General features: G+C 54.0%; 2 protein-coding genes and 2 long non-coding RNA genes across 10 annotated transcripts; 1 reads left to right on the forward strand and 3 right to left on the reverse strand.

Annotated features, from left to right (window-relative positions):
- Positions 1 to 399: 399 nt before the first annotated feature.
- LOC133625769 (uncharacterized) lies at positions 400 to 11,014 on the reverse strand. The gene is made up of 3 exons (XR_009819068.1): positions 10,944 to 11,014; positions 4,406 to 4,443; positions 400 to 2,016 (listed from the first exon to the last, which is right to left on the reverse strand). It is a non-coding gene; the product is annotated as an uncharacterized LOC133625769 (long non-coding RNA).
- A 21,414-nt stretch (positions 11,015 to 32,428) lies between these two features.
- LOC133625805 (uncharacterized) lies at positions 32,429 to 37,096 on the reverse strand. 2 transcript variants are annotated; one of them, XR_009819096.1, is made up of 4 exons: positions 36,976 to 37,096; positions 34,221 to 35,396; positions 33,298 to 33,404; positions 32,429 to 33,035 (listed from the first exon to the last, which is right to left on the reverse strand). It is a non-coding gene; the product is annotated as an uncharacterized LOC133625805 (long non-coding RNA). The 2 variants fall into 2 exon arrangements; XR_009819095.1 differs by lacking the exon at positions 36,976 to 37,096 and adding an exon at positions 36,092 to 36,404.
- Positions 34,221 to 57,816, forward strand: ANP32A (acidic nuclear phosphoprotein 32 family member A). The gene is made up of 8 exons (XM_062000191.1): positions 34,221 to 34,828; positions 51,415 to 51,564; positions 51,699 to 51,821; positions 53,149 to 53,347; positions 53,556 to 53,654; positions 54,995 to 55,092; positions 56,032 to 56,092; positions 56,296 to 57,816. The coding sequence occupies exons 1-8, from the start codon at positions 34,775 to 34,777 to the stop codon at positions 56,355 to 56,357; spliced, it is 846 nt and encodes a 281-aa protein (XP_061856175.1). The 5' UTR covers positions 34,221 to 34,774; the 3' UTR covers positions 56,358 to 57,816.
- Positions 57,817 to 64,745: 6,929 nt separating this feature from the next.
- Positions 64,746 to 102,785, reverse strand: CORO2B (coronin 2B). Of its 6 annotated transcripts, XM_061999920.1 has the most exons (14): positions 102,505 to 102,785; positions 96,076 to 96,165; positions 90,379 to 90,445; positions 83,723 to 83,923; positions 72,716 to 72,832; positions 71,143 to 71,292; positions 70,477 to 70,641; positions 69,636 to 69,752; positions 69,438 to 69,542; positions 68,596 to 68,692; positions 68,044 to 68,156; positions 66,760 to 66,850; positions 66,521 to 66,654; positions 64,746 to 65,714 (listed from the first exon to the last, which is right to left on the reverse strand). In XM_061999920.1, the coding sequence occupies exons 3-14, from the start codon at positions 90,427 to 90,429 to the stop codon at positions 65,583 to 65,585; spliced, it is 1,473 nt and encodes a 490-aa protein (XP_061855904.1). In that variant the 5' UTR covers positions 90,430 to 90,445; positions 96,076 to 96,165; positions 102,505 to 102,785; the 3' UTR covers positions 64,746 to 65,582. The 6 variants fall into 6 exon arrangements, with proteins under 6 accessions (XP_061855904.1, XP_061855905.1, XP_061855909.1 ...); XM_061999921.1 differs by lacking the exon at positions 96,076 to 96,165; XM_061999925.1 differs by lacking the exon at positions 90,379 to 90,445.
- Between the last annotated feature and the right edge of the window lie 22,556 nt (positions 102,786 to 125,341).

Genomic DNA, 125,341 nt, shown 5'->3' on the forward strand with positions numbered 1-125,341 from the left:
GCAAAGGGAAATGGAACTAAACAGCAGGGAAACAGAAATAACAGAGCTCCAAAAGGCTGGCAGCTAGCAGCAGACAATGTAATCATTGCCCAGCACAGCTCCTGAGTAAGAACATATTTCCCAGTGCTCAAATCCAGGCTGGGATGTGTCCTACCAAACCCAAGAGAGAGCTGGAGGAATTGTTGGGGCCAATTTCTCGCTGTGCCATTAGGGCAGAGCATCCAGTGTGGCCTGTAGATAGGAGGGAGTGGAGTTGTCACCTCTTGCAGGCAGATATGGAATAGTACAACTGGGGAAAGCTGAGGGAGCGTTGCTGTGCTTCACTGCACTGCAGCTGATCACTGTCACCTCACACACAGGAGCACAATCCTTTTACAATGGAAACGTTTAATTAGTGGGATAAATACAGAGTCACACAGAACCACAGAGTGCTGGGGGCTGGGTGGGACCTCTAGGGCTCACCCAGCCCCTGCTACAGCAGCTTCCCCTGGCTCAGGGGGCACAGGGACTTGTCCAGGTGGGGTTGGGAACCCCCTGAGCAGGAGCCTCCACACCCTCCCTGGGCAGCCTGGGCCAGGGCTCCCTCACCCCAGCACCAAAGCACTTGCTCCTCATGTTCAAGTGTTTGTGTTCCAGTTTGTGTCCATCACCCCTTGTCCTGTCTCTGGCCACCACAGAAAAAAGCATTGCCCCATCCCCTTGACAAACACCTTTCAAATACATGTAAGCATTGCTGAGCTCCCCCCTCAGTCTCCTCCAGGCTGAACAGCCCCAGGTCCCACAGCCTTTCCTCATAAGAAGATGCTCCAGTCCCCTCAGCATCTTGGTGCCCCTGCCCTGGCCTCTCTGCAGCAGTTCCCTGTCCCTCTGGAGCTGAGCCCAGAACTGGCCACAGGACTCCAGATGAGGCCTCAGCAGGGCAGAGCAGAGGGGCAGCACAACCTCCCTCACCCTGCTGCCCACACTCTTGCTGCCCCCAGGCTGCCACTGGCCTCTTGCCCACGAGGGCACGTTGCTGCTCATGAAGTGATGTGGCTCATACAGTTACATCTGGCCTGGGTGACTAACAAAACTGAGACTTTAGCTCTCAAGGAAAGAGAACAACAATGTTCCAGCTATTAGTACTTCACTATTGCCTTTGGAGTGCTTTCATTGTTGCCAAGATGGGCAGCCTTTCCTCAGCACAGCTGTCACAGCTTGCATTTCACTGGGGGCTGAGACCACGGAGCAGGCTAACCAAAGACCTTGTTTTCCTGGGTTCAGTGAAGCTGCCTCCCAGAGGACAGGGAGATGGAGACAGAGGAGCAGAGGGAGCATCAGGAAAATGATAAGGTCACTCTCACAAATTCTCTGCTCCTTTTCTAGTGCTTTGAGCTTTTGCTGCTGAGATTCCAGCCAGCTCCACGTGCCCCCTGAGATGTGGCCTGTCCAACGCTCTCTGCTGCTCCCTGCAGTGCCTCAATCATTCCCAAGATGGCTTTGCCCAAGGCTTTGCTGTTCCTCCTCCTGAGACTGATGCAACATTCTCCATCCTTCTGCTGGTAGGTTTTGGGTTTGCAAACCTCAGGTGATGGTTCACATCCCTTTTCTTAAAACACCCTTCAAAGATTTCACTGAATGCATTTATTAACTGGCCAGGAGGTGTGTTTTGCTGCTGTGTGGCAGCACTTTGAAGGATGAAGGCTGGCTCTTTTCAGTGCTCTTCTCAGCTGAGGAGACTCAAACACAGAGATACCTGTGTCAGTGTGACGTGTCAGAACTGATGGTGCTGGGGATGGAGCAGGTTCTCATCTCATTGCTCTGCTTTCTAAGGGGGTTTTAGCACAGTTCTTGGGTACCTGGAACCTCAGAGTCCCAGTGGTAGGGTTGGGAGCAGGTGCCATGGGCAAACACTGAGCTGCTGTGCCCTGCCTGGGCACAGTTGAGGTGACTTGCTGCAGAACATCCACTCTTCAGGCTCTTCAGGGTCTCCTCCTCTTTGGCTGCATCTGTGCCTCAGGAAGTTCTTTTGAGATGCTGCAAAAGATCATGAAATCACTTTCAGGTTGTGCAGCCATGGAAATATCAGATGTGTGTTTGCTCACCCTCAAATCAACACAAACCTCAGTACAAATGTACTTTTGGTGGAACAATCATAACTCAAAAGTTGTGCAGCTGTGGCACTGAGGGATGTGGCCTCATAGAACCAAAGGAGGGTTTGGGCTGGGAAAGCCCCTGAAGCTGCTGCAGTCCCAGCCCTGCCCAGCCCAGCACTGACCCCTCAGCACCTCAGCCCCAGGGCTTTGGGATCCCTCCAGGGCTGGGCACTCCCCCAGCTCCTGGGGCAGCCTGGCACAGGGGCTGACACCCCTCTCAGGGAAACAGTTCTGCCTCAGCTCCAGCCTCAACATCCCCTGGAGCAACTGGAGCCTGTTGTCTCTTGTTCAGTGGTGGATGTGGCAGTGCTGCATTAACAGTTGGACTCGATCTTAAATGATCCCCAAACCCAAGCCAAACAATTCTGTGGTGATCCACAGAATCCACTGGTTTCCCACACTCCTTTCTTGAATGGATGAATGATGCAGTGGATTCTCCAGTTCAGTCTGCCTCTGCAGTGAAATGCAGGGTTTCCACAGCATCACAGAGTGGTTTCAGCTGGAAGACACCTTTAAGCCCATCAGGTGCAGCCTTTGTCTCAGCCCTATCAACCACCAGCCCAGTTCCCTAAGTGTGTCCTGCTCTTGAAAGCTGCTTTATGCCCTAAGGAGCCCAGGCAATGTGCAGAGGATTCCTTCCTTAGGAGCTTATTGGTTTGGATAAGATCCCATTGCCCAGCACACTGCTGGATTGTGGCTGTGCAAAGAGAAGGTTCCTACCAGAGACTATGGCACTGGCTGTGTCTGCAGGTGGAGTCTCAGCAGATGAGGATGGGTCAGGCACTACCATTTGTCACACACAAAAGCTAACTTTACTCCTATCAGGACTCCCAGCTCATGGAAGTGACAACGTTCACCAGCCAGTTACTGCACTGGGTTTGGGTTCCAATGAAGACAAACTGCTGCAGAAACAGCTAGGGTGGAATGAGATAACTGTAATCAAAGCATCATTCCTAGTGAGGCCTGGAGACTCCAAGTTAAGGCTGCTGTTTTTAGTACAGAAGCAATCAAACCAGGCCAAGGGGAAAAAAACCCCACCTCAGTGTATTTGTGAATATATGCTCTACAATGCTCACAACTCATAAATTTGCTGCTCCTCTACATGCACCATGTGGGGGAGCACAGAGACTTGCTCAGGTTTCAAAATGTCAAAATGCAACTTGCAAATGAACATTTTCAGCTCCATTTCTCCCTCCTACTTTTCTTTCTCTCCCCCTAGGCAAATGGCAGCAGGTAGATGGTAAAGAGCTGGTTGAGCTGTGTGCTGCACTGCAAGAAATACAGCTACAAACTACCAAACTGGGCAAAAGCCTTTGGAGAGCAATGAATGCACATTCAGGTGTAAAAGCCTCACATAAGGCCTGGCATGTATACACTGTTTTATCATTGGTGGTGTTTAACAGCACAGCACAACTAAGGGAGTGCAGCTTTTGAAGTGCTGTACAACTCTGCAGCATAGAATCACAGCATGGAGGGGGCTGGAAGGGACCTTTAGAGCTCATCCAGTCCAACCCCTCTGCCAAAGCAGGTCCCACCTAGATCAGGTCACACAGGAACGTGTTGTGGTGGGTTCTGAAGGCCTCCAGAGAAGGTCTTCATCACTCTTCTTGATGCCCCCAGGCTGCCATTGGCTTCTTGCCCATGGGGGCATGTTGCTGGCTCATGGTTAGTTTATCATCAACCAGCACTCCCAGGTCTCTCTGCAGAGCTGCTCTCCAGCAGGTCACCCCCAGCTTGTCCTGGTGCATCCTTTAACTTGCATCTCAGAAGCAGCAAAGTTTCCCAACCCTGAGCTATTCTAAACAGCCAAAGTTGGTCACCAGAGCTGCAGTAAAATGCCAATCGAATCCACAGCCTACCACAGGCTTCTGGAGAACACAGAAACCACTTGATTACCTTTGGAAAACATGGCATCAGACATGAACCTTATGATTGTTGTCCTTCTGTCCTCACTGAAATCCTCTCACTGGCGTTGTGTGGCACATCAGGACTCAGTGACACGTTGAAGAACTGCCACTTGGTGAAGTTAATCCTCTTCATGAGGAATGCATAAAGGTTCCACTTTGTACATTTTTAAACTAAATTCAAGCAAGTCTTCCCATACTGGGAGGTTTTGAGGATTCCCCTCTGTCTCCCTTGGCAGGAGAAAGCTGCTCAGTGAGTCCAAGGGCAGCAGAGTGTGGCTTGTCACACACACACAGCACCAAAACAGGGACTCATTAATGACAAATAAACACATCCATATTCCAAACCCCCCTCCTTAAGATTACCTTTGTGTGTTTCACCTTCCTGAAGTCACCCTGCAATGCTGAAAGAGAAAACAAACCCATTTCAGCAACAGCACCAGTCACTCAGCACCGTTTGACAGGTGGGCTCCAGGCTGCTGCGAGAGGGGAGCTGCACAGCTCTGCTGTGACAGAACACAGTGCTCTCTCTCTTTTTGTGTAGTGAGGTTTCCCTTTTTTGTTCTAATGAGGCCTCTGAAACTTGTACAGACCATTTGCTGAGACACAGATTCCCTTCCAAAGCTGGAATGTGCTTTGGAGGAGCAGAACTCCTGAAGACAAAGACAAAATGATTTCTTTTCCCACGTAGCATCTTAACAAAGACATTCTATTGACACATCCTGCCCAGTGGCTCCAGGCAGTCCAACAGCCCCTTGCAGTTCTTGACCTGGACACCATGATGTGTCTCCTTTCATGGAATCACAGGCTGGTGGGGGCTGGAAGGGCCCTGCAGAGCTGCCCCAGCCCCTGCTCAAGCAGGTTCCCCTGGCTCAGGGGGCACAGGAACGTGTCCAGCTGGGGTTGGAAACCTCCTGAGCAGGAGCCTCCACACCCTCCCTGGGCAGCCTGGGCCAGGGCTCCCTCACCTCAGCACCAAAGGAGCTTCTCCTTGTGTTTAAGTGGAACTGGTTGTGTTCCAGCTTGTGCCCATCACCCCTCGTCCTGTCACCTGAGACACCAGAAGAGTGCTGCTCCATCTCTTTAGTATTAAGGAGATCCCCCTGAGCTCAGCCTTCTCTTCTCCAGGCTGAACAGCCCCAGGTGCTCCAGCCTTTCCCCATGAGATGCTCCTCAGATCCTCATAAGATTCCCCAGGCATACCTTTGGAAGTGCTCAACCCAAAAGTTCAGAGGGTCATTTTGAGGGGGACTTATTTAACATGTATAAATATCTAAAGGGTGGGTGTCAGGAGGTTGGGACATCCCTCTTTTCTATAGTAGCCAGCAACAGGACAAGGGGTGATGGGATGAAGCTGGGACACAAACAGTTCCACTTAAATATAAGAAACAACTATTTCAGTGTTTCAGTGAGGGAGCCCTGGCACAGGCTGCCCAGGGAGGGTGTGGAGGCTCCTTCCATGGAGATCTTCAAGACCCACCTGGACACGTTCCTGTGTGACCTGGTCTAGGTGGGAGCTGCTTCTGCAGGGGGGTTGGACTGGATGAGCTCTCAAGGTCTCTTCCAACCCCCACCATTCTGTGATTCTATGACTGACTTCCACCTCAGACCATCAGTTCATCCAAGTGATTTCAGGGTGGCTCCAATGAAAGGTAGCTGCAATTTGCCTGCACCACGCTGTGTGAGGTCAGGAAATCTTCCTGGTCCCTCCTGAGCGATACAAGAGAGCAGCTTTGGGAAAAAAAACACATGAAAAGGTAGTATAAAAGTGAGATCTGATCTTGCAGTGCTAGATAAAGGAGCTGTGCCTGCTGCCACCTCAGCTGTTAACTAAGACATGGGTGAGGAGGAGCAGTGGGAGAGCAAGGGAAAATACAAAGACAATATTGAACCCTGAAGCTCGGTGGTAAGGCTGTGTCAGGGGGAACTGCTCGGCCTCAAAGACTTCAAGTTGTTTCCCACTCTGCCGTGTTTTGGAGACACACAATGTGAAATAACAACAGTCACACAGTTAAAGCCTCCAGGGTTAATCAGGAACCAAGAGGTAGGGGACAGAGCTGCACCTCAGCTGTTAGAAAAGCAAATCTAAATGCTGCAAACCCATTCATTTGCTGGGAAAGGTGTGGGGTTTATTGCTGAAAGAATGCAAAGAAACCTGTGGCTTTCCCCTCAGTTTCACAAGGTCTCACAGCACCTCCACATGCATGTGATAAACAGGGCTCTGTAGCTCTTCCTTCATCTAAAACTTTACTTAGAGACCAGCATCCACAGGAGAAATCATGTTTGGAGCAAGGCTGGAGCTGCAAAGGAAAAGGAATCTGAGCTTTGCTGACAAAGAGCTTTCCTCACATCACCAGATCTGCAACAAGCAAAGGTTTGCAGAGACCAACAGCACCAAGGTTTCTCATTTCCTAATTGAGATGAACAACCCCAATGACTGAAAAGCACTCTGAGAAAGAGAGGGGACAAAAGTACAGCTACACTCCTATTCATACAGTGGGACAATGGGAACGTCTAAGGGATCTCCAAGGGTTTGCAGGGCAGAAAGGGCTCTGGTTGGTCTGTTTGGCCTGTGGAATGGCAAAACCTCATCCCCAAACTCAGCCTGTAAGCCAGGAGATGGAGAGCCTCTCTGGTTCCTACACTGCAATTTGTCATCTCTGGAGGAGAGATGTAAATTGGAAAGAGAGGAAGAGAACCAGGGCTGTCAAGAGGAATATTGATTTGTACTCAGCTGCCTGCTTGAAAATTTCCTCCAAACCTCCCCAGAATAGCAAATTGTGTGGGAGCAGAAGCCTCACTGGCTGTGACAGTGCATCCTGAGGCCCAGAGCCTCAGCAGAAAGGCCTTCCATCCACTGAAACAAAAGATGTTAACACCCTGAGCCCTGTCAGCCAGGAACTCAAAGGCACAGCCATCATATGGACTGACTTTCCTTAAGAAGGAACAAGCTATTTCCTCTCCTCTGTACCAACCAAACCCATTTATAGATGCTACAATCAGGCCAACCGCCAACAGAAAAGAAATATTACAAACTTTGGTGGCATTCTGCTCTTTCCAAATGCTCCTTAAACCTGTCAGCAACAGCCCTACAACTTCCACCATGTGAGGAACAGGGGAACGAGGAAAGGCTCCAGGTAACAATGGCCTTTACCAGGACTATCATGCATTGTGTTCCACTGTGAACAGTGGCTGTTTGAACACAGAATCATAGAATGGTTTGGGCTGGCAGAGCCCTTCCAGCCCATGGGGTGCAGCCTCTGTCCCAGCCCCATCACCCACCAGCCCATTGCCCTCAGTGCAACACCCACCAGCTCTGAAACCCCTCCAGGGACGGTGACTCCAGCAGCTCCCTGGGCAGCTGTTCCAATGCCTGACAGCCCTGGCACCAAAGCCATTCCTCCTCACATCCAGCCTGAACCTCCCCTGGGGCAGCTTGAGGCCGTTTCCTCTTGTTCTGTTGGTTGTTACTGGGGAGCACAGACCCACCCCAGCCTGGCTACAGCTTCAGGTAGCTGTAGAGAGTGAGAAGGTTTCCCCTGAGCCTTTTCTCCAGACTGAACAGCCCCAGATCCCTCAGCCCTTCCTCACCTGAGATGTGCTCCAAATCCTTACCTGGTACTTGCCTCCATGTCCTTCTTGTAGAGAGGGGCCCAAAACTGGTCTTGAAGGTGCAGCCTCACCAAAGCCAAGTCCAGGGGAATGATCCCCTCCCTGCTCCTGCTGACAGCCCTGTTCCTGAGCCAGGATGCCCTTGGCTTTCTTGGCCGCCTGGGCACACGGTTGGCTCCTGTTCAGCCACTGCCAACCAGCACTGCCAGGTCCCAGCACAGATTCATTCCAGTTCATTCAACCTCTGTGCAAGAGTGTAAGGTTTTTGGTCTTGACTAGCAAGCTATTGCTCAGCAAACAATCTGAGAGAGAAAGGTGGTTTATGCAGAGTGACAAACACCAGCAGCAGCTTCCTGCAGGCTCATGTACCCTTAACCATCCTCTGAACAGACAGACAGAGCCAGTCTCCCCTGTACCTGCTCCTTCTGAAGGTTAAAGAGCATTTGTGATAAAGTCTTGATTTAAGCAAGATTAGGAACCCTAATGTGAGTGATCACTGCCACACATCACTGCCCTGTCACTAGGCAAATGCCTGGGGTCTGGGGCAGGACAGCAAAGCAAACAGCAAGCTGTGAAAGGAGAGAGGATCATGTGAAAGGAGAGGGAACCATTTGAAGAAACAGGGAGAAAATGCAATGAAGAAACCCTGGAGTGTTAAAGCAACATCGGTCACGGGAGACAAGGACTGAGAGGAGGAGATGGGCCCCTGTCACTCACCACTTTGAGCTCTGCCTCGCTTGGTGGCAGGAAAGCTCAAGCATCCACACCAGATTGCTGCCTTAAGTGCTGCAGAAGAGCTATTTCGGCTTGCTGCTTCCCTAAATAGGTGAACATGATGTTCCTTTAGGCCCCTCATGATGTGATGGAGTACCAACCCTGAACTGGAACTGAGGGGACGTAGCAGTATGTGTGTAAGCACACAGAGGCCCTTCCCATCACCTTTTAAACACAAGTATTGGCAAACACTGAAAAGAATGTCTCCACTGCCACTGGTTGCAGTGGCACAATGTCAGTCCCTTTAACCTTATGTTGTGTACTTTAATTAGAAGAGGAACTGTGTATGTAGCTGAGCAGGTGAGCATCCCAATTATGGATAACTTTAATGCTTCTTGCCTGGTTTTATACACTCAGCAACATGAATAAAGCAAAGCACAAGCCATCCCACTCCCAGGGAGCACACGGGCACAGCAGCAAGACAGACCGCTCACTGCCCATGGGAGGGGTGGCTGTGCCCTGGCCCCTTTACCCAGGCCTTGCATCACCCTCGGGAAACCTCAGGCTGGGGGGGTTTTGGGTCAAAAAGTAGTAGAACAGCCACTGCTGGGAAACACATGGGTGAGCCACTGCTGGGCAGCAGAAGCGCCCTGCTCCTGGCCCCCTCGGGCCTCCCCTTTCCAGCCTCCCTGTCACAGGCAGGGAGCTGGGCAACACACCATCTCCAGTGCTTCAAACATGAATACAGGCTATTTAAATCTTCAGATGGTTTGGGTTGGAAGAGATCCATAAGTTTACTCTGTTCCAGCCCCCTGCCATGGGCAGAGACACCTTCCACCAGCCCAGGCTGCTCCCAGCCCCATCCAACTGCCCTTGAACCCCTCCAGGGATGGGGCAGCCACAGCCTCTCTGGGCAGCCTGTGCCAGAGCCTCAGCACCCTCACAGGGAAGAGCATCTTCCAAATCTCCCCTCTGTCAGTTTGGAGCCATCACCCCTTGTCCTGTCACTCCAGATCCTTGCACAAAGCTCCTCTCCCACTTGCTTGTCAGCCTTTAGGGACTGGAGGCTGCTCTGAGGCTGTGCCCTTCAGAAACACCCCAGGCATGTACTGACTGACCACCCCACTCCCCAGGTACTTTTCACTGTGCTTTTGGAGGGACTTTGGCCAAGGAGTCAAAATAACCCTGCTACCTATGGGTAGTGTGGCAAGGCTTACTGTGTCCCAGTATGTGCCAGGGGTGTGATGGGGGGAAACCTGGTATCACTTTTCTACTGCAGCTGCTGCTGTGGACAAAGACACCCAGGTCCCAGCCCACCAGACTGGCTTGTATGTTAAAATGACCAAATGATACTGCTCATCATTAGCTACTGCTTTTAAAGTGATTGTTCTGGTTAACATTCCCTTTAGGAATTGAGGGTGAATTCGAGGTGGCTGCAACCTGTTATCAAATTGAGAAGGATTTACTGCAGCAATAATCCAGCTATGAGCCCTTACCCACAGACACCCACTAAGGAAGGTCCTGAAAGAGTTTTGAACTAAAAAGGGGCAGCAAGGAGAGTCTGAGGTTGCTCATTCCTACTACTTCTAGCAGTATTCCTCTGGTCAAGTAAGGTAATGTACTTGAAACACTTAAATAAGGTCACTGTTGTGAATGGTTACAAAAGAAAAGGCAGCTGGAAGAGGAGGAATAAATCCTGGATCATCTCAGCATGCCAGAGAAGCAGCCTTCACACAGAGTGCCCCAGAGCTGCTGCTTTACACACCACCAGCACCACGTTTTCACCTTCCCCAGAGGGACCCCGGGAGCACGCTCTAGGGAAAAGGTCTCCACTGCTCCTCGTAAAGAAGCCACAGCGCTCTGTCCAGCTTCACTGGCACTTCTGGCTGCCACTTTTGTGGCATGACACAACAGACTCCAATAGCAAAGGCCAGAAAGACAAGAAAATGATGTGTACTCCTCCATGTGAAGTGGAACAAAACCTGCCCCCGTGAACGCGAGGTGCTCCTCACGACAGACGGTAGAATTTGCCTGTTGCAAGGGGGAGAGAAGGTGCCCAAAGGGTGTCAAAACCAAGCTTTCTACTGGGTAGCCTCAGCAAGTTTGGCCCAGAGGGGGAAGCACGTGGCAAGAAGGGCTGGGCTGCTCTCCAGGCAGCCCTGGCTGCAGTAGGTGCTTTGGCAGAGAACAATGGACCGCGAGCATCTATCTTTCAAGAACAGTGGGAACCAGATCTGGAAGACATTAGCAACAACTGACAGGAGAAAGCAGTCAGTGGGTACTGGGAAAAGATGTCATGGTGCAGAGAAAGCTGTCTGTGCAGAGTGGCAGGATGCTCAGCCTCTCCCACTGAGGAGCTATTTCTGGGCCTGGGAAGCAATCCTCTAGAGGGAGTCAGCAAATTGTTTAAAGGATCTTCCTTCCCCTTTCAGTCTGATGGTAGCAAAAGGCCAAGGGACCACGAGCCCATTCCACAAAGGAAAATAGTAATTAAAGGACTTATCTTCATTAACTGAGGAATACTGAGAGGACAGCAGAGGCCAAAGGCTCCCAGAGCAAACCAGAAAGGGTTACTCACGGCGAGGCGCGGGCGAACCGGAGCCACGGGGAAGCCTCTCCTGGGAACTTCAAAGGAACACACTGTCACCTGTCAAAGAGATTTTGAGGAATCAAATCCAGGAGAGCTTTTAGGGATGAAAGGCTTGCAGAGAGAGGGCCCGAGTGAGGAGAGGCAGAGCACAGCGAGGGTTGGGAGGCGGAGGGTGAGCCCGACCCTGAGCTGTGTGCATCAGCACTTCCCAGCTCCTGCCTCTGCCACCAGATCCAGGAGTAAATATTTCATCAGGGAGCAGCAGAGCCAACTCCACACCACTGCTTGCTGGGGGAAGCATTGGAAATCACTTTCAATGGGGAAGTTATTTTAGACCCTTTAACAGCGACAGCCCTTGTAAATCACCGGGGAAATGCAGCCTCTGGGGTCGGGCTGCTCCCTCCCCTCCCAAAAGTCATGAACAATTTCATGATGTGCAGGATTTATTACCCCCACTTTGACAGGACACTTTTAACCTATTCCCAAGTGCATGGCTGTGATGTCAGGGACACTCTGGAGCCGTTTCTCTCCACGAGCAGCCCCACAGAAACCAACATGTGTGAAACGGGCTTTCTGCTCCAGGAAAATGCTACTTGGGGGGGTTTGGGCTTTGTTTCTGAAGAGAGAGAGAGACAAGATCTGAATGAGGATGAAAAGCTGATATTGCAAAACAGAAAACACATGGGAAAAGGAAAGTTTGCTTTCAGAGCTTCAAAACAAGTTGAGTGGAACATTCCTTTCACTTTGATGCCTGCGTTTCAAACCAGGAGAACACACACTGGCACGGCTCCCCGCCTGCAGCTCTTGCAAGGGTGGTCCTGGGCTGGGAGCAGCAGCCAGGGCTGGCATGGAGGGGCTTCAGGTAGCCCCTGTGAGCGCCTCCTGCATGCCAACACCACAGGCACCATGAAGGAAGCGCTTCAGAGCCTCCCAGCGCTGCCCCGTGGCCAGCTCTGCTCTGCCGTGTGTCCCAGCTCCTCTGAGGTGCCAAATGCAGCACCTGGCTGAACTGCTGAAATAGGAACTGCCTCAAAAGAGCAAACCCAGCATCAGCTGAGGGCTGAAAGGCCAAAAAAAGAGACCCTTTATGCTATCAAATAGAAAATGAGGTGGGAAAGGCAAATCAAAACAGGCTTTTGATTGATGTTGAAGATTTTTACCGCTCCCCCCAACACCACTGAAACTTCAAACACATCCACTTTGAAACCAGATGCTTTGATATGGAACTTCTACCCAAACATTTCTGCCTGTTCCTGTTTAGTGCCTCAACCAAAGCAGGGAGAGCTCGATCCCAAGAGGCTCCTCTACCAGCAAAGCAGCTGGAGTGAAGATTGCAGCCACCCCAGACAAAAGACTGGACATTTTACTGCATTCCTCTCAAAACACAGCTCCTCTATTTTTTTCTTGTTGAGAGAGTGGCAGCTCAGGCTCTGGGCTGCCTTTCAGTTCACTTCAAATACAGCTCATTTAGCAATGTAGGCTCAGCCCTTTAAACCAAGCCTCAGCCTGAGATGAATCAGGCCTGACACTGCTGTCAGGTGGCAGCAGCAGACGGAGCGCAGCAGCTCTCCCAAGGGCCAGGCACAGCAGCACTTCTGGTGGGTTTGGAGAGCTGGAAACCAGAAGGAACAGACTGAGGTATTTCATGCTGGGAAGGCCACACTGGGGGCTGTGGGCTGGCACATTACCTCTGCAGGCAGACAGAGGGAAGCTGGGGGTCTGGGCTATCATGGTGGGACACCCAGCCTCTGCTTCTCCCCACGAGCATCCAGTGAAGCCCCCACCACCACACAGCCCAGCACCCATCTGACCCCCCTTGCTCTGGAAGGGGAGCTTTCTTCTACTGTCTGCTTTGCAGCAGTGGGAATGGATTCAGAAATGACTTCCCAGGAACAATCCATGTGTCTCTCTCCGTGGCTTTTCCACCTCTCCCCGCTGGGTGCTCGGCTACCAGAAGCGATGAGCCAGACAAAGGAGGTGCCAGCTTCTTCTGGGTGGCAGCTCAGCATGGTGGGGGTGGCAGGGAGCTCCCCAGGAAGAGTTACCCCCGTGCTCACCCACTGACAGTGCCCCTCCTCAGTCATCACCCATCAAGACAGCCCCAACAATACCCCTTCTGCATGCTCCTACGACTGCTTTGACTGTGGTGCACATGTAAATCCCTGCTTCCTTAAACCTATAGCCCCTCTTCTTCCCTCAAACAAAACCCTTCAGCAAAAAGAAGCCCACCCCTAAAAATCCCAACCAAAACCTACACCCACTTCTTACCACAGCATCTTGTCCCCACTCCTCAGTTTGCTCTGGTTCAAGGGAAAGGGTATTACGATGCATCTTACCAAACACACCCCACCTTAGCATGACGTGATTAGCAGGAGCAAGGGGCTGCCTGTGCACAGGCTTTGTACCAACACAACCAGCTCCATTTGTTTGGAAACAAACACAGTTCATTCATCAAACTCCCTAGTACCAGTGTAATTAGATTAGTATAAACTAACTGATCTAGCTGATGGAATCACTTAACTCCTGTGCTTAAATGCATGCATAATTGTGCTTCAAGCATCTCTGAATCTGACAAACATATGCCTGACATTTTTCAAGTGCTGGTAAAGAGTATGTTCAAATGAACCCCTCAGAGATCTTCAGTCTAAATTAGGAATGTGAGCTAGCAGGAACACAGAGATGGCACTAAGTTCCACCAGATACCTTCAGGCCTCAAGCCTAACCATTTGCCTGTGCTCACCACTTCTTGCAAACAATTCTGTGTTGATAAGCAGAAGGATTTGTTAGGGATCAACTGGTATTATTTCAAAGCTCTTGGGAAATGGGTTTCCTGGGACACAGAGGGAGTTCCCAGGCACAGCTCTTGCACCTCAGCCAGACCCCACTGCAATGCTCCACCTAACCATCTGAATTCCTTTTCTCGTCCCTCCCTGCTACTTGACTAAGCTAGTGCCTGCTACTAACAAAGCTGCTGACAGCTCTCACTTCCCTGCCAGTCGCCACCAAGCAAGCAATAGCACAAGAGACACTCTTGAGAGCCTGCTTTGGCCAAAACAGACATGGCAGAACAGAGTGAAGCTTCCATAAAGTGTGACAGAGGGCAGAGAAACAGCCATCACCTGGCAGGGCTGGCAAAGACAAGGTTTTTCTGAACAACAAGCTGGTTCTACTCACACAAGGTGTTCTGGAGCCTGTATCTTATGGCCCTTTCTTCTCACACCTCCTGACTTGATATATTCCCAGAGCTAGGAGCCCCTCAGTCACCTCACGGTGGTCAGGGAGGCTGGGAAAAGCACTGGACAAAACACCTTCTCTTGCAAGTGGGCTTTGAGACCAGCTGCAAAAGCAAGGATCTGGAGAGGGCCTCAGCTCGTTACCCAGGGGTGTCATTCTGGGCTCCCCAGCACAAGGCAGTGGGGGACTTGGCCTAGAGTGAGTCAGACGGTCAAGGAGCATCTTTCATTTAAGGAGAGGCTGAAAGAGCTGGAGAACAGAAGGCTCAGGGAGACCTCACCAGTGTGTAGAAATACCTGATGGGAGGGGATGAAGATGAGGGAGCCAGACTGTTCCCAGCAGTGCCCAGTGAAAAGAGGCAACAGGCACAAATTGCTTTTCTGAATGAAAGTGTGATCTCCAGAACACAAACACCAGAACCCTTGTTTTGTTTCATCCTGTGGGAGTGGTCAGACACTGGAGCAGGCTGCTCAGAGGAAGCGGCTGCCCAGATGGGCTGTGGAGGCTCCTTCTCTGGAGACATCCCAACCCAGCTGGATGAGTCCCTGTGTGCCCTGCTCTGGGTGGTGCTGCTCTGGCAGGGGGGTTGCACTGGCTGAGCTTTGCAGGTCCCTTCCAGCCCTTCAGATTCTGTGATTCTGTGTGGTTCTGACATGACACAGTCCTGGACAACCTGCTCTGGTAAACCCTGCTTCAGCAGAGGGGTGAGCTACCTGATCTCAAGAGGTCCCTTCCAACTGCAATGGTTCTGTGATGGGAGTCCCATCAGTGAATTCTCTGCAACTCAAACTCCACTGAGGGGGAATAAAATGGAATGACAAAGTCTCAAACCATTACCAAGTTCCTGTGCATTACTCAGCCAAAAATAACCCGAGGGGGGGACAGACACCTTCTGGTCAGCAGCACTGGCTCCATCAGAGAAGCCCCAGTGATTCATCTGGCAATACCAAGTCAGCTAGCTATGGACTTGCAGCTGGAGAGGAGGCAGCAGTGAATGCACAGAAATGTTGTGGAGCCACAAAACAAGATCTGTGACAGAGAAAAGTCATCCTAGACATCCTCAGCTTCTTATGGCAGCCCCACAGCACTTCCCAGGCCGGGTCTGATCCCCAGACTGGTATTTGCTGTATGAACTGTCTCAAGGATGAATAAAACAAAGATATAGCAGAAGTATGTTCTTCTACATCAGCCCCTTCCTCAGAGCCACTGGGCCTAGGCCTGTTCCCTGTCTTTACACAACCTGCAGCAGCCAGCTTGAGCTCACCAGGGTGAGGGAGGCAGTGCAGATGCACATCCACATCCCTCTTCCTCTTTGGGGTGTGTGTGGGGATAATACCAAGGAAAGTTATGGTATAAACCAAGAATCTCAGTCTGAGGTTAAGCCCCAAGTCCCAATTACCTGTGATACAACTCAGTAATTTCCAGGCACACCTCCACCACAGCAAAGCAGGAGGTGCCTTACCAGCACAGTGACAGCTGGCTTCAGAATGTCACCAGCCTGCTTGGCTACACCATTACAGAAAACACCTTCATCACAAGGTGTCTGTACACTACAGACACTCTGCTCTCTCCACACAGGCTGAAGGCAACATGCTTAATGCAAATGCTGAGAGCCTGAGGTGGGTCTCCATCCTGGATCACAGAATCATAGGGGTTGGAAGGGACCTTTAGAGATCATCTAGTCCAACCCTCCTGCAGAAGCAGGTTCAGCCAGATCAGGTTGCTCTAGGAACTCCTCAACAGGGGCTTTTAACACATGGTACCTTCAGGAATGAGGATCTTAAATGCCTGGAAGTCTTTGGACAACACAAGCAGCCTCCAGAGCAGGCATGCACAGTGAAAGGGGAACTCAGCCTGCTCAAAGAAAAGATTCATTTAGGGGAAAGGTCTTAAAGGTTTGTGGGGTTTGAGGCTTTTTTGTTCAGGTTGGGAATGTTCCTGACATACCCTCAGAACATAAGGTGAAGTGGGACTAGTTACACTTGTTTACAAGGAAAAACCCCTCTTCCTGCCTGCTGAGATCTTACACTGGATGCTGAGCTTTTCTCTCCCATGGGGTACACAGAGCCAGGATCCCAGAGAGGTGGTAGCAAAATTTGTTCTGCAGAGGAAATTGCTTTACTACAGGTGGCTTAAAATTATCTGGTTTCTATTTATGTTCATTAACTCAAATATCTGGGGAGAAGTAACGTTGGCTGAGACTTTAACTCCTTGCCTTTTCAAGCAAAGCTTTCCCAAGCTGACAGTTCCCCACCTTTGAGTTGTCCACTCGAGTCTCCCAACAGGAAAAAAAACCACACCCCAGTAAGCCACATTTCTGCAAAGATGAAGAGGATTTCTTTTCCATCCTGGTATTCAGGCATCATGGCAAACATCATTCAAAACAATCATAACCTACACACCCCCGTCCCCATTCTGCTCACAAGCAGGAACAGCAGTGTCTTGAGAAACATCCCCAGTAAGAAGAGATCACAAAGGACTGGGAGAAACCATGAAGTGAAAGATTTTAGAAGGAAGAACAATCCCAGAGCTTTCTACTTACCTGATTTCCCAGACATTGAGTTCTTCTTGTTCCCCAGCCCCACCCCTCCCAGTTTGAAGCTCTGCATCTTAACCAGCTAAAAGCTATTAAACAGTCAGAGAATTAGCTTTGGACCCATGTGTATATTAGAACATCTGAAGGGAAATTAAGCAAATAATCACTTTTTATTCAGAAGCTTAACTCAATTTTAATATTAGAAGAGTGTTACTTCTTTCCAGTCCCACCAGTTTGCCCAGAACCTCCACCCCATTAAACTCGCTTGGCAAGCTTTTGACTGGCAACACGTTTCCCCAATGAAAGGCAAGTTTAGAACTACTTCATCATGGGCATTCTTCAGCAGACTGTTCCTGAGAGCATTTCACAGCCTGCTGAGGAGTCCAGGAGCTGATTAATGCTTCCTCAGGTACGACACATTCCTGATGTATGCCTGTAACCCCTTTGGGGGAGATAAGGCTGCAAAGTCACATCTGGAGAAGAGTGTTTCGCAGAGATGGCTCTGTCCCTCTCCTCCTGCTGTTTGCTCCTGTTTGAGTACTATGGCTAGTCCCTCAAAGCTTTTTGCATTTATTGTCTGCCAGAGATGAGTATCAGTGGAACAGCAGACTTTGTGGAAAGCAGCTCTAACTACTGCTACTGCTTTTGGATTTTCTAACCATCACATTACAACACAGCCCAGCCAGTTATTTCTGCTGAGGAGCAACACAGCTGCAAGCCAGGGAGCACCAGGAAAAAGAAGCTTCAACAGAAAAGCTTTAAAAGACATTAATAAATAATATTAAGGTCAGTCAGAAACACCTTCCTTTGATGCAAATTCCAGAGGCTATGAATCCCTCCCCATCAAAATTCATGCACACTGAGGATATCACCTTATTAGCTACTTCCACTTCTTAAGATCAAGCAGAGCTGGCACCATGCACACTGGGCTCTACAGGCACAGCCCCTAGGCAAAAAGACAAAGTCTGCCTCAGGATACATGTTACTAACTGCACAAAAGATGAACAAACTCGGTTTCTAGAAATCCAGAGACCCAGAAACCCAGAGGTCAAACCAGAAGACCCTGGAAACTGCAGAGGATAGGGCCAGAAAGCGTTAATGCTAACAAAGTCTTGCTACAACACCTTTTTTTGTCAGGCAGCAAGTTAAAAGCAGTTTACCCCAGGTGACATTCAGCAGTCAGGCATGGCCATCCGCACAAAGAGGATTCTTTTGTTGGTGGTTTGGGAATACTTGACCATGTACATTAGACAATGGTTTCACGTCAGGGCCAAGCCGTGGCCAGGCTGACAGTGGAGTCACACACTCACCTTGAAGCAAGAATAAATGGAAAGGTTAAAAACACTGTGGCACTTGGTGGCTGCTGTTGGAAAGACAGGCTGCTGTTTACATACACACTTGCTGTTTGTTCTTTCACCTTGGAAGACAGGCTACAATGTGTTCACTGCTATTAATGAAGGAAAACCTCAAGAAGCTGTATGCTCATTGCACCAAAAAAGGCTTCATAAGGGCAGCTAGTGGTAAGTTAACCCCTAACCAGCCAGTTCTCACAGCTTCACCTGGGAAAACCACCTTTACTACTCACTACTACAGGGTATTCCCTGCAAGTGCAGTCACAGATGACTGGAGCTCAGGAACCAGCAGGTAGTGGTGATGTGCCCCCCTCGTTTGAACACGTTCCCACTGTTGCCTTCCCAACGGCAGCACATTTTCCTGCCTCCAAGTTTAGCTCCTGGGGAGAGCAGGTGAGGAGGGCAGCAGGATGGACAAAGACCACTTGCAGTCCCTTCTGAGCAGTGGGGTTTTCATTTGCTCTGCTTCATCAGTGGCCATCTCTTCATTGTTTCACTTGCTGGTGAGCCTGCTGCACCTGAAGATGTCACAGTCAGGTTTTGGTCACGGTGATACCAAGGATATGGGCCCTGCTCCTTCTGCTCCACTTTTCCTTGGCACATCTCATTCCAGTCCTCTTGAGACAACCTGGAAATCCTCAAGTGGTTACTGCTTTCCTGCTGAAGTAGTGGTATCTGTCAAAATGCAAACATGAGCTTTTCCTCAGCCTGTCTCCTGCTCTCCAGGATGGAAACCCCCCAAGGGTTCTGGCACAGGCTGACAACAAGGAGACTATTCAACTTCAGGATCACCCCACTGAAAGGAACTAAGGTGGACAGTAAAGTACAACTCAGGGATTTGCAAAGATTCCAGATTAGAGGTGATCAAATCACCACAGAAAGAAACTGTAAAACTATGAGAGGGCAGGACTGATCCACTGGAGCCCTGAGGCCAGGTGGGCTTGCCTGTACCAAACCCTCAACACATCAAGGATACGACTTGCCAGAGGGGTTGCCAAGGAGATAATCACCAAGGAAGACAGCAACACTAAACACCTCATTTCTTCCTCAGTTTCCCCAGGTTAACAGGCCATTAACACTCCCTTCTGATCGATTGTGCTGGAAACCTGAGGGTCCACACCCCCAGTCGGGCTGCAGGGGGATTCTGTGAGGGCAGGATGAGGCCATGAGAAGAGGTGGTGAGAACTGAGTGAAGGAGATGGTTCCTGACAAAGGGAACAATGTATGTTTGCATCTAATCAAGACTTGAAGGGAGTGCCCACACTTTTTAATTAACACACTCAATGAGCTTAATGTAACAGGAGCTTTTGGCAGGAATCTGAAGGACAACCTCTTTAAATAGCTAAATGCAAGCCATGCTCACCCCCAGGTACTTCTGCACTCCTGCCCCTCTCTCCTGGGGACTTTTTTGGGGGGTGAAGCTTAGATATTTCTGGAGTACAACATTGCTCCATGACTCTCAAGGGAATTTGTGACTGAAGCAGCTCTTTGTAGGAAAACAAAAAAGTCATTGCAATATTCAAGTAGTAGCTCTCTTTGTTTAGACTCATTTGTTAGCCTCAGCTTTAAGCCCCCCACTCATGTTCCCCTTGCATTCAGAGCTGCTGAGTAAAGGCATGTTGTGAGTATCTGTAGAAGGAAGCTGGAACAAGCTGAAAATGAAAATCAAGGGAAAGATGTTTTGCTGGTGTCTGTGAGAAAAGTTGGTCAGCCACTGTCTTCACTGTAGAGGAACAAAAAGCCACCTTCAGCACCCATCCCTAGCTTGTAACCAATACATCAGAATCCCTCCCTTTTACCTCCCAGGATGAAAAACCATAGGTGACTTGTTTCTGTCACTGTACTAATAGCTTTCCTGGTACTAGAACTTACCTTTAATGACCTGTATGCAAAGATGCAGCTTGAAATATGTGACCACATCAGAGTGTTTGAAGAGCTCACAGACCTACTAATGAACCCAACCATTGTCACCAACCTGCGGGCAAATTAGATCCATGTGCAGTAAAACAAGTATAGCTCACCTGCATGCAGGAAAGCTCCATTTGCAGGGATGGTCATCCCAAACAAGCAGATCCATTTGGTATGCAGCTCTACACCCCTGCACATCCACCTCCAGCCCTCCTGCAGTTGCAGAATGGGAGCTTTTTACCTCAGATGAAGACCCAGCTCTCTCTAAGCACACACTCTCATTCAGGCTAGCTGGCATTCCTTTGCTGTAGTCAGATATCCCCATAGCTGCCAACTGGATTTAGTATGCTTTCACACAGATGAATTTGAGTTTCAGACACCTGACTGTCCTGTGGAACTGCCTTGGGAAAAGCACCCCAAGGCTGGCCACAGAATTTCCATGTATTTGGAAATGCAGCTCGACCTGCTCTGCCCATAGCACAGCGATTTCCAGAGCTCTCGACTACCAGAAGAACTTCACATGTTAATAGAACACAACCAACCATTTCCTATGGTTCTCTACTCATCAGGCTGAAGTAGGAAAGCAAATATTTTAAGGGACAATTATAGAAAAAGTACATTTTCAAGACTGCTGCAAAAACAGCAGAAGGAGGCATAAGGAAATGAACAAGGTTCCATCGGTTTGTGTTTTCAAGAAAGGAGCCATTCAGGAAGCATGGAAGAAAGAAGAAGGGATCTTATTCCTCTCCTCATGGGGCTTTTAAATATACACAACAGATTTGAGTTTTCAAAAAGAATAATGCAGCACATGAGCAGTAACACCACCCAGAGCCTCAGAGCATAGAATCACTGAATGGAGAGGCTGGAAGGGACCTTTAGGGATCATCCAGTCCAATCCCCCTGCAGAAGCAGCTCCCACCTAGACCAGGTCACACAGGAACATGTCCAGGTGGGTCTTGAAGAGCTCCTGAGAAGGAGTCTCCACACCCTCCCTGGGCAGCCTGGGCCAGGGCCCCCTCACTGAAACAGCTTTTCCTCATGTTTAAATGGAACTGTTTGTGTTCCAGCTTCATCCCATCACCCCTTGTCCTGTCACCAGATACAACTGAAAAAAGTGCTGCCCCAGCCTCCTCACACCCACCATTTAGATATTTGTAACTGTTAATGAGGTGCCCCTGAGCTCAGTCTCCTCTTCTCCAGGCTGAACAGCCCCAGGTCCCACAGCCTTTCCTCACCAGGAAGATGCTCCAGTCCCCTCAGCATCTTGCTAGCCCTGCCCTGGCCTCTCTCCAGCAGTTCCCCATCATGTCCCTAGCTCATCTCCAAGCAGACATTCCATTCAGAAGACACCCAGAACACTGAGGCAGTTTGTAGAGCAGAGTCAGAGCACTGCAGAAGGAAGGGGAATGGTCAGAACTTGGTTTCAGCGCCGTCCGCTCCAGCGGGCGTTTGGCAGATGTGACTAAGCAGCCAATTTGCTGCTAGGTAAGCAAAGAACTGCTGATCCTGACTGTACAATGCTCAACTCCAGCACACAAGAGGGTGAACTGTGGATATTCTGTGGAGCTCATTTGATTAAACCACTGACTCTTTCTGTAACAGCACTCTGTGAAGGAGAAGCACTTCCATTTACACAAACTTCAACAGAAAGGGGAATCCACGATCCCTGTGAAGAAAAACAAGCATCCAGGGCCCAGCCAGCCTGCTGCTTTCTGAAGTCTTTTTATGCTGAGAAGATGACAAAGCCTTTTGGTATACTCAATATTTAATATTCACCACTCAGTCCCAGGGTTTGCTTTTCTCACACTTGTTTTCCAAAGCCTGCACCAGCAGTCCTGCACTCCAGCTGAGTAATAACAACAAATCCTTCCTCTTGTTCTACTTGGATCTTTTCAGTCCCCACTGGCTCCAGTACTGGCATAGTTTGCTCCTTGCCCATTGCAGCACTCTGAGACTGTGAGTGGAAGGGATGGATTTCAGCCACTTGACCCCCTGCCAAGTCCCATCTGACAGACTTTTCTTCATGTTGTCTCCAAGGTTGAAGACTCAGGAGTGAAGCCTGGATTGCCCTGAGTTGTGACATCAAGGATGAAACACCACAAAAGTTGGTAAAAGTCTTACTGTTCTTGTTAGCACACAGCAAGTCCAGGCAGGTGATGAAAGGCTGAGGGAGCTGGAGCTCTTCAGCTTGGAGGAGGCTGAGGGGTGACCTCATTCATGGTTACAAATGCATCAAGGGTGGGTGTGAGGAGGCTGGAGCCAGGCTGTGCTCAGTGATGGCCAATGACAGGACAAGGGGCAACAGGGACAAGCTGCAACAGAAGAGGTTCCAAAGAAACACAAGGAGAAACTTGTTCCCTGTTGAGGTGAGGGAGCACTGGCAGGGGCTGCCCAGATGGGCTGTGGAGGCTCCTTCTCTGGAGACATCCCAACCCAGCTGGATGAGTCCCTGTGTGCCCTGCTCTAGGTGCTGCTGCTCTGGCAGGGGGGTGGCACTGGATGAGCTTTCCAGGTCCCTTCCAGCCCTTCAGATTCTGTGAAGGAGATCTACAACTGTCTTTGTAACACATCTCATCAGGTACATAAGCACTTCACAAAAATGAAGTCTGGAGATGGATAAAATGCCCCCCTGCACACCCAAGGAGCAGCAATGAGCAGCAAGGCCTTTATAGCTAACAGATGTGACTACAAGGATGCAGACACAACACTATGAAAAACACTAAGATGGCTTATATCCATCAGAGGCTTTTGAACAACCTCAGCATCTTTTCCAGTCATGTTTCAGTTCAAGGCCATGCACCTTCCTCCTGCTGATCACACTTCCCTCTAGGAAGAGTTTGTCATTGACATGTTGACTATCCAAACTGAGACCCTCACTGAGGGGAAAAGACCTGCAGCTACTTCTCACTGCCACTGCAGCCACAGAAACAGCAGATGGAAAGAACAAGCTAAGGCACTGTCTGGGAAAGACTCTAATGGCTGCAGAGGCATTGCAAGCATTTATTTAGTTTGAGAGCAGCACTGCACTTCATGGGGCTCAAACCCAAATATAACACAGGTCTCAGGTGGAGTACAGCACCCAGCTTTGGAATGCTGTGCCAGAAGAAAGAGGTGTACCTCAGACAGACTGCAGACAAAAAGCCAGTGAGAAGGATCAGATGTTCAGCAAACAACCTAAAAGGAAGGGCTGGAGAACCAGAGGAGGCTGGCCTGACAAAAAGCCCACAAAGTCTCCAGGTGCTTCAAGTCAGAAATACCTTTCCTTTCTCCTGTATGAGAATAAATGGGCTTAGACAGCAGCAAGGAGGATTCAGGTCAGACCAGCACAGATGGCAAGGTACTGCAGCAAATGACTAGGGAGCAGACATTTCAGTATCACTTACCTGCAAGAGCAGCCCACATAAACATCTGGCAGGAAGAAAATTACGTAGGGCTGACTCTGCTCTGAAAGGAAGCACAGACTACATGGCCTCTTGTACTCGTGAGTCAATGTTTGATTACTTCACATTCTAGCATTATTCACTTGGTTTACTATGATGTCTCTGCCACTGACTCATGCCAAGTCCTGGGACAGGATAAATTCCACGTTGGGCACAGAAAAGAAACCCAGGAGACAACAGTAGAAGGTAGGAAAGCCCAAAGGAACAGCAAGACAGCACTGATAGTCCCGAGAGCCCAGTGACAAGTAATTCTGAAGACATCTGCAGTGACCACACTGAAGGAAAATTCAGGGTTGTTCAGGAGAAAAGGGGTGTTGATGAGACTCCTCCTTGTATGAAAGGAATGGTTTTGAAGGCAACAGGCAGGCAATGGGGGCTGGCACATTGCATCAGGCAAAAGCAGTGGCTGAGTAAGGAGAGGGGATGAGAAATACATGAGGAAAGGGAGCAGAGCATGAGGAAGGGATGAAATCCCCAACCACTGCCCTGCACATCGCTCTGTAACACAGGATAAAGTTTGTCAAGTTAGAGAAAACAGCACTGGAAGGAGGGAATCATTAGGTGGTGAGATGTTGCACGAGCTTTCCCACGTGCAGATGGCCAAGGACCCTCATCACTTAAGATCTCATGTAGGGAAAAAGATGGAAGTTTAGACAACCATACTTCAGATTAGAGAACATCTTATTTCAAAGATGAGGCCTGATTTGAACTGACAGGATAAGCAAATCAGGCTGCTTCATCTGCTGCAACTAAGTGAAGGAGGAGGAGAATCTCCTGATGCATAAGCTGATGCCTCATTTACACAGACACTTGCAGAAAGACAAAACAACATTCTCAATTGTGACAGAGAACACAACCAGACAACATCAGAAGTGCTGCTGAAACCACTAGTTTCACTCTTATGTGGAGTGAGGGACAGAGGAAGCAAGATGATGGCTGTGGCCTTTGATAACACGCAGAAACCCAAAGGTGACACGATAAGGAAGGTGAGAAAAGAGCTGGTGGCAACCAGCCACAGGAAAATAGCTGCCCAAGAGTATGACTGCTAGTGGCAGGAGTGAGATGACCAAGGAAATTGCTGCCTCCTGCTAGCTGGAGAATTTTGGTTCCCTTCTTAGGGAATAAACAGGTTTAGGTTGGCTTTGCACCCCACTGCGTGCAGCAGATGGAGCGCTGTAAACAGATTTAAGAAAATCAGGCATTGTAACCTCTGAGATGAAGGTTTGGATTCAAACATCACCATAAGCTGAGCCTGGAATGGTTCCTCATCTGCCCATGGAGCCTGGAATGGTTCCTCATCTGCCCATGGAGCCTGGAATGGTTCCTCATCTGCCCATGGATGTTACGAGACCGTGTGTCTCGAGACAGAGCGGATTACAACTCCGTTTGGTAACTGGCTGTCATGTCCCATCTTAAGCCCTGGCAGTCACCAGGCTTGCTCCCAGAAAGCACCAACACCTCCTTGTTCTCCAGGAGACTGTTTTCACCTGCAGTTTTATGAAAGGTACAGGCACCACATGAACCTCAAGTGCCAAAGCAGGGTGTTACAGCAGGAAAGTCTCAAAGGGGTTACACATCTCTGGAGGGCTGGGATGAGACAATTACATCAGCATTTCCAGACTCCCAAACTATTCCAGCAAAATCTTTTGATTCAGATCACAGAACTCAGCTGTGCCAATTGAATTGCTCTGATTGAGCTAATTGGATTTCAGTCACCCAAGTCTGCTTTTGGTTTTGTGTGACACTCAGAAGGCTCAAGACTTCCTTTATACATGGAAGTGAGGGTGGGGAGGGCCAACAAACCATTTGACTCTTACCCAGAAAATCCCAAACATGCATTTCACTGGAGCAGCCATTTACCTTTTGGGAGAGGCTTCCATTTACCAGGCTGGTACATGAAGCACCTTCTAGACCCACCTGGACATGCTCCTGTGCGACCTGATCTAGGTGACCCTGCTTCTGCAGGGGGGTTGGACTGGATGAGCTCTAAAGGTCTCTTCCAACCTCTCTGCTTCTACACCTTAGGGTTCTCCTTGCAGGATGAAGGAGGTAAGGACCCTCACTCTGCAAACCACTAAGTAAAGCTGAACATTACTGATCCAGGTGCTCCTTCACCCCTGTGTCAGCAGACATGGACTGTACCTGAGTTACAGCTGTAGAGCACGGAGCACACTGACGAAGTGAACTCCTGCTTTTGCTGCCCAGTAACTCCACACCCACTCAGGAGGGACAACAACACAATGGGGCCACAGGAGGATTAGGACTCTCAGCTATTTGCAGAAAAACCCTTTATTTAATTAAATTGCCATTAAATACCAAGCTAGATCTCATGGCTGATGCCTACCAGCAGCTTCTGTACTAACTGCCTGATGGCTCTTTATTCTTGCTGCAGAAGTGGAACTGCAAAGGCCTTAAGAGCCAAACCCAAAGTGCTCTTGAAGCCAATGGCAACAATTCCATTCACTCTCCAAGCCAGGCCACCACATCCAGCACATGCTCAGCCTCTTACTCCACACCAATTCATTTTACCTATTTCAGCAGATCACCCCCAGTCTGCAAGAACCCTGCTTGGTAACTTGCTAAAAGCCCCATCTACTGCACCTTGAAAATTAACATCCTTTTGACAGCTTCTCCACTGAGGAGTTTGCTTCCTTCCCCCTTCATTCTGTCTCTGAATAGAGGAAATATCCATGTACTCCAGCATAAGTCTTCCCTTTGTTAAAGGAACTGTTCCTTTTCTTCTCCCTGTGTTTTAAAAGTAGCTGCATTTATTTTCATAAGTGGGCACAAAGGTGGCAGCAGAGACACCAGGCACCTGCAGACTAGCCTGCATGCCCAAGCAGTGGTGAAGGACTAGAAGGATTTAGAAGTTCTGATCTATCTAGGTGTGCCACACAATGTACAGAACACTTACCTCAATTCACCCATCTATAAAATGGATCCAAGCCTTCCTCCTAGTTTGTAACTAAAGTACAGGATAATTAAACTCTAGCTGTTAACCTACTTTGGAGACTATGAAGACCCAGTTGTTGAAGAACAACACTCTGGGATCACTTGATCTCCTTTTACACCCACTGAAACTGTAGATTTCATTTCAGAGCTACAACTATTTTAGTTTCATTGGCTTTAAAAGGAGATTGATTCATTTTTTTAAGAACAGAATCAGTTTTCACCCTGGTTTCCACACTGGAAAGAGGTCTGAAGGCAGCACAGAAAAGTCATTCAACTCCAGTTGTCAGCCTTGGGGGTTCCACTGTTAAACCCCCCCATAACCACAGCTTTCAGGCACAAGTAAACTCCACAGATTATCTGAATTTTTAATGGCATTTTCAGAACTGCAATGGGACCCTTGTTCCATAAACTGATAGTCATCTGTGATGAAGAAAACACAAGTGCCACAAAAAAAGGTCACTTTATTAAGGCTGAGCCACAGTGCACACGGATGCCAGGCTGAGAGCTACAGAACTATTACTGTCTGCAATCAGGAGGCACGTGGGAAGAGCACAGGGAGTCTCTGCTTGACCTATAGTAGGGTTCAGTTCTTTAGCAGGACCACTGAAGGGCTGAGTTTTGCCTGAATTTAAGCCTGTCAGAATTGTACCACACGAGCAACAATCAGGGATGCTCACAGAATGCTACTGTGAGGCAACTCTCTGGTGATAACTCTGTACACTGAACTTCTGATTCCCTCTTGAGCCCTTTCCTGAACTAAGCCACAAAAGCCATTCCTCCAGGAAGCCAAAGAAGCTGTAAGAGGCAAGCTCTCAAGAAACATGAGGTGGAAATGGCCAAAATGAGCAAGAGGTAGATCAGAGGTTGAGGAGAGCAAACCTGGCAGTTCCTGGAAGAGGGTAAGGAAGACTGACTGCCACTAGGAAGAGGGGAATGTGTGTGTGTTGCTGATGGTCACAACAGCTAGGAAGGAAGCAAAGCATTCTCTTAAATGGGGCAGAATAATGATTTCTGCTGCACAGATGAGATTTTATGATCTGCTCACACAGATGCTGGGGCTGGGCTAGTTAAACACACTGCTCTGCCTATAAAAACCACAGTTCCTCAAGTCCAGGCCCATCTTTGACAATACACTGGTGCATGACCTTTGGCAATTCACTTTAACAAGTGTAAGTGGGAATGACACTTACTGAGTGCTGCAAAAGTGAGTTTTGATGACATATCAGTGAGAGAAAATGTTTGGGGATTAGTGTTTCAGAAGCCCCTCACTTCCCAGGAAGAGATTTTTTTCCTCATTTGAACTAGATCTATATCAAAGGGAAGCCTGGGCCCAGCAGAACATTCCTCACCCCTCGTCCTCCCAACTAGTTCAAGGGCTCCCCACTTCAAATCCATTTTGGATCAACTCTGAGATGTTCCATTCAATGTACCTGGAGACAAGTTAATAAATGAAGACTCTGACCTAAGGAATGGCAAACAGAAAGGATCATCTCAGAGAGAAGCAGGAAGGTGTTATTACACCACTGAAACAAATGAATGTACTCCTGAAATGAAATGTGATTCTGTGCAAAAACAGAAGGCATTTATGTTTAAGGATTGGGCTTTTTCCCTTGCCTGAGTCAAACAGGTGTTACTCAGAGTCATCCAGTCCCTGAATCCCTGCCCTTTCACTGTTATTTACAGAAAACACAACACAAAACCTTACTGCCACCAACTCCAAAGCTTCAGCCCAGCCCAAAACACTTAAAGAGATCCTGTGAAGCTCAGGTGGCAGTTTGGAACCCAGCACAAGTAGCTCCATCCATGTATGCTGTTCTGAAGTCAGCAAGTGGAGCAAGGTATCAGGCTGCTGCTGCTCCCACCTTTATCACTTACCCACGACCAGCAGAGCACTGGCCCTGTCAGATTCTTTCTGTACTGGCAGAGGTTACTACAGCAGCTGCACTGGTAATTACACCAGTATCAAATGAACCACATTCCTCTTGAAATCCCCTGCCCAAGAACTGTCCTCACTTTCATCTTCACTACTTACAACTGTCAGACTTCAAAGCTCCCACATCCACAGCAGCAAGTGGCATACAGCACGCTCTTCCTACAGACAGGGCTTATTTTTGAGGGCAAGGAAGAAAAGCACTCTTATTCTGAAGTCTTTCCAAACCTAATCATTCTGTGAGCTATAAAAACTACAAGTACATTTCCTTTTTGCCCATGAGAAGAGTAGAACTGTTCCAATACCCTCCAAAGTTTCCTTCCAAGTCCTAGGGGAGCTGTAAGGCTGTGGTACCATCGATGGCATTCACGCTGCTGGGTGTGGGCCTTGTAAAACCTGGTGACATGTTCTTCTTCCTTGAAGTTATTCACACAAACTGCTATAAAGAAACCCCAAACCACCTTTCTATTTCTCCTGACACACAGAGATTTCACGAGGATCTCCAGATGTTCTGTTTTAATTCAGAATCCTACAAATGTCTGTGATCTCCAGGAAGAGCCACATCAGCCCTGCAACACCTCTGCTCTGTTTTGCACAGTTTCATTTTGACTTCAGCACGCTCTCTATTTTCCACCTTAGCTACAAAACACATCAGCATGTATTTTTTAGCTGTCAATTCTGGTATGAAACCCTCTTTTGGCACGAAGAATTGCTGTGTTTCTCTCCTGCCTCTGATTTTGTGTCTTATCCCAACTCACACAGCTGACTTCAGCAGCTTTGGAAAAGAAAGTTTATCAGGGGCTTTGCAAGAATCTCTCAAGTTAATGTTCCTGTTTCTGTGTGGAATCCCTCCCAGATTGACAAGAGGCCATTTCCCACTCCCCCTCTTGTCACACATCTAACAAGTTGTACTTTCACCCTCTGTAAACTACTTGGGAAAAGTTGCATGGCCTGCTCATTTGACTACAAAGTTAGGCTCCCTCTTCTATTCAGGGCTTTCTCTCTTTTCTGTTACAGCCACACTTTCCCCCCCCTCAATGATCCTGAAGGTTTATCTAGCAATTAAACTAATCCAGAATATTTTTGGCTGACAACATCCAAACAAATGAGGTTTAATAAAGGTTCTGAACTCAAACCATGGAGGGCAGAGCTTGTAAAAGGAAGAGCCAACAGCAGCAGGAGTAGCTGAATACTCAGTTACAAAAGAAGTCATATGTATTATAAGCCCAATTATTTGCATTTGTGAAATCCTACACTGGAAAATTAAGTCTCAAAGCCATAAAAGAGCACTTATTTATAACCAGGTCATCTTACCTTCATCACATAATGATTAGTGCTTCAGAAAAGAGACACAAAGAAATCTGCCAGTTTACATGAGGAATTACCTGCTTATGTAAAGAACAGCAAAGAATAAACTTGGTGAATACTTTTAAGCACCTTTTAGGAGATGTCATACGTGGGTCTCCTGGTTAAAAGTAAAACACAACAAAAAAAACCAACAAACACCTTCCAAAATACATCTAAACCCCCACCCTAAAAGTGTGACAACTGCAACAAGCAGCTTTGGTAGGAAATAAAAACACATTACTTTCCCAACAGAAACTGGGTGCGGTGAGGGGTGTATGAGGCAGGGCAGGGGATGGTGACAAGGGATGGTGTACTGTAAAAGCCTTGCAGAAAGCTGTCTGAACTAGTTTAAAGATTGGGGTACAAGTTCTGGGAGGTTTATGGGTTTATCTATTGATCAGTCTGTTCTGTAGGCCAGCAAAAAATGCAATAAATAACTTCATAGTCACAGAGTCTCAAGGGCTGGAAGGGGCCTGGAGAGCTCATCCAGCGCCACCCCCCTGCCAGAGCAGCACCACCTAGAGCAGGGCACACAGGGACTCATCCAGCTGGGATGGAATGTCTCCAGAGAAGGAGCCTCCACAGCCCATCTGGGCAGCCCCTGCCAGTGCTCCCTCACCTCAACAGGGAACAAGTTTCTCCTTGTGTTTCTTTGGAACCTCTTCTGTTGCAGCTTGTGCCCGCTGCCCCTTGTCCTGTCATTGGCCATCCCTGAGCACAGCCTGGCTCCAGCCTCCTCACACTCACCCTTTATGCATCTGTAAACATGAATGAGGTCACCCCTCAGCCCCCTCTTCTCCAAGCTAAAGGGTCCCAGCTCTCTCAGCCTTTCATCTCAAAGGAAATGCTCCACTCCATTATCTTGTGTGGCCCTGCACTGAACTCTTCAGCAGCTCCCTGTCCTCCTGGAACTGAGGGGCCCAGACCTGGACACTATATTCCAGATGTGGTCTCATGAGGGTAGAGGGGGAGAAGAACCTCTCTCCACCTACTGCCCACAGCACTTCTAATCCACCCCATGATGCCCTCCTTTTGTTAGTTATGAATTTCTAGGCTGGTAATGCTTGATACCATGCAAAGAAAGGGAAATAACAACCTACACTCAACTCTGGAAAAGAAAATCCCAACCCAACGGTTTGGAGACCTACCAGAAGCATTCTCTTCTTCTCCTCATCATTTCCTGACTTAGAAGAGCTGCTTCCCACTCTATACACCTCTTTAAAGAATCTTTCTTCGTTTCTTGTCTGAGCTTCCCAGTTGAGCACCAATCTCTTACTTGAAAGGCTGCTAGAAAACAGAATATTGTGACACAAATGGGGAGTATTTGCAAGCAATTAATGCAGAAACCAATGGGAATCACTCACATGCCAGAGCAATTACACACTGGTCCCAGAAGCAAACACTGGGAAACACGTTGCTTTGAACCTGCCCAACTCCCTCCAAGGGCCAACAGCATCTTAAACAACGAGCAAGTAACAGCAGACAAGAACCTTTTTGGGTTTCAACTGCACACCTTGCTCACTACTGCTGGGAGAGTCTGAAACAACTGAACACAGACAGACAGCACAGCACCAATGCCCAAGCCTCCTAAAAAAGGGTGGTAAGCTCCCAAGCTTGCTCACCCTGTGTTTTAAGCTCTTCTGTTTGCTTCTGCTCTGCCCAACAGCACTCTCCTATTGATTTTAAGGGTCCCAAAGCATAAATTTGTGTTGTCAGAAAGTGTATAGGTTTCCCAGTGCTCATTTTTGTCCCTTTTCTCCAGAATTCCTGGATACTAGCAATCCATGCAGTTGTAAATTCCCCTTAACGGCCATCTTCCAGCTATACCAGAGGACAGGGAGCTTCAGGTGTTAAGAGGGACAATTTAAGGACACAACTTTTCTCTTTCCCATGACCAATACCCTCATACCCAGAAAGGAACGAAGAATTTGCTACAAACATGAAGGAATGCATTGTCCAGGCACAGCAGAGACAAACAAGATACCAACAGATCTACAAAGGAGTATTATAAGCCAGGAAAAAAAAAAACCCCACCAATCAGCAGCTCAGTTGAGTGAGCACTCAGCTACCCAGCAATTTTACAGGCACAGAACACAGTTGGATTTCACACACGATGCACATGCTCAATGTATAGCAGCTCAGCACATGAAGCTGGTGTTAATGTGAGGCTGCAGCATTGGTGTTTAACAAATAAAACAGTCAGAGAGGAAGGCAGCCATAACAAAATATAAACTGTGGATGAAATCGCCTCATTGGCCAAACTGCAGTTACATGAAGCAGTGTTTAAAGCTAGACCAGAAAACACCTGAAGGATGACCACACAGAAGTGCATGAAAACCCAACTCAGGCTCAGCCACCCCTAAAGAGTTTCTACAGGGAGTGCCTCTTGTGCTTTTAGATTGGGATTCTGACACACCACCAGCTTCGCCAGGAAAACCCATCTTTGGAATGTCCTTTTCATATAGGTAACAACAGATTGCTTTGGGCAATGAAGAAATGGGATGAATATGTGAACCACATACAAAAACCAAACATTAACTGGAGCAGTTACTCACAATATTAACTTCTTTGTACTTGAGCTTTGCAAACCAGAACACACAAATAAGAAAGGAAGAACAGTTTGATCCTCCAGCAGGAGATTGATCCACAGAGAACTTTTCCCCACCTTAAGCAGGGCTCAGACCACTCCTGCTGCTCCCCTCTGTTAAGGGCTGTGACAGGACAGGACATCATACCCCGTGTCAGCACGCAGTGTTTCTAACCAAGGACATCTCTAAGAGACAGTCGACAGCTTTATTCATGGCATCATAAAGCTAAGTTTCTTCCTCTATGACAAAGAGAGCAAAATCAGATCCCTGGTTTAAATGGCATCATCATATCCACTTTTACAGATGATTTACTGTTCTTCACATCCTAAGAGTCAGTCCAGTGAGCGGATTTTTGTTGTTGCTGCTTAAGAAAAGCCAGGCTCTGCAAAGATGCTGCTCACAATCGATTTACTGCTGTGCTTCTGCTCGGTTTTAGCTCTCCAAAAAGTTCTCCAGACTTCTCCCACCCTTGGGCCACAAGCAGCGAGCACAGCAGAGGGGAAACCAACAGCTTGGAACATTGCATTTTGGTTTGGAACTTTAAGTTTCCCCCAACACTTTGGAGGCATGCAGCAATGAGAACACACAACACTTTCTTCTGAGAAAACAAAGGTAAAGGCATCTCTGTACCCTCAGAAGCCTATAAAAAAATAGCTACTACGTTGGTTTAGTCAATACTTTGTTTCCAAGAGAAAAGTTCTTTTCCAAACATCTTCACCTGTGCCATGAAAACAAATTCCACACCAGACCTTCCTTTGTGAAGCCTCAGCCAAGGGGCCACCTCTGTCCACACCTGTAAAGGAGAATTTAAAACACAGCTAAAACAAAGTTCCCCCTAACCCTGGAGTCCTAAACGCTTTGCAAAGCTTGTACTCCAAAATGACTGGAGCAGCTTCTGTCACGTTGAAACCAGAAGCACAGAACAACAAATACACTTGTCTGGGCTACAGAGCCATCTGAAAACGGCTCTAAATGGTCACTGTGAGGCCTTAAACCACCACCAACCTGTTGCAGAATGCTAGAGATATCCGACTAGTGTAAGCCAGGCTTTTTACCTTAAGCTGGATCCAGCTTGACCTGTCTCCTGGTTCACACACTCTCAACAGAGCTTGTGCTCAGTTGTCAAGCGCATTCCTTACGGTAAGAGCGTCTCCATCCCGCACTGCAAAATATTTTGACAAGACAAGTCAATTTTCCAGCAATCCCCGTGGTTTTGAATGCCAAATAGCTTCACACAGCTCCCATCGATTTTTCCAGCCCTGCCTTTTCCAACCACCTGAGGCAAAGGCAAGGCTAACATCCACCCCAGCTCCCGGGACGAGCAGAGGCCTCGGGAAGCGAACCAAGCGCATTTTGCCCACCCGGCTGCAGCCGGTGCGTTTGACAGAGCTGTGACGTGTACACGGGACCGAGCAGGCGTGGGCTTTCGCCACCGCGTCCAGTACCTGCCGCACACAGCAAGGCCCTGCCGGGCGCACCTGGCCCCTCACTTCGCAAGCCTCCTACCGCCCCAGCACTTCACCCCACCATCGCAAGAGCAGGCCTCCGACAACCCACGGGGCTTCTGGCGACACGCTGGGGAGCACCCACCAGCTTTCCAAAGCGGGAATCGCCGGACCGGTGCCTTCCCTGCACAAGCGACGAGCTCTCCGTCTGCCTTCAGCGGGCCCCGGTCAGGCGAAGCCGGGCCATCCCGAGCGGTACCGCCCCATCCTCCCGCGCCGACCGAGCGGCGCCCTCGGGCCTCCGCGCTCTCCCTCCGCGGGGCCCCGGCGGCAGGCGGGCTGGGCTCCGCTGGGCCCCGCGGCGCTCCGCGGCCTCGCCTCCCTCCCTCCTGGCCTCCCTCCCTCCCTGCGCGGCCCGGGCGCCCCCTCCCCCGCGCGCCGGTCCGCCCGCCCCCCGCCTCGCGCTCTCCCCGCCCCCCGCCAGCGGCCCGCGCGCCATTCCTCGCGCTCCGCCGCCCCGCTCCGCTCCGCACCTTTCCCTCCCTCCTGGCTGCGCGCCCCTGCCCGGGCGGCTCCGGCTCTGCCGCCGCTCCCCGCCCCGGCGCCTCCTCCCCTAAGGATCCGGCAGGCGGGGGGAGCGCGGCGGGGCGGGAAGGGGGTGGTGTGTGTGGTGAGTGTGGCGGCGGAAGGCAGAGCGCACCCCATCCCCACCGCGGAGCCGCCGCCGCTCCTTCCCCATCAGCCACCAGCACGGAATGATCCTCCGCTCCCAGCCGGGCTGTCCCCCTGGCCGGCTTCGCCGCTCCCCCATTGGCTTCCGCCGCCCCTTTGCCCGCCCCGTTGGCTCCGGCCTCGCGTTGCGGCGCGGCGGTTGGCTGTGCCGCGCGTCGATCGCGCCGGAGCCCCCGGGAGCGCCCGCCTCCGCAGTTATCAGGTTAGTGTTCGCCGCGGTGCTGGGGCTCGGGATTCCGAGCGGAGCTGGTTGAGCCCTCAAAGTCCCTCACCGCGCTGGCTTTGGGGGGGTCTCCATCCGTGTCACCGCACGAGCGCAGCCGGGGACAGCCACCGACTCCCGCCAGCCACGGACATGGACATGAAGAAAAGGATCCACTTAGAGCTGCGGAACAGGACGCCCTCAGATGTAAGCAAATGCAAATAATAATAATTAATAATAAAAATCCATCCCGCATTTTTTAATCAATTTTTTTTGGGGGGGGGAGGGAGGAGGAGGAGGAGGGTGCATCCCAAAACCCTCGGCGGTTGAGGTGGGGGAGGACCGGCGGTGATGGGGCTGCTTCTGCCCTTGAGGTGCCTACCTGTGTGTGTGTGTGTGTGTGTGTGGCTGTGCCCCCCGATTTGGGGGTGCCCGAAAGGCGCACGCGTTGTGTTCCGAAGGGAAACTAGAGGCTGCTCCTGACTCCGCCGGTGCGCGATGCCTTCGGGGGGGCTCGCCGTGCATTAAATAAAAATAAGTTGGCGCTCCGCTCCCGGCGTGTTTAGTTCGCAAATATTTGTGCAGGGTGCTGGGCAGGGAGAGGCAGAGGCGGGGGGGAACCGCGAGTGAGTTGGGAACGGTTTAGTTTGAAGTGCGTCTTCATTTCTTTGCAGTGATCAGGCAAGAGAGACTGGGGAGCCATATTTGTAACTTTGTAGTCCTCATGAACGCGCCCTTTCTCTCTCTCTCTCTCTTCTCTCCCTCTCTCCAGATGCTGAGAAGATAAAAGAATTGTAAAGCAATGCTTAGCGTTGGGTTTGGGGTGATTTTGGCTTTTGGCGATCGGGTATCGCCGCCGCTAGCGCGAGCGTTGAATTAAAAATTAGAAAATAAAAAGAGAGGAGGGGAAAAAAAAGAGAGAGAGAAATATTGCAAGAAATAAACGCACTCTCCACCCCCTCCATCCCCACACACGCACAAAAAGCCTGGATGTGTGCGTGTGCGTGTTTTTCTCTTCCCCCCCCCCCCCCCCCGCCGCCTCCCCTCCCCTCCTTCCCCCGCTTCCCCCGGGGCCGGACTTCAGGTTGTTGTTCCGCGTCTCGCGGAATAAACGAGAGGGAGAGAGAGAGAGAGAGGGGAAAAACTTTGTCAGGACAAAAAAAAATCAAAAATGAAAAAAAAAACCCAACCCCAAAAGAGCCGCCGTGGGGGAGCCGGGGGGATGGGGGTGCCCGAAGGCAGGCGGGTTCCCCCCTTCCCCCAGCGCGCTCCGGCGGGGCGCGAACTCGGGGCAGCGGGAGGCTGAGGGCAGCGGCGGGGAAGCCCCCTCCCCTCCCTTTCCCTTCCCTCCTCGCCCCGCCATCCCCCGGCGGGGCCCGCCGCCGCCAGGCCCTTGCATAATGGCCGGGGAGGGGTGAGGTGTGCCCCGGCCCCGCCGCCGCGGAAGGGAAAGGAAGGGGGGGAACGTACCTCTCCGGGGGGCGCTGAGGGGGAGGGCGGAGGCGAGGCGGCGGGACGCGGCCCCGCGGCTTTTCGGTGGCCCAGCGCGGTGTCCGAAGGACAAAGGCGGGCAGGTCGATGGAACCTGCTCTTTAAAGTTTAAAAACTCCTGGGCGAAGAGGAGGAGGACGGGGAGAGGAGCGCGGGGGGGGTGTGGGGGGGAGAGGAGGGCTCCCGCCGCCACCGCGGCACACGCCGCCGTCCCCGCCGGACTGCGAGGCGAGGCGCGGCCCGGCCCGGCGGGGCCTCATTGTTGGAGCGCGGGGGGCACAGCGAGGCGAGCGGGACCGCCCGCCCCGCGCCCCCCGCCCCGCCGGGCCGCTCCCGGCCCCGCGCTGCCAGCGCCACACCGCAAGTAGGACGCGGCGCCATGTTTTTTTCCCTCTCTCTCTCTCTCTCCCCCACACACACACACACCCCCGCCCGCTCTCCTCCGCCTCCTCCTCCTCAGCTGCGGCGGAGGGAACGGCCGGGAGCGGGTGGCGGCTCAGCCCGCCCCGCCGAGCCGTGAGGGGAGAGTCCCGCCGCCCCGGCCCGGTCGGCCGCCGCCGGCTGCCGCGCTTGGCAGGCCGGGGGGCAGCGGCGGTGCGTGTGGAAGTGCGACATGAGGCGTTGGCGGAGGGGGCCCTTCCCGCCTGCGCTGCGGCGGCGGCGGCGGGGCCGGGCGGCAGAGGGGCGCCTGGGCGCCCTCTCCGACATGACTGCCAGCCGCCGGGGCTGCCATTTTGTCGCCGCCGTCGCCGAGCGCGGGGCGGGAGGAGGCTCGTGACGACCGCAGCGGGACGAGCCAGGAGGGTAAAAAGGCGCCATTTCTCTCCCCCCACCCCCCCCTTCCCCACTCCACCCTCCCTTACCCCCGTCATTATGGTTATTTTTTGATCGTTATGCTCCGTGCTTCCTCCCGCGGGTGCCGCTGTGGGGCGGGGGGCCGCCGCCTTGCCGCGGGGTCAGGGCCGCACCGGGCCGCCGCACCTGCCCGCTCCGCTCCGCCCCGCAGCGCGGCCGGGGCCGGGGGTGCCCCGTGAGGAGCCCCCGGGCAGGGAGCGCGGCGCTGGGCCGGCGCCTTCGTCCTGGGCAGGGCCCTGCGGGAAGGTAGGTCTCTGCTTTTGGGGCTCCATCTGTTGATTTGTAATTTTCTACTGTTTTTTTGTCTGTTTTTTTGGTCGGTTTGTCCTTGGCTGTCACTGCCGGAGGATTACTCACCGTTTTCAACACAGATCTATGGTTTAAGGGCTTGATCCAAAGTGTGTTCGGCATAACCTGGACTTAGTGGGTTCTTTTTTTCCTCCCCGCCTTCGATTTTGTTGAGTTTTTGCGCTGTTGTGGCTTAGGCCAAAGGAAGGTGAGCGAGCTGTGATCCGCTGGCCGGTCAGTGTTTCTCAGCACCGCAGAAATCCGCAGCAGTCGGTTGCAGAGTAAGGCTTGTTTAACCCGTCACCTCCGTCCGTGAGCTACGTGTGTCAGCCCTGCCAAGGTGCTGGAGGCGATCACCTCCCTTATTAAGCCAAAACCCTCCTGGTTTCCTGCAAAGAGGGGGTGAATGTGCCGTCGGGGAGTGCTGCTCTGCCCAGAGCCCGCCTTGTAAAGCCATTGATCACAGATGTCTGCATGTGCTTTGCTGTCACCGAGAGTGAAGTGTGTGGTTTGAAGTCTGTTTCTTCGAAACACCTATTGAAATAAAACTCATCTAAATCCAGTTAGTGCTTTAGCTGAAGTACATGGAACTGGGGTTTAGAAGGGATTCTAATACCAGTGTTTATTTGTGGGCTTTAGGAGTCTTTGGCCATGAACAGAGTGGTTCTGTTAATCGTTGTCATTGGTCTCTGCTTTGACAGGCAGAACTTTTCCTGGAAGGATCATCATTTCCCATCTTTCCAGCATCATGTAAATACATCTTGGTGAAAATAACCGTGGATATACTTGTTTTCAAGCTCCTGCCTTGCACTTGAGTTTTGCAGTACATCTTCTGTTTAATATACATCTTGTCATCAGCACGAGTGGGATCAAACCTTTGGGTAGAGATGGAAGTTGGATAAGAGGATGTTGATAAGGTGGCTTGGTTCCTTCTCAGCCTGTATTGATACTTTCAAGTTTGGGTTCTTGTGTCCAACACCCATTGCTGCCCTGCAACTGAGCTATAGCTGCTCTTAAACCATGTAACGCTGCCAGGTTACATGTTGACAAATCAAATGTAACATAAATGTCCCGGAGTGGGTGACATGGGGGCTGTTTCTGCCTCAGCCTCTTTCAGTTGTGTGTTTGTTGTGTCTTTTTTTGTAATTCTCCCTCCATTTTTGTATGAATTCAGTGCTGGTGAGAGGGCTGGGCTTTTGGTGCTTGACATTGGTGGGGTTTTTCCTGTGTGTTCTACAGCCAGACTTGAGCTTATGCATCTGCTTTCTGCCTGAATGTTTTAACTTCTTATCCCCATTACATTGAGTGGTAGTGCTGCTTGCTGTAGCCTTCATCACTTTGCTTATCAGCATGGGTTTCTGATATCATTAACCACCCTCTAGAAATGGGCCAGGTAACAATTATTTTAAAGGGGGTTTCTCCACAACCATCAGGCAGTCAGTGCTGCCCTCACCAAGGAGCTGCTCACCTGGGCGTGTTTGTGGGCATCCTCCTTCCTTCCCACCCTAAACTCACAGTGCAGAGGCTGTGAAGCAAGCTGGGTGCCATGGTTCTTCTCAGCTGTGTGACACAGAGGGAGGGTTTTGAAATCAGATGGAAACCCGATCTTCGTTGAGTTTAGCTTCGTTGGGTTTAGCGCTGCCTCTTCCTTTAGTCTGAGGGTTTGGTGCTTTATCAGCTCGAAATTGTGACTGTGACGAAATCCTGACTGTAACATCAGGTATTTCCTCCAGTTCTTCTGACTCTGTTGCACTTTGAAACTCACTTGACAGTCTGATTTCTCGCTGGTGTTCTGGAGGTTTTTAACACCGAAGGGAAAGCACCTCTACAAAGCAAGCACCCATACAAGGTGTTCTTTCAAATGAAGACTGTCAATAAAAAGGCTCTTTTCCCCAAGCTAGTTCCTTGTCGTGACACTTGCAAGAACAGGGAAGAGTTTGAAGTGTGCCACACGTCAGCTCAAAGAGCTGCTTTTAAGAAACCATTTTGGTCTTGTGGATGGGTGCACATACCTGTTTTTCTTTCACTTTCCTTAGGCTGAATGAGCTCGAAATGGGAAGGGGATATGGTCTGGGTTTGAAACAAAGTGGGATGTGTGTGTCTTGGATGGCGTGAGATCAGCACAGACAGACTCTGTGTGGCTTATGTGGATTCTCGTGGATTTTTGTAGACTGGGACAACTTCACCAGTTCTGTAGCTGACAGCAAGGTGTAAGGTGGCACAAAGAACTAACTGTCCCTTCTGCAGACCTCTCAAGTTTGTATCACAGCTGGTTTTCGTGGGTTATGTGAATTTCCCGAGGCAAACCTCTAAAATGAGCATCCCATTGGAGAATGGATGGATGGATGGATGGATGGATGCTCATCTTGGAGGGACTGCAGCCAGCAAAACTCAGGCTGGAGGATGGGTGTGATGTGTGAGCTGTCCTGATGGAAATTTAGACTAGTTTCACAGCTGGCTACTGGGTCAACCAAGGAAATATCTGGCAGATCCTCTCCTCTTAGCTTGGAACAAGTTGTAAGCACACAAAAGGAGCTATGAACACAGAACTGGAAAACACCAGGGTATGAATCTAAAACTGGTGGCCTACTCTTCCTATTTTTCTGTGATACTGCCAGAAAGAAGCAATGGTAGCTTTTCTTAATCCTCCACTGTTGTGAGTTCCCTTTTGACCAACACTGTATCAAATGCAGTCACAATTAAAACTTGTTCTGTGTGATTCAGGACCGTGTCCAAGTCCTGGTTTGATAAAAATGCATTAAGAGAACTAGCTGGGGCTTAGCTGGTATGGTTGTGTTGTGGTCCCATCAAGAAACCATCTCCTGGAGAAACAAGTGTTCTTGTCCTGCCTACCAAAGGAAGCAAGCTGTTGAAACGAGGAGGGAAATTCTTGGAGCAGGGTTTGTGTGTTATGGGTCAGTAAATAGAATATATCTCTCTGCTGATCCACTCATACTGTACCGCAAAACCTCCTGAGAGTTTCAAGGTGCCATTAAGCACATGCAGGTATTTGGGACTTACAAATCTCTTGCTGTATTTGAAAGACTATTATCTGCATCTTTAAACATGACATTGAATGGTGGCACAAATATCAGTGGCTGTTTCCTTCAGTGTTAAGGTCCCACGTGGGGGACATTGACCCATTCTGCCTGGTTCATCCACCCTGTGGATTACTCCCCTCTGTCAGCAGGAGAAGCCTGAAAACAAAGAACCTATGGAATACATGCAGGTGCTGTGTTTTGAGTGGGTTGTGACTGAATTAAAAGTAAGGGAGGGTTATGGGAGTAGTTGTGGTTTGCACACCAGGATCCCAGGCACCTCTGGGGTCCCAGTGCTGTGCCTGGGAGGGAGCCTGACTCGCCTGGGGTGTTGAGAAGGGAGGGGGGGAGGTCTCTGTCCTTGCCACCCACAGAGACAGACTTGCCATTTGTGGGGTGTGTGATGGCTTGCAGCAGGCTTGATTGACAAACGGCTCAGCTCGATGAACCAAACCCTCTGTGTCTGCATTGAGGTACGAGTCCCAAGTGGGAATAGAGAGCAGTGATGTTTTTGTTGTGCTTTGGAGTGATGGACACTTCTCAGCTATTTATGTGACACTACTGAACTTGTTCTGCACATAAGTTTTTTCCCGTCTCTGCTTTCTTGCTCAACCATCCCTCAGACAAAACAGCCAGTAAATACATCCTCTGTACTTTTTGACTAGACTGCTAAAATCAGTCCTGAAGCCCTTGCATATGAGAGCATGACCTTTGAAACAGTTCCAAACAAAAGAGCCTCAGTGGTTTGCCTTTATGCCCCTGTGTAAAAGTTGTGCTGTCTGTCCAAGCTCTGTCCATCTTGCTCTAACCGGTGCTTTCCCTAACCAAAGCTAGGAGAAGCTTTTCTTTTGCCTGTATGATCTGCCAGTGCATTCTGGAGCAGCTGACATCTTCAGAGACCACTTTCTCTGTTAACTATGCAGCTCTTGAAATGGGTCTTGATTTCAGTGCAGTGTTTCTTTTTTATATTTGTCCCTCCATCAGTGTTTTGTTGCTGAGGACACTTCAGAGGGTGGGCAGCTGAACCAAACTGAGCGGTTCAGCCACGAGCTTCACGTTTGGAACTGGAGACTTTTCAGATTAAAGGTGCAATGCAATCTGATGCTCTGCTTCTGGTTTGTTTAAATAACTGCTGGTGGTGAGTGGAAAGGTGTGTGAGGTCAGGCAATCAGGTTCTTGGATATTGTGTCCAGTTCTGGGCCCCTCTCTACTAGAAGGACATTGAGGTGCTGGAGAGGATCCAGAGGTGAGTACCAAGCTAGCAAAGGGTTTGGAGCACATCTCCTATGAGAAACACCTGAGGGATCTGGGGCTGTTCAGCCTGGGGGCTCAGAGGAGACCTTCTCGCTCTCTACAACTACCTGAAAGGAAGCTGTAGCCAGGCTGGGGTGGGTCTGTTCCCCCCAGTAAAAACCAACAGAACAAGAGGAAACAGCCTCAAGCTGCCCCAGGGGAGGTTCAGGCTGGATGTGAGGAGGAATGGCTTTGGTGCCAGGGCTGTCAGGCACTGGAACAGCTGCCCAGGGAGCTGCTGGAGTCACCGTCCCTGGAGGGGTTTCAGAGCTGGTGGGTGTTGCACTGAGGGCAATGGGCTGGTGGGTGATGGGGCTGGGACAGAGGCTGTACCCCATGGGCTGGAAGGGCTCTGCCAGCTGGAATGATTCCGTGGTTCTGAAACAGAGAGAAACAGAGATGTGAAGCTGAAATGACACTGTGCAAAACCACCCACCCCAGCCAGGAGCAGAGCAAAAGGCTCTGTCAGTAGGTGATACCTTCTGTAGACAAGAGAGAAGTAACTGACGTGCATGTGGATACTAAAAAGCATGGAGCCAGGCTGTGCTCAGTGATGGCCAATGACAGGACAAGGGGCAACAGGGACAAGCTGCGACAGAAGAGGTTCCAAAGCAACACAAGGAAGAATTCCTTCCCTGTTGAGGTGAGGGAGCACTGGCAGGGGCTGCCCAGATGGGCTGTGGAGGCTCCTTCTCTGGAGACATCCCAACCCAGCTGGATGAGTCCCTGTGTGCCCTGCTCTAGGTGCTGCTGCTCTGGCAGGGGGGTTGCACTGGATGAGCTTTCAAGGTCCCTTCCAGCCCTTGAGACTCTGTGATCATCACTTAGGCAATTGAAACAGCCTTGTCTAAAGAAATACTTGGGGGTTTTACGGTGTCAGGCTGCTAAGAGTAGAAACCAGCCCGAAAACTAGCTCTGTGTCCTTGAATGAAACAGCTTTCCATGTCACCAGAGTGTGTTCTTGATTTACTAATTAGCGTGTTGCTTGTGCATATGGCTCCACTGACCCCTGCAAATGTGCGAAAGCATGTTTATGTGACTCACGGGGTGTCTTGGTTGGGGGGCTGGTTTCTTGAGAAAGACAATGGTAGATGATTCTTTCTGGGAGTGTTTTAGTGCTGGAGATGCCTTGTAATGAGACAGGAGTGTAAGACACAGTGAGAATTGCCAAGACTCTTCGCTCTTCTGCTGCTTGACGTGTTTCACTTGGACCTTTAGTTTCTCCTAGAACAGAGCAAAGGGTTGTAAAATTAGTTGGAGCCATATGTATTGCTCTCAGGGTTTATAGCTACACCATGTAAAATGTTAGAGGGTAAAAAAGTAAATGTATTGATGCCGAGCCAGATTTTTTTCCCGAGCTGTGCAAGCAGCCTTAAGCTGTCTCTGAACACAGAGCAGCTTTGATTTAAAAAAGGGGACACACAACAAGCACCAAACAAAGGAAACATCAACAATTCCCCATCTCTCCTCTCCCTGCTTCTTTCTCTTTGCTGGGATAGGGGTGATGCAGAGTCCCCAGTACGTGCAGAGCAGCCACTTAACTGTGGCCACCCATGTGGGAGTTAACACAGACAGAGCCCAGCCTGAGGGAGTTCAAGACGTGGCTTTAAACTGCTGTTTCACTGCATCACTTTGAACCTGGCCTTGAGTCTGTGCTGTGGCAGACATCAACGGAGATGCCCACGTTGTCCCCGCATCTTTCTTGGTCCCTGAGCAAATGTTGTCACGCAGTTCCTTGGTTGCAGCCTCATCTGGAGTAAATCCGAGTTGCTTCATCACGTGATTGTTGGGTCAACTAAAACACAAAGTGCTTGGGAAGGCAAAGTTTACAAACACAGAAGGAACCTGTGTGAGAACTGCAGCATTCTGACTCAAAGACAGCAGCAGCAGCATCTGTGCACGTCCCTGCACACTGGTGCTTGTAGGGAAAAACCTGAGAGGCACCAAAACTGTACTAATGGGATGCTGGGAGTTCAGTTTTGGGCTTCCAAAACCCTCCAGGGAATTGTTTAATAGCATTGGTGGGAGTTTCATAGAATCACAGCATGGTGAGGGTTGGAAGGGACCTTTAGAGATGATCCAGTCCAATCCCCCTGCCAAAGCAGGTCCCACCTAGATCTGGTCACACAGGAACGTGTCCAGGAGGGTTTTAAAGGCCTCCAGAGCAGGAGCCTCCACACCCTCCCTGGGCAGCCTGGGCCAGGGCTCCCTCACTTATGTTTCAATGGAACTTGTTGTGTTCCAGCTTCTGTTTCCGAGAAACAGATGCAGAAGAGGAATTAAAGTACCAAAGTTTGACAGGGTTGCATCATTTGGAGAAAGCCTAGATGAATGTTGAGATCCTCCAGTAATAGTTTCACAGGACTTTGATGCAAGAAGTTAGGGTTCAGCTCTGTGGAATGGGTATAAAATAGGCAAAAGAACTGGAAGTGGAGAGAGTTGCTGTGGAACCAGGCTGTGCTGAGAGCTCTTTAGTTCAGCAGTTGTGAATTGCTGGATGTCAGAGGGGCCTGTTGCAGAGTGCTGGTGGAAGGGGTGCCTTTGCTGGGGAGGCTGCCTGTAACCTTCAGCTTGGGGCAAATCCTCTGAGCTTCAGCCTAAACTGCTTTGAGGTTCTGAGAGGCGTCTGGCACTTGGTCATGCTGAGGCTCTGTGCTTGTACCTACTGTCTCTTAATGGTGGTCATGGAGCACTGCTCAGAGTTACAAGGGATAAACATTAATGCCACCCAGCCCCTTCCCAGAGTGGTGCAATTCTCAGGTACTCTGCCTGCTAGCTATCTTAGCCACGTATCGAGGGAAGTGGTTGGTGTTCAGTGGCTGGTGTTCTTGCACAGCGTTTCTTCCTGCCCCAGGACTCGCAGATTCTTTGCCCAATCCAGTGACAACCAAAGCCTGTGCAAGGTAAATTGTTGTTGGCTAACTAAATACATGCACTGCAAGGTTGTTAAATCTAGTTACTTCATCTCAGATACTCTTAATAAAGCCTTGAAGGGATGTATCAAAACCACATGTTGGCTTGATAAGGCTTCGCTGCTGTCCCCTGCAGTGGATGCTTCAGTCTGGTTTGCTTTCTGCTTGGGGGAGGAAGAGGATGTCAGCACTGCTGGAATTTCCCCTTCCCCATTAAATTAAGTTCTTTTTGTGGCCAGATCCTCATCCCTCAGCATCTCTGCCAGGAGGTGCTGAGCTGTCCAGAGGGAGCAGCTGAGGGTTACCCCATTGCAGGGGAATCCCCCGTGGCGCTGAGCCAGGGCAGTCAGTGCCACAGCACCTGCCTCCGTGCCCAGCCTGCCTGCAGGCAGCATGCCAGGGTAGGAGGGGGGCACAGCCCCAAAGGGCAGCACGCTGGCAGGCATGCAGAGACTGAACAGCCCTTGAGGTGTATCTTAATCGACATCCAGCAGCCCAGTAGCTGCTCTAATTTGGGCAAGAGGATGTTCTGCGCTCCTCTTTTTTCCACTGGTTTCCACCAGGAGCTGAGCTTTGCTTAGCCTGGCTCTGCCTGGGTTTAGATCACAGGGGGCCCTAATGTGGCTGAAGAGCTGTCCTGAATACAGGTGGCAAAGAATGTGTGGTGCTGTCTTTATTTATTTAACAACAAACAAACAAGCCAGTTATTGAGGTTGGTTATGTTTTGGTGGTCGTCTTAGAGCAGAAGTTGCACTGTCTTGGAGCCTTCAGAGCAGCTTTGTCAGCCCAAGAGTATGAAGTAGGCTGTTGGTTCAAGCATGTTTTGATCTAGTCACCTTCCAGACAGCATCTGAAATGGCAATTTGTGCAACGTGTATCTCCTCCAGTAGTAACTCTGGGGGAAGCTTGTAGCAAGAGCCTGGAGAACATCATTTCCTTACTGTGGTGGTGGAGCTGAGCAGGAGCAACAGCCTCCTGCAGGACTTGGCCATTATTTTGAGCCTTCCTCAACAAATGAGAACGTTGGGACTGGTGGAGAGCTGGCTTCTCTTAAACTTTGCTGCACTGGTCTAGTGGAATAGAAACCTAAGGAGATCCATTTCTGCTCAAGGATCCCCAAATCTGTATGACTAGAGAGCTAGATCACAGTCCAAGACCTAGGAGGACACAGCTCTTGGTAGCCTGGCTGCAGTAGACAGCAATGGTCACTCTTTACCATGGAGCAATACAAGGTTTTGTGTGGACAATGCAGGCTTCTGAGACCAAAAAAAACCCACCCAAGGACAGAAGCCCACGTGTCTTGAAGAAGTGTTTGTGCATCTGGGAGGGAACAAAGCTACCTCTGCTTTCAAAAGGGATTTAGACTTCATGTCCACTCACCGTAACAGGCTTCCCTTGCTCTCCCCTCCCTTCCATCCACAGCTCTGCCCTCCTCCAGATGAGGTTTGCATTGGGTTAAGAGGTATGAAGGGCTTCTCTTGGTGCTGCCCTAAATCATTTGGTTGGGAGCAGTACAAGACAGAAGTGACACCCTAATTTTTACCTGCTTTTTCTTTGATGCCACCTAGCAGGACATTCCTGTCCTAGGGGCACTGTATGCAGCCTGGGCTTCAGAAGCAATCTGGCCCGTTGTGCTGAGAGTGAGATGCTGAGCTGCATCTTTGCTGTTCCTGCTTGGCAAGCCAGCAGGATGGGATTTGTACTTGTAAATTTGCCTTCTGTCTTTTATAAGTTCTGTCAGGACTGTGTTCTGCTGTCACCTTGCTAAGCCTTTATTACAGACCAGGATTCAGGAACTTAGTCCCAAGTTCATGGATCTCCCTGCCCAGGGGCTGTGGTGTTCCTGAAGTAGAGACTTTGCCTTTCTACCTGTTACAATGGCAGTGTAAGTGAAAGGTTCAGGTGGTGACACGTGTGGTTTAACGGTTGTGTACATGTTGCTCACTGGAGAGCGTGGTTCTTTGCAGAGAGGGAGCCTGCCCTGGGAAAGAGAGGCAGGGGAAGCTCTGCCAAGTGCTGTGCACAGTGAGTGTGTCCCAGCTGTCACTTGGGGTGACTCCCATGAAATCCAGTGGCTGCTTACACAGGGTTGCCTCTACTTAATAGGTTGGAGGCTTGCAGTAGGCCTCGTGGCTATATTAAGGGTGTTGTCTATGTATTTGGGAACACAGCTTAATGCAGTAGCCATACTAGGAAGCAGATGAGAGCCCCTGCTTATCAAGCCAGGCAGTAGAGTGTGATGTCATGAAAGCCATGAAGAGATAGAGGGGCTGCTGTAATCCACAGTTAGCAGTGCAGTGTGCCTTAGCAGAGCTGTGATGTCATGCGCTGAAAGCGTCTGGGGCCGTCAGAAATAGCAACTGGGGTGAACAAGAGAGCAGGTCTGAGGCATGTGAAGAGTTTGTTGGAGGAGCAGCAAGCTTAGGTGTGACTGCTGAGAGCTAGGGACTGATACAGCAAACCACAGAGCAACGCTTGGGCAGGAGGATGCAGGCAAGCAGGAAGCACCTGCTCGAGCAGATGGACGGACTGCATGGGGGAGAGGGGCAAAAGAGCCCCGAGCTGTACCAGATATGCAGAGAACAAGGCAGGAGGGCAGGCTGGGTGAGGAATGCTTGGCAGTTTAGGCTGCATGATGTGCAATATCCCTACCTGAGCACCTGATGGAGCCTTATCATAAACGCTGTCAAAGCCATGGTTATGTACCACAGGAACCAAAGTGTGTTAGTGTCCTGCTGGACGTTCCCCTACGGGTGCTGGAGCTGTTCAGGTAAGTGTTGCAGTGTTATTTGTGATGGTTGGTTACCTATGGCATGGTGCTCTGCCACTCTTTCTCTCTGTGTAGCAGTTGTGGGGGAAGGTAGAGGTCGTGTGCTTTGTCTCACACTGGCAGTCCAGTTAGTGCTTTGATTTGCTTATCCATTGTGGTGTAGACAGTGATAAGGTGAAGGATACACAACCTGTACAGGTTGTATCTTCTTGTCTTTGACACAGCTAAGCACAAATTAGCTGAGGGCGCTTCTTCCCTCAGCTTCTCTCTCCAGGTGTGTTCAGATTGTTAAAGCCTGACAGGAGGACAATCTCTGTCAGTGTACAGAGAGGGAGAGGTGACCTGAGTAAAACACCATTCCATCAAAAGCAGCTCACTGCCACAAACGTGTGACTGCTCATCTATGTGTGTGTAGTATTACAGAGACTGCAGTGTGGTACAACTGAGTTGGTTCAGACCAGCAGCTGAGCCTCCCTCCTCTTGCTCAGGCCTGCTCAGGAAGGCTGCTCCTGTGAGGAGAGGGTTTATTCTGTGTTTTGGTGAGGGAGTATGAGGAGAGGGGAGAGAGATACAAGTTGTAATGTTACTGTGTGTTTTCAGGGAAGTTCTGTGGATGCTTGGAGGGTGATTCAGGGGCTGAAATTTCCCTTCAGATTACAAAGACTCCTGAAAAACAACCGAGGAATAAGGTTTGGAGTCCCTCTGACATAGTTTTGTGGTAGCGAGCTGGTTTAGGTGGAATGTAGCTTCCCTGAGGTCACCTTTCCACGTTTCCCTCTCTGTATACTGACACAGTTATGTGCTCACTAACTGTCAGGGCTGTAGGACGCCTGGGTGAGGCCCCACATCCTCACAAGGGGGCTAAGGTTTGAGAAGAGACCTCTGTGCTGCTGCCAGCGTGTTGGAAAAGCGCCCTGTTAATAACTCAAAGGGGCCGTGGAGAGCAGCGTCCTCTCCTGGGGCCAGTGCTGCCTCTGGTTGTAACTGCACACCACCAAGTTACCTGCCATCTCCTCCTGAAGGAGTGTGGAGGGGGAGGAGAGTGAGGTGAGGAGGAAATAGCTGAGGGTGATTTTAATACTTAGAGAAACTAGATGCTGGAGGTGGCTTCGACTGTGAGTACTCCATAGGAGAGATCGGGTGTGATGCTGCAGCGAGGCTGGGAGAAGCCTCACGAGCTCAGTTCACCCTTCTTTTGCACACCTGTGTTTTCAACAGGGCCCTTAAACCTCTTGGAACATCACACCATCTTAGTTTCAACTTGAAGTTTACTCTGTGGAGTCGGGGTGTTGATACACCTCTGACCACAGAAGCACCTCAGTGGCATTGCTGCAGTTACACCTGTGGAGCGGTGGGAGCCTGTGCTCTGGCCCTTCCTAAAGCAGCTCTTGGTTCTACCAGGCCTTCAAACCTGGCCTGTTTCATTCCATGAGGTGGAGTTTTACTCCCCATGGAGTTGGTTTTGCCTTTGCCCACTCTCGTGGTACTGGGTGCAGTGAGGAAGGGAGCATTGCAGTTCTGTGTCCAGGTGTTCTGGAGAGCAGAGAGGAAATGGCAGGCTTGCCCTAAAGGCAGCAAACTAAAAGTAGAAGCCAGTTGGCTCTTCTGCCACCTTTCTGTCCTGCATCCATTGCTGTTTCCAGCTCCCTCTCAGATCTCCACTCTCGAGGAAGCTTTGTCCAATCCTCCATTTGCTGCCTCTCCATCCTGCCCTTGGTGGAGAAGCAGGGATGGCTGTCCCACCCCCTGGGCTGTGGGCAGATGCTGTTTCTTTATCAGCATGAGGTTTAGGTACCACATCTCTCTCTGCCTTTGCTCTGTGGCATAGCTGGAAGCCAGACCTGCCTCCAGACTCTGCTGGCCACTGCAGCCCTGAGCATTTCCCATCCCTGAGCACCCTCCTGTCTTGCTTCATCTTCCTATGTGAGCTCTTGCAAACTTCCTTTGCAAAGAGGAAAGGGCAAGAAAAAAATCAACCCTCACGCTGTGCATGAGCACCAGCTTCCCTGGACAGAGCCCAGCCCCTTTCTGCAGAGAGCCCCTTCTCCTGCAGCACTTGCCCTCCTTGCTCTGAGGTGTGTGCTGGGATGAGCCACCTCGCTGGCCAAGGGAGATTAGGAGGGCAGGCAGGGCCCTTGTGTGCTGCTGAGGAAGGACACTGATAGCAGGGGCTGCAGCTGCTCTGTGGGTTGGGCTTGGGGTGGAGCTTCATTTCTCTTCTCTCCTTTTCTTTTTGGCGGGAGCTCTGTGTCTGTGTCTGTGTGTGTCTGTGTGTGTCTGTGTGTGTCTGTGTCTGTGTGTGTCTGTGTGTGTCTGTGTGTGTCTGTGTCTGTGTGTGTCTGTGTCTGTGTGTGTCTGTGTCTGTGTGTGTCTGTGTGTGTCTGTGTCTGTGTGTGTGTGTGAAGCAGATGACTGAGGAAACTCTGTTTGTCCCCAAATTGATCTCACTGGAGGATCCTGATACTCAAACACTGGTGCAGTGGAAAGATACCCACACGTTTGCCTTTCAGACAGCGTCCTCACTCTCTCAATGTCACAGCAAAGAGGGTTTTTTGGTAGTGTGTTTGTTGGGGTCTTGCTTTCTTTTTGCCCCACTGGAACAGATGTATGTGGCATCAGGAGCATTTGACTTCAGCTCCTTCTGCCCAGCCTAAAATCCTTCAGGAAGCCTTTTGTGTAGCCATTCCCTATCATTCTTCTAGGAAAAATTGTGGAGTCTTGGAAAATGTATTTCCTGTCTAACGCTGGTCCTCCCACTCTCAATGAATCACTTGTGCTCTCCTGTTGCTTTGGGCTGACTTCCCTGTTGACTTCAGTGCCTGGGATTTAATTAGAAATCTAGGGATGTTATTTGGAGCTATAACCCCCCCCAGAATTCTCCTCTGTGCAGCGGGATTAGGGCGATGGGAGCGGTCAGAAAATGAAACATTTGCAGATGAACTGTCCTTGGTGTGAACTGATGAGCTGCTTCGTGTCTCTGCACACACAGCTCTGGCAGCCTGCTTTGTGTCCCCTCCTCAGCATCAAGCAGCACGTTCCCCCCTTTCCCAAACGTGCAGCACAACACCAAAAAGCCCTCTGGAGCAGGGTCTGTGGTGCCTGAAAGAGAAGTAACCCCCAGAAATCCTCCGTCTGGATGTTCCCTGATGGGTGGGTCCTTCCTGTGGTGTCACAGCCCTCAGCATCAGAGCTTCCCCAGAGCCCTGGAGAGCTTGTGTTGGCTGCTGAGGGACTCGGATCCCGCCAGGCTGAGCTGCCTCTGGGGTGAGAAGGAGCGGTTTCCCTCGGGGAACGCTGCCTTTAGCATCTCTTTTGCATCGCTGCCCTTGTTTTGGGGCCGTTGAAGGTAGCACCTGCAGAAAGAGTGGTGCTGTGTTTAAGAACACCACCAGGAGCCTGTGGGCTGGAACCTGCCACACACTGCAGGGGGGACATTATCTCCAGCCCTCCCTTCGAGCCTCCCTGTTGCAGGAGGACAGAGGAGATAAAGGGTTGAGTGCTGCTGGCTGAACCTCCCCTGCCAGCATCATCTGGCACATCCCTTCTAAGTCCCCAAGAAAAGAGTTGCCTTTGTGGAGTCCTTCCCCTCAAATACCTTCATCCAGCCACCCCAATGAGGGGGAGTGACTTTAGAGGACTCCAGCAAGACCTGTTTCAGCATCATCAGTACCTACTTGAGGTTTCGGGGCTGTCTGAGCAGAGATCTCTCCACGCTCCAAAAGCTCAGATAGCTTTTGCATGCAGAGAGAAGCTCTTTCAACAACTGCTGCCTCGTGTGAGCAGCACGGGAGCTGCACAGGCTGTCAGAGGTGGGGCTTAGTTTCAAAACAAAGAGGTGGGTTTGGTATTTTTTCAGAGTGTTTATTGCTTGCATTGACCAAAGACCACGCTGCCTCTAACAAGCAAGCTGGCTAAGGCCAGGCTGAGCACGCAGAGGTGGGCAGTGGGAGCGGTGGTGGGCAGCGTTGCTGAAACACTGCTAACCATAGCAGCAAAAGCAGGGGCCAGCCACTGAAAGAAAACCCTTTGGCATGCTTGGCAGCTTGCTGGAACACCTCTGATCTTTGGCCTGATCCGTGGCATCCTTCGCTGGCGGGCGGGTCTCGGAGGTGGGCTCACACACGTGTCGCCCTGTTGTCTTTCCAGGTGAAAGAGCTCGTTCTTGACAACTGCAGGTCGTACGAAGGCAAAATCGAAGGCCTCACAGATGAGTTTGAAGAGCTGGAATTCTTAAGCACAATCAATGTATGCTTAACCTCAGTTGCAGACTTACCAAAGTTAAACAAACTCAAGAAGGTAAATAAAATACACATCCCTCCCTGTGCGTGTGCTGCATGGCCAGCAGTTGGATGAAAGCTTGGTGTAGCTGACCGAGCTGCTTTGTGACACGTGTTTGCACTAAAAACTCAAGATGTTTGTGTGCCTTTTAGCTCGAGCTAAGTGACAACAGAATCTCAGGAGGCCTGGAAGTGTTGGCAGAAAAGTGTCCCAACCTCACGCATCTAAACCTAAGCGGCAACAAAATAAAAGATCTCGGTACAATAGAACCTCTGGTAAGTGGATGGGTGCAATCAAACCCCCTTTTGTGATGAGCAGAGGCTTAGAAAGTCTGCGGCAAGTTGTGGTGGAGCTTCGGTTCTCTGCGGGGCTGGTCCGGGGCTGTCCCGGGGCCGTGCCCGCAGCCTGAGCGGCTGCTTCCCTCTAGCGGCTGCGGCTCCGTGGCCCGGGACGCGGGGCTGGCTCCTGGACACTCCCCCTGGGTTTTCCCTGAAGCACCGGCTCTACAGTCAGCAGCCAGAGCTCCTGCTGTGGGGGTAGGGCCGGCTGCAGCTCCCTGTGCCTCCCTCCTGGGCTTGCTGGCTGCAGCTGGGCAGAGGCTGCTGAGCTTCCAGCTTCTCGCTGCTGGCTTTGGTTACCTCTCGTGCTCATGGGCATTACACTTCTTATTTCCAGTGCTCAGATCCAGTTTGTTAGGTCATGGTTCTAAAAAGCATCCCAAGTGTCAGTCCTGGCAGTGCTGTTTTCTGTCTTTTTGCATCTTTTATGTGCTCTTTGCTCTGCAGAGGTGAAGAGTTTTGCCTCATGCTTGTTTCCCAAATACTTGCTCTTAAAAATGTCTCGAGGAGCAGTTCTCAGCTGAGTCCATCTCACATCCCCGTTCCCCCAGCAGAAGGGGAGAGCAGAGCATTTAAACTCGTGGAGCAGACAGATTTAAACTCATGAGCAGACAGTTTCAGGCTTATTGTTTTCTTGCTGTTGCTCTGCCGAACTCCAGAAGGGAGATACTTCATCAGACATCATACAAACCCTCAGCTGCCTGTGCTTTATTGTTAGAACCAAGAAGTGCTGTGTGTAGCTCAGACCACCTCCTCCAAAAAAAAACCCCAAACCAAGTCCCAGGACTTGAATTGCTGTTCAATTTCCAAACATCTTCTCGTTTATTTCAGAAGGCACAATCATTACAAGTTTTTATATCTCACTCAGCAAAATTGTTGTGTGCACAGAATAGCCTGTTCCTTCGTCTGCTGGAGGTAGGAGCTTAAACACACCTGACTGCTGGCTCCAGCATCTTGCCTTGTGCTGACTGGACTGTGACTTAGCTTGGCTAACTGTGGGATTTTGCACCATTGCCTCTTTCCAAACTTCAGTCATCTACTGGCGAGGTGCTGAACTTGAGTGTGTTCCACCCCCAGCTACCAGAGCAGCGCTTGGCCAGGCGTCGGCGTTTCTGCTCCACACCAGTGTCTCAGGCAGACACCAAAAGGACCTTTTTATCCAGGGAAGCTCTTGAAGCACCATAACTCTTGCTGCCGCTGCCTCCTCTGCCCTGCAGAGGATTCCCTACACCCCTGGACTTCAGAGCCTTTCCTTTCCTTGCAGAAAAAGTTAGAAAACCTGAAGAGTTTAGATCTTTTCAATTGCGAGGTCACCAACTTGAACGATTACAGAGAAAACGTGTTCAAGCTCCTCCCCCAACTCACATACCTCGATGGCTACGACCGGGATGACAAAGAGGCACCAGACTCTGATGCAGAGGGCTACGTGGAGGGCTTGGATGACGACGAGGAGGAGGAGGATGGTATGTGACTTGTGCTACTTGGTGTTTGTAAGTTATAAGACCCCCACGTGCTGCAGAGTACGTTTTGCTTCCAGCTCTGACTTGTTGGCAAGAGAAGGGTGTTCTCAGCAGCTCCTTCCTGGCTGGTGTAAAGGAGAAGTACCTCAGTGTCCTCTGAAGGAAGGAGGGGAAAGGAGATGGGCAGGGCCTGAAAGAGCTATTTTCTCAGTCTTATCCCTAGTGAAAGATCGGGATGACAAAGAAGCGCCGGACTCTGACGCAGAGGGCTACGTGGAGGGCTTGGACGACGAGGAGGAAGATGAGGATGGTGAGTGAGTTTGTGCTACTTGGTGCATGTCAGTTTGAACCAGCTCTGACTTGGCTGGCAGGAGAAGGGTGTCCTCAGCAGCTCCATCCAGCTGATACAAGGCTGAAGTGGAAGGAGGAGACGAGATGGGCAGGGCCTGCAAGAGCTGCTCTCTCAGGCCTGTCCCTAATGAAAGGACTGAAAGGGTGGCAAAAGAAAGGGGCCGGGAGGAGGAGGAAGACCCTGGAAGAGTTCAGGGAACAGTACACCCCAGGGGATGAGGGCAGAAGGCAGAAATGGGTGAGGAAGGACAGCCTGCACACGCTGCAGTTCTCCAGCAAGCACATGATGACAGAAGTGGGAGCAGTTGCCTGATGGGAGGAGGGTGGGGTGGAGAACCAGGCTGGGCATAGAAAAAAAGTAGCTGAGTCAAGTAGTTAAGTAAAGGAGGCAGGAACTAACAGGGAGTTGTAGCTGCTCTGAGAGGACAAAATGAACGGGTTGAGATGAGGTAGAAGAGAGGAGAGTGCGTGTGTTGAAGCCTGCCTGGGGGGGAGCACTGTGAAACACGTTGATGAAGCAGTGAGCAACTCACTAACCTTGGGAAGGTGCAGAGTTGGGTCCCTGTGTGCTGCTCAGTCTCCCTGGCAGCTGCCCTGCAGGCAGCAGGGGATCCAGCCCAGGCTGGGGAATTTGCTGGACTCTTCAAACACAGCTGCACAGCAAAAGCAGAATAGCTGGACTTGCACTTTTCCCTCGAGTGCTGAGCAGAGGGGCAGAGCTGTGTGTCCAGCCAGAGCACGAGCCCAGATCTGCATTCAAATGCATGGAAAAGCTCCCAAACACCATTCCTGCAGCATGGCAAAACAATTCCTGGTTTGTTGCTTGGGCTGGTTGCTGTTTAATCACTTTCCTCTTGCAAAGAGATTGCAAACTCCTAAGGGGGGTGGGGTGTGAGCCTCTTGTAGTGCTCTGGGCTGTCCCTTGGGGAGGGTCCCCAGTTGCTTCGCTCAGTCCCTGATGGGAGCAGATGGACACTTGCAGATGAAGAGCTGCGAGTGTCCCACGGGCTCAAAACTGCTTATTAGCAGTGGGAACTGGAGCAGCTGAAGCTGAAGCAGTGCTGAGGCTTTCTGGCACAGCCCCTGCAGCCCTGGAGCAGCTCAGAGCAGGGGTGCAGCTGCCACTCTACCCTGTCACTAGGCTGAGAGGCACAGGACTAAGTCTAAGCCCTGCCTAGAAGGCTGTGCTGCCCTTAGCAGTGCTCTCAGTTTGCTTCTTGGGAGGTCAGGTGTCAGGTAGCAGTGTTGGAAAGAAGTGAATTTAAATGTCTGAGTGGTTGATCTTGTTTGACTGTATAGAAGAGGAGTATGATGATGATGCTCAGGTAGTAGAAGACGAAGAAGACGAGGAGGAAGAGGAGGAAGGAGAAGAGGAGGATGTGAGCGGGGAAGAGGAGGTAAGGCTTTGTGCAGTTGTTAATGGTGTGGAGGGAACTAACTGGGAATAGCTGGGCAAGGAGGCTTTGAGGGCTTGCTTTTTCACTGCAGAGGCATGGCAGGGGGTGGCTTGGAGGCGTGCCTGTCTGTGAGCCAGCTGCCATCTAGTGACCACCGACATGAAATCATGCTGTCTGTAGGGTGGATGTTGCAAAGACTATGGGGGAACCTCTGCACACCTGGCTTGTGGGGCCTTGCTGGGGTTACAGCCCCCATGCAGACAGATAAGAGAGGGGTACAGGAATTACTCTGAGTGATGTTCTTCCTTGGGCACATCCCTTGTGAGTTCCTCAGGATGCTTCAGTCCCTAGTGTGGTCCAGCCCCGGTGTGTAGGGTGTGCTGGGCCAGACACAGCTGGCTGAGACTCTGCTGTTAGCAGAACCACTGGGAATGGGGCTAAAATGTGACTGTGGGAGGTCGTGTCACCCATCCCCTGGGCAAACAAGCTGGGATGATTAACTGCCACTCTCATGTGAGCCTCTTCTCAGAAGCCCCAGCGGCTCCTTGTGCTCTGGGAGAGGTCTGCTCATGGTTGAACTCTCTCAGCCCCCAGAACACGCCCCTTCTGCTCACCAGTCCTCAGGCTTTGCTGAGCTCAGGGCACCATAACAGGCTTTGCAGCTGCCTGTGGGCATGAGGTATGAACCCCTCTCGTCACTGAGGCCTTGAAGGGGTTGCTCCTGGCTTTCTGCAGTGGGACCCAAGCCAGAGCCCAGTCCTGCTGTAGCAAAGGACTGCACTTAGAGCAGCGTGGGGGAAGCTCCTGCCTTTTGGGTTGGGTTTTGTTTAAGCTGCTTCAAGGACTTTTCCTCTGTAAGATGCTGTTGGGTGATGCCAGGAGTCCTGCACTGAGACTGACTTCTTGAATCCTTTCTCTTGGTGTTCCCTCTTGCTGCAGGAGGATGAAGAAGGCTACAACGATGGGGAGGTAGATGACGACGAAGACGAGGAAGAGCCCGGTATGGCACCAATCCAGTGTTTTGCTAGAGATAAAACACTAACAATGGCTTTTGGTGGTGGTGGTGTTGACAAGGCAAAGGACACTTTCACAAGTGTTTGTGTTCCTGCTGCACAGTTGCCAAAGCAGAAGCCTGGTGAGCTTGTTGAGCTCCCCAGCAGCGTGAGGGAGCACTCGGGCCATTCACTGTGTCTTGTTTTCTAGATGAGGAGCGGGGACAGAAGAGAAAACGAGACCCTGAAGACGAAGGGGATGAAGATGACTAAACTCAATAACCTATTTTGAGAATTTCCTATTGTGATTTGACTGTTTTTACCCTGTATTTCCCCTCCCCACACCCCCAACCCTTTTTTTTCCCCCCCTTTTTATTTGGTTTGTCCCGGTTGTAACGTTGCTGTGGGAACGAGAGGGAGAAGCAGGCTGGGTGGGCAAGGGAATAAAAGACTATTTTTACTGCCACTCCTCCTCCTATTTGTTTTAAACCTGTTCTTTTTTTTTTTTGAGACCCTCCCTTTAGTCCCTGTAACTGCAATAGTAAGTATAAACCAAGTGGTAATTTGTTTCTTATTATTGGAGTGGGTAGTTTGGCATCTTCTATGAGGAAAACAAAAAGTGGAAGGTGAGTGGATGACACCTCCCCACCCCACCCCCCACTCACATGCTCTTGTTCCCAGACAGCTGGTGGGATTCTTTCCACTGCTGCCAGTCCCTAAGCATCTTTTTTTGGAGGGGGGAGGGGTTTGGGGGTTGGAGGGATGCTGCAAATTTAGGCAGAGCATCCCTCCACAGCAGCAGGGGTGAGAATGGCATCTTGATGAGTGGTTTCTTTGTTGCCTGTCCGTGAATGACTGCCATTTTCAGCCAAGCTGTCCCTGCTTTTCTTAGGTACCTTTTCTTTTGCTGTTTGTAAATAGTGACCAAACGTTTTCCTCGTGGTTTTGGGGGTTGGGGGTTCTTCTTTTCGTGGGGGGTGGTGTTCCTTTGGATCTGGTTTGTGGGGTGAATTTTGCAATCCTCCTGCTCCCCTCCCTACCCAGTGTGTTGTGTGTTTTCCTTTCTGTTTGGGCTTGTTTTCTTCAAGGGTTGGGTTGGTTTGTTGGAGTCTCTGTTGGTTTCTTTTTTGGCTAGGGTCTAGCCAGTCCACTGAAAATGGCAGCCATTGAAATATATCTATAAATATATATATAAAGTGTTCCTAATCCCTGAGTTACTAGTGAAAAATGAATCTGACCATTGTAATAAAAAGCAAGATCATGTTTCAACCCTTTTCCAATAAGGTGTGTACTATTTTGGTCTGTAACATATAACACCTAGACAACTTTTAAGTGATGAGAAACTACTTCCACTTGTGCTATATACTTTGCAAATTGTTACAAACCTAAAATCCAGGAGGCAGTTTGGAGCATGTAGGGGTAGGAGGTTTTTCTTTTCATACACTCAAGCACGAGATACTAATACAAAGTTGTATTTTCTTACCTAGTGGAAGCCAGTCAAGTGACTGAAAATACCTAGTGAATGTACAGTTTTACTTTCATATCCCTCTTGAAAATAGCTTTAGGAGTGACTTGTATTTCCTAGTCGATATTTCACCTGTATAAATGCATTTGCAAACCGGTTTGCTTTGGTTTGGGTTTGCTTTTTGGTTGGTTTTTCTCTCCCAGCAGAGCCAAACGTTGTTTTATGTCTGTTTGTCATTGATGAATTTCAATAAATCTTTTGATACAATTTTTTTTTTTTTTACTATTCTCTGGCTTTTTTGAGTCCAAAGGGCCACTGGGCAAAGGAACTCTCACTGGGGCTGCTCCCTGGTGTTTTTAGGAGCTTGATGATGCCTTTTACTCCTTACAAGCTCCTCCGGGCTGTGGTTGGGTGAAGCGGTGGCCTCGACGTGTGTTCTCCAGCAGGGAGGGTCTCTCCTGTGCCACCAGCATCATTATTGCACTTAGACCTGTTCCTTTTCTGCTGGTTAATCCTGTCCCTGTTTATCCAGGCCCAGAAGAAGGAACCCTTGACTTCCTCTGGACTTCAGGGCTGGTGTATCTCCGAGTGTCCAGCCTTGCCTCTCGTTGTGTGAAGGAGGTGTGTGCTCGAGGTGAGAGCCAGAGCAGGTAGCATGGGCTGTGCTCTTCACATTCAGTTTCTGTGGTGTGCAGGAGGAGGATCCCACTGGAGGATCACCTCTTGCTTCTGAGCTGGATCCCTTGTGGGGGGAAAAACACACTGGGAAACACCACTGTCCTGAAGCCTTGGGGGTGGGGTGGCTTTGTTTTGGCTTTGAAGAGGAAATCCAGCTGAGCAAAGTGCTCCCTCCCCTGCAGGATCTGCTGCTGTGCAACCAAAACAATGAGGTGGCCAGGCAGGGGCAGCTCCTGCAAAGCAAACAGCAGCTGAGTGACTGCAGGGGCAGGGCCAGCAGCTCTGGAGCTACAGCCCAGAGCCCTTGATCCTCTTACCCTGGAAGTCTTCAGGAACCCTTCAGCTCTTCACCCTGTGGAGGAAGCAGTGAGTGGCCCAGGTGTCATTTCAGTAACTCTTCTCTTTGTGCCCTTTATTGTTTCAAAGCTGACTTTGGAATCCATGCAGTGTCTCAAAGCAAAGTGCAGCTGGAAGCCCTTTGCTGCCCATGCCTGGTATTCACCGCTTCCCCTGAGCTCTGGGAGATGAGGAGGAGGAGGGGGATGTGCTGGGAGGAGGGAGAGTAAAAGGCTTCTACCTACCTGCTGCCACTGAAAACAGAAATGAGGTTTGCCCAAAGTGAATGATGCCATATTTCACAGTGTGTAAGGACATTCTTATGCTGAGAGCCAAGGGCCTGTTCCCTAAGCACTCTGAGGGTACCTAAGTGCTGCCTAAAGATACTCAGCAACTTGCAGTGCTAACTTAGCAGCTTCCCAACTCTTAGATAAACCCCAGCCCCTGGTGTTTGCTATCAGTTCAGCAGGAAAAGCCAGGTACAAGTGCTGTCAGAAATGAAGGATGGGAGAGTTGAGCTGCCTCAGCTGTGAGTTCTGTGTCACTTTGCTCTGTTTGCTGTGTAACCACGTGGCGATTGAGCTTGGGCAGCAGCCTGGGGCTGGCACATCCTCCTGAGCCAGGCACATGGAGCCTGCTATTTGCCAGATGCACAAACTATTCCCTTCTGTGCATTCATCCTTAGGTGCAGTGTGGAACCTGCTCTATCTGGAACTTTTCAGGTGCTGGGGGAAGGTTCTTGGTGGAAAAGCAAAGCCTTTGGCTCCTGTTTCAGAGAAATCCCAAGAGTGCTGAGTCCTGAGGTGCTTTGCCATCCTGTTCTGAAGCCCAGGCCACCTAAAATGTCCTGCTGGGGCTTTCCAGCCTTGTTTGCAACCCCTCCTCAACAGCAGCAGCTCTGTCCTGTCCTGTGCAGGGTTGTGCAGTGCCTGTCAGTGAGCAGAGGGAAGAAGATGCTCTTGGACACCGTTGGTAGGGGCCAGGCTGAGCGTGTGGGACCTGCAGCTCCAACCAGCCTCAGCAACATCATGGCTTGCACTGCTGCCAGGACCAAGGAAGGCTTCTCCTTGGCTGATCCCATAGTGCTCTCTTGTAGCTGAACTAGTGGGAGTGGATCAAGCTGAGGCATGGGGCTCTGGTGAAGGTCAGGAGGGCTTTCCCAGCCCAAGTGAGGGTCAGCATTAGCTGGCAGCACAGGAGGAGGTGACTGCTGGCCTTGGTAAGCCAAGGCTTGGTCTGGACTCTGCAGCAGGGTCCCCCACCACAAGTGGATATGGTATTTCCTTAAAGCTTAGGAATCTGATAGTTGAGGAAAGCTATTCCTTCATCTCCTCACCCAGGGTGAGGGCACGGACTTGCTTGGCCACGTTTATGTTCCAGATGACTTGGAATGGTGATTTGGATGATTTGAGAGGCACATCCACTGCTCTGCAGGCAGCTGCAACATCTCACATTCCTTCATCCATGCCCAAAGTGGATCTCAGACCCCTGACAGCCCCAGCTCTCACCCTGCCCTGCTCTCCCTGCTTGGCCTGCAGTCCCTGCCCTAGTTCTCTCCAGAACAATCCCTGCCTCGACCACGACTCTCTTAGAGCTGCCTTGAAAGATGGCCTCACGTTTCAGGCAGAATGAATCATCCCATGCTGAAATCTGGGAATCTCTGATGACAAAAGCCTTCAGCCCCAGGAGAGAGATGCTGAGGGTGTTGGTTCCCCAGTGCTAAGGGAAGAAATGTGCTGCAGAGTACTTTAGCTATTGATGTGGTTTTTTACTGTGGTGCCCAGTGACAGGACAAGGGGTGATGGGCACAAACTGGAACACAAGAAGTTCCACTGGCACAGTGGCAGGAGGCTCCTCAGGAGGTTCCCAAACCCACCTGGACACGTTCCTGTGCCCCCTGAGCCAGGGGAAGCTGCTGTAGCAGGGGCTGGGGCTGCAGCAGCTCTGCAGGGCCCTGCCCACCTCACCATTGTGGGATTCTCTGTGCCAATGCAGTGGCTGTGTGGGATGGGCAGAGGGCTGCACTGGCAGTAGCCCTTCAGCTCAAGGCCAAGATTCTAAGGCATTTAAGCATCTCCAGTTTCACCAGGGAATCCTCTGCTCTCCACATCAAAAAGCCCAACAGTTTTGCCACAATACCTAAAGGCCCACATAGCAAAATCTCTCTCTCTCTTGTCTCTGGAACCAGACCTGTGAGGAGACAAGCTCTGAGTGACTGGGAAAGCTGCAGGAGCTGAGGTGTGCAGAAGCTGTGGCTGAGGGCCATGGGTTGGGGGTGGCTGTGGCAGTGCTGGGGGAAGGGTTGGACTCCAGCATCTTCAAGATCTTTTCTCAGCCTCAACAGTTCTCACAGAAGAACTCCATCAACCTTAATCATTAGGGTGACATCACCCCTGACTTGGCCACTGCCAGCTGCTCCTTGCCACTGCTGGCTTTGCTCCTGCCCAGAGCCAATAAAACCCCAGTGAAGAGCTTTTTGCCACATTCAGTTGGGAGTGTTCATTCTTCCACTGCACTTGCCACACACCTGTAGAGGAGGGAGGCAGCAACACTTCCCCCTGAACATCCCCCTGCCAGAGACACCTCTGCTCCTTGCCCCACACATCCCAGCTCTGCTGCTGTGGCTGCCAGTTGCAGAGCCCCTGGGACATGTGGAGCAGCCACATCTGGAGGCAGTGCCCTGGGGCAGGTGTCTGGGGCTCACCAGCATGCTCAGGGACTCTGGAGCGAGTTCCAGCTCCATTTCAGCACCAAATTCCCCTCTTGGTGTTCGAAAGCCTCCAGGAGGGGATGGGAGACTTGGATCCTGTGCAGAATCTGTAGGAATCTGTGAGGGTTTTTTGCAGTGAGGGGGTTGAGCTCCCAGCAGAGGCTCCCTGAGGGCTGCTGCTGCTCAACCAAGCAGGGCCAAGTTCTGGGAGTGCAAAGCAGCCCTCGGTGTAGAGGAGGTTCAGAAGAAGGAGGGGCCAGTGTCATCCTCAGCAAATGGCTGGGGAAATGCCCATTTAATTAAAAGAAACCCCAGAGTGGCTTCTCCTCTGCATCTGCTTAATTGTAGAGCTTACAAGAAACCAAAGCCAGACCTCTCACATCTTCATCTATAAATTCTGAGGGCTGGGGGGAGGTTGTTAATGATCAGAAATCTCTTCAAAAGGTTGGCAAGCAGAGAAACAACCATAATGCTGCAGCCAGGAAGCACAGGAGGAGGCCAAGGCTCAAACAAAGCAAAACCTCCAGGAAGCAGAAAGTAGGTCAGGTTGATAAGGATGAGCACAGAGGGACAGCATTAATATGGAAGGGAAAAGACAAAGTGGGAAGGAAAATCACCCCCTGGCCCTGTTTGAAGAAAGAAAGGGGCTGTCTGCTCCAGACAGCTGAGATCCTTTAAGCTTTTTACCTTAAGAACCTGTTTTCCCTGAAGATGTCAGCTGGGAGGGAGAGGTGATTGCTGTCAGCAGCAGTGCAGGGTGACACCTCAGCCTGGGTTTAGGTGGGGACAGCTTGGGAAAGGCTGCAGGGAAAGGAGGTGCTTGTGAGTAACTGAGGCTGGATAAAAACCTGGAGGGGCTGGTCCCAAAGGGCAAGGGACAGGCTCTGCTGATGCTGCAGGGCCAAGGAGCCTTTAAAAAAGCTGTAATGGCTGCAAGAGGGATGGGAGAGCAAAAATGCTGGGAGATTACAGCCTCATGGGTCTCAGACCCTGGGAAATACTGCAAACTATCCAGAAGCACCTCAGAAGTCCTCAGCAGAACCACATGCCCAGGGACAGCCAGGGCAGGGAGCTGGGGCACTGCAGGAGCAGGGGCTGGTGGCCTAAAAGCAGGGGGCTGAGGGGAAGGGGTGCAGCAGGGATGCAGCTGGGGCAGTGCAGGAGCAGGGCTGGTGGCCCAAGAGCAGGGGGCTGAGGGGAAGGGGTGCAGCTGGGGTAGTGCAGGTGCAGGGCTGGTGGCCTAAAAGCAGGGGGCTGAGGGGAAGGGATGCAGCAGGGATGCAGCTGGGGCAGTGCAGGAGCAGGGCTGGTGGCCCAAGAGCAGGGGGCTGAGGGGCAGGGGTGCAGCAGGGATGCAGCTGGGGCAGTGCAGGAGCAGGGCTGGTGGCCCAAGGGCAGGGGGCTGAGGGGAAGGGGTGCAGCAGGGCTGGTGGCCCAAAAGCAGGGGGCTGAGGGGAAGGGGTGCAGCAGGGCTGGTGGCCCAAGAGCAGGGGGCTGAGGGGCAGGGGTGCAGCATTGCACTCAGCTGCATGGGGTCCCTGCTCTAAGCTCAAGGCAGGAGGTTGCAGCAGTGCAGAGAATTCAGTGCTAAAATTGGGTGTATCAAGTGTCCCCAAAATGGGCCTTTCTGCTTTAAATAGCACCCAGATGGTGCAGGAGGAGACGGCAGGAGAAGCTGGAGCTGCTGCCAAGAGAGAGCGAGCGAGGAGGGGGGTGTGTGGGGAGAGGTGAGAGGGGCAGCACCAGCCTCCTGCAGGATTTACCCCAGAAACTACCCAACCCCAGCTCAGGGGGCAGAGCTTTAGTGAACCCCAAAGCTTTTGTCCAGCACCAAAGCCCAACCAGAGCCTCTCCCTTTCCCCAGCCATCCCTCACCCCCCACCAGCCACCGGCCTCGTGCTGATGCCTGCAGGTCGGCTAATTGGCTCGTTAATCAGCACCACCTGCAGCTCTAATTGGGCTCCTTTCACACTGATTCAAGGGGCTGTGGAGAGATGTTGGGTTTTGCCTTACAAGAGGTAATTCAGTGCCATAAGGCCCAACACAGCCCCCCTTGAATAAAGCCATAAGGAGCCTCAAACAGGACCCATCCACTGCTGCCCAGAGGCTGGGCTTTCCCTTCCAATAACGAGACAAGGAACTGCAGTCCTGGCACTGCCTGGCAGCAGGAAAGTGGAAGGAGGAGAACTGAAAGCTGTCCTTCCACCTCAGCATCCCCCAGGCTGCCCTGCTCACACACAGCCAGGGCCTGAGGCAGCAGCACCAGGGCTGCATCTTGCTGACAGACCTGGGGCCAGGCTCAGCAGGGGAGGGGCGTGAGGAAGGTGGGGACAGAGTTTGTAGAAGAGCCTGTGGTGACAGGACAAGGGGCTGAGTGATGGGTTTAAACTGAAAGGGGAGAGATTCAGGCTGGATATTAATCCCAGAGTGGTGGGAAGGGCCCTGCAGAGCTGCTGCAGCCCCAGCCCCTGCTCCAGCAGCTTCCCCTGGCTCAGGGGGCACAGGGACGTGTCCAGTGGGGTTGGAAACCTCCTGAGCAGGAGCCTCCACACCCTCCCTGGGCAGCCTGGGCCAGGGCTCCCTCACCCCAGCACCAAAGGAGTTCCTGCTGCTGTTCCAGTGGCATTGCCTGTGTTCCAGCTTGTGTCCATCACCCCTTGTCTGTGGCCACCACAGAACAGACACTGCCCCCATCCCCTCCACGCCTGCCCTCTGGCTATTTATCAGCACTGATGAGGTTTCTCCTCTCCAGGCTGAACAGCCCCAGGGCTCACAGCCTTTCCTCATCTCCAGTCCCTTCATCACCTTGGTAGCCCTAATTCCATTAAGGAAGAAAGTTTCTATGAGGGTGCTGAGGCCCTGGCACAGGCTGCCCAGACAGGGCTTGGAGCCACCTGGGCTAGTGGAAGGTGTCCCTGCCCATGGCAGGAGGAGAGGACTACGTGGCCTTCAAAGGACTCTTCCAACCCAAACCATTCTGTGATGTTATGATTCATCTTTGGCTGCTTCCCCCATCCAGAGCAGCATCTCCAGCAGGCATCTCCCCCGACCTGGGTGCTCACTGCCCTGCCAGAGGAGCACAACCCAGCCACCCCAGCACCTCCTTCCCCACACAACCAGGGCTTCAGCTCCTCGTCCACCCAGCCCAGCCCTGTGCAGCCCCTGCAGCAGCAAGCTGAGCCTCTGGGCAGCATCACTTCACCCTGCAAGGACCTGCCAGCCCGGGGAAAGAGCAGCAGCACAAAGCAGCATTCAAAAACCCACCTGGAGACTCACCTAGAGACATTCCAACCCCAGCTGGGTGAGTCCCTGTGTGCCCTACTTTAGCTGGTCCTGCTCTTGCAGGGGGGGGTTGCACTGGCTGAGCTTTCCAGGTCCCTTCCAGCCCTTGGGACTCTGTGATAAATACCCTTGTGCACACCCAAAAATGCCCACCAGCCCCTTGGCAAAGAAAGGAAGGAGTGGCCAAGGGTTTGGTATCTTGAAAACATTTTATTCCATCACTATTCCGTGGTAGCATAAATAAAAGGCAAAGACAGCACACTGACAGCACAGAGGGGGAGCAGGGGGAGAGGAGGAGCCACGGCACAGCAGCAGCTGAAGTGCCCGTGTGTGCTGCCGCTCCTGTGGCGCTCCAGGCCACGGCACACGTGCTGCGCCCCCGGTGCCACGCGGCTCCAGCATCCCCGGGCTGGCACCTGCCTCCCCCCTCCCCGTGGCACCAGCCTGAGGCCCAGCACACAGGAGGGGGCTGAGCCCCACTTTGCAGAGGCACAGGGAGCAAAAAGCCCTCTTGGGTGAGGAAACCCAGCCTCTTGGGTTAAAGGACAGAGGTGCAGGGGTGCCTGAGCAGCTCCCTTCACAGGACACTCCCAGGCTGCTCCTGCCTCAGCCACTGCCTTGGCAGCTCCCTGGCAGGGGGAAGCTCACACTGAGCCCCTGTGTGAACAAAGCCCTTCCCACAGCCCATCCCACTCCCTGCGCCCGCTGCTTTGCATAGGAGAAAGAAACGTGCCCCGTGTGCCCAGCGAGGGCGCTGGGGGCTGGCACAGCGGGGATGGGGCTCATCTACTTACTCCAAGCCCATCTGCAGGGCCCGGGGGGTGCCCTGGCTGCCTCTCAGGGGGTAGCCGCCGGGCACAGCGGGGTGAGTGCCAGGCAAGGCCAAGAAGGACGTGTCTCCAGTTAGCGAGGGGGCGCTCGGCGGGTCGCTTGGCTCCCGGCTCAGTGTTCTGTGTGAGTGGACACAAGGAGATTAAAGAGCGAGTAGAAAGAAAGAGAGTTTATTGAAGTGCAACGTCCCTGGGAGTTAATTGTTCTTGGGGCTGTTCAGTAGGTTCTTGAGCTCCAGCTGCAGCTGCCGGACGCGAACGTCCCTCTGCGCCAGCTCCTCCTTCAGCCGCCGGATCTCGTCCTGCTGCCGGAAGAACATCCGCAGGAGCTGCAGGGAAGGAGAGGGCTGCAGGGGCCAGGCTGCTGCTCACCCCTCCTGTGCCCCTGGTGTGACCTCTGCACCAGCCCCCCCGCCTCGGATGTCACTCCCCCCCATCATTCCCAGCTCAGGGACACCCCAATCTCTGCAGACTCAGCGAAACCAGCTCCTTCCAGGGCCAAGTGCAGCACTGCAGGCTGCTGCTGCCACACAGCCTGAACCAACGGGGCTGCTTCAGGACACCAAGCTCCTTGGAGAAGAGGAGCCTGAGGGGCGACAGGAGCACTCTGACACTCCCTGACAGGAGGCTGCAGGGAGCTGGGGGTCAGGCTCTGCTCCCCAGTAATGAATGACAATGGAAATGGGCTGGAGTTGCCCCAGGGGAGGTTGAGGCTGGAGCTGAGGCAGAACTGTTTCCCTGAGAGGGGTGTCAGCCCCTGTGCCAGGCTGCCCAGGGAGCTGGGGCAGTGCCCAGCCCTGGAGGGACCCCAAAGCCGTGGGGCTGAGGTGCTGAGGGCCCTGGGTCAGTGCTGGGCTGGGCAGGGTGAGGGCAGGGCTGGGACTGCAGCAGCTCCAAGGGCTCTGACAACCCAAATGATGCCACGAGGCTCCTTCTGAGAGCTCTGTGTGAACGCACAGGGGATGCTGAAACTCACAGGGGATGCTGGTGCCCAGGAACTGCAGTTTGGGAGCACAAGCAGAGACCTCCAGAGCAGTGGCTTCCCAAGCTGCACCCTTAAAACCCCACCTACCCCCTGAGTGAGCAGCTGCCCCCTCCCATCCCTGTGGCCCGTGCCAGGGCTGTGCTTGCCCACCTCGTTCTCCGTGCGGGGCGGCACGTTCTCCAGCAGGTCGATGCCGTTCACCACCACGCTCTTCTTCACCGGGGCCTTAAACACCACTTTGGAAGTCCTCTTGTAGCCCTCCTTCAGCGACATCAGGATGGGATCTGCGTGGGGCAGAGGTTGGGCAGGGGCTCAGGGGGAGGCTGTGGTGCCATCCCACCGCCCAGCTGCTGGGTGCCAGCCCCGTGTGGCACCGGGGGGGCTTTTACCTCTGTTCACCCCGCTCAGCCACTCGTCGGGCGTGAGAGCCGGCTCTGTGCCCGGGGTCATCGGGTAAATGTCCTCTTGGTATGTTTCTGACTGGAAAAACAAGCCAAGCACACACAGGGGAAGGAAAGTGATGGCCTCTGGGAAGCTCAGCACGGCAGCTCCAGGCTGCTCCCTCGCCTGCCCACGGCAGCCACAGGCTCTGAGAGCTGCAACTGCTGCTGCAACTGCTGCTGGCACCAGGAGGCTGGGGAAGGGGCTGGAGAATGTGGATGGCTGAGGGCATGGGGGTGTTGAGCCTGGGGAAGAGGAGGCTGAGGGGAGACAGCAGCACTCCCAGACAGGAGGCTGCAGTGATCTGAGGGTCAGGCTCTGCTCCCAACTAATGAATGACAAGGGAAAGGGGCTCCAGTTGCTCCAGGGGAGGTTGAGGCTGGAGCTGAGGCTGAACTGTTTCCCTGAGAGGGGTGTCAGCCCCTGTGCCAGGCTGCCCAGGGAGCTGGGGGAGTGCCCAGCCCTGGAGGGATCCCAAGGGCATGGTGCTGAGGGCTGTGGGTCAGTGCTGGGCTGGGCAGGGTGAAGGCAGGGCTGGGACTGCAGCATCTTCAAGGGCTTTGCCAACCCAAATGCTTCTGTGATTGCAGGTGAGGTGGGAAGCACAGTGCTGCCTGCTCAGGGCACAGGGGCTGGGGAATGGTGGCTGCTGAGCCAAAGGGCCAGGGGAGGACAAGCAGCTGCTGAGCTGCAGCAGAGCCTGGGACCAGCCCCTCTGCATGGCCCTGGGCAGCAGCTGCATTCACTTCCCCTGATGCCTGAGCAGTGATTCCCTCCCCACTCCCAACCAGTTCCCCCCCAGTTTCTCTCCTGGCCACGATGGGCTGTGCTCTGGAGCAGCCCTTTGCCTGGCTGGGCTCAGCTCTCCTGGCCACGCTCCCTCCCAGCTTCTTGGGCCCCTCCTTGATGGCAGAACAGGAGGAAACCGAGGAGTCCTTTTGCTCCAGAAAAGTGCTAATGAGCCACATCTAAAGCACCAGTGTGCTGTGAGCATTGTGCTGCCCCTAAACCCAACCCACAGCCCTGCACCAGCCCTGGGGCCAGGATTCGCTCCCTCCCAGCCAAAGCCAGGACAATTCTCATTAGTAGGAATCCCACAACCAGGAACTGTGTGTGCTGGGAGGTCACAGAGTGATGCAAAGAGCCCCAACCCTCGGTCTCAGCAGCAGAGCAGGGCTGATGGGGCATCTCCAGCACACAGAACCCGCTCTGGATGCTGCCCCTGGACTCACCCTCCTGGGCACGATCATGGAGATGGGCTCGATCAGCCCCTTGAGGGTCACGAGCTTGTAGAAGCGAAAGACCTCGCAGGCCGACACGTCCAGCCCGTGCTTGGGCATCACCCCTGCAGAGGAGGCACAGGCACTGAGCCCAGGCTGCTGAGAGCCCCCACAGCTCTTTGCTCTCCATCAGGACACCCAGCTCTCTGCTGCCCCAGGCACAGACCTGGGCTGCACTTGGAGGGAACGTTGGGGAAGGGCTGAGCGGCTCTGATCCAGGACAAATCCCAGGAGGATTTAGCCCACGGACTGATGTCCCCTGGCAAAGCTGTGGCAGCAGGAAGGGTGGCAGCAGGCACGTGCCCAGCCTGGCCCCAGCCCCAACCCACTGAATCAGCACGGGAAGGAAGCTCAGCAATGTGACTGCTGCCCTGCCAAGGCTGCAGCCCCAGGGCCCACCAAACCTGTGCCAAACCCATGCACACGAGGCATTTCAGTGAGCACCTTCCACCAGCTACCTTTTGGAGGCTCAGAGGGGAGGGGCAGCAGCCCAACCATCCTTACCCAGCCCTTTCTGTGGCGCTGGGGAGCGGAACTCCATGAGGTAACTCAAGTAGGGCTTTTCCGAGCCGATCTCGTAGTAGCGAATGTTGCCGTCGCCCTGCGGGGAGCACAGGGAAAAGGGATGTGTCAGGGCCTTGGCAAACGTGAGGATGAATGAAGATGGTGATGGTGACAACCCTCAGCATCCCAGCCTTGGGGAATGCTGGGGGGATCCAGGCTGGGAATGCTGCAGCATCGAGAACCACGGGATGCTGCCCACTCGTGCACCAGCAGTGGCACCTCCCCTGCTCACAGAAGCAGCTGGGTTGGTAAAGCCCTTGAAGCTGCTGCAGTCCCAGCCCTGCCCTCACCCTGCCCAGCCCAGCACTGACCCCTCAGCACCTCAGCACCTCAGCCCCACGGCTTTGGGATCCCTCCAGGGCTGGGCACTGCCCCAGCTCCCTGGGCAGCCTGGCACAGGGGCTGACACCCCTCTCAGGAAAACAGTTCTGCCTCAGCTCCAGCCTCAACCTCCCCTGGGGCAACTCCAGCCCATTGCCTCTTGTCCTGTCACTTGTTACTTGGGAGACCAACCCCCAGCTCCCTGCAGCCTCCTGTCAGGGAGTGCCAGAGAGGGCTCCTGTCTCCCCTCAGCCTTCTCTCCAGGCTCAACCCCCCCATTCCCTCAGCCCCTCCCCAGCACCCTTGTGCTCCAGCCCCTTCCCCAGCTTTATTGCCCAAAGATCTCGTGGCCAAAGAGCTGAGCAAGGCTTTGCTCGGGGCTCAGCACAGCCCTGCTCTCCTCCCCCATGCCATCTGCTGCAGAGAGGTCCCCTGTCCCCAGGAGGTGCTGCAGCCCCCACCTTGCCAGCCAGGTACAGCATGTGAGTGTCAGCGTCATAGAAGGGGAAGAGGAGACCCGAGAGCCCGTCGATCTCCTCCTCTATCAGAGGCATGGACAAATCTTCCTGTGCAACAGGGAAAAGCACTTTACTGAGGAAGCTGTGCCAGTGCTGAGCAGGGGCTCCCGGGGAGGGGTGGCCGGGGGTCCCTGCACCCACCTGGTCCCAGAGCGCGATCTGCCGCGTGTTCCAGCGCGACACGCCCGTGGTCAGCAGCCGCTTGGTGCTGCCCAGGAACACCACCCGGTTCACACGGTGGTTCTTGCAGTTGGCCTCCTGGGAGGGGAAGGGCACTTGTGGGCAGCCCTTCAACCCACTGCAGCCCCCAGCCCCAGCCCCCTCCCCAGCCTGCTCCCCAACCCCAGCCTGCTCCCCAAACTGCTCCCCAGCCCCATGCCCAGCGCCCTCCCCAGCCCCAGCCCCCTCCCCAAACTGCTCCCCAAACCCAGCCTGCTCCCCAAACTGCTCCCCAAACTGCTCCCCAGCCCCCTCCCCTCCCCAGCCCCCTCCCCAGCCTGGTCCCCAGCCCCAGCCTGGTCCCCAGCCCCAGCCTGGTCCCCATCCCTAGCCCCCTCCCCAGCCTGCTCCCCAGCCCCAGCCCCCTCCCCAGCTCCAAACTGCTCCCCTGTCTGCTCCCCAGCCCCAGCCCCCTCCCCAGCCCCCTCCCCAGCCTGCTCCCCAGCCCCTTCCCCAACCCCCTCCCAGCCTGCTCTGCAGCCCCAGCCTGCTCCCCAGCCCCCTCCCCAGCCCCAGCCCCCTCCCCAGCCTGCTCCCCAGCCCCAGCCCCCTCCCCAGCCCCAGCCCCCTCCCCAGCCTGTTCCCCAGCCCAAGCCTGCTTCCTAGCCTCCTCCCCAGCCCCAGCCCCTTCCCCCTCCCCAGCCCCTTCCCCAGCCTGCTGCCCCCCCCAGTGCCTCTCCCCTTGCAGATGGCTTCATGTGCTTTCCGGGTTCCCCCCCAGGCCTCCCTTGTGCCCCAGCCCCACGCAGCACGAGCCCCTCACCTGCAGGACCCTGCCCGAGCGCGGCTCCAGCACCCGCAGCCTCTTGTCCTTGCAGGTGGTGGCCAGGAGGCTGCCGTCGGTGTTGAAGGACATGCAGAGGATGACATCAGCGTGGCAATCGATCATCTTCACCGGCTCCCCGATGTCCAGGTTCCAGATGAGCACCTGCAGCAAGCAGGGGGAGGCTGCCCTGGCATCTCCACTCCTAGAGATCTCTCACCATTACCTGCAACCTCCACCTTTGCTGTGGGTGACTTCAATGTCTCCTGGTTTGGTTGAAAGCTCTCCTTTATCACACCCAGAGCTTCCATTCCTCCTCCCAGGGCTGCTTCAAGTGTCTCAGCATCCCCTCTTTGGGCTGAAATCTCACCCCCATCACACCCAGAGCTTCCATTCCTCCTCCCAAGGCTGCTTCAGGTGTCTCAGCATCCCTTCTTTGGGCTGAAACCTCTCTCCATCACACCCAGAGCCTCCCTCCCTCCTCCCAGGGCTGCCCTGCCGTTTATGCTCCCAGTCCAACCAGAACAAGCTGGAGAAGGCCTTTAAGACCCCCGAGTCCATGCAGCAGGAGAGCTGCCCTGTCCCCAGGCAGGGTGTTGGGGGCTGGCAGGAGGGAGGGCAGCGTGGCTGCGGCAGTGCCCGTGCCAGGGCAGCTCTGGGACTCACCTTGTAGTCGTAGCCAGCGCTGAAGAGGATGTTGTTGGTGGTGGGGTGCCACTCGAGCAGCCCCACGCGCCGGCTGTGCCCGTACAGCTCCAGCACAGCCTCCGTCATGTTCCGCTTCAGGCCGCCCTCTGGGATCTCCCAGATCCTCACCTGGGGGACACAGGGCAGGGATGGGGTTGGGAGCCCTGGGAGGATCCCAGTGCATGCCCAAGGGGGGTCTGAGCAGCTGCCCTGGTGCCACTGGCCCCGTGCTGCAGCGTAAGGCATGTGCCAGGGGTCGGTGTGGGGAGGGCAGGGGGAGCTCGGGGTCGGTCCCATCAGAGCAGCGATGGAGGGATGAAGCCAGACATGGCACACTTAGAAGCATTTGGGTTGTTAAAGCCCCTGGAGCTGCTGCAGTCCCAGCCCTGCCCTCACCCTGCCCAGCCCAGCACTGACCCCTCAGCTCTGTGTCTTTGGGCTCCCTCCAGGGCTGGGCACTGCCCCAGCTCCCTGGGCAGCCTGGCACAGGGCTGACACCCCTCTCAGGGCAACAGTTCTGCCTCAGCTCCAACCTCAACCTCCCCTGGGGCAACTCCAGCCCCTTTCCCTTGTCCTGTCATTCATTGCTGGGGAGCAGAGAGCAACCCTCACCTTGCTGCAACAGCACTGAACGCTGCTGAGTTGAAATCAAGCCTTTCCAAAACAAGGGGGATATCTGGGAGGGGAGCTGCTGCCTGGGGAGGACTGATCCTGCCACCCCTTTGGTCAGTCCTCCCTCTGTTCTCCAGCAGCCCTGGGGCTTGCCCTGGGGCTGAGCTGCAACCCAGGCAGGCAAAAGTGAATCTGCAATCTTGCAGTGAAACCTCTGCAGGAGGATGTGGGGGTGCAGGGGGCAGTTTTGTGCCTGAACCTGCACATTTCCAGGTGGGAGACAGCAGCCTTTGGGCTGTGAGGGGTGCAGAGGACACAGCCTCAGGACAGGGACGTGGCTTTGGGGCTGACTCAGCTCATGGGGGGTGATTCTGGGAGCATCAGCAGTTTGCAAACAAGGCACAACATGAGGAAGCAGCAGCACAACCCTGATGGTGGGGTGGGCAAGGCACTGGTTATGAAAGCAGAGGGTTATGAAACAGCTGTTACCAAACCCCATCTGTGCCTCACTCAGTGTGGCCACCACAGCTCCCAGTGCTGTGTGTGACAGAGAGGTGCCCATTGCACCCTCCCTGCACAGGGAGCAGAGAATGGCTTTGCTTGCCCAGTGCCAAGACAAGGGGTGATGGGCATAAACTGGAACACAAACAGTTCTACTGGCACAGGAGGAGCAAGTCCTTTGGTGCTGAGGTGAGGGAGCCCTGGCCCAGGCTGCCCAGGGAGGGTGTGGAGGCTCCTGCTCAGGAGGTTTCCAACCCCAGCTGGACACGTTCCTGTGCCCCCTGAGCCAGGGGAAGCTGCTGGAGCAGGGGCTGCAGCAGCTCTGCAGGGCCCTTCCAGCCCCCAGCACTCTGGGATCCTGTGATCACCCATCCACAGGGTCTCAGGCAGCCCCTTCCCACAGCTGCAGCCCTGGGCAGTGCCCAAAGCTCCCTCTCACCGAGGTGTCCTCAGAGCACGATGCAATGATGTTCTCAATGAAGGGATTCCACTTGATGTCCAGCACATTGCCCTGGTGACCACAGACCTTGGGGTAGTTTGGCTCGATCCTGCCTGTCTGGAATGAAACACAAACAAACAAACTGATTTAAAGGAGTTATAAAGTTGGTGTTTTTAAGGCTGGAGCCTTGTCAGGGGAGAGCTCCACAGCTCATGCTGGGATGGGGTCTGGCTGGAGCTGAGTCAGGATGGAGTTTAGCTCATCAGCATTCCCAGGGCATCTGCAGCTGATGCCTGTACAAGGGGTTTCTCCAAACATAGCCCCACAGGACTTTCAGGGACCATCTGATCTTGCCATCTCAGCAGAATCACTGAACCACTTTGCTTGTTACAGCCCTTGAAGCTGCTGCAGTCCCAGCCCTGCCCTCACCCTGCCCAGCCCAGCACTGACCCACAGCCCTCAGCTCCAGGGCTTTGGGATCCCTCCAGGGCTGGGCACTGCCCCAGCTCCCTGGGCAGCCTGGCACAGGGGTCACACCCCTCTCAGGGCAACAGTTCTGCCTCAGCTCCAGCCTCAACCTCCCCTGGGGCAACTGGAGCCCATTTCCCCTTGTCCTGTCACTCCTTTTGGGAGCAGACACTCATCTCCACCCTCAACCTCCTCATTGCAGAGGGCTCCTGTCTGCCCTCAGCCTCCAGGCTCAACACCCCCATTCCCTCAGCCCCTCCCCAGCACTCTCATGCTCCAACCCCTTACCCAGCTTTATTGCCCATCTCCTGACACTCTCCAGCCCCTCAGTGTCATGAAGACCCACAGAGCCCCACAGCAGAGGACATGCCCCAGCCCTCAGCACGGCCAGCTCGTGAGGTTCCCACAGCAGAAGGGCTGCAGGGACCCCCCTTTCCTCCCAGGGCTCTCTCTGAGTGCCTCTGCAGCCCCCCATCCCTCCCTGTGCTGTCTCCTCAGAGCACTCAGACTAACTAGGTCAGCACAGCACAGCCACTAAATATTTCATAGCCCTTCCAGCACTGACCTTTTAATGTAAAGAGCTCCTGCCTCCCTCTGAAGTGAACAAAGGAGGGAAACGCTGGTTTTACCATCCACAACTGAGGGCAAGGGCCAGGAGTGCTCTGGGCAGCTGGATCAGGCCCAGGGGCTCAGCCCTGTGCTGTCACTGCTGGGAAGCTTTATTTGAATTCATTTGCTCCCAAGGAGACTCAACTGTTAATTCACAGAGTGGTGGGGGCTGGAAGGGTCCTGCAGAGCGGCCCCAGCCCCAGCCCCTGCTCCAGCAGCTTCCCCTGGCTCAGGGACGTGTCCAGTGGGGTTGGAAACCTCCTGAGCAGGAGCCTCCACACCCTCCCTGGGCAGCCTGGGCCAGGGCTCCCTCCCCTCAGCACCAAAGGAGTTGTTCCCTGTCCCTGTTCCCTTGCCACACTGGGATGCAGAGGCAGAGCAGCTTGCACCAGGCAGGGATGGAGATGCAGGAAACCATCACACAAGGTGCTGGGACACAAACACAACCCTCCCCCAGGCTGCTTGATCCATTTTTAAACCCCTCAGTATCAGAGTGTTCCTGCTCAAATGGCTGCTGCAGCCCTCACTCGTCTCTTGGCCATGGCCCATATATAAGGGGAGAACTCAGCCAGACTTAAAGCACCAGGGACTCTGTTATTTGGGCCATTTTAGTTATAGAAGGAAAAGAAAATAGGTGCCTGCTCTGGCAGCTTGCAGAGGTGAACAAATGGGCACCTCCAGCTCTGTCCTGTGCCAGCCCTGGAGAGAGGATGGGCTGCTGTGAGTCTCACCCTGCACACATGGAGCAAAGCTCAAGCTGCAGGGATGCAGCCTCTGGGACAAGCAGCTGGGATTTGAGAAGGGAACATCCCCCCCAAGCAAGACACAGAAGGTGAAGGGCAATTCATTGGCACACCAAGCTCTGCCTCCTGGCAGCACCCAGCAATTCCCTCCTGCAAACTGTGGGATGGCAGCTGGAGGGGTCATGGCCCTGAGCATGCCAGCAGACACTGCTCCCCCAAACACCTCAGAGTATCCATCTTCCCCTCTGTTTTGCCATTTGCATCAGCACAGCACCATTAACACACCATCTCCAGCTCAGATTCCTGCAGCAGCTGGGACATTCCAGGAGGACAGACCTTTTAACAGCACCATTTCATGTGCAATCACTTCCATTTGGAACAAGCAGCCCAGTGAGCTCCTTGGCTAAAAGCAGCTTGGATGGATTTTGTCAGCATTCATTAGGATTCCAAGAGGACAAAAGCAGAGTTTGGTCACCAGGGATAGTTCCTGCCCAAAGAAATGCAGAGCTTGGATTCCAATGAGCTGGGGGCAGCCAGGAGCTGCCAGGGTGCCACGCTCAGAGGGACCTCAGCAGCAGCTCTGCCTTAAGCCACAGGCAATCCTAAGCCCCAGATCCCTGACCCAGGGCTGGGGGAAGCTCAGTGACCCACATATCAGCTCAGCCACATGCTCTGGGTGTCTGTGGGCTGCAGCACCTCTGGCATTTCCCATGGCACACAGAGGAAGGAGTAAAGCTTCCAGCCACTTCAGCCCCTCAGTGCTCTCCCCTTCCTGGAGCCACCAGAGGCATGTGAAGGGAGAAGGTTGTTTGTATCACAGCTAGGGGAGAAAGGACAAGGAATTGAAGCTGGTTGAAATCAGCTGTTTGGTGACTGAGAAGGGAAAAACTTGTCAGGATACCAGTGAGGGATGAGCATATGGCCATCACCAGCAGGAGCAAAGCCTCTTTGTTCTTAAGAGTGCTTAAAGGGGATCCCTGTAAGTCACCAAAGCCTGGCTGTGAGCTCAGGAGCAGCTCTGGTATCAGAGCCCATCCCAGGGAACCCCTGAGCCATCACCAGCCTCAAGCACTTCAGCTCCAGAGCCTCTGAGCAGCACAACTCAGCCTCAGAGCCTGACAGCACTTGCTCTGTGTTTGTTTGCCAAATGCTTTGGTTGGGTAACAACAAGAGGAACAAAGTTGTCTCTAAACTGATGGGGGTGTGTTTTTGAGTGGCAAGTCAACCTGGGGCTGTTTATCCCAAAGCACCCTGGAGCACGAGCTTGCACAGCCAGCCACAGCATCACACATCTCCTGGGGAAACTGAGGCACAGCTGCTTTACAAGCAGCCTGCAGGAAGCTCAGGGAAGTGACTTGCAGAGATGGCATTGCACAGAACCTGCTTCTCACCAGATTCCCTGCAGGTACCACACACAGGTACCCTGCAGGTGCCCACAACGCTTCCAGACCCTCCTGTTCCTTAGGAGGCTCCACAAGTGTGGCAAAACCCTTTCTTCAACTCTCCCTTCAACCCAAAACCCGCACAGAAAGCTCCCCAGAAGCTGCAGCAGCCACTCAGCATTGATGGCATCACCTCCAGTGCCCATCCCTGGGGGAAAAACCCCTCCCCAAGGAGGGAGCACCCAGCCCCAGGGCCAGCCCCTTCCCACCTCAGCAGCTTGGAGGGGGATCAGGGAAGCTCTGCCTGAGCCTTTGGGGATTTACAGGGTTTCCCAGGAAATCCTTGAGCACACACCAGTCTCCAGTGGCTGAGATTAAGGGTAAATACAGTCACTGCTGCCTTGTTACAGCACTGCTGTGTGCCAAAGAGGAGGAAAGGACACGGATGGCCCCGAGCTGGGGCAGATCCCTGGCTCGTGTGGGTACCAGGGAAGGTCTCTGCAGCTTCAATGAGCTTCATGAGGCACCAAGTCACACAGAACCAGCACAAGCAAGAGGGAAGCTGGGCAAATCCTTGGGAAGGATGCAGAAAACCCATTGTCATGATGTGGTGGCAGGAGGGAGCAGCCCTGGCTGAGAGCCCATGGGAAGGGGGAGGTGAGAGGAGAGCTCCAGGCTCAGCTGGGCACCACAAGCTGCTTGAGGAGAGTGCAAGGGAGAGCCTGAAGGTGAGGGGAAGGGTTAGTGGGCAGGAGAGGTGTTACACCAAGCAGCAGCACTTGCTGCCCCAGCCACTGCTGCAGCCACACAAGTAAATCCCAATCTGCAGGAGGGAGGGAGGATGCTGCTACTGCAGAGGTGTCTCTCCAACAACTGCATCAAGACAGATGCCTCAAGCCTTTCTCCACCTTTTCTGCCCTTCTGCCAGGATGCTCACCCAGCCTCCAGAAGCTGAAACCACTACACAGGAGAAAATGCCTGGCCCCAGATTGGCCAGAGCCAGCCAAGGAGACTGTGCAAGCACCCATGTCCCCAGTAAGAGCATCCCCCAGGAGGGATGGGGCACACAGCTGACCTGGCTGGAAGCTGCTCCAGAGGTTCCTGGTAATAGAAACCCATAAAATAAAACCCAAATCAAAGACACCCATGTGTGCAACCAAGGATATTGTTCATTGGAGCATCAGTTCAAGGCACTGGGGATGCCTGAAGGAGTGTCTGGTCCTGCAGGGAGTGACCTGGGTGCTGTGAACACCCCCCTGACTGCTCTTGGGAAGGAGAGCTGTAAGAAACAAGCCAAGCCAAGAGCTGGCTTCCTAAGAAGCAAACTCTAAAGGCTCAGCTCAGCTCCTGGCACCTTCTGTGAGAAGCAGCTATCTCAGCAGGTGTGCACCCCAAGCAAAGTCAGAGCCACTGGCCCTGCTCAGGCTGGGAAACCAGGGCAGGGAACAGGGAGGGGGAGACGTGCTCTGTGTCCCCCCCTCCAGCACAGACCACTGCTGGCATTCTGTAGACAAGCACTGGAAACACACAGGGCTGGCACAGAGCTGGGCAGGATCCCTGCTCAGGCCCAGGGACTTCAGTGCCTGTGCATCTCCCACCTAAGCCCATGGGCACCCTCCCCAGCCCCAGCTCGGAGGGGGAGCAGGAAAGGCAGCCAAAGCCAGGCAGGTTTTAGGAAACAGCCCCTGTCCAAGCACTCCTCAGCATGCTCTGCCCCAGCAAAAGCTGTCCCCAAGCAGCCCCACAGCATCTCTGCCCCAGCTCCCCACACCACGCTCCTCTGCAAACATCACCAGGCTCCGTGCCTCAGTTTCCCCAGGAAACACGATGATGCCACTGCTGCCTCCATCAAACTCCTTGCTCCAGGAGAAACAGCCCCAGATCCACCTGCCAGGAACCAAATCCCATCAGTTCACACACAACTAGCTTCCCCTTTTTTGCTACATGACTGAACCTGACAGGTCATAGAGAAGGAGAAGAAACCAGCACAGCTGAAGCAGGATGAGGGCTGCAGCACTGGTGCTCCTCTGGTGTGCACAGAAATGCTGTTACATTCAACAGAAGTACTGCTGGAGGCTGTGGGCATCCCATCTGCTGCCCAGGCAGCCAGCAGCCCCTCAGGGGAGCCATCTCACCAGCTTCTCTTGCCACACTGGACTCACAGAGCCCTGTGGGCTCTGGAACCCACAGAGCAAAGAGCACAGCAGCTTCTGACAAGCTATTTGCACAGCTTAAACCCCAGAAGCCTTCCTGCAGAAGTATTTATCTGCATGATAAAAGCAGGAGCTGGGCTGTAGCTTGTTAATTAAAAAGCCCCAAAGCCCACATAATGTCCCATGGTAAATTGGATTAGGGACACTACAAATGAATCCACGTTTGTGGGTGCAACAAAAGGGGGTTTTCCCTGCTGAGGACAGGGTTTCTGTCTGTTTTAGCCGGCAGAGGGGGCAGACAGTTGCAGGCAGCTGGCCCAGGCAAAGCCCAGCTCACCCTTCCCCAGGCTGGACCTCAGGCTTTGTAGCAAAGGCAGCAGCATTAATGGGCACAAAACAACCCCCCTCCTTCCCTCCCCAGGCTCCTGCTGGCCCAAGGACCCACATTTTCAAGCCTTGTCTCCTCCTCTGCTCCATCACCACTTCCCAGAGCAGCATTCAAATCCTCCCCTGACCCCCTTGGGACTGATCCAGGTGCTTCAAACCAGGCAGATCCCAGGTGTGGGCTTCCCATAGCTGCTCTCCTGGAGAAACACGAGGAGGTCAGGCTGGGCTCCAACGTGGAGCAGAGATGCTGAAGTGACAGAGCTTCTTGGAAGCCTCAGGTCACCTTTTTCCCCCCCTGGCCAGCTCCAGGTTAAAGCAAGTCCTTCCTGCAGACTAAAATGAGATGAAGGCTCCCAGGATACAGAAGTGGAGCAGCCATGGGGAGTCTCTTGTGACCTGTGTTTGAAGGTAGAAAAGCTCCAAGGGCATGAACGTTGGTTGATGGCACAGAGAAGGAGAGAAAAAACCTCCTGTTTTCTGCAGAAAGCCTCCTGGCACTTGGAAGCACTTGGCTCTGAGGGGCAAGGACAGCAGCTGGGTGATGAGTGTGCCCATTCTCTGCCCTGGGCAAGGGGTGTCCCTGCAGAGGGGGGCATGCACGGCAGTCCCTTGGGCAATGCCATGGGCACACACAGGCTGAGCAGATGCTCCCAGCACCTTGAGCCAGGACAAGCCATGCTGGAGCCAGGGAGGGCTGCCCAGGGCACACAGCCTGCTCCTCCTGCTCACCAGCTGGCACAGGGCTCGTGGGGGCACCCACAAGGGCTGCTGCCCCTCAGCCCACACAGAGCAGGGACATTGGCACTGCTGCCTGTGACAGGGCTGCATCCTGCTCTGCTGGGTAACAGGGGCACAGCACCTCTGTGCCCAACCTCTGTCCCCATCATCCACCTTCCCAGGGCTGCCAGGGGAGGGTTGGGGTCTCTGTGGGGATTAGCAACCAGAGAACCATTTGGGTTGTCAAAGCCCTTGAAGCTGCTGCAGTCCCAGCGCTGCCCTCACCCTGCCCAGCCCAGCACTGACCCACAGCCCTCAGCACCATGCCCTTGGGATCCCTCCAGGGCTGGGCACTCCCCCAGCTCCCTGGGCAGCCTGGCACAGGGGCTCACACCCCTCTCAGGGCAACAGTTCTGCCTCAGCTCCAGCCTCAGCCTCCCCTGGGGCAAATACAGCCCCTTTCCTCTTGTCCTGTCATTCATTCCTGGAGCAGAGCCTGAGCCTCAGCTCCCTGCAGCCTCCTGTCAGGGAGTGTCACAGAGTGCTCCTGTCTCCCCTCAGCCTCCCCTTCTCCACAGCATGGGCACAGCAGCTCAAGCAGCCCTCTCACCCCCAACAACAGCTCCATCAGGCAGCCCTGGCACAAGCAGCAGCTTCCTCTAAATAAACAGAGGCTCCCCTCTTCCTGCTCACCACTTCCTTCAGGCTTGCAGGGAGATAACATTGTCTGGCTGTGGAAAACAAGCTATCTTCATCTCCAGCAGAAACACAACCCCTCTTGTTGCAGGGGAAGGAATGTCAGCCAGCCTGCCCCTTACAAAGGCTGCTCTAAGGCACCCCTGCAACAGCCCAGCAAGCTGCATTACAGCCCCTTCTTCCTCCCCAGCCCAGCTCATATGAAGCCAATTCCATCAGGCACAGCTGAAATACATCCACATAGTGCTGCAGCTTGCTTTCCCCTGAGGTTTTGGCCAGCCAAGCCCCAGGCACACAGGCTCTTGGAGCTTCCTTGGTGCTCTTGCTGAAGGTAAGGTGCAGCACAAACACCCTGCTTTGGGTTTTGATGCCATAATTGCTCCCAAAAGCTGTCCCAGGTCTGAGACTGAGAGGAGAGCAGCTCTTGGGCTTTGGGGCTTGCAAGTACAGCATCTTCCAACAGTGCTGTGTGTTTTGTCCCTTCCTTGGCTGGTGGGTTCTGGGGCTCCCCAGGGCTTGGGGTGAGGCTGAAGCACTGTGGAGACTAAAGCTGAACACAGCCATGTAGGAGTAGAAGAGATCAATTCCCACCTTGCTACCACCTCAGGGAGTCAAGGATGTTGTTGGGGAGCTGCAGAGGGGGCTCCTGGCTCCCCTCAGCCTCCTCTTCTCCAGGCTCAGCACCCCCATTCCCTCAGCCCCTCCCCAGCACCCTTGTGCTCCAGCCCCTTCCCCAGCTCAGTGCCCGGCTCTGGCCACGCTGCAGCCCCTCAGTGTCCCTGTGGCAGTGAGTGAGGGGCCCAGCACTGAACACAGCATTAGTGCTGGCTCAAAAGACATGGATGGTTTTGTCCTGGTCTCTCCCCTTCAGCTGGAATCTGGGCTGAATCTGCTGCTGTGGTTTGGGGAGCAAACCATCATCTCCTCAGCATCAGCAGCTCTCCTTCGCCCACTGCCTGGGGATATTTATAGCCCCAAACCTCCGTGGTGCTGGGGAGAGGCTGGATCCCAGGGGCTGAGCCTCCTGGATTTGGGATCCAGCCCCAGCTCTGCTGCAGCACAGGGGATGATGAGGGAACCAAAATGCAGCCATGCTCCATCTTCCCAACCCACGTGTCCCCTCGCTCAGCTCCACAAACAAGGGAGGAAGCAGCACATGTGAGAGCAACATATGGCCCAGCCTATGCAAATGCACTGTCACTTGAAGCATAAAGCAGAGGGCTTGCTGGGGAACATTTCTGAGCAGAGGGCAGAAATGGGAAGAGGCTGGGGGGGGGAAAGAAAAGGGAGAAGAAGATGGTAGCAAATCAAATGCTGACTAGCTGTGGAGTATCCAGGTTACCCTCATCACATTCAGCTAAATGTGGGTGCCAATTAATTAGAGGGATGCTGATTTCCAAAGACAATTAGTTGACTCTTAATGAGCTAATCAGTCCCTGGTTTGGTGTGTGTGTGTGTGAGGGGGGAGGTGGTTTAAATGCATAATGAAATGATTAGATTGTACAAAGGCATGTGCAGCCACTTGTCAGGGAGCTGGGGGGTGCAGCACTGGCAGGATCCCCTCACGGGGCTCTGAGCAGCTTGCAAACGGCAGCCTGCTCCCTCTGCTCTCATCCCCTGGGGGTCAGGAGAGCTTTGCCAGACAAGAGACAGCAAAGAAACCGAGGGAGTCATTTGCTGGCAACACTTAACAGCTCAGGATTTAGGAGCAAGTGGTGTGAGGATGGGCATCCTCCCAGGCACAGGGAGGGAGGCAGAGATGGGGCTGGAGCGCTCTGAGAGCTCAGACAAAGCTCCTGCTTTCTGGAATATTAATAAGAGCCAAGCTGTGAGCTGCAATTAACACCCTGATTATAATCTCTTCCATCTGTAGCTGATTCTGCTGCAGAAGTGCAAGAAAAATTCAGAAGAGATGGGAATGTTACCCAGGGAAAATGTCTAAGAGGAGCAGTGGGGAGCCAGGGGAGCTCCTGCAGCCCAGCCTGGCTCTGTCAGCTTCCCCTCGTGGCTGCACATCCCACAGGCTGCCCAGGGAGGGTGTGGAGGCTCCTTCTCAGGTTTCCAAACCCACCTGCACATGTTCCTGTGCCTCCTGAGCAAGGGGAAGCTGCTTTGGCTGGAGCAGCTCTGCAGGGCCCTTCCCCAGCACTCTGGGGTTGCATGACTGTAGGCTTGGCACTGTGACCCCCTTCTCCCCGTGCACATGGCGTGTCTTCAAGTTACAGGGGGGCAGGTGCATTCTTAGTGGAGGGTGAATGCAGCTTCTCTGATGTCAAAAGTGCTCTGGAGAATGAGTGGCAGCTCTGTGTCCCCTCCTGCAGCCCAAGAGCCACGAGGCAAGGGCAGTGTGCCCAGGCTGAGATGCTGCTACCAGCTCAGAGCTGCTGGAGAGCAGCAGCAGCAGTGCAGCCATGGTACCCTGCAGCAGCAGCCTGCTCTCAAGTTTCAGAAGCAAAGCAAAGCCATGGTGATATTTATTTCACATCCAAGGTCACTGCTACTCAGCCTTTGCTCCAGGAGCTGCAGCTCTGCAGCAGCTGTGGGGAAAAATGCTCAGCCAAGTGCAGTCCCCCAGGGCAGCTTCTGAAGCATCAGCTGAATGTACAGGGGTTTAACATTGCAGGAGCCTGTGGGGCCTCACGTGGGGCTGGGGGAAGCCTGAGCTGGGCAAGCAAAGTGCAGGGAGAAAGGATCTGTGCTGCAAAGGGGATTTGGGGGTGCAAAGTGCTGCAGATGGGTGCAGCTGCAAGTCAAAAGGCAGGGCCCTCTTGGAAGGTGCTTGGAAGGTGCCAGGGCTTGGTGATAGGGTCTTCAAAGGAAATCTTCTCTGAGGAGGCAGCTGCTGCAGGAAAAGCCCCTGGGGGTGTGCCACAGGACGAGTGGGTGTGCAGCCCTGCTCTCCCTCAGACCATCCAGGGCAACAAAGCTGAGGGTGAGATGCTGAGGTGTCCTGCTTTTGGTGTCCTGCTTTTGGCTGGGAGGGAGTTCTTTCTCTTCCCAGGAGCTGCTGCTACCCAGTGTTCTGGGTGTCTTTGGAATGGAATATCTGCTTGGGGATGAGCTGGGGACATGATGGGGAAGTGATGGAGAGAGGCCAGGGCAGGGCTAGCAAGATGCTGAGGGGACTGGAGCATCTTCCTGATGAGGAAAGGCTGTGGGACCTGGGGCTGGAGGAGACTGAGCTCAGGGAGATCTCAGTAGTAGTTGTTATAAGGGGTGTGTGTCAGGAGGTTGGGGCAGCACTTTTGTCTGTTGCATGAGTGACAGGCCAAGGGGTGATGGGATGAAGGTGGAACACAACCAGTCCCATGGAAACAGGAGGAGCAAGTCCCTTGGTGTGGGGTGAGGGAGCCCTGGCCCAGGCTGCCCAGGGAGGGTGTGGAGGCTCCTCAGGAGGTTCCCAACCGCACTGGACACATCCCTGAGCCCCCTGAGCAAGGGGAAGCTGCTTGAACAGAAGCTGGGGCAGCTCTGCAGGGCCCTTCCCACCCTCCCCACGCCATCACCCCGTGCCCAGGCTGCCCAGGGAGGGTGTGGAGGCTCCTCAGGCGGTTCCCAACCCCACTGGACACATCCCTGTGCCCCCTGAGCCAGGGAAACCTGCCTGAGGAGAAGCTGGGGCTGCCCTGCAGGGCCCTTCCCACCCTCCCCACACCATCACCCCGTGCCTGGGCTGCCCAGGGAGGGTGTGGAGGCTCCTCAGGAGGTTCCCAACCCCATTGGACAAGTCCCTGAGCCCCCTGAGCCAGGGGAAGCTGCTGTAGCAGCGGCTGGGGCAGCTCTGCAGGGCCCTTGCCACCCTCCCCACGCCATCACCCCGTGCCTGGGCTCCGGGGAGGCCTCAGCTCTCACCTGCTCGAGGGGGATGACGAGGAAGGAGCCGCCGCCGGCGCTCTCGGTGACGATGGCGAGGAAGCGGGCGTTGACGGCGCAGAAGTGGTTGTCGTGGACGTTCTTGGTGATGGGGACGCCGTCGAAGCAGTGCTCGCGGCCCAGCGCCTTCCCGTACACGTTGCGGAACTTGGAGCTGCGGTACTGCGGCCGCCATGACATCTGCGGGGAGACACAGGCCGCTGCAGCCTCCCGAACGCGGCCCCGGGCCTGAGGGAGGGCTGGAGCAGCAGGGCAGCCCCTGAGGGTGGAATGCCCCTGGGAAAGAGGTTAGATCATGGAAGCACTGAGTGGTGGGGGTGAAGGGCCCTGCAGAGCTGCTGCAGCCCCAGCCCCTGCTCCAGCAGCTTCCCCTGGCTCAGGGGGCACAGGAACGTGTCCTGGTGGGGTTGGAAACCTCCTGAGCAGGAGCCTCCACACCCTCCCTGGGCAGCCTGGGCCAGGGCTCCCTCCCCTCAGCACCAAAGGACTTGCTCCTCCAGTTCCAATGGAGTTTTTCATGTTCCAGCCCATCTCCATCACCCCTTGTCCTGTCACCACAGAAATCAGCATCACCCCATGCTGCTGCCACCCACCCTTTAGGTGCTGAGCTTCCCCTCACTCAGGGGGCACAGCAACGTGTCCAAGTGGGGTTGGGAACCTCCTGAGAAGGAGCCTCCACACCCTCCCTGGGCAGCCTGGACCAGGGTTCCCTCACCTCAGCACCAAAGGACTTTGTCCTCCAGTTCCAATGGAGTTTTTTCACGTTCCAGCTCATCTCCATCACCCCTTGTCCTGTCACCAGTCACCACAGAAATCAGCATCACCCCATGCTGCTGCCACCCACCCTTTAGGTGCTGAGCTTCCCCTCACTCAGGGGGCACAGGGATATGTCCAAGAGGGGTTGGAAACCTCCTGAGGAGCCTCCACACCCTCCCTGGGCAGCCTGGGCCAGGGCTCCCTCCCCTCAGCACCAAAGGACTTGCTCCTCCAGTTCCAATGGAGTTTTTCATGCTCCAGCCCATCTCCATCACCCCTTGTCCTGTCACCACAGAAATCAGCATCACCCCATCCTGCTGCCACCCACCCTTTAGGTGCTGAGCAGCGTTGCTGAGCTCCCCCTGAGCTCAGCCTCCTCCAGGCTGAACAGCCCCAGGTCCTGCAGCCTTTCCTCCTCATAAGAAAGATGTTCCCATCCCCTGATGTGTCCCTGGCACAAGGTACGGCTCACAAAAGGCATTCAAAGGCTCTCTCCTCATCTCCTTGTTCAGCACGAGCTGCTGATCTAGAACTCACAGCACTGCTCCCCGTGCACCTGACAAATGAATGACGGCTTTAAGGCGATGGCTCGGAAAGGGGTTGGTGTGGGCTGCAGGAAGGGACACAGCAGGGCACAACAGCAGCACTTGGGCAGGGAGGGAGCAGCAGAGAGCTGGGACACGATGCCTTCAGCTGTCACAGCTTGTTTTACACAGGTGGCTCTGAGGCTCCTTCTCTGGAGACATTCCAACCCAGCTGGATGAGTTCCTGTGTGACCTACTCGAGGTGGTGTTGCCCTGGCAGGGGGATGAGCTTTGAGGTCCCTCTCAACCCTTGAGACTCTGTGCATAACCCTGCCATTGCTCCCCACAGGGAGATGCTCCCAGGGATCCCACCAGCTGCTCCCAAGGACCCACGAGCTCATGGTGCTTCCCCAGAGCAGAGCCAAGTGCTGCAGCTGCAGGCACAGAAATGAGGGTCCTTCTGCTTGTCCTCACTGCTTCTCTTTTTCTGAGACAAAAGGAAAGACTCTCTCTCACATCAGACTTCTGAACAATCCTCATGGCAGCACAAGTGCTTGTGATAAGACCCATAAGAGTTTCAGGTACTTGGCCTGTGCAGCTCTGATTCTCCTTTAGGGGGGTTGTTGCAGATTTCTTTGCCTTTTTCCCCCCTCGGGAGTGCAATTCTGACTTTGTAAAGCAGTGTCTGTCCAGGACCTATCCTTCTCACTGCAAGCTGTTTCTCGCCTACAAACACCCTCCTCTCTGCTCTGGGACAGCAAGAGAATGAAAGTGAGAAGGTAGGGGTGAAGTCAGGGATGCTGGTGAGCCCCCTGCCAGCACCCACAGCCAGCTGGGAAGATGCAGGATGCTGGGAGACACAGAGCTCCTGCTGCTTAGAATCATTCAATGGTAGGGGTTGGAAGGGATCCAGTCCAACCCCCTGCAGAGCAGGTCAACCTAGATCAAGGCTTTTAGCCCCTGTGTGCCACTTGCCCCAGTGCAAAGCCACAGGCAGCCCCAAGCCCTGCTCAGCCCCAGCTCAGACTGACAGCTCAGCAGTGAGGGACCTGCTCCCATCCCCTCGTGCTGTGCCACAGACCCCGACTCCAGCAGCTGTTTGCCAAAGCATCTGCAATCCTACAACACACAGTTTGTGTTAAACTCGCTTCTTTGAGTCATTCTCCACCTTCTGCTGATGCTCAGGGGTGTTTTTAGTTTCCCATCCCCTCTCTCTCACTGGCTCAGAGGCATTAGAACAGATATTATTGATTTATTGGAGCTATTTCCACCCATCTCCAGAGTCAGACTCGAGTGCCACCATTTCCAGGGCTCATCCTAGTTCTGCATTGCTCTCAGCCTCCAGTTTTTCAGCCTCCTCCCTTGGTTTAGGTTGAGCAGAACTAACATGAGAAAGGAGAATCCTACAAGGCACTTAGAAGCCAGGCCATCAGATGAATCACTCCCCCAAGCACCATGTCCAGCATCAACATTAACCTCAGGAAACAAGCAGCAGCACACAGACATCTGCACCAGCATTTGGGGGCTCACTGCAGTGTTTTACTTCTCCAAGTGCTTGAGGGGAAGATCTCCCAAAGCTGGAAGGTGGAAAACTCCTTTGTAACAAGAGTTAAGGGAAGAAATGGGTGAGCTGGGAAGCCCCAGTGAGGACATAGGTCAGAGCACAGCATCTCTTTCCATCCTGCCCTTCCCTTGCCCTCCCCTCCAGCAGCCCCAGGGAGGGGAGGCCAGTGCTGCCAATCCCCTCCTTCTCTCCCAACAAAAGAACAAAGCAGCTCATTGAGGTTTCATAATCAGAGCAAGGATATCTGCCATGGTACCAAGCTGGGCTGGGGAGAGCCTCTCTCCTTCAGCAGAAACCTTTCACTCAAGGGGAAACTCTCTGTGTGTTATTACATCGGGGGTTTTGTGCTATTCCTCCAAAACAGAGGCAACAAGGCAGACCTAGAGATGGGGAAAGACCCCCAGGGGGAATATTCGAGGCAAGAAGCCCAGTGTTTGCTCTCCCAGTGAAGCCAGCTGTCCTCCTGGCACCCTTGCAGACTTGCATGACTGTCTTACTCTGCCCCAGCCCCACTGCAAAGGCAGCTTTGGGAGGAGATGGGCTGGAGCATCAATCAGGTCAGTCAGCAGATCTCCATCCAGCTGAATTCAGGTGAGGATGCTGAGGAGCAGCTGCAGCCTGTGCCAGGGAAGGGACAGGCAGGTTTTCCTCTCTAAGAGCTCAGGCTGCTCTGTGTGGAGGTTGCAGAGAGCTGACTCCTCTCTTTTGCCCCATCCATCCCTGGAGCTGTGACATTGCATCGTGTAGCCCAGTGCTGAGACATGGGTGAGATGTGGAGGCATCTGCCCAAGCAGCATGGGATGATGCTCCAGCCCTGTGGCTGCCCTGTCCTGAGCACCCTGCAAGCTCCTGCCTCTTGCAGGCTGGGGAATCACAGACTCATTGAAGCTGCTGCAGTCCCAGCCCTGCCCAGCACTGACCCACAGCCCTCAGCACCTCCAGCTGCAGGGCTTTGGGATCCCTCCAGGGCTGGGCACTGCCCCAGCTCCCTGGGCAGCCTGGCACAGGGCTGACACCCCTCTCAGGGAAACAGTTCTGCCTCAGCTCCAGCCTCAACCTCCCCTGGGGCAACTGGAGGCTGTTTCCTCTTGTCCTTTCACTCATTACTGGGGAGCAGAGCCTGACCCCCACCTCACTGCAGCCTGCTGTGAGAGAGTTGCAGAGAGAAATAAGCTTCCAGGCTGGGATGCTCAGGCCTCCAATTCAGTTTTACAGCAGAGAGCAGCTTCAGGAGCAATGGCATTTAAAACCAAATCAAACAACTTCTGATTTTGCAGTTTAAACAAAACAGACTGGTCCCTGTCCCACAGCCCCCAGCAGCCAGGCAGAGCAGATGCTGGGGGGCAGGCAGGTCCTGCCCATGGCTCCCAGCAGCACACCCAAAACTCAGGGGAGCAGCGCTGCCCACAGCCCTGGCAACAGCACCTGGACAGAGAAGGAAAGGAACTAAGCAGCAAAAACCCTGCCCCTCTTTTGGAGCCTTTGCTGGTGTGCTGGCAGCTCCAACCTCTGCTTGCTCCAGCCTGTGGCTCCCAGCAGCAGCAGGACACAGCTCCTCTCTGCTTGCTCCAGCCTGTGGCTCCCAGCAGCAGCAGGACACAGCTCCTCTCTGCTTGCTCCAGCCTGTGGCTCCCAGCAGCAGCAGGACACAGCTCTTGTCTCCCTGTGTTTATTTTTAAATGCATCTTTTCAAGCATTGGGAGTCTTGGCAACAGCAGCCAGGGGAAGCAGCTTGTGCAGAGAGCCCTGAGTGCTGCAATAGGCACTTACCCAGCCCAGTGGACTGTAATCCCTACAAAATCCCTCCATCCTCTATATATAGCCCTGTTTAATCTGCCTCACTCATGAAAGCTTGCAGAGAAATGAATGTCTGCTTTCACCTATCTGAAGCAGTTCATTCTGGGGAGCTGGCAATACCCCCCCTCCCAGCCTGGGCACAGCAAGAGCCCTTTCTCCTCCCCTCTGTGCCCCTCAGCAGAGTGCTGGGGGGGTGACAAGGGGGCTGTGGCACCTCCAGCAGCTCTCTGGGTTGTCATGATGCCATATAACATCTCCCATGGCCTTTGGGAGGTTTTTAATGGGGAACCAGTGCTCTGTCATCATGACTCTCCAGCTTGTTGTTCTGCATGTGGTGAAGAATCAGGGTTGTGGTTGAGTGGCAAGAGAAAGAAATGCATTTGCCTGAGAAAGGCAACTGGAGAAAGGAAACTCAACCCTCAGGAGGGGGTTTGTGGCATTCCAGGAGACACAGTGCCCTTCCAAAATCACATCATTCCCTTTTTCCCTGCCTCCTCCTGGCACTGACAGAGGTTCTGCTGAGTGTTCCCCATCTGAGGCTTTGCACTGAAAGCCCAGGCACAGTTTTGCATTAAGCAAACCAAACACAACTGAATCCCACCCCCTCGTTGCCCCTGTGCCCCTCTCCAGGTGGGTTATTGCTCCCCTCTGGAGCCCAGGCATTGCCAGCACATCCCTGGGAGCTGCTGGGCAGAAGTTCTTTTCCATCACAAAGGTCAGCAGTGCTCCAGCTCCCAGGATCCATCAGCCATTAAGTTTGCTGAGTGTTACTGGGCAAAAACAAGAGCTGCTGGTTGGCAGCTCTTAGCCAAGGAGATGGCTTCATTTGCAGGAAGAACAGGGCTGCCCCATCCCCCTCTGCCCTGGGATGCTCCTCCTCACAGCTCCCTCCTGCAGCCAGAGGGGAAGAACACCTGAGAAGAGCTCAGCAGGGCAGAGACAGTGTCCCCAGAGCCCCTGTAAGGTGAGCACAACCCTGCCAGGGCTCTGCTGCTCCTCCACACTCTCAGCATCAGCACTGGGGGGTTTGGGAGTCTCCTGAACAGGGGGAGGGGAGGTTAAAGCCCTTCCCAAAGGATGTGGGACATATCAGACAAAGACTTGAGGAGAGCCCCAAGGTCTCCCAACAGCCAGAGGCAGGGGAGCTGAGCCTGCACAGCACTGGGCTGTGCTTGTAGCCTAAAACCTTGGCAAAGAGCAACACACTGACCCTGCAGAAACTACAGGGGAGGGGGGGGGAACCCCTGCAAAGCCACCTCCTGCCTCAACCCCATCCCTGCTCCCTTGGCTTGAGCCAGGCAAGCTTTATTCCACTCAGAGAGGAAAATGCAGCAGGATCATGTCACCCCAGCCATGCCCTGCCCAGGGTGGGGTGTGAGGATGGGATGTGCTGGGTGCCTCCCCCTTAGCAAGGCTGGTGTGAAGGGTTGCTGCTGCTGCAACCTGAAGAAAAAGCTCCCAGCTCCATGTTGATAAGATAGCCAGCATTGCCAAAATTAGTCACCCAATGCTTATTGTTCCCTGCACAGGAGATTAGAGGGGAACAAACACTGATTTGAGTCTCTGCAGTGCTCTGATGCTCACGGTGCTTCTCAACTCAACCTTGAAAACGCCTTTTGTTCCCATTCATGGCCTTCACACTAACCAGGCTGGCCAAGGCTCAGCCCCTTCTCCACTGCAGTAACAACCCTGCCCCTGCAGAGCAACACACCCTTGGCAGTGTGCACAGGCACCATTCAGGCACCAAACCTGCCTGAGAGGTCAGATGCAGCCCTGCCCAGGGGCTGAGCTGCTTCTGTGGGGCACCCAGCAGCAGCCCCAGCTTGAAAGCAGGAAAGCAAAGAAATGCTGAGGCTCCTGTGGTTTCTTTTTAGTGCCAAGGGACCTTGGGGGCAGAGGCAGGCAGTTGGGCTCTTGGCTGGCTTGTGCTCAGCTGCTTGTTTCTCTGCATGTCCCTGTCCCAGCCTCACTCAGATGCCCTGTGTGGGACTCACCAGGCTGCTGTGCTTGCTCCCCAGCACGCTAGACTTGTGCAGGTCTCTCATTGACTCCACAAGAGCTCTGTGCAGAGAGGGAAAGCAAAAACATTCAATTCACCATCCCAGGAGGCTGAGGTCAAACACACAAACCTCTCCTGCTTCTCCCTGCCATGGCATTGGGCAATGCAGGGCAGGATCTGCTCCCCAGGGGCTGCAGCTGGAGCAGGGGATGGGGCTGAGCCCCCCAAGTCGTCACCACACCGACCCCCAGCAATTCCAACAGAAAGAGGTTTTGCTGCCCAGGGAGCTGGGGGAGTGCCCAGCCCTGGAGGGATCCCAAAGCCCTGGAGCTGAGGTGCTGAGGGGTCAGTGCTGGGCAGGGCTGGGACTGCAGCAGCTTCAATGAGTCTGTGATTCCCCAGCCTGCAAGAGGCAGGAGCTTGCAGGGTGCTCAGGAGAGGGCAGCCACAGGGCTGGAGCATCATCCCATGCTGCTTGGGCAGATGCCTCCACATCTCACCCATGTCTCAGCACTGGGCTACATGATGCAATGTCACAGCTCCAGGGATGGATGGGGCAAAAGAGAGGAGTCAGGGACAGGGTGACGCAGCAGCAGGGCTGTGACAGGCAAGGGGCTGCCCCTTCCTTGGGGGATGACAGAAGGGAAAATGCTTTTGTGCTGGATATTTTCAGTGCAATCAGCTTTTGCAAGCACCAGGAATGGGGGGGAGGGTTGCACCCAGCTGCAGGGAAAAGCCAATTCACACTCTGCCACTGAGGAAGCTTTTGAAGTGGTGCAATTCCAGAGGCTGCACCCTCAGAATTGTGCTTCTCTGCAACAAGCACTTGCTTGACCTTTGAAAGAAGGCAGTTTGCTGGTGTGCTGCCAAGCTCCTGGCCCCTCCACCAGCAGCCCCAGGCTCCAGGGACATCAGCCAGAGACCTGCACACCCATCAGCATTGACAATGAGCCCCAGACCCAAGTCCTGCCAGCCCCAGAGAGTTACAGAGGCTGGGGAGAGGGGGAAGAGGGGCTCTAAGAGCTGCATGAGGTCAGCTCAGGATTATGTATTGACCACTAAAAAGCAGATTGTGGGTATTTATGAGACAGGCCAAACTGCACATCCCATTACAGAATAGCAATGTCAATAATGAAGAGTCAAACTCCCCATTAAGCCTCCACACAGTGATTGTGGCTTGGATGGCTCCCTAGCTATGACCCCAAGATAAGATCAGACCTCATCCATCCCTCAGTGCCCAGAGAGCACAGTGGCTCCCCAGACCAGGGCTCAGCTTCTTCCTCAGCTCCAATCTCAACCTCTTCTGGGGCAACTTGAGCCCATCTCTTGTCCTGTCACTTGTTGCTCAGGCACAGCCTCCTGTCAGGGAGCTGCAGAGTGCTCCAGTCTCCCCTCAGCCTCTTCTCCAGGCTGAACACCCTCAGCAGCCTCAGCTCCTCCTCATCAGGGTTGTTCTCCCTTGGGAGAAGCCTTTTTTCCTGGTCCTGACATGGGTTTGATCCCCAGGAAAAAGCTGAAGGCTGATAAATGCATCATTTTGGCCTTTTTGACCCGAGATTAAACCCTGAGGCACTGCCAGCCAGAGCTCAGCACCCATGGGCCAGTCCTCACCCTGGCCAGCTGATGCTGTACAAGGCAGCATCCCTCACCATGTGCTCTGTACAAGGCAGCATCCCTCACCATGTGCTCTGTACAAGGCAGCATCTGTCACCAAGTGCCCAGGCCATGGTGCTGGAGCATCTGCCCCACGGCTCCTGCATGTTCATGGCACAGATGAGAGACCACTTCACACATACCCAGCCTGCAGAGCAGGGGAGAGCCCTTCAGCCTGCTCCTGCCAACACTCTGGAGCCCTCAATCTTACAGTAACCAGCAAAGCTCCTTGTTTTCTCCTTGTTTATGCATCTGGCTGATGGCACAAGCAGCTGGAGCAGCAGAGGGAAGCTGAGTGAATGGCTTCAGCTCTGCACCCACCACAGGAAACACCTTGGGGCTGGAATAAACACCGGAATCCATGCACTGAGTGGGGCCTCAAGGAAGAGCATGTTGCTCTAAAACAGGCTGGGATGCTCCCATCCCCTCCATGCTGCTGGGCTCTGCCCTGCCCTGCCTGGCACTTGGGCTCAGCAGCGCTGGGGATGAGCTTGCAGATCCCTAAAAGCTTTGCTGAGGGGCAAGGGGAGGGTGGCTGAGGGTTAAGTGAGGGGGTAGCTCAGGTCTTGTCTGACACAGAACCCATCTGGCAGCTCCTACCAGCAGCAGCAGCCTGGTTCAGAGGCTGCTTCGTGGGGGTGATGCTGCAGAGCGAGGAGGGCTGGCACGTGGGATGGGCACAGGGTGGGCTCTGCACAGCCCTCAGACCCAACAGAATCACACAGTCACTGAGTGATGGGGCTGGCAGGGCCCTGCAGAGCTGCTGCAGCCCCAGCCCCTGCTCAAGCAGCTTCCCCTGGCTCAGGGGGCTCAGGAACGTGTCCAGCTGGGGTTGGAAACCTCCTGAGGACCCTCCACACCCTCCCTGGGCAGCCTGGGCCAGGGCTCCCTCACCCCAGCACCAAAGGACTTTCTGCTGCTGTTCCAGTGGCACTGTTTGTGTTCCAGCTTGTGCCCATCACCCCTTGTCTTGTCACTGAACAACCACTGGCCCCATCCTCTCCACTCCTGCCCTTTGGGTGTTGATCAGCGTTGCTGAGGTGCCCCTGAGCAAAGCCTTCTCTCCTCCAGGCTCAACAGCCCCAGTTCCCACAGCCTTTCCTCCTCAGAGATGTTCCAGTCCCCTCTTGGTGGCCCTAATCATATAATTATAGATCAATTAGGAACTCTTAGATCACTGTCTACTTGTCTAAGCCCGAGATGGGACTTTTGGCAGGACCAGTTGTGCTTGGGGACAGCCACTCGTGTGTCTGCACTGAGAAGAGGGCTCTGGGGTTTCTCTGACTTGCACAGAGCAGTGGTTTGATGCTATGAAGGATTAACCCCATTAACAGGGTCTAAACAAAGGACAAAAGACAAGATGAACATTTCTGAAGCCATATCTGCCAGCTGAGGGGTTTTTTCCCAGCCTGGAAGGAAGGAAGTGACTGGGATCTCCCTAGAGTTCAACTTCTCAATGATTTCTTCTTCCTAGAGCCCCCTGAGTGCCTGGGAAGAGCCTCTCCCCTTCTCAAGCCACTGGGAAAAGCAGCACTGAGCGAGGCCAGATGTGTCCTGGCCATGGGGCTGGGCTGTCCCCACCAGTCCCCATCCCTCTGTGCCCATGAAGCTGCTTCCCACCAGCCCTGTGCACCCCACAGCTCTTCACAGCCAGCCCAGGGAGCCATGCACAAAGCATCCCTGCTACCAGAATCTGTGCTGTGCCTCACTTGAGACCATTTTACCCCCAAAAAGGAAAGCTTCTGGGAGCTGCAAACCAAACATGTCCTGGCCCCACATGCTGAGAAGAAACACAACTCTCACGCTCATCAGTCCAGTCTGTAAACAAGCCCAATCTTCCTCCCACTCTGTTTCCCAACTGCTTCCCACCCTCCCAAACATCCTGATGGAGCACAAAGAGCTTCTGGCTGCTGCAGCTGCCCTGGGTCACCAACCACAGCATTCTGCCCTCCTCCAGCTCCTGACAGTTTCCTTGAGGCCAAAGAACACTGCATGCTTGTTTTCTTCTCAACTTGAGAGGCTCTTAGGAAACTCAGACAGGGGGAAAAGCCTCTTCTCAGGTGTTGAGATGAGGGGGTGACCGAGCCAGGTGCTCATCCATGAGGGTTGTTTCACACCTCATCACCCATTGTCAAGGAAAACTTGGGCTACAGCCTTTCTCTCTTTGTTTTTCCCAGCCAGCTGGAAGCAGGGTGAGTGGGGCTGTCTGTGGAACAGGAGGAACAACAGAGCCAACCCCTCCTTAACCCAGTGGGGTTTGGATTGTAACCTGCGCCGTGGGTGTGAGAGGGGGGCTGTGGGGACATCCAGGGGCAGGGAACTGCTTGGGAAGGGGCTGAGGGGGAAAAAATCAGGTCAAACAGAGCTGCTGGGAGCTCTAACACTTCTGCTTTTGTGAGAGCCTGGCAAAAAAAGCCTTTGTAAGCCCCAGCTTTGTAGAGGACACGAAGCACTGAAGTGTATTTACCCTGGCAAAAGGGACTGTGCTACAGCACACGGGTGAGTGGCTCAGGCACCTCTCTCTCTCTCTCTCTCTCACTTGCTGTTTTTCACCCCAAAATGTGCTCCTCAGGACACAGGGCAGCATCCTTCAGCCCAGGGCTCCTGCAGCTCCTTTCCCATCCCAGTCCCATTCCCACTGGCTCCTGGACAATGTACAAAAACCAGAGGGTGATGTCAGCTGGGGGGCAAAAGTTGTCCAAGAGAGAAGGAAAGAAAGAAGAAAAGGAGAATAACAAAGGAAGGGAAAGAAAAACAAACACTATCCCCTGACTATTTCAGGCTTCAGAAAGCTGCTGCCAGGCCAGGGTGAGGCAGTGCCAGAGCCCTGGTTGGGGGAGGATGGATGGAGGGATGGACAGAGGGATGGAGGGATGGATAGAGGGAGAGATGGAGAGATGGAGGGAGGGATGGAGAGAGGGAGGGATGGATAGATGGAGGGATGGATAGATGGAGGGAGGGATGGAGGGAGGGATGGATGCATAGAGAGAGGGATGGAGGGATGGATGGAGGGAGGGATGGAGGGAGGGAAGGACAGATGGAGGGAGGGATGGAGGGATGGATGGATATATAGATGGATGAGTGGATGGAGGGATGGATGGAGGGAGGGATTGAGGGATGGAGGGATGATGAGATGGATGGATGGAGGGATGGTGAGATGGATGGATGGAGGGAGGGATGTATAGATGGAAGGATGGATGGAGGGAGGGATGGAGGGATAGAAAGATGGAGGGATGGATGGAGGGAGGGATGGAGGGAGGGATGGATGGATGGAGGGATGGATGGAGGTCACAGGATGCTGGCACCGCCTCTCCCTCCCCATTCCCCACCCCCCACGAGGAGCTGGAGTCCAGACAAGCTCTGCCTTGTGCCCTGGCTCCCATAAGGAGGAAAGCATCCACAGAAGCAAAAACAGAGACTTGTTATTCTGGCACAAACAAGAGCTGGGGGAGGAACGTTTGCAGCACGGCTCCTGCCCTGCCACACATCCACCACTGCCTCAGATCCCACCTCTGCTCCACTTCTCCTCGGCCTTTAGCACAAGATGCTCCAGAACTGATCTTCTTTGCACTTCATCTAATGATGAGAGCAGCCAAAGTGACTTGTTTTGGGGTTCCTAGTGAACCCCCACCCCCGGGATGGCGCAGGAGCCACGGGCTGAGTCCCCTGGGGATGCTCACTGCACGTCAGCCTCCTCCCTCTCACCTCTCACATACTTCTCTACATTCAGCCTTTTTGGTCACCTGCTTCAAGGCCTTGGCATTCCCACAAGGGCCCAATCTTCCATGGATCTGCTCTCATCTGACGTACAGAGCTTCTCTGAGGTGAAGGGAGGAGAGCTGTGGCAGCTGCTGCGCTCCTCTCGGTAAGAAATGCTTTGCCGTGGAATTGCATGGCCAGCTATCTGCAGAGCAACTGGGGATGGGCAAGTGGGGCTGTTGCTGGCAGACCCCTACCCTTGGCATGGCACCTTGTGCCCAGGCTGTTTCCATCCCTCTCCAGTTCCCCCCAGGGCCACCCTGGGGTGTGGAGTCCTCACCTGCCCTGCTCTGCTCCGCGGGCTGCTCGGGTGCCTCCTGACACCCAGGGATGGACACGGGGCTCAGGGAAACGTGGGAGCTCCTCGAGCCTGGAAGAAAGGGAAAGGATTTTGCCTTGGGTTACAGCATCACCACTGTCTGCCCTAAGCTCCTGCTGGGCATGAAGCCTGGACCTTGGCTCGAGTCACTCTGAGTGCCAACGTGCACCAAGGTGCAGCCGCCAGTACCGGTGCAGCCTATTTCCTAATTAAACCAGTGTGGCTCATTCCTAATGATACTGGGACCAGCTCCAGCCCTGCACAGTGAAACTGCTGCTGGGAGGAGGGATTTCAAAGCCATCCCTCCTTCACCAGTGGGGATATCAAGTCCCAAAGCACCCAGCTCTGGGTGCCAGCACAGCTGGCACAGGGATTGACCCCAGCCTGCCCACTCCCAAGCACCACAGCCACACTCCCAGTGCTGCTGGCACCCACGGGTCAGGATGTGGCCCCCATCACTCTGGATCTCCCCCCAGGCACATGGAGATGGTCCTGTGCAGGGACAGAGAGGTCATTATTCTCTGGGGAATTTATAGCAGCTCTTGTACAAGCGGGGAGCAGGGATGCTCAGAGCAGAGGGCAACCAGGGCTGGCTTGTCTAAAGGGACAGTCACAGCTGTCATTTCACAGCCATGCACCTCCAACCCCCAGCACCCCTACAACCTCAGCAACCAGCCTTTTAGGTCCTCCTTGCTCTCAAAACCCAACAGCATTAGCTCTGTGCCATCCCCTGTCCCCAGCGTGGGCACTGGCACGTCCCCAGGCTGACCCCAGCAGCTCTGCCATGGGCTGTTTTGGCTGGAGTGTGGTTATTTCCCCACCCTTCAGCACAGGAGCTGGGAAAGGGTTTTCCCAGGAGGCTCAACAGCTTGAGGGATCTGCATAGCAAGCTGCCAATGGAAGGAAGAAACCACATCTCTGGGAGAGGGAAAGCGTGGGTGTGCATCCCTGCAGAGAGCGGGGGCTGTGGTGGGCACGTTCCCATCCCAGTGCTGAGCAGCATCAGGCCCTTCCTCAGCTCTTCTTTTACATGAGCATGGAGCAACAGGTTGGGAAGCCTCAGTTTTGGTGCAATGAAGCAGCCACCACCCTGCCCTGCTCGAGCCCACCAAGCAGCATCCCCCCCGTGCTCGCCAGCTGCGTGCCATTGCTGAACCCCAACGTGGGCTCAGCTCTGAAGGGTTTACCCTTATTCCTCCCCTCTCTGCAACTCAAGCAACAACTTGGCTGCCCCAGCACTGCCCCAGCTCAGCCTCTGCCCAGGCAGTTTTGCTCCCAGGGCTCTTTCAGGGGAAGGCTGGAGGCTCTGCAGCCCGATTCCACCCCGGAGAGCTGCAGCGAGGGGGCTTTGCCAACAGCTCTCCAGTGAACAAAGCAGCTGGGGATTTCTGGGAGCTGAGCTTGGCACCAGGCCCCTCCCAGCTCGGGAGCAATGGGATTCACAGATTTGGGGGGGAACTCTTAGCAGCTGGCTCCCTCACTTCAGGTTTGCCAGCTGCCAGATTTGGGTAATTGCACACTGAGTCGGGAGATAGGAATCCAGCCCTGGCCTGCCTGGAGCTCTCTGCTAGCTGGGGAATGAATTGAACTATTCATCATTTGATAACATTTCCATGAGAAGCAGCAGGAGGAGGTTGGGGGGGTGGGGGGTGTGAGGGGGGGTGTGAGCCTGCTCTGCATTTGCAGGGGATGAATTGGAGCCTGCTGGCCATGGCCAGCGCTGAAGCACCAGATTAATGCTGCATTGAATCTCAATTAAAGCTCATTAAAAAGCCACAGGCCAGACAAGTTGCCTTTGATGACAGCAATGCTTCTTCAAACTGGGACCTTCCGTTTTTAGACTCAAAGAGGCTCGTTATGCTCCTTCCCTACCCCCAGCAATCCCACCAAAGCTAAAGGCTCCTGCTGCTGGAGACAAAGGTGCCTGTGCTGGGTGAGGAACAGCTCGGTGGTGACAGCCTTGTTCCATCCAGCTGCTAAGGCATGGGAGCAAGTCTCCTCCTTCCAGCTGAGGCACCACACACCACTACAGCCTAGAATCATAGAACCATGGGATCACAGAAGCTTTTGGGTTGTTAAAGCCCTTGAAGCTGCTGCAGTCCCAGCCCTGCCCTCACCCTGCCCAGCCCAGCACTGACCCCTCAGCACCTCAGCCCCAGGGCTTTGGGATCCCTCCAGGGCTGGGCACTCCCCCAGCTCCCTGGGCAGCCTGGCACAGGGGCTGACACCCCTCTCAGGGAAACAGTTCTGCCTCAGCTCCAACCTCAACCTCCTCTGGGGCAACTCCAGCCCCTTTCCTCTTGTCCTGTCACTTGTTACTGTAGAGAAGAGCCTGAGCCCCAGCTCAGTGCTGTCAGGGAGCTGCAGAGAGTGCTCCTGTCTCCTCTCAGCCTCCTCTTCTCCAGTCTGCCCCTGACACTCTCAATCTGCCCTTCCCAAGGAGCCAGAGGACACCACTGGGAACATCACAGGTCCAATCCATAACCTCCCAAGCGAGAGTGGTAATGACTATTGACCCCTGGCAGGGCATCACTTGTTTACAGCATCTGAACATGATGGGTGACAGTTGGCAATCTCCTCTCTGGGTTTTGCTTATGGCTGTATCTGAACCACGAGGCTGAGCTGGGATTTAGGCAGCATGGCTTGATGACTAAATGCCAATGAATAGATCCTAAAGCCAGAGCAGAGCATGGGATCATTCAGGCAGCTGTGGGACCTCTCCAGTCATTTTGAAACCCTCTTCCCCAAATTAACATGCCCCCAGGCCCCCACGAGCTTGTGTTCATGGGCAGTTATATTTAGAGCTTTGGAAACAGCCTCTGGCAATAGGTGGGAGCTGGAAGCACCATGGCAGGACTTCTGACATGCCTCTGCCTGCCAAAATACACCCAGCACAACACCTGCTGGGAGGTTACATTTGTCTAGCCCTTCCCTGAGGGCAGGATTCCCACTTGGGTACCCCCAAAGCTCCTGTTACCCTTTGCAGGTGAATGCATTTGGACTGGTTTTCTATTTGCAAGCAGCAGAGACAAAACCTGAGCCCCAGTCCCTCACAGGAAGAGGTTGCCCCCTGATTCCTACAACACTTTCTTAGCTGAAGATCACCATCTCAATCATAGAATCAGGCTGGAAGGGACTTGGAGAGCTCATCCAGTGCAACCCCCCTGCCAGAGCAGGACCCCCTAGAGCAGGGCACACAGGGACTCATCCAGCTGGGGTTGAATGTCTCCAGAGAAGGAGATTGCAGAGGCTGGGGAAAGCCCTGGCCAGGCAGAGCTGGCATGGCATGGCATGGCATGGCATGGCATGGCATGGCTCATGGTTTAACCCCAGACAGCAGCTCAGCCCCACACAGCTGCTCCCTCTGTGGGAGCTGTGGATTGAGATAAGTTTAGTAACTCAAACGAACTAGAACACAATCACAGTAATAAACCCAAAGCAGATTGTGGTGATAGTTGTAAGGAACAGGAAGACAAGAAAAAGGGAGAGAAATAATACCCAAGAGAGCCAAGTGCTGCCCAGTGCAGTTGCTCCCCAGCCACCCAAGCAGTGATTCCTCCCCTCCTCTCACCAGTCCCCCCCAGTTTCTCTCCTGGCCACGATGGGCTGTGCTCTGGAGCAGCCCTTTGCCTGGCTGGGCTCAGCTCTCCTGGCCACGCTCCCTCCCAGCTTCTTGGGCCCCTCCTTGATGGCAGAACAGGAGGAAACCGAGGAGTCCTTTTGCTCCAGAAAAGTGCTAATGAGCCACAACTAAAGCACCAGTGTGCTGTGAGCATTGTGCTGCCCCTAAACCCAAACCACAGCCCTGCACCAGCCCTGGGGCCAGGATTCGCTCCCTCCCAGCCAAAGCCAGGCTGTGCCTGATGCCATGGAGGTGGCACAGAGTTCAAGCAGCTCCCTGGGCACAAGGTGTGGGCTCTCTCTTTGCATTCCAGTTGGTCTTTCTTTCTGCAGCCTATTTATAACCTGCTCAAACTCTCCTGGGTAGCAAACTCCCCCGGACAGCGAGGTCTGGGGCTGCGCCCGCTGCCTTTCCTCCCGTGGGAGGGAAGGGGGTGGTTTGGGACACAGATGAAACCAGTTTGTTCCACATCCTGATAGCAGATATTTTTCTCAAGGCCTACCCAGGGCTCTTGTTTCCAGCACTCCCTGGGAAACAGCCCCAGCACAGGAGGAGTTGTTTCAGGAGCATCATAAATGCCTGACCTTGACAGCACTGGGAGCTGTGGGCTTTCCTGGGCTTCCTTAGGTAGGATGCAAAGATCCCTGAAGTCCTCTGAGGCTCCACTGTGGGAACTCACACAGGATTCCCAGTGCCCAGCCTCGGCTCTCCAGACCCTTCCTTGAGTGCCCAGCTCACTCTGACCCCTGGCAGCCAACACCACACAGACAAAGCATCTCCCCTCCCATGAAGGGCTGCTCATGCCACTCTCTTCTCCCCCCACCACAGCAGCCTGGCACCCAGAGGAAGGGCTGGGGAGTGAAGGACGAGTTCTGCACCTCAGTGCTGGGGTCTGTGGCCTGATTTGAGTGGAAACCTCCCAGTGCTGATGCTGTGGCAGGTCAGGAGCCTGCTCTTGGCTGTTCATTAGCTCACAACAGGAGAGTCCATGCTGTAGGAAATCCAAGCTATGGGGTGTGTGAGGGTTTGGCAGAGCTTCAGTCTCTGTGCACACGACATAGACCTTCCCAGTCTGCACCTCCATTCCCTGAGAGCCAGCAGCAGCCCTTCCCCATGCTCCTGACAGTGCTTTCCTTACAACCTTTGCTCAGTGTAGCTCTGAATAAACTTATTTGCACCCAGGAAACAAAACCCCAGCATGTTCATGAGCACTCCCAACCAGTCAGCCTGGCTTGAAACCCCCTGAGTCTGGAGCCCTTTTCACCCAATGGACCTGTCAGCTCCATCAATCAATCCCTCTCTCAGCACCCACAAGAGCTGGGAATGCACTTTGTCTTGGACAGAGGTGCTGGTGGGTTTGCTGAGCTGTTGGGGGCTGTGACACAGCACAAACACCAGGAAACACCCAACAACAAACAGCAACGCTGGTGACCACCCAGCAAGAGCCAAGTGGGCAAAAGGCAATTTATCTGCTGAAGACAAAGATCACAGAGAGTGGTTCCTGCCCAGCAGTGTCCTCCCTGGGAGCCTGGGCACCAGCCTTGGCTCAGGAGCTGCTTCAGGCTCTTTGGATGTCCCCAGCATGCTAGTGCCAACACACGTGCCCTCTGCTGCCAGGGAGGCCAGAGACATTTTGGGGTGAAAGGCAGCAAAAAGAGCACAGTCACTGCTGCCCTTCCTGGGCTCTGGGACTCAGAGAGGCACCACACCAGCTTCAGTCCCGTTTGCTTCTGCCTTACACGCACCAAGGGAGTTAATTGAGTCCTGTGTGCCCCAGCAAGCCAGTGCCACAGCCCCATGAGCTGTAGGACCAGTGCAGTGGCACCAAACACATCTCATCAGGCCCATCCCCAGGATGGCAACCAGAGTTTGCTGAGACCCTTCCAGCTAAGGGCAGCCCCTGCCCACCATGGCCAGGCAGCCTCTCGCTCCAGGGGCTGCTCAGGGCCGCTGGGTCCCCTCCAGGGTTCAAACCAACCGCTCCTATGGGCACGACCCCATCCTTGTGTTGAGGCCACAGAGAGCTTGGGCCAAGCAGGTAGAGCGTGGCCTGCTCCACTCCCAAGGTCCCACAGCTGCCAGCACCCGGAGGTGACCCTTTCCTCAGCACCCTGTCAGTCACACAGCAATGCTCAGGATGCTCTCTGGGGCACCCGGCTGGCAGCTTCAGCCGGGCACAAGCCCGACCTGCAGCGGGATGGGGTGAGAGGGAGGAGACAACCCCCAGGCACGATGGGTGGCTGGTGGGGACGGGGAAGAAAGGGGAAACAGTGCTCAGGGTGCAAACCCTTCCCTGGCAGAGCCGAGCTCTCAGGCTGAGCCAGCGTTCAGAGGGCAAACCCCAGGGCTCCCCACCGCCCCCTCCCCCGCCGCCCAGCCCCTTCCACCCCGATCCCGCTCCTGAACCTCCTCCAGCCCCATTCCCGAGGTCTCCCCTCGCTCCAGACGAGCCGGCAGCCACCTGTAGAGGTCTGGGCAGCATCTGCCGGGCGCCTGGGAGCGGGGTCTGCCCGCGGGGGATGGGATGCTCGCCCCCACCCCCCGGCTGCTCCAAGGGTTAAAACTGCAGCACGGCGGCGAGCCGGAGGGGCCGAGCGAGCGGCAGACGCGAGGAAACCATCAAATACAATCGAATAACGACAAAATAAAAGCCTCAATGCCGGTGGGGGCCGACACGGCACCCGGGCGGAGCGCGGCTGGGGAAAGCGGGGGCAAAACACGGCCTGGGGCAGGGCCAGCATCCGAGCCGCGGCAAGGCAGGTCCTTACCTTGGTGACAGTCATGCGGGAAGTCGCGGAAGGGGCTGAGGAAGCTCCGCGGGAGGAGCGGGAGATGCGCGGAGGAGGAGGAAAGGGGCGGAGGGGATGGGGGGGTGGGAAGCGGGGGGGGGAGGTCGGAGTTTATACAGAAATAAAGAAGAGAAAACAGAAGGGACGGCGAGGGAAGGGAGGGAGGGAGGGAAAGGCAGCGGGGCTGGGGGCTGGTGTCGGCCGCAGAGGCTGGAGCGCACCCGCACCCGCACCCGCAGCCGCCCGCCCGCCCGCTGATGTCAGCCCGCGCCGCGGTGACGGAGCTGCCGCCGCCCCCGGGGGGTGCGGGGACGCAGCCAAGGAAAGGAGGGGCGAGCAGAGCGGGTGTGAGCGGGCCCGGGCAGAAAGGCCGGCTTTTAACTCATAGGCAAGGCGGGAGGCACCTGCTGTCCCCAGCATGGGGATGCTCAGCGGCCACCGCAGCCCAGCCCCGAGCCCAGCGCTCACCAGTACGGCCAGTGCGGAGGCGCTGGGAGGGGAAAAGCTCTCCGCTGTCTCCAAAGCAATAAGACTAAGGGCGTCTCTGGGCGCTGGGCAGGGGCTGGGCCCCGGCACCCGCTGCTGCAGGCTTCACAACCAAGACATGTATATTCTCCTCGGGAGCCGGGGCGTGCTGCAGGGTTGCAGCTTGGTGCCTGTGGCAGCCGGGCAGCAGAGCAGGGACCTGCAGCATCCATCCTTGGGCTCGTTTCCCTGCGCATAGCCGGTGGTTATTTACCGGCAGTGACAAGTGACAACAGCAGCGGCTGCTGCCGCGTCCCAGAGCTGTCGGTTCCATTTGCCAGCTGGCTGAAGGGTGGCCCAGGCTGGAGCTGCCACTCGATGCACAAGGCTGTTGCTGCTGTGTCCCACCACGCAGCTGGGTGCTGAGCTCCCTGCACAGATTGCCACATCGCTGCTGAGGGAATAAAGGCTGTGGCATTCTGTCTCACTTCCCCTGCTCACCACTGACTCAGCATATGAATTAGGGGTGCAGGGTACCAGGAGGCACTGAAGCATCTCATCTAGCCATGGCCTGCATCAGCTGCCCTTGCATCCTCTCACACTTTTGCACCAACCACAAAACAGAAGCATCTTGTCACATTTCTCAATATCCTTGGGGATGAGAGAAGCAATGACAGGACAAGGGGCAATGGGCACAAGCTGCAACAGAAGAGGTTCCAAAGCAGCACAAGGCAAAACTTGTTCCCTGTTGAGGTGAGGGAGCACTGGCAGGGGCTGCCCAGATGGGCTGTGGAGGCTCCTTCTCTGGAGACATTCCAACCCAGCTGGATGAGTCCCTGTGTGCCCTGCTCTAGGTGGTGCTGCTCTGGCAGGGGGGTGGCACTGGCTGAGCTTTCCAGGTCCCTTCCAGCCCTTCAGATCGTGTGATTCTATGATTTTAGCTCCCTGTCTCATGGCCACAGAGGAATGGAACCAGCACAGAATTATCCAGCCATTACATTAGACGTTGCCCCAACTTCTTTTATTGCTGCTGAATGAGAAATACTTGAGGCCAATCCCAGATGGATTCCCAAGTCCCCTGGAAGAAAAGCGTTCTGCCAATAAACAAGGGATTTCCCTTTTATAAGGAGCTTATTCAGCCAAGAGTCTGATGAAAGATTACTGAGTTTTATTCTAGTGCTGAAACAGCAGTGGGTCTGATAACAGGGGAATGGCAAGGGGCTGTAAATAAAACACCTGGCCCCTGAGATTCCTCTCAGCAGCATCAGCTCTGCTGTTAAAGATGAGCCGAGTGCCGTGAGCTGGAGTGGAAACTGTGAGAAAGGTTAATGCCATTAATGGAGAGCTGGTGACGTTAGGCAGCAGAAGCAGCCACCTCTAATTCCCCAACCAGCTGGAGACAAACCCTTCCCAACAAAACTCCCTTTTCCCCTGGAGCTGGTGCTGGCAGAGCAGGCTGGAGGCGGCCAGAGACGATGCTCAGATTTAAGCAGAGCTCAGGAGGTGACTGAGACAGGGGACATGGAGGCCCAGATAAGCTGAAGGAGGTGGAAGCAGATGCTTGCAGAGCCTCAGAGGAGCTGCTGTGCCCTGGCTGCCTTGGCTCGTGCTGGGGAAGCGGCAGCACTGGGGTTGTGCTGTGCTCCCGGGCCCTGTGGGAGCTGCTGGCATTCATTAGCACCAATTAGCTGATTGAAACAACTCCCTGGGAGCTGTGAACTGGGACAGCCCGTGAAGGTAGGGCAAGAAGGGAATGGCTGCTGGGAGAACATGCACTGGGGGAGGGAGGCTGCAGCCAGCCAGCCTCTCCATATCAACACCCCCCAAATGCTGCTGCTGCTGGGGGGGAGGGAGCTCAGGAATGTTGGGGAGAGGGCTGAGACCCCCTTCAGGGCTGTGCATGGAGCAGGGAGAGGTGCATGGAGCAGGGGCAGCTGGGGAAGCTGCTGCAGCCCCACCAGCTGAGCCAGGGAGCAGGAGGGATGTGGGGGGGGGTCAGCCTTGCTGGGGTGGGAAGGTGGGATTTTGCTGTCCCTGCATGGGCTGGGGACACCCACTGCAGCATCACTACACGAGTCCCAGCAGAAAATGGCATGAAAGGGTAGATGGGGCAGTGCCAAGCAGGCCCCATGGCCAGGAAAACAGCACAGGCTCCTTGTTTCACCAGCACAGCAACTCCAACCCCAAACCCTCCAGCTTTTGGCAGGCTGGGTTGTGTTATGTTTGGGATGAAACTGATGTCAGGGATAGATCTCAGGGGCTTTGTTACTGGGGTTTTGCTCTGAAGGTTTGTTGGGACCCTGTTCAAGCCCCAGCTGGGACTTGCCCTCCTGGGGGGTGGGTGAGGAGGGGAGCTGAGGAGGGGCCATGCAGACTGGCACTGGCAGCACCCGCTGTCCTGCTGCAGCCCCCGGAGAAGGGGAGATGCTCAGCACCTGCACAGAGGTACAATCTTCGGCTGGAGTAGCCTGAGGAGGAGATCAGCATCAGACAAAGCTTCCAGGACCGACTGATCCCCAGGACTGGTGTCTCCCTCGGTGACCCAGGAGGATGGGATGGCCAAGGGGAGCACGTCCAGCCCCGGGCAGCCCCAGCCCTGCGCAGCCGTGCCCGTGAAGCACATCCCTTGCTGGAAGGAGCCAGGACTTGCCCCGGGCAGCGTGTCCTGGGTGTCGCTGGGAGCTGCCGGGTTGCCGGGCCGGGTGGCCACGGCGAGCGAGCGGCTGCGGGGCTGCCAGGGCTGTGGCCAGGAGCGGTGCTGCGCTGGCTCGGGCTCCCTCTCCCGGCTGTGCCGAGGTGAGAGCGGCGTTGCCATCGCGGGTACGGGACGGTGGCGAGCCTGGAAGCACGCAGCAACGCGGGGACCAGGATGGAGGGCACCGGGAGACCCCAGGGACGATGCGGGGTGGGGGGGGTGTGTGTGGGGGGGGGTGATGCGGCACTACACATCCCTTGGGGTAAGGAAAAGCCCACGGCCGACGTAGAGCACAGCAAACCCAAGCTGACAGATGGGCTAATTAAGAAAAGCCCTCCCAAAACCAGGGCGGGGGAGGGGGCATGTGCGCACCCCCCAGCCTCGCAGCATCTGCAGCCCACGCGCAGAGCGTTTCCATCCTTCCTGCCGTGGGGCTCGGCCCACCCCTCTCTTTAGCCGTGTGTTTGATTTACTGGCGCTGCTGAGCAAGAGGAAGGAGGAAAAGAGAGAGAGAGAGAGATGCTGCCTCGGTGGATGCGAGCAATTGAAGTAAGTCATTGGGAAGAGTGGAGCCTGCCTGGCTGGGGGAGGCAGGGGCTGCGGGGGATGTGTGTCAGGCTCGGAGTGCCCTGCCCAGCACGTGTGATGCTCAGATGCAGCTCTGGCTGCAGCCCAGTCCATCCCCTCGCTGAGAGAAGGCTCCTGAGACACACATTGCTGAGCCCATCCTGGGTTCTGGAGAGGCTCCATCAGCCCATTACTCACTGCTTGGCTCTCCTGAGCCAGGCTGGGCTCTGGGGCAGGCTCCAAGGCTGAGCTGGTTAAATCACAGCTGACTTTGGCCCTTCCTTTGATGAACCTCTCAGAAAGACACATCTTGCTTGCACCAGGCTGAGCTGCAGCCATGTGAGGGGGAACGAGGCAGGCACGTGGTAACACGTAATTACTGTGTCACCAGAGAGCCCAGCTTAGGAGATGATTGATGAATGGGGCTGGCCAAGCTGCAAGCCTGTGATGGCTTCACTCTGGGGATGCAGAGGCACCCCAGATCTCCCCTGTGAGGTGTCAGCAGCTGAGCACTGGCAGGACCAGCTGTGCCCAACGCTGCTGCACACGTGGGGCTCACCATGGGGCCGTGGTCCTGCTGCTGCCACGGGCAAGAGTCACCCCAGAGGCAGGTGGAACAAGCCTTAAAATCATTGCATTGTTACAGTTGGCAAAGCCCCTGAAGCTGCTGCAGTCCCAGCCCTGCCCTCACCCTGCCCAGCCCAGCACTGACCCCTCAGCACCTCAGCTGCAGGGCTTTGGGATCCCTCCAGGGCTGGGCACTGCCCCAGCTCCCTGGGCAGCCTGGCACAGGGGCTGACACCCCTCTCAGGGAAACAGTTCTGCCTCAGCTCCAGCCTCAGCCTCCCCCGGGGCAACTCCAGCCCCTTTCCTCTTGTCCTGTCATTCATTAGTTGGGAGCAGAGCCTGACCCCCAGCTCCCTGCAGCCTCCTGTCAGGGAGTGTCAGAGAGTGCTCCTGTCTCCCCTCAGCCTCCTCTTCTCCAGGCTCAACACCCCCATTCCCCCAGCCCAACACCCTTGTTCTCCAGCCCCTTCCCCAGCTCTGTGCCCAGCTCTGACCACGCTCCAGCCCCTCAGTGTCCCCTTGGAGTGAGGGGCCCAACACTGAGCACAGTATTTGAGGTGCAAATCAGTGCCCAGCACAGGGGACAATCCCTGCCCTGCTCCTGCTGGCTCTCTAGATGCCCATGGCCTCTAGATCCATGCTCTTTCTCAGCAATGCCATTCCCTCTGAAGGGAAGGAGCTGTCATGCTCTCTCCACCAATGCTTGATTCTTAAGGAGAGATGCACTGAGCTCCTACCTTGCCCCATCAGAACCAAGTTACAGTTGTCAGAGGCACTGCTGTTGCTGGCCTGGTGTATGTAGGAGGGTGGCCATAGCTGAGTGAATTGTCTGCCCTGGCCACAATCACATTGAAATAAATATAGCAGAGACACTACATCCAGCCTGTGCATGGCAGAGTGGCCTGGATTATCCCCAGGGTTGCTGCAGCTGTGAATTATAGGGAGGTCAATGTCTGGATTTCATAGCAGATCATTTACAGACAGGTCCAGGGATGGGCTTTCATCTGCTTTGATGGAGGTTCATCTGGAATAACAATAGCTGGTAGAACCTGGCTCTGGGACTGCACTGCAAACCCCAGCACTTCTACTTGAAAGGAAGACATTTCCATTTAAAAACACTGTTAGCAGGAACAAACATCTCTCAGTGACTGACTCTCCCTGCTCTTCCCCTCTGCTGCAGTCATCTGGTTCACATTAGTCCTGGATTAGGTCCCGTTTTGCTCAGGGAACTAGGAGGGGAACTTGGAGCTATTTCTACTCAAGTATGAATTGAATGTGGTGCACAAATGAAAAGGCAACGAGCTCCAGCATGTGAAGGGAATCAAAGGGACAGGGCAGCTCCTCCTGCTGGACAGTCCCTTTGAAGGGCTGGGCAGCTGGAGGGTGGGAGCTGAGCTTCCCACCTCAGAGCAGTGCCCTGGGTCCCCAGGCAAACCCCAGCACTGGTAGCAACGACCCCAGCCAGGGGGAAGCTGTGGTTGGAGTGTGGGTTTGGGGGAGAAGCCCAGCCCTGAGCCAGCACAGGCTCTGGGGCTCCTCTGCTCCAGCTGAGAGGGGAGTTGGCATCCCAAACTGCTCTCCTGGCACCCATCATCTCCCCATCCCACTGAGAATCTGCTGTTGGCTCCAGCAAGGAGAAGGGCCAGCCCTCCAGCTGGGGTGCCAGCAGCCTCTACCAGCTGGCTGTGAGCAGAGCCCTCCCCTCACGAGGGGGAAAAGCTCTTCCCAAGGAAAAACAAGCAAGAGGGAGCCTCAACACCAGCCAGTTAAATGCAGCCCCTCCTTGTGGCTTGCTGTTTACACAGTGCCTGTTCCTAGCCAGCTCTTGCCCTAGCTGCTAATTTGATAGCATGTGAGGGGGAGGAAACAGTCCACAGAAGAAGAGAGAGGAAAGCAGGCATGGTGTGAGGGGCTGGAGCACAGCAAGGGAGGCAGGAGGAGGGCTGCTCAGGTTCTGGGTGGATGGCTCCACCATGAAGAGCCAGACCAAAAGATCTCAGAGTACCTGTGATGTCTTTGGGAGCTCAAGATGCTTGTGGGATTGTTTCTGAGAGGGAACTGATGAGAGTTGCAGTGCCTTGGTGGTGTTTGTGCAGCACATCACTAGAAGGAGCCTGGTAGAAGTAGCCTCTGGGTGTGTGAGCGTGGTTCTGTCTGCAGCTCTGCAAGGGGAGCAGTGTGGCTGCACACAGGGGCAGCTGGGGCAAGGTGGGGTAGCGACTTCTCTCATGGACCCTGGAAAGCTGCTTTGTTTAAAACACATCTGGAGCTTGCTGAAGGTCTTCAGACCTGATTGGTTACACTGGCTAAACCAGAGGCACTGGAGCTCAGAGCAGTGTGTGGTGTTTGCTGTGAAAGGATCACAGGCTTAAAGGCACCTGTGATGGTTTGGGAGCTGCATTGTCCCCACTCAGACAGAAAACCTGAGCTGTGGCTCCCAGCTTGGGCTGTGTGTCATGGTAACCCCCTGCCCTTCCCTCACAAAGCTCCTCTCTGCTTCTAGTGCCAATACCTGCAGCACCAGAGGCCAGAGGGAGGTTACTGGGGTCCAGCCTCAGCTGTCTCCTACAGAGGGTGTTCCCAACTCAGTAGATTTGGGTCTTGTGGGCCCCACAAGCTGTGGATGCATCTCAGGAGCTTCCCAGGGTCTTTAATATTGTTCCTTAGAGAGAGAGGTGCTGGGTGGACATGGGGAAGAGCAGCAGAAAGGACAAGGGAGTGCAGTGCAAAGTGTCCCAGTGGGGATCTGACTTCAACCCCTGGGACCGTGGAATGATTTGGTTGTTAAAGCCCTTGGAGCTGCTGCAGTCCCAGCCCTGCCCTCACCCTGCCCAGCCCAGCACTGACCCCTCAGCACCTCAGCTGCAGGGCTTTGGGATCCCTGCAGGGCTGGGCACTCCCCCAGCTCCCTGCAGCCTCCTGTCAGAGTTGCAGAGAGTGCTCCTGTCTCCCCTCAGCCTCCTCTTCCACAGGCTCAACACCCCCAGGTCCTTCACCCACGTCTCCAGACACTACAGGGAGTTTGTTTCCTACCTCTCATCCCCAGCCTGGGTCTGCCTGGCTGAGCTGCCACTGCTCAGCTGCCACTGCTCAGCCAGGTCCATGCCTGAGCTGTGTTTCCATTGAACAGAGCCCAGATTGAAGTCCCAGCTGCTGGGGTGAGCACACATTGGATTTGGAAACCTGGTGGCATATGGGAAAGTGGCTGGAGTTGAGAGCTCCCCTTGCAGTGCAGAGGGCATGGAAATGGGACTCCATTTGAAGCAGAGCATCCTGGCAAGTGTCCTGGGCTGTGGGAAGCCAGCCCAGGCCATTTAAGAAGGGTTTTCCATAGCTCAAGTCTGCTCTTTGGCACATGTGTTTGGCAGTTGCCTCCAACATGCATTTTAAAGGCAAACCTGAAACTCTTGGCCCACTTGCTCTTTTTCCCCTTGCTACACAAGCTCCCTGGGCTCAGGGCTGGGGGACTGGGGAGTAACAGGGTTGGGGTGGGCATTATGGCTGGATCCTGACCTGCCCAGGACCCCCACAATGATCACCTTGCTAGAAGTGGGCTCTGCTCCCCAGCTGCAAGAGCCCAGGCAGGGCTGGGCAGAGGGCTGGGGGAGCAGCAGCTGATGGGGAACTCCTCTCCCATTCCTTGCTCCCCCCAGTACCCCCAGCCTCTCTCTGCCATTCCCACCCAGTGTGCCAGGATGAGCTGGAGGAGGAAAGTGCCACAAAATGAGCCCTGGGACAAGCACCTCTCCAGGTGCCTTTTGTGTGTCACCTTCCTACAACTCTTCCTTTTGGGTGCTGAGCCTGGGCACAGCTCTGCATGAGCCTGGGGCACTGCAGCACCCTCCAGGCACTGAGCCCAGGGGGCACTGCAGCATTTTTAGGGGGCTGAAGCTGGGGCACTGCAGCATTTTGGGGAGGCTGAGCCCAAGATTTGCTGCAGTGTCTTTCAAAGGTTGAGTCTGGGGCACACACAGCATTTTTTGGGGGGGGGGGGCTGAGGTGGCTAAACCAGGATGCACCCCAAAAATGAAGAGTTCAGAGCATCCCTGCTAGCAGCTGTGTGTCTTTTCTAAACACTTATTTCCACACAAGCTCTTTCTGCTCAGGAGGGGGAGGGTTGGTCCTGCTGCCCCATCACCAAGCTGGGCAGTGAGAGAAGGTGAGAAAAGCTGATGGAGTGGAGCATCTCCCTTGTGAGGAAAGGCTGAGGGAGCTGGGGCTCTGCAGCTTGGAGATGAGGGAAAACTTGTTCCCTGTTGAGGTGAGGGAGCACTGGCAGGGGCTGCCCAGATGGGCTGTGGAGGCTCCTTCTCTGGAGCCATCCCAACCCAGCTGGATGAGTCCCTGTGTGCCCTGCTCTAGGTGGTGCTGCTCTGGCAGGGGGGTGGCACTGCATGAGCTTTCCAGGTCCCTTCCAGGCCTTAAGTTTTAAACAGTTTTTAAGAGGCTCTTTGACCCCTTCCCAGGCCCCAGAAGCACTCCCAGCCCACCCACACAAGCTGCACTCCTTTTGTGCAGCCCTGGCTTCATTTTCTGGCAAATGTCAGCAGTATCCTGCTGGGCAGGTGGGCTTGGGGCTGGTGCTGGAGAGCCCCACTGCTGCCAGGGGCTCCCACTGCAAGCACATGGTGTGTCCAAACCCTGCTGCAAACAGTTCTGCCTCTGATCCTCCCTCCCTGCTCCTTTCCATACAATCTCAGACTGGTTTTGGTTGTTACAGCCCTTGGAGCTGCTGCAGTCCCAGCCCTGCCCTCATCCTGCCCAGCCCAGCACTGACCCCTCAGCAGCTCAGCTCCAGGGCTTTGGGATCCCTCCAGGGCTGGGCACTGCCCCAGCTCCCTGGGCAGCCTGGCACAGGGGCTGACACCCCTCTCAGGGAAACAGTTCTGCCTCAGCTCCAGCCTCAACCTCCCCTGGGGAGCCCCTTTCCCTTTGTCCTGTCACTTGAGAACAGAGCCCAGCCTCTGGTCAGGTAGCTGTAGGAGTGCTCCTGTCTCCCCTCAGCCTCCTCTTCTCCTTGGTGCTCTGTTTAGGGGTTGCAATAGGAGTGGGCTGTCAGCTGTGGGCTCAAAGTGAAATGAGCTCATTCATCTGCAGATGCTAATTAGCAGCCTTTGCTTAAAAGGGTTGAAGGTGGCTTGAGGGCACTGTTTGGTTGGTGCTCTAGAGCTTGTGGTGGAGGTCTCCAGCTCCTTGCTGTCTGTCCTGCAGAGACACTCAAGTCTTTGTGCCCAGCTTTGCATCCAGGCTAAGTGTCTCTATGGTGGCTGCTGTGTTGGAGAAGCCTCCCTGTGCCTGGCTACAGCTGGTGTAGGGGGAAGCACTGTGTGCTCTGGGGACACTTGTTCCCTTGGTGGCAGCTCCTGTTGTGTGCATCTCCTGGCAGAGATGACCCAGAGGCCATGCCAATGGGGGCACAGCCCTGTGCAGGCAGCTTCTGACTACCAGGATGCCTACTGGGGTGATGCTGGGGCTCTGAGTGTGGGAGGTGCTGTCCTGCTTGGTGTAGGGCTGGTGGCAAAGCTCAGCTGTATCTGTAGCAAAGCTGGCTGGAGCACCCATGGGTGCCAGGTGCCTCTGAGCACTTTGCTGTGGGAGTCCTGGAGGTCTGGGCTATCTGCATGGCTCTGCAGAGGCAGCTTCTCCTCTGAGCAGCACTTCATGGCTTTGCTGCTCCAAGGGGTGTTAGAGAGGGCTGGAGGGAGCTGTTAGCTCTGGCTCTGGGGGCTGCTGACGTGGGCATGAAGCTCCCTGACTGTGGCTTTGCTCCTGTGTGTGCCATATGGCTGGTTCCCTGGGCTAGGGAAACGAGCCCTGAGCTCTGTGCAGAGTGGAAGGGAGCTGATGACCCCCCTCGATGAAGCCAGGCCAGTGCAACTCCTCTGCTCCCAGCATCTCAGCTGCTTGCTGGAAAGGCTCATTTCATCCCTCAGTGCCTTCATCTTTATCCTCAGTTAGTTCATAACTCTCTTTTCTGGGCTCAATCATGAGCCATGGGACAAAGCCCCCCAGTGCCAACCTTGCTGGCCTGTGCCCAAGCTTTGGCAGGGGCTGGGGCACCCCAGCCTAGGCACACTGTGATGTGCAATGCCATGCCCACAGCTGAGAGGTGAGACATCCCCCTTCCTTTAGCTGGGATCATCTCCCAGGGGGGGTTTAGGGTGGGAGGAGGAGACACACCACAGCCCAGCTGCTGGTACAAGGAGACTTCCCACGACTTCCCTTCCAGGGAGCAAGAGCAAACCAGCATCATCCTCCTGTGGAGGAGCAGGCAGGGGGGCAGCCAGCACACTCATTTCTTTGTGTATGACATGCTTTTCTGTGGATAAACTGGGGAGTTTTAATAGCAGAATTGTTTGTGTCTGCCTGTGACTGTGCACATGTGTAGGAGGAAGAGAGCAGAGGGAACTGAAATGATGAAATAGGGGGATTTAGGGGTCAGGGGCCTCCCCAAGTGCTTTGGGGTCAGTCATGCTGATAACTGGGTGGTTGTGCCCAGAGCTGCTGAGGAGGCTGCATGTCCTGGTGAGATGATGGGGGAGCCCTGGCATGGGGGGTGAATCCTGAGTCTCAAACAGCTTCACCCTCTGCAGCAGGGCAATACATGGGAAAGAGGTGCAGGGCACAACCTGCCCTGCACAGGGAGCTCTCAGGGGTGAGGAATGGGCTTTTCACTTCAGTCCTGTGCCATCCTTTGCAAGGGGGGCAGGAAAAGGCTGGTTCCCCCAACCACTGACTGCTGCCACCTTCACACGTTGTTCTGAGCCAGGAGAGCTTTGCAGGGCAAACACACCTCAAGCATGAGAAAACCCTGCTGTCAGGCTATGGCAGGTTCACCCCTGGGAGTCCAGAGCAGTCCCCCCCACATGCCAGAAGTACCTGCAAAACTTCTCCTTAGGGTGTTCCAGCTTTGCCTCATATTTCCCCAGCCCAGTGCTGAATGGGGAGACCTGGCTGCAAAACAGCTTGGGGAACCATAGGGCTGGATCAAAGGCATTTGCATTTGGTCTGGGCTCACTTAACACTTGGAAAGGTGCTGAAAAGGGCTTGTGTGCATGTGTGTGAAGTGAAAAATACTGTAAAAGATTCCTCTGCTATAAATCCCTGCAGCTGAGGGAGGGGGGGGTGGTCTGGGACAGGCTGCCAAGTGCTGCAAAGGAGAAACCAATTCAGCAGCTCTGCTGTGATTTGTCTAACAGCTCAAGGTGAGCACAGCAGCAGGATGAGAATTTAGAGCCTCCCCTAAATGGCTTTAAGGTGTGAGTAGGTAGCACAACATGGGCTATAACACTAAGTAAATGCCTCTGCTTCCATAAGTGTATTAACAATACATCACACTTAAGAGTAACAGAGACTTGGCTGCATGAAGCAAGACTCTTGTGCATGATAGGAGTATGGAAAACAAAGTTGATGTATTGATTTTACAGTCAAGAGGTCCTGTGGTGATGGGTTTAGCAGGCTTTCTGGTCTGGAAGGAGCCAGACTGGGTCTGGATTTGGGCTACTGGGGTATCAGCAGTGTCTGAGGGCTGCAGGTTGTGCTGCAGGATCACAGTGAGGGCTGGATGCTCCCTTGGCTCGGGGCTGGGGTGGGATTGTGGGGAAGGCTGCTCAGCCTTTGGTGCAGGAACCACCTCTTGTTGTGGCTAACACAGAGCTGCCCATTGAGGACCTGCTCCCCTGGGGCTGTGGGTGTCCCATAGAAGCAGCTCTAGATAGAGTCAGGCTGAGCTTGCTCCCTGACTCCCTGCCATGCCCAGCCCGTATCTGTGTAACCCTCTTGCTACAATCCTGCTGGGTGCTGGGGGGGGAAAACACCTTTATAGGGTTTGCCAAGTCCCTCCCCATTTTTAGTGCAGTGTCTGGAGGTTTCATGACATCATTTGAGGCTTTCTTTACCCCCCTCTTCTTCCTTAAAGAATAAACAAGTCCATTTGCTGTGGGGTTGGCTTCGCTCACCGCGACCACCTGCAGCACTTACTGCATCTAATGAAACACATGTTTTCCCAGCAGTCTGGCCTGGAGGAAAAAAAAATGTCTGCAAAATGACATATTCTTCCAGTTACAGTTTGCAAAACTGTATTTATTTGGAGTGGTGTTCTTTCTTTTCATTCTAAAGAGCTAAATATAACCTCCTGGAGACGGGAGCAGGGCGGCTGCTGCCGGCTCGGGGTAGGAGGGAGCAGAGCAGAAGTGCTGCAAGGCTGGCAGTGGCTGTGGAAAAGCAGGAGGAAGGAGAAAGTCTTGCTTTGATATGGGTTAGCACTTGCAGGGTGGTGAAAGTTGTCTTTCCTCATTGCATGGGAATAAAAAGGAAGCACAGGGGGAGATGTGTGGATTGTCACGTCCAGCCGAGGGTCCCTCCCTGGCAGGCGTCAGCCCAACCTGCTGGAAAAGGCTGCTTTGGGAAGCAAGTGACATGGAAGCAATTAAAACTCCAGGTTTCTAAGGTGGTTTCAAGCTTTTTAAAATCTGTTACCACCAAAAGAGAGCTTGAAAAATGCAGCATCCTCCTCCCAAGGCACAGCAGAAAGGGAAGGGAGAGGGTTGGGATGAGCCGTGAGCAGTCGGGGCCGCTCGACAGAAGTGGATGTGGGCTCTGCCTCTCTGGGTGTTGAGGGTCCTGGAAGGTGGCATGTGCTGAACTTGCTGTTCAGTCCTTTTTAAATAGATTTGTTTTAACCTGAACCCCAAGGAGCTTTTCATACTGAGCACCAACATCACCCCATGTGGGCTGAGAAGCGTGTGAGGCGCTCGGCTGTGCTTCGCAGCGGCTTTATTGCATCCCACCAGCAGCCTGAGCCTGGGAGAGGTGCCTTTATCCATAACACTTGACTCATGTCAAATGTGGCATGCAGGTGGCATCCTGAAAGCTGTATGTCCTCCAGAAGAAAGAGCCTTCTTCCTTCCTGACTGATCCAGTTGGTGAAGGTGCCCGTTTATCCCAACGCTGCTCCTGGTCTGAACACCTCGTGTGAGTGGAGCCACTTTTCATTTGTCATCACTTGGAAAACACAAAGTACACAGCCCTCTGCCTTTACTTCCACTTCACTCTGATGCATGAATCTCTTTAGGATGGGATTTTATCAGTGCTGAAAGGTGTTACAGGTGCTCTGGCCGCTCTGAGGCTCTGCTGCAGCATCCCTGGGCTGGGTCAGGCTCTTTGGGATAAGAGCTGGCAGCAGGGAGAGGCTGAGTGAGATCCAGCAGCAGCTGCCAGAGGAGATGTTGGGGTTTGGTTTAAATCAGACAAATTGCCAGGAAGGTGGGCAGCCCTGGGATGAACTAATCCCTGCTCCATCCTCCCAAGGGGGTACCAGCCCGCTGCAGCCACTGGCACATCCCTGCTGTGTGCTGGCAGGGACTTGTCTCTGTTCCTAATCTGTCCCAGGCCCTGGGTTGCTTTGGGCAGCAAAACATCTTCTTCCTGTTACAAGGCAAGGCAGGTTTCTTGCTGATGCTGCATCCTTCCCTGTGTGAGCCAGTGTTTCTGTGCCACTGACTCATCCCCTCTGCTGAAGCAGCCGTTTGATCAGCACACTGCCTGGCCCTGGCAGCCCTGGCTTGGGATGGTCCCGGGGCTGGGAGCCCCAAAACAGGCAGCAGAGAGTGGGCACAGGGCTTTGCAAGCCCCAGGGAGCACTGCAGGCAGGGCTTCTGCATGTGCTGTGGCTGGGAAACAAAGGAGGATGGGAACGACGAGTGATGCTACTTGGAGACTAATAATGATGCTGAAGTAAGGTGTGGGAAGAGGTGGGAGAAGGCAGAGGGAATGGGTTTGGGAGCTTAAATTAAGGGTGGGGAGAAAAAGGAGTGTGAGTACAGACCCCTGTGGCTGGGGGGGTTTCTTCCCTACAGCTGCTATAGCAAAGGGGGGAACTCTTCCTCCAGCTGCTATTGCAAAGGGCTTCCTCCAGCCCATTTCATGGCAAGAGCCGTGGAGGGAGACAAAATCCAGGCAAAGGCTGAGGCAAGAAAACCTTGGCAATGCTGTTACATGAGTTGAACAAGCAGTGGAGTTAAACCTCCAGAGAACTGCCAGGCAGGAGCAGGAGGGAGCAGCTCCTGATGGCAGCGCGGCTGCAGAGCAAGCTTGTCCCTGGGCCACCTCTGGGTTGGCTTTATGGACTGGAGGGAGGAGAAGCAGCCAGCTGCTCCTTGAGGCAGTCAGCTCCTCAGCCTGAAACACCTCTCATGTGGACCTCCAGAACGTGAGGCATCTGTTTGGCTGTGGAGGCTGTGTTTTGGTGAGAGCCAGTCTGAGGGCTGCAGGGCTGGATGTTTTCCTCTTTTCCCTGTTCCCCTTTGCCTTGGTCCCTGCAGCTGGATGCCTTTGGGTGCTGTTTGCTGCCCTGCAGACCATGCTGCCTGGCAGCCAGGGCTGGTGAGGAGGAGGGTCAGCGTTCCCAGTGGAGAACTGGCTTCCCCTAGAGCATCTCCATCCTTTTCCCAGAAGGAGAATGAATCAGAGGATGTGCTGGCCTTCAGCTTCAGAGCAAAGCCTCAGCTTTCATTAGCAAAGGAAAAACCTTCTCCTGGCTGTGGGGGGGGTTGTTTTGCTTCAAAATCCAACTGTCAAAGTCTTTGGCAGAAGCTGGGAGCTTGGCACTAACTCTGGTATCACATCTAAAGCAGTGCAGATGGAGAGATGGTGCCTTGAGGGTGATGCTGTCCCTCTGCTGTCCCCAGCACCTGAGTGGGTGCAGCTCTGCAGCGTGGCCATGGCCAAAGTGCATCCCCTCTGCTCCCACAGCAGCTGCTGCCAGGGAGGCTTCTTGTTTGTTGCTTAAAGCTCATCACTGTTAAAAGTCACTGTTCTCCACACCTGGGCAGGGTTTGCATTTGTGCTGAAGAGCATTTTGGAAATCAGAGGAGCAATGGCATTCCCAGCACAGTCTGTTGGCATCAGAGGTGATGCTCAAAGGGCCAATAGTGCAGCTGAGCTCACACCTCCCTGCTTGAGACTCGGTGTGGGAGAAGAGCTTTGACCCTCTGACAAACTGAAGGTGTGTGAGGCTGCTTGCAAGCAGCTCCACAGGCAAAAAGCAAAGAGGGGACACTTCAAACCCTAAAGGACCATGTGTGAAGGTCCTTTGCTAGTGGTGGGGAGGGAAGAGTAGAGCAATTGGCCTTCTGGGGAGTGCAAGACAGGGACACTGTGCCAGGCTGCCCAGGGAGATGGGGGAGTCCCCAGCCCTGGAGGTGTTGCAAAGCTGAGGGCTGTGGGTCAGTGCTGGGCTGGGCAAGGTGAGGGGAGGGCTGGGCCTGCAGCAGCTTCAAGGGCTTTGACAACCCAAATGATTCTATTACAAGAAGCACACTGGGATGCTCTCACAAGAGGCAAAAGCCTCTCCTCTTGCTCCATTGCAGGGCAGCCTCTGGCAGCCACCTCATTGAGAGAGAACCCTCCCTCAGGGGCTGCTCAAGTTGATGCAGGTGATGGATCCCAGGGCAGTGGGGATCTGCCAGTGATCTGCAGAGGCAATATCCCAGGCTGCCACCTCACACCAGGGTGCAGCCTTCTCTCAACAGGGCACTTGCCCTCCCCAGGAGCCCTCAGCCACTAATGGCCTTACCAGAGCACAGACAGCAAAGCAGAGCACGCTCCAGATGCCTGGAATGTGCCACATCTGTCTTCAGAGCCTAAAAATGGCTCATCCTTCCTTGGTTTTTTTTAGAGAGCTGTCTAGAAAACACCAGCACCAAGTGGCCTTGGAGTCAGGTGAAGGGGGAGCCAGGGATCCAGTGCTGCTGCCCAGTGCTGTTTCTGGTTTGGAAAGGCTTGCAGGAAGAGTTCTGCAGAAGCATGAGGGCTCATGACACTAACTCAGTTGTGTTTTGGAGTGGGGAAACTTGCTTATTTTCTTCAGTGGGCTGTTCTGGGGAAATGACCACAACCATTCCATTCCTGAGCTGCACCTGGAGGAGCTGCTGGGCCTCCTGCCCTTGCAGCCCTGGGCCTCCCACAGATGTCAGGTCAGGCTTGTATTTCCCTTTTCTGAAGGTTTTAAATCCCCTTAAAGCTTGTGCTGAGAAAGGCTGTTGCACTGCTTTGAGAAAGAGAAACCTGCATTTTGGTCTTGATGTGGAAATTCACCTCCCTTTTCTACCCTGAAGCATGTTCAGCAAACCCCTGAGCTCTGGGTGATGCTGCCAGGGAACCCACAGTCCATCAGCTGGAGTTTCTTCTCCCATTCTCTCTCCATTAACACAATTCCCCCCTTGGCAGAGCCAGTGAGGCACAGAGCTGTGCTGGTGTAAGTGATAACCCCGTTTAACCCCTGAGGGGAGCTGAGAGGATGATGCATGGAGATGGATGCAGCACCCTTCTCCCACCTGTGCCTCCCCTTTGCACACAACAGAGGGGAAAGCAGGTTTGAAAAGCTTTTTGTCTTCCTCTGACAAATACCCTGGGCCCAGAGTTACTTTTGCTGCTGCATGTTTTCCCCTGCAGGAGGTTCAGCAGTGTGTTTATCAATCACACCCTCCTCTGATGGGATCTTCGTGCACCCAGCCACTTTGGCATCAGCTCTGACACACCAAGCTCTCCATGGCTTTACCACTGAAGGGCTGAGCTCTGTGTGTCACTGGTTGAGCTCAGCTTGGAAAAAATACCCTAAAAGCCCAAGCCCAGGCTTGAATGGCTATTGCACAGCAATGGGCTCCTGACAGGGGGAGCAGAAACCTGCAGCTGAAGCTCTGCTGTGGAGCAGGAGATGCAGTGATCATCACTCCAGAAGAGTTACAGAAAAGGGCTGGAGTGGGGTTTTCTTTCTCCAATGGAAAAGTTTCCCAAGAGAAAAGGTTCTGTTTTGATCAGGGAGGTATTGAGTGTCTTGCTTTGAGGGGGAGTCAAGTGCTGGGGCTGCAAGGGCTTTCCCAGGGCATCCTTGAGCTGATGCACAGGGATTTGGCCATCTCTGGACCTTTGAGCCTTCCTTAAAGGGAGGGAGGGGGGAAAAACCACCCTAACCATATGATTTGTGGTTTATGCTGTATGTGTGGGAGATGTGAGCAAAGTCCAGCCTGTGCTGCAGAAGCTGGGAACTCATCTAGACAGTGTGTGCCATGGGGCAGGCAGGGAATTTGCACTGCAGTTACTTGGTGCAAGCTCTGCCTCAGGGGACTCACCCTAATAATTCATTACCCAGGCAGGGTGGATGTTTGTTCATTCAAAGGAAGAAATAAACAGGGAGAGACTAAAGAAATGGACCAAAAAATAACCCTGGCTAAGTAAACAAAGAAATTCCTCAGTAGCAAACACTTCTCTTACTGCTAGAGGTCTGTAAAGAGTGTGTTGGGAAAGCTGCTTGAGCTGTGAAGTCAGCAGGGCAGTGCCAGACACCTGGGGATGCTCAGCTGGGACAGATGAGACCTTAAATATAGGGAGGATGCTGCTTCCTCACCCCGCCCTGCACCCCACAGTCTCCCTGGGGATGCTGCAGCTCTCCCAGCTCCCTGCCTTCACTCCTGGGGCTCAGGGGGTGTTTTAGCAGGGTGTTAGCACACTTCAGAGAGTGGCTTTTGGAGTGCCAAGGTGACTGTTTGGAGGTGGGTAGTTAAAGCTGGGCCCTGACAGCCCCTACAGTGAGAAACACCCTCAGCTGATGAATTTTGGAGCTGTTTTGGTACAATATTGTTGATGGGGGCTTTGCCACCCACTTGAGCCCAACAGCCCCAAGCCCTGACCCAGCCATGGAAGCATCAGGCCCCAGCATGAGCTTGGTGGTGTGGAAGAGGAGGGGAGGAGTGTTTTGGCAAGGGCTAATAGCGACAGCTTCTGCTAATTGAGTGCTGGGAGCCATGGGCCAAAGTTCCTCCAAACACAGCAGGGGTGCCAAGGCTCTGCTTCCCAGAGCTTAATTTGCTGTCTTCTTAGAAACAAGCCAAGCAAGCCACTGGCTCTCTGCAGCAGCACTTCACTGGAGGACTTGCTCTTGGGTTAGAGTGTATTTTATCCCCTGGTGTTGCTTCTGGACTCGTGGCTGCCTCCTCCTCAGCTCCCTCCCTCCTCAGCATCTCTGCCCCCAGGGATGCTGAGTGCAGGTGCTGCAGCCCATGGGGGATGCTGAGAGCAGGAGCCCCACACTGTGGTGGTAAGCAGGCAGATGGTGAACATCAGTCTTGCAGTGTAGCTCAGGATATTCCTCCTCCCATGGGCAACACCTCTGTGGCTTCCTTGGGTCCTGCCTCATCACCTTCCTCTCCTTTCCCAAGCTCTGCTACCTCAGACCAGGCTGTACCCAGGCTGATCCCAGCTGGGACACTGCCCTTGTCCTTGGGGTAGTGTGAGTGACAGGGAGAACCTCAGGGCACAGGAATAACCCTGGAGCATCCCAAAGTGGGAAACCTCTGTGTCTCTGCTGTGCTGGCAGGGCAGAGGGACTCTGGCCTCCCCAGCCTTGTGCTCTGCAGGGATGTGACGCTTCCTGGCGCTGCACAGAGCTCACAGGCTCTGGGAGAGGCTGGCTTTCTGTTTACAACAGCTTTTGTTTTGGACAACCAACTCTCCAGAGCTCTGAGCTCAGCAGGGCCAGGCCTGACAGCACCACGTGCTCCCCTGGCCCCTGCTTGCCCTCAGCCCACAGCTTTGAGCTGCTCCCCATCACCCAGAGGTGAGCAACCTGTGATGAGCCTGCTCACACCCAGTGGTGCCCACTCAGGGCTCTGAGAGTCCCAGGGAGCTGGTTGTGCTCTGCCTTGGTGCTGCCTTTTCCCTTCCTGCCATAGGGGTGCAATCCTGAGCCCAGACCAAAGTCCTGAGCAGCATTTGATGCTCCTGGGCTGGGGGAGTATGTGTAACCTGACCATCCACCCTGCAGCTATCCTTCACCTGAAATGCTGGGAGAAGCATCCTGGGGCATCCAAGAGCCTGTGCAGCACCTTAACCACAGCTCACCATGTCACCCTGCACGACACCCTCAGCCTTTCCCTCTGTTTCTATTAGTGAATTAGGGATTTTGTTTTCATTCCTGGCCTCTGTTTACATTCCTTGTATCCTAGCTTCATTCCTCCAGAACTCCAGGAGCAATAGCATCCAATACATGACACCCTCTGAAAGGTCAGCCCCACGGAGGCATCTGCCGTGGGGAAAGGATGGAGGGGGGGAAAACCTCCACTGAACTGCAGGGGTGAGTTCAAAGTGAAGGGGAGGAAGGTCAGGGAGCACCAGCTGATGCAGGGTTTGGAGGCATCAGGGTGAGAGCTGCAGCTGGGACGTGGATGCATGGCTGGAAGTTAGTTACTTGTAGGCTTTTCTATTGGAGCGGTGCACGAGGACTTGCCTGCTCCAGCCTGGGGTCATCCTCACACAAGCTGCAAGGGCATGGTCAGTGCAGCATCCTCCTCATCCAGATTTTTCTAAGAAAGCCATCCAAGGATCTTAGTTTAGGGAAGACATGAGATCTTCCCTCTGGGAACAGCTCAGGAATGCCTTGTGTAATTCCCTGACAGGATCTGCAGCCAGATGAACTCGCTGCCTGGGCTTGAAACCATCCCTGCCTGCCCTCTCTTTGCTTTTTACTGACTTGTGCTGGCATTTGGCATCAGGCTGGGAAGGTAAAAGCTCAGGTGCAGAGTTCAGCTCCTGGGTTTTGCTCCTGCTGAAGGGATGGGGCAGTTTAAACCCAGTGGTGTTTGGCAGCAGAGCGTGGATGCTCTCCGACGTGCACAAGCCTTAGTTTGCACCTTGACACTTCTCCTGGGAACTGTCAGAGACTGTATGAGGGGGTTTTATCCCACACTTCTGATGGCTGAGCCAAGGGCAGGAGCTTTTCTCAGGAGCCAGGCTTTTTGGGGGTGGGAAGCTGAGGGCTGCCCTTCCCCACCACAAGCTGTTGCTTTGCTCTGTTTTCAGGAGAAGACTGCTTTGTTTCTCACTTTCTCCACCAATATATTCCTGGCTGCCAGCAAGCCCAGGGGGCTCGATGCTGCTCTCATCAGGCTGGTTTTGCAGCATGGTGGGATGCTGGTTTTGCAGCATGGTGGGATGCTGGCTTAACTGCTGGGGACAGATCCTGCAAGCCCCTCCAATGCCCAGCAGCCTGGCTCTGAGCACCCCCCTTCCCCTGCCATCCATCCCCCAGCAAAACCCAACAAAGCAAACCATCCCAAGGGCTCGCTGACAGCCAGGCAGAGCTTGCAGCAAATCTTTTCCAATCCCACTTCCAAGCTGCTGTGTGGGGACCAGCTGTTTGTTTGGTCTCTCTTGGAGATGCTCAGTGTGTGTCAGCCCCGTGAGGAAGCAGCGCTGCCGGTCCTCGTCCTCCGAGATGCTCCTCGCTCCTCTTGCTCTGCCTTCCCTGCACTCAGCAGCTGGCAGCTGGGGGGGAAGGATGGATAGAAAACTAAAAGAATCACCTTTCTTCAGCTGCCTGAGTTTGTGTTTCACCCCAGGGGCAGTGTGTGGGTCTCTCCAGCTGCCCCTGGCTCCACGCTGCTGCAGGCAGGAGGTTTCTTTTGGAAAGCAACGCCTGGGCTGGATGAGACAGCACTGACATTGGAATGGGGTCCAAAAATGAAGTAGGAAGGCAGCTCTTCATATGTGCCCAGCTTTTTTCCTTCTTACAGGATAAATATCATGTGATGAAGACACACAAATGCTCTTCTGTAGGCTTTTCAAGACACTAAGGAGCCCTGTTGCCGAGTTTTCTGACAGATGCCATGGGATGTCCCCACAATAACTTCTTGCAGGGGTTGAAATACTATTATTTCCTTGTGTTTTGCTTTCCCACCCACCACTTGCACAGCCAGCTGTTTACATTGTGGAAGTATTGCATCAATATTATCCCAGCACAGCTCTTCTCCTTTGAACTCTTGGCATTTCTGGCTCGTGCAAAGGGGTTCAGTCAGACGGAGATGCTCGAGTGCTGGTCCCTCTGCAGAGCAGTGCAGCCACCTGAGGGACTGGAGAGCTCAGCCCAGTTTTGCAGATCAGGGGAGTAAGACCTCACTCCTCTGCTACCCCAGTTGGGTATAATTCGAGCTAATGAGAACCCCCCTGGGTTTGCAAGCTGCTCACAGACACTAACAAAGGGGAGAAGCAGAAAGGACCCTTTCTCTCATGTTGTTTTCCCCACCTTTCCTCCAAGACCCTTCAAGCTGACCTGCTTCCAAACAGCCTCTCTGACAACTGAAACAAGATGCAAGTGATAAGATGCTATAGTTATTTGCTTTGATGGCTGAGGGTCTTGGCTTCCAGCTGCCTGGGAGAGCTCGGTTCCCAGCCAGGGCTCTCCCCTCCCGTGCCCCGTCTGTGCCCCCGGGCTGGGAGCAGCGAGCAGCCAGGCTGCGACTTCTGCTCAGAGCATCCACTTCTCAGGGCTCCCTCCCTCTGTGCTCCAGTTCCTCTGCTTTAAACCTCCTCTGAGCTTCCTGCCCAAGCTTTTTAACGTTTCCTTTCATTCCCTAAAAAGAAAAGTCCTTTTTTTAACTTTCCCCACCCCAGACCTGCATTTTGGCCCTTTCAGTTGCTGCTGTCCTCTGAAACTCTGCTTTTTTGCTCCAGCAAACCAGCTGTGAAATGTAGCTGGGAGCTGAAGATATTGAGTTCTATCAGGCAGAGTTTTGCTGGTGGAAGGAGCAGAGCACAAACAAGCTAAAGAGCATCCACATCACTGAGCCGCTTTGGATCCCGCTGCTGCTTTGATCTCCCTTCCAGACGTGTCCTCTCCTGCCTGCAGACCCCAAGGAGATATTTTTAGGAGGGAAGAGGGGTGAATAAAAAGAAAATAGACCTCCCAGACACTCTGTTTCATCCAAGAGTGGCTCAACCAAAGCTTATCTCCCTTCCACAGACCCTGAGCTGTCTGTCAGGCGCTCAGTAGGCAGAGACATTGGTGTTTGGACACATCTTTGCTCTCAGCTGGCTGGGAAGAGGGACCAAAACCCAGTCAAGGACTTTTGCTTCATCTTCTGCTTCAAAGGAGAGCTGAGGAGGAGGAAGATGGAGTGACAAAGTCCCACTCTAGGGATGCTGATGTGCTTCCCATGTTTTGGGCTGCTGAGCTCAGCCCAGAGGCGTCAGGGTCCTAAATGACCACGGTGGCTGTTGTAGGGGCATTGGGGACAGTGGCCTGAGAGCTGTGTGCAGCAGGAACATCCCATCCTGCCTGAGCATGGCCCTGGCAGAGGGGAAATAACCACCTTGTTAGCAGTTTTCCTCCTGCTCCTTTGCTGTTTGCTTCCCAGCTGGGCTCTCCTGGGTGCCCTCGCCAGCAGATACATGCCTCATGCTTGGCTAGGTGCTAGGGAAACTAAATGGTGTGATATCATCTGCCAACTCCTGTTTGACCTGCTTCTGCAGGGGGTTGGACTGGATGATCTCTGAAGGTCCCTTCCAACCCCTACCATGCTGTGATTCTATGATCACTTGCCCCAGCTGCCCTGGGGCATCGCAGCAGCCTCCTCAGTGCCCTGGGCACTGGCCCTGCTCTCTTTCACCCCAGGAGTGGCATCTGTGACGAGGTGGCAGACGAGGCACCCGAGCTTAGGTGGCATCTGCCCAAGCAGAGGTGGCCCTGCG

This window comes from Colius striatus, chromosome 7, assembly GCF_028858725.1.
Source record: "Colius striatus isolate bColStr4 chromosome 7, bColStr4.1.hap1, whole genome shotgun sequence".
Lineage (NCBI taxonomy): Eukaryota > Metazoa > Chordata > Aves > Coliiformes > Coliidae > Colius > Colius striatus.

Bases quoted from the DNA above. Each gene is read 5' to 3' on its own strand.
- ANP32A (XM_062000191.1), top strand. From the start codon at position 34,775: ATGGACATGAAGAAAAGGATCCACTTAGAGCTGCGGAACAGGACGCCC. The intron at 34,829-51,414 runs GTAAGCAAATGC...TTGTCTTTCCAG, and splicing joins GGAACAGGACGCCCTCAGAT to GTGAAAGAGCTCGTTCTTGA. The intron at 55,093-56,031 runs GTAAGGCTTTGT...CTCTTGCTGCAG, and splicing joins ATGTGAGCGGGGAAGAGGAG to GAGGATGAAGAAGGCTACAA.
- CORO2B (XM_061999921.1), bottom strand. From the start codon at position 90,429: ATGAGAGACCTGCACAAGTCTAGCGTGCTGGGGAGCAAGCACAGCAGC. The intron at 71,293-72,715 runs GTGAGAGGGAGC...TGTGTCCCCCAG, and splicing joins CGTGCTCTGAGGACACCTCG to GTGAGGATCTGGGAGATCCC. The intron at 65,715-66,520 runs GTGGGCAAGCAC...CCTTCCCTGCAG, and splicing joins CGCCCCGCACGGAGAACGAG to CTCCTGCGGATGTTCTTCCG.